This window comes from Brachycentrus maculatus, unplaced genomic scaffold (genome assembly GCF_059751285.1).
Source record: "Brachycentrus maculatus isolate JH-2025_06_01 unplaced genomic scaffold, ASM5975128v1 h1tg000183l, whole genome shotgun sequence".
Lineage (NCBI taxonomy): Eukaryota > Metazoa > Arthropoda > Insecta > Trichoptera > Brachycentridae > Brachycentrus > Brachycentrus maculatus.
Genome location: NW_028280934.1, coordinates 448,924 through 593,102, shown reverse-complemented (window position 1 = coordinate 593,102; position 144,179 = coordinate 448,924). Strand labels below are relative to the sequence as shown.

The 144,179-nt window shown below is 29.4% G+C and overlaps 1 protein-coding gene across 1 annotated transcript; it reads right to left on the bottom strand.

The window, feature by feature from the left end:
• Positions 1-41,897: 41,897 nt before the first annotated feature.
• Positions 41,898-139,810, bottom strand: Ace (Acetylcholine esterase). Its single transcript, XM_088262558.1, has 7 exons — positions 139,504-139,810; positions 103,046-104,599; positions 85,948-86,090; positions 82,834-82,986; positions 56,315-56,478; positions 52,821-52,978; positions 41,898-49,081 (listed from the first exon to the last, which is right to left on the bottom strand). Exons 2-7 carry the CDS (start codon positions 104,235-104,237, stop codon positions 48,948-48,950), a joined length of 1,944 nt encoding a protein of 647 aa, XP_088118684.1. The 5' UTR covers positions 104,238-104,599; positions 139,504-139,810; the 3' UTR covers positions 41,898-48,947.
• Positions 139,811-144,179: the final 4,369 nt, after the last annotated feature.

Below are 144,179 nucleotides of genomic sequence, written 5' to 3'. Positions count from 1 at the left end.
AATGAATTATATAATTTTCCAATGCTTGTGACGCAATGAAAGTCATAAAATCTAAGGTAGATATATAATCTAAAACATTGGAAATTTTAATTAACAGTAGCTGTCAAGAAGTACGCTGATCGCTATGAGCATGGAGTGTGTTGCTGTTACTTTTAACAGACGGCGCTGCCATTGAGTTATAAAGCTGTTTCGAAATTTGCATTTTTTACCATTCATCAGTTACATTTTAATATTATATATTGAGTAAGAAAATACGCACGTATTTAAATGCAACGTTATTTCCAAATTTCGAAGCAATCGGTGTATTACTTTAGGAAAATTAAGATTTTCAACAAACATTCATGTACCTACATATCAGTGGCGTGCCTAGGGTTTACCAGTAAGGCAAGCCCATTATTTTTCACATTCGTGAATACATGATGTACCTATAATTTCTTCACCTCATATCATTCCCAGTATAGTAAGCACTCAGAAAGTATTATAAATATAAACAATGTATTGTAATCATTGTAAAAATATGCTAACATGTAACTTTTGTAAGGTATAGCCATCACCTTGAAAAAAAGGAAATGTTCACTATAATAGAATATCTTCCTCAGATATTAGCCAAAACCAATAAGTACCATCACCATATAATGGCATGCATAGTGTTAAATAATCATGCAAGCGCGCGATAATTTTAAAATAGTCATACATTAATTTTGTATTTTTAATCATTTGGTCTAGATTTAGTCATTTTTATTTGGAGTTGTTAGGTAAGCCGGGCTTTTGGGCTTCTAGGGAAGTACCGCCACTGCTACGTATACAATATATAAGTATTGAGATATCGTCTCGTCCCATTATGGTTTAAAAATGCTTTGAAAGATGTGAATTTATAAAACAAAAAGGGGCCTACACATTGATATTGTACTAAGCAGAAGAATCAAACATATCATTTGATCGACCAACATTTTAATTATGATAAAGCGATAAATAAGAGGGCGAATTTGAATAAAATAAATCTATGTAAGACAAAAAAAAATAACGTGTTTATCTCAACACAAAAAAGTTGGTACATTGTTATCCTCAACCGTCGTTGTTTGTTAATTATATGGTTGAATTTAAGTCCAATAATTTGTATGTGGATACACATAATTTAAATTAATGTATTTGAAAAAAAAAACATTAATTAGGTATCTTCATATAGAGTTGTTAGTCTAAGTGCCAAGGATGACCCCTCGGGCCGTTTCACTAAAATTGATATCGACGAACAAGTGTTTAGGCACTAGCAAGATGATAAATCAAAAACCAATTTGACGTCGAAATTATGTATGTTTATGTTTAGCTCGAGGCTTGCATGTAAATTTCACATGTTAGGTAACTGACCCTAACACCGAGTCATTTCATTGTCATAAAAAAAAGTTGCTGGCTAAACAAACTTAGTGTAAAATGAAAACAGTTGCTACTATATATATATTTTTGTTTCGTCCAGAAATATCAGGAAAAAGTTTTCTCGCTGTTTTTTTTAAGGACCATCCTCTGCGATCAGTAGTTAGCCATCCTCAATGACGAGAAGCTCAACAAGCTGCTCTTCGATCCGAGCATCGCTCAGGTAATCGTTCTGCCCAGCATCTAAGCCGAGCTTTTGCCCTAAAATATTAAGAAGAAGGCATACTAATGCTTTTCTCTCCCCCCTCAGACTCCGCCTACTAAACGCCCTGAGACCAATTGACAAAGCTTAAGTATTTATCGATTACTATCAGCATGCGTCTAAATAACGTCTAAAAATCGTTGAATTTTATAAATCCATGGGTTTAACGGGATATCGATAATTTTTTGCTTAGAATTTTTCGCATAAGAATTAATATAATGAGTTAACCCACTCACAAGTAGGAATAAAGCTTTAAAAATTATAAAGTTGGAGCCAAAGCAGTAATAAGATAAGAGATGTTGTATAAGGCGTATATAATCGTTAATTACAGAGCCACTCGGACGATAGGTAATTATTCCAAATAATTTTTAAATCATCATTTTTATCATAGAAAGCTCCCTCAAAGTAGCATTTAATGGAAATGACGCTTTATGAATTATATATTTTTTTTTCTTTATTTAAAATTCTTTTGCATTACATAAATTCAAAAACAAAAAATATTTATAAAAAAATAAAAATAAATACAAAAAAAGATCCCACAAAGGCATGGCCTGTGTGTGGGTATACAAAATAAATAGTCATAGTACAGGGTATAAGGGTATAGGTTTCTAAGTATAATTAGTTAATACAAAATACAAAAAACTTAAATTAAATACAAAAAAAAATAAAAATAAAAATGCAGAATAATGGTCAAAATATTGAAATATTATTATCTTTATACAACGACAGATATATTTTTTTGAAAAAAAAACAGTTTTTGAACGCATTTAATATTTTAAATTTGGGCTGTTATCACATGACAAGTACTTAGAAAATACTTGCCATGGGTCGATAATGGGTCCCAGTGTCTTATAGATGAACAATTTTATTTTCATAATGAATCGATTATCCTCACTTGTGAACAGGGTGTGTAATTTAATATTTCACCAAATTTAGATTTATAGAAGTCTTGCTTAACACAACGATGCCAAGGATTCAAATTTCCGCTTATTTGTCTTTTAGGCTGTCCAGATTTATGCATTGGTTTTCAAACGAAGGTAGGTACTAGTGGTCAATGGTAAGCGAATAGGTCATCGCTTGCCAGAGGACTAGCGTATGTTAGAATTCTTACTTTTCACAGCTGAGCCTTGTCCGGCTTATCTTAAGATGCATCGTCCTTACAAATGACAAGTAACCGAGGTTATAATAAAACAAAAATTCAATACAAATGTCTGTTAAGAGGGCAGGCATCTATATATAACGACTGTTTTTAACCATATACATTTTTCAATAATTTTATTTCATAAATTACATTGTTTAAGTGGGTATGTATTAAGTGCATGAATAACACAGTATAAGAGTTTAATATAAGAGTTTCTGCTTAGTAAAAAGCTTCTTTACATCTCACCAATAGATGTTTCTAGTGAAGTTATAGTGATTCAAGAACAAGGTTTCTAAATTGGTTCATATATATATATAGAACTTCCAAGAATTTGAGTGATGTGGTTGTCAATAATGGGTAGAATTGGTGAATGTTACACGTATGTAAAGTGATCACTTAAACCAGCCTATGACGGTCGTCAGCCCCGTAAATGCCCAGACTTCCATATTCTTCTTCATCTTTGATGAGATGTCAAAAATAATAACACAGTACATGAGAGAGAAGAATGTTTGCAAAGACGGAGAGAAGCAAAGTTATGGTTAGCATAGTTAGTCAAATGACTTTTTGTTTCCGAAAACAATTTTAAATACATTTCCTAGTTAAATATAAGACCATGTTTAAACCTAGCGTCTTCTACAAATCTTCCGAGTTTATTATAGGTTACACAACTTTGTACAAGTAAGGCCATGGAACTCCGAGTACTCAATAGAAGTCCTGTACACATTTTTATACAAGTTTCTCCTCAATCGCCAAAAAAGACACTTAGAAAAGTTAACAAAAAAGTAGATAATAAAGCAAAAATTAAATCCAAAATAATACTTTTTTAACATGACAAAAGATTTTTGCCTACAATGTCCATACACACTTATTTAAACTTATTTCAGTTTATTGCAATATTTTTTTCTTCTTAAATATAAAATAATCAATAAATTCACAACACTTTGAGTGTATCCAAATATTTGTTCGCAAATCTAGGTTTCATCCACTAAGGTCATAAGCCATGTAAATACCCAGACTTCTTTCTTCTTCACCTAAGTTAAGATGTCAAAAAAACATACGAGTATATTTGAATAGAAGCATTTATATATTTTTTTAATTTAGTTAAATTTTAAATAAGTTTAAACTTTAATGTGTAGCAAACCATTCAAAAAATTTCACTGATATAAATTATCCTTGTTTTTAGACTATATTTCAGGTTCTACTGTCTATTCAAAGCTAAAAAAAAATACGATTTTTTTAAAGTTAATTTTTCAAACAATGAATTTAAGACGTGCCCATTAATAACAGCCAAAGAGACTTGTACTTGGATATTTGATACCAAACAAGATTGATGGATCTACAATAATTTCGCAATTTCATTCAATTAGTATTACCTAATATCTTCATATCCTAAAAAATAATGTATTGGTTTTTTTGTATACATGAAATTCACAAGTAAAAAGTTAATAGAGATGTTAAGATAGCTTTTTTGACCCCAAAGGAGGTTATATCTCAAAACAAAAAGAGAAGGGGTCCAAACGCTTTTGCTAGATTCAAATAAAGGTCGGTTAGTGAGAATGTACACTTAATTAAAAAACAGTACTTATAAAAAACATTTATAAGTAGATAACAGTTAATAGGTTGCTATTAAAAATGTTATTACGAGTTATTTTCATATTATTCTTTGACATCTCATCAAAGACGAAGAAGAATATGGAAGTCTGGGCATTTACGGGGCTGACGACCGTCATCGGCTGGTTTAAGTGATCACTTTACACACGTGTAACATTCACCAATTCTACCCATTATTGACAACCACACTTCTCAAATTGTTGGAAGTTCTTTATATATGAACCAATTTAGAAACCTTGTTCTTGAATCACTAGAACTTCACTAGAGACATCTATTGGTGAGATGTAAAGAAGCTTTTTATTAAGCAGAAACTCTTATATGATTCAAGAACAAGGTTTCTAAATTGGTTCATATATAAAGAACTTCCAAGAATTTGAGTAGTGTGGTTGTCAATAATGGGTAGAATTGGTGAATGTTACACGTGTGTAAAGTGATCACTTAAACCAGCCGATGACGGTCGTCAGCCCCGTAAACGCCCAGACTTCCATATTCTTCTTCATCTTTGATGAGATGTCAAAGAATAATATGAAAATAACTCCTGTAGTTGGAGATAATCCAGATTTTGTGAACAAGTATTTGGACACACTCAAAATGTTGTTATTACGAGTGTTTCATATTTCATTGATGATTTTAACACACTTAGATTTTTTGTATACTTGAGTTTTATATAGTGGTGTTTTATATTTCCGTATTTATGTTTTATAAATGAACAATACATAAATTTCTAATGGTTTTGATATTTTCAATGATTTTAAAATATTTTTTACAAACCAGCATATAAAGATATTTTATACACGTACGCCAATGCATTATTTATCAAAAACAAAATGCTGTTTTTATTATAACGAAATAATATACCTTACGTCACGTATATTTTATGGTATTTTACAACATTGCTTTTTAGTTACACTAATATTAGACTCTTATTATTATCGTTTTTTCTGATAAAAAGTTTAAACCCTTTAAATAACAGATAACGTGTTATTATTTTTTTATGTCCTTTTCATCAAAGATGCCGCATTTTTTTTTAAATATCATGATGCACTTTTAATGACCGAAACCAGCTTAAACAAGTTCTTAAGTACTTGTTTTTGTCCTTTTTACAGTGTTTGGTAGGTATATCATGCAATTATCAAGCAAGAATTCATAAAATAAAAAATAAAACATTTATAACAATTGCCACCAGCAGGGTAGCAGAATATCCAATATGCCAGGTAAGTGCCGTGACGTAGTTGGGTAGACGCTCGACTGCGAAACTGGCGTCGCGGGTTCGATTCGTGCCGATAGCAAAATAAAATGAAGAAGGATTTGTTCTCAAACGGTCTAGGTATTTGTAACGAATTTCTCACATTTGCCTCCCCTATCCTTGCTATCCTACAGCAGGACAGCCTTTAAAAATAGAAGCTTTTCAGGTTATTTCCTTTAAAAATATGAAAATCTAAAATAACTCTATATTTGAAAAAGATCATTCGAAATTAAAATGAAAAATATTTTGTAAACAAAAATAAATATACTCGTTTATCAACCCTAGTTCATAAAAAAATTACTTCTTTTTAAGTACTTATTTACGTGATATACCATTGGTACCTACATTTTGTAAAATTTTTATACATAAGCAAATTTCTGACAGAATATTTTTTTTAAATATGTTAGTATCTATTACAAAATTAAAATCAACGTTATTCTTAAAGAAAATGCCTCAATTTTTACATTTTATTCACATATATCAAAGGCCTAAAAGACTCCACTCTGCATTTAAGTTAATTAATAACACGTCAGTAATTAAAGGTTAAAAAATATATTTCAGGGAAAACTTTGATGTACGATTGAAAAAATAGTTTTATAAATTAAGATCAAAGGCGGTCTTCCACTTAATGAGTAGAATAAACCAATATGTATACTAAGATGACTGATTTCGTAAAGATAAATTAACCAAATGAAGATTTATTTCAGTTTACCAGATTTCTCTAACCGGTCAACATTTTAAAATTAGAAGAAATTTTGGTCCATCGACCTTTTCATGGGTAATAAATTACCAGTGACCACTTTAGAATTTGATATCACTTTTTCTTCCTTAAAGCAATAAAGATTTCAAAAAAGATACTTGGAGATTTATAACAGTCCGATTGAAATCAAGATATTTTAAAATGAAGAATCTTATTTATCACACATTTAGCACAGTATAAAGAACAAATTTTCAGAGTAAAGAAATTTTACTCATCCCTATTGTCAATGACATCAACATTTTTTAAACTGTTCCAGAATCGCACCCTTAAGAAGGAAAAAACTATGTTAGGTAATGCGAGATTTGTAATATTACAAGATATTTATATTATCCACTGACACTTCGTGATGGAATTGCATTTTTAATATATTATTAGATTGAAACCAATATTTTTACCTTTTCCACTTTATTTTTATTTGACGAAACCCGGTCGCTGGTCAAATAAAAATAAAGTGGAAAAGCTAAAAATATTGGTTTTTATCTAATAATATATTACAAGATATTTAATATTTTTTCCCCTTGAAAATTAAAAATAAGTAGAAGTACAAAAAAAATATTTTAATGTCATTCAACAAAATAATATAAGATAATATTTTTAATTTACTAACGGGTACAAATATTTCATGCCCATACATAAGTATTAATAATATTTTAATATACCCTAATTTCATCAATTTGCATAATATACAATATAATACTAAATGTTCTCCATCAAACATTAGCTTTACGTTACATCTCAATATAGATGACAAAAATATAGTTTAAGTTTTGGTATTAAGTGATCACATTATATACGTGTTCACCAATCTACCCGTAATTGGCAATCACACTTCTCTAATTTTAGAAGTTGTATTTAACCTTCAATTGACAACTTTATTCACATGCTATTTCTCGGCACCATCGATGGTTGAATTGAGTACGTTTTTTTTTAACAGAATCCTTGATGAAATTTCTATAAGTTTCTTCCCGAATTATTTTTAATAGAAGGAGACGTCTTCAAAGTACAATTTGAAATTTTAATTAAACTTATATTTTGACGGGTAATTTTGGGTGTGTTAAAATCTTTCCTCACAAATCTTGGTTTTGTCCACTAATTATTGAATATTCATATCAAAACATATAAATACCTCCTGAGCCTTGTAAACACCCAGATTTTCGTATTTTTCTTCAGCAATGCCGAGATATCAATATTAAACTTATTTTTCTATCAACATACATATTTTTTCAAAAATTATTAATTTACTAATAAAATCCTGTCATATTTTCGAATTCCACGAAAATGTGAATTTAATTGCATATGCGGTCAAATTTTGAACTACATTATGGAGGAGGAATTTCCTCCAAGCACCCTCATTTATTGCGAATTTTTATTTTTATGAGGATAAAACCTTACAGTAAGATATTATGTAAATTCATATCTTGGGGCATTTCTGAAAATCTCGTTGCATTATTCATGTAACTGCAATGTGCAACAACGAGACGGTGCATAATGATCAGTGTGAAAATATTTCCTCATATAAAATATCACAAATAATCACATGTTAACATAAAATTTTTATTTATCAATTTATTTTTATTTTTTATTTATTTGGGTTAACAACAGCAACACATATAGAACAAAACATCAAAATACTCGAAGTATTCATCTTCTTCTCCGTCTTATTCCTCATTGCTGAGGGTTGTGACCCCTGCAGAAGCAATGACTCTTCTCCAGTTATCCTTGCTGTGCTGCACGTAGCGCTGCAACCACTGAGGTGACTACTGCTGCCTTAATTTGATCGGTCCACTGTGTGGGGGATCTTCCTCTCCCTCTCTTTCCCTCCAGGCTACCGATCACAACTAGTCATTCCAGGCAATCCTCGTTGCCACGCGCAACGTGTCCAAAGAACTGGAGAATCCGTCGGGTACAGATATTGGCCAGAGTCAAGCCATCCAAGCGTAGTTCCTGGCGAATGGACTCATTGGTGCGTCTAGCTGTCGTAGTATTCATAAAATAAGCTAAATATTATTGTTAACCACATAAACACAAAAATATTAGTATAAAATATCTAGTGTGGATTTAGCTAATGAATGCGTATCTATGAGAGGCCGAATGTGCATGTGGGAAGTGTGTAAGAAGATGTGTGTGTGAGAGAGATGTTGATTCTAGTGAAGACATACAAACAAAGCAGAGAAAGAAAGTTTAGAGATCCTCAGAGGGCAATATGCTCACCATTCGACTTTTCAACAAAATATTCAAAAATTGAAAATGTCAACTTTGTTAAAACATGAGTTATACTCATTAGTCATTCAAATCATAGGTGAACTTCGTGCATAGTTTGTTCTAAGCATAAATACTCGGAATAAAGAATGAGACGTGTAACGGGTACGGTAGCCAGGTACATTATAAATTAGGAAATTGAACATTTATTATGAAAATTTTATTATAAAAGAATTATGTATTTTTTTTATGAACTGATCAAAATGATAACTTACTAACTAATTAACATCACACCGCTTGCCGCAGATTCTTTACCCCTTCTAAATTCATGCATTTCCTCATATATACTAACCCGCCGATTATTCCAACTCCTGATCAGATAACTTCATCGAGTATTTGACAAACTTGATGAAGTCAAGTTTTCCTCGGCCTTGATCTGCTTCTATTTTTAAATGCATTCACCTTGTAAATTTGATTTGCTGTTCTTTCTTCACTCATTCGTTCCACATGTCCAAACTATGTGATGGGTATTTGTTATATATTTTTCACATTAACCTTCCCTATTTTCCAACCTACACATTACTTTCCTAACTTAAGAAAAACCTCTGAAAAAAGAGGCTTTGCAGGTCATTCCTGAAAAACAAATCTCAGCACACATTCCTAAATTTTACCGATAAAGCTCATATCAGCCTTGCAAAAAAGAAAAAAATAGTGAGATCAATTCGGATATCTATCATATAACGCTTTGCCGCACAATCGTCTGAGAGATGGCATTGCGAATGCATTTAATCTACTTTAATCCTTCTTATGTTAACTTCATGCTTCAGTTTAATACATTAGGTCTAGTACCAGTTCCGTGCTGAAATAGAACCTACTGTTGATTAATATGATATGCTGATTTACTGTCAAGAAAAATTAAAGTCAACGGCTTTTCAAATTAACTTATTTTAAATTTTTCTTAATTGATGCCCGTAACAACAATTTATATTATTAAATTAATCTTAACACCTGTGGTTAATATTAATTAAATTAGTAAAACAAGATAATATTTTAAATATTTTAATTTCAATTTTGACATTCGGAATTTTTCTGCGGGCAGTTATAAATTATGATTATCAATTTATCACGATTTCGCAATAAAAATTACACGGAAACATATTTTTATATGTTTTCATGAATAATAATTCTTGAATAAGATCTCATGTGCATGTAATATACTAAAATGATTAGTCTCTTTGCATTTATTAAAAGTATAATTTTTAAGGAATTACTATTCTTATGTCAAGTATGGGCGACATGGGATTTTAAGCTGTATAAAAGAATTTAAAGTACTGTAATGGTTAGCATGCTTGACAACCGGGCTGGAGGTCCCGGCTTCCATTTCCAGAGGGGGGGGGGGTTGAAAATAAATATTAGCTATTTTAGTCTCTCTAAAATTTATTTCATATTACCCTGGACTGGTCCATCACCTTGCTTTCATGTAAGTATAGATCAAGATAACACTGCATCTAAACGATGCAGTGCTCTCTGCACTATTGGGTGCAGATAAAGGTTAGAAGAAGAAAAAATGGTTTACCTTACGTGTACCTCTAGAGGTCTAGAATACTGTGATAAAATTTTGTCCAAACCACATAAGAAAAGCAAACAATATATTCACGTTTTTCTCTACCGACATAGGTTTTTGGAAATCGTTGCCTGATTTTATAACTTCGTGTGATTGGCATATATTTGATATTAAATAAATCATATTTAAACACTTATTTGTTATTTGAAAACACATAAATATAATATATATAGGATAAATCGCCACAGACGTCATAAATAAAATAAAATAACCCATGTGGGATAGTACCTACTTGTTTGTTTTAGAAGAATGCCTTGTATGTAAATAAACCAAAAAATTGTTTATTATTTATGATTTATAAAATTATTTTTTTATTTTTATATTTATTTTGTAAAACATGAAGATTCACGAATAAAACTGAAACACTTGTAAAATACCACTTTTGAGTTTATTAATATTAACACGACTTGTTTCGACAACATTGCAGACGATCTCATTAAGGTAAAAATTAAAACTAGTCGTCTTTACATTAATAAGCTTAAAAGTGTTTTTGTACAAGAGTTTTATTTTTTGTTTAGATCTCTCTGTCTACTCCTACGGGGAAGCAACATGATTTACGTTGTTTCTACATTTGTTTTTAAATAAATTTCCATGTAAAATTGAATTCATATAAAATTTACAGAAACATTAATGACAAAAAGCCCTCAAAATAAATTGTTATTCAAAAAATTATGATTGATTTTATTTTAATTTTAGAAGTGTTAGTTTCTAGCGTACGTCGACTTCTGTCCACACTATTTGAAATCATATTACATACATGACATTTCAAACAACATATTTTTTAGACTATTTACATTGTACGCGTATAAATCTTCCTTTTAAAATAGCAGGCTTTTAGTTCGATATTAATGTGTTCCTGACAGATGTTAGCCATTAGCAGATATATGGGAAAATAATTCGATCAATGCTGAAGGATAAATTGCGAATTTTTATTTTCTGATATTGGGTGGTCCTTCCTACACGGATTTTAATTTATGGGATTACATGGACCGCTCAGATGTGTATACATAAATAGCAGGATACTTGTCATGGTAATTTGGTTCGCTTTCCATTTACTTGCCTGCTTTGAATCAATGGACAAACCTTTTAAAATAACAAAGCCAATAATTTCAAGGTTAAAATATTTGCTATGATTCTCATCTTGTTTGATATTCGGACTTTAAAATATACATATGTAGTTATACAAGGTCGTCGAAAATAATGCCATAATTTAAAATAAGTGTTATGAAAAAAACCTCTAAAGAGAATTCAATGGTTTTAATTCTTAAAAATGATTTTTTTTCATGTGTTGATTATTCGTCGCCTTGTAGATATCGCTCACTCCTTTCAACGTTATATATCAAAAAACTTGATTTCTCAGGAGACCGTTTTTAAAGTATAAAAATATAATAAAATGCATTAAAAATAAATATCAAGACACTTTTTGAACTTTTTACTGTGCAACAGATCTTTTTAGGTAAAACCTGGATGTTTTTTTCCATTTGAAAGATATTTAGTATATTTAAAAAAATAATTAAACAATACCCTTTCTTCAAAATGCAAAAACAACACTTTCTGTCCTGTAGTGGGTAAATGTTAAGTTAAAAATATGCCGCTTTTGCAGGGATAAAGTACGTTTTCTGGGCATTCCGAAAGCATGCACAACTGAAAATTTACGATTTTTGATATATGACGTTGTTGAAAGGAGTGAGCGATATGCAGTCTGTGGTCGATTTCAAGATTGCAGCAGAAATTTGCTTCGCAGGTGATTTTTTCTGGGTACACAATTCTTTTAGTGTGCATCGGAAAAAAATCCTAGGGGGTAAGGCCAGGACTCATTGGAGGCCAGGCAATGGAGGCTCCTCTACCAATCCAGACGTCAGAAAAAAAATGCATTCAATGCACCGCGTACTTCGTGTGCGCAAATCAAGGTTACGGTATCTTCAAAACAAACGTTTACCAGCTAGCCTTATGTGATAGTATTACATATGTATCATAAAGGGTTTCGATGGTATAATTTTTTTCAATCTTGGTATAATTTTTCAATGACCCTGTATGTAGGGCATTCAAAATAAACACCGAATAACCGGTACTTAACCTTTTATTCTAAGGGTGTAAAAAAAAGAAATATTATCATCTTATTGTAAAGATTAAAGTAAAGATTAACTCTTATCCACACTCAGAGGTGCATAGGGCACTGCATCGTGTATAAATAGTGTTATCTTCATTGCTAAGGGGGGATTCAAATTTAGAATGCGGATATAAATTTTAAAACATAGCATTCTTAGTATTAATTAACGATTTGATTAACGAAAGAGAATTTTTCAAAATAATTTTCTGACATGTTAGTTTTCTTTTTTCATATTAACGTCATCAATGTATACCACCCGGTATGTTGTAGATACAATGTATGCTAAAATTAACACGCGTTATAATTTGATGACGTATATTTTCACTAAATTGACACTTACCTAATTCACCGATTCACACACCCATGATAAAAGTTAGTTGCATACATTTTATATTGAAAATTAAATATTTTCTTATGCAATCAATCAGATACCTACGTCATTACCTATATTCTTAATCAAATAAATAAAACGCCATTTTTCTGTGTCGCAATGACGCATTAAATTTTATTTTGATTTAATCAGAATTCTTATATTAAACAAAAACTTTTTTTTAAATTTTATATTTTATTTGAAATATTAACAGCTATATAGTTATGACAAAAATACATTGCTCTTAACAACATTTTGGGTGTTTTCTGTCATAGGTTGGTTAAGTGATCATTTTACACACGTGTAACATTCACCATTCTACTCATGATTGACAACCACACTCCTCAAATTTATGGAACCTTCAAATATATCATACATTTCATGACGCTTTTATGTTCGAGTTCACTGAAACCATCTATGGTTGGTTGAATATTTTTTTCATGATATTTTTATTTAAAAGTATGCAAGATTCTAACAGGATAATATCACATACTGGGAGACACATGAAAATATGATTTTAATTTTTTTATGCAGCTTATGGTTTGACCAGATTTTATTTTAGTAACTACATTTTGTGAGTGAATAGTTAAAAAATTTCAATATCCTTAAAATTCAAATAGTCCTTTGTAAATTAGACAATTTTGGGAAAATGTTTTTTGTACAACATATTAATTTTTCTTTTGTTGGGAATTTCACGGGATTTGAGGTTTAAAACCCGTAATCGTTCAAGCTTGTTTTAAGGCTTTAGCTCGCTTTACTTTACAATTATTTGTTTTAGTCGAATAGCAGCACTTGTTCGTTCTAAATGAAAATAAGTTTAGGAACAAAATTATGAAATTCCATTTCAAATTTCAATTTTACTTGGTAAATACCACTTTTTCTTAAATATTTATTTCGGTTCTTACCAAGTGAATTTTTAAATAAAAATGATAAATTTTACCATCAAATGACTGCTGAACCATCGTGAAATAATTAATTTCTTACAAATCCGTTTAATTGAAAATAAAATTTATCTTTTTATCTGTGGTATCTGCATCTCGAATTTTATGGTGTTAAATCAATGATAATCCTGAAATATTACTTTTTTGTCAAAAACAAATATTCCTTAAATAAACAAAAACTATTTATTTGGTAAGTTTTTTTAGTTGCTCATGTTTATTAATTAACTGACCTTTACTCCGTAAAATTATAAATCAAATAATTAATTTCATAAAAAAAAACCTAATTTAATCAAGCTCCTACAAACGAGATTTTGAAAATATAAAATATTAAACTCAATCAACTATGAGTCGTCTTTTTTCAAATAATAATAGGCGCTTTATTTTTTCCTCAATATCATTTAGCATTATGAAAGACTGATAAATAAATGATGAAATTAACTTTGCACCAATTTGATGCAGTGCCCTATACACCATTCTAGTAGTAATACCAGTAACGGTATGTTTTGATTAATTTGTAAATTATAACACAGTTTATACAAGAACGGGTATGCAACGTTGATAACCGTAGCTACTATTTTTAAATTTCTCTTCTCTTTATTAACACTATTAACTTCCTTACTTTTAATTTCCTCCTCCATTATCTATTCTTTATAGCTGTATTTGATAATTCATATACAATACATGTGATGGACCGATTGCCACATATGGAATAGAGATCAGAGCAGGCGCAGCGAGAATCATATATCTTCTTAGGACTTCAAAAATGAGGATATTGTGGTGTATTTATTACCGGAAATACGTTAAAAGATCGAATAAGGAACAAGAAAATTCGAAAAATGTGAAGTACGGAAAATATAGTCAGTTGGAGAAGACAGCGAATACGATTCTGGGATACTCATGTAAATAGAATGCAAGAAAATAGACTGGTCCAAATTGCTCTTCAAGAGAATCCAGACTAAAGAATACCACCTGAAAGATCTCCAAAGCGATGGAATGACAGCTGGCAGTCAACATTACAAGAGACGGATAACGCATAGACATATACAAGGATTTATATGGAAGGATAATGCCCTAACAAGGCGAAACAATTGTCACAATATAATTTTTAATAAAATACAACTTAGTAGACTCAAAAAATCTGTGTTTGGTTTAAAATTAATACATAAATTAAAATGGAGTTCTACAAATTAAACGCCAAATCAATAAATAGCATTTTATTCTCTCGGCCTACCCCTGCTGGGATGTAGCGTAATGGTTACTAAATCAATTTTAAACAAATAAAATGACTCAAGGTACCATTTTTCATTACATACTTGAAGCTTTGCTTATTTATAATGACGTGCAGCTATGCTTTTGTTGTATTTTTTTATAAGTAATGTGTACGTATCTATTTGTTCCTTCCCATAAATTATTTGAAGAAAAAAACAAACATTTATGGATTGTGATGCAAATTTCGTTAATTGTTCTGACAAGTAAAGCATGAATTCGGGTTATTTATATTCCAAAATCTCATGAATCAAAATACTTTCATATTATCGTTTGTACTACAGTGCGAGGATATCTTGTCTAACTGGGGTAACTTCAGAAATAACAAAACAAACTTATGTTTTTATACATTTTTGCAGCCACTGGACAAAGCCATGGATTTTTAAGTTGATAGGTGTCCTGGACTCATTTTATATAGTAGAAAATACAAAACACACACAAACAGATAAGCAAAAAATGAACATAAGCAGCTACACTACACAGACTACAGTATTTTGTTCGATTAAAATGCTCTCACACCTTTAACGACATAACGAGTGTTTTGACCTAGAATTTTTCATTCAAGAATTACACTAAATTATAGCAACTTTCAAAATATGTTAAAATGAATTTTTAATTTATGTTTTGCCGAGTAAATACAACTTTTAAGACCAAATTAAAAGTTGTGTGTTTGAATATTTACTAAAATCAATTACGTTTAACTTTAATAAAAAATGTATAGATTTTACCACAAAGCGACTGCCAAAGCAATCCATGAAATTTTTGAAGACAATACGGTTGAAAAAAGCAAAATGTGTATGAAGTTAGATAATGACCAAATATAGAGCTGTGTGTTTAAATATTTACTTTAATCAATCGTGTTCAGAAAAAAGTGGTTTTACTAAGTAAAACTTAAATTTGAAATTAGTAGATTTTACCACAAAGTGACAAATCAATAAATGAAGTTGTTAAATGTATGTTTTGTACTGACATATCTTGGTGGTTTTATAGAATAAAATAACAACTATGTAATTTTTTTCACGTGAATTTTATTTGACCAGTTACCGGATTTTATCGTAACCGACATTTTTTATTTATTTTAAATTCTCTTGCATTACATGACATAAATTCAAATACAAAAAATATTAATAAAATATCAATATAAATACAAAAAAGATCCCACAATGGCATGGCCTGTGTGTGGGTATACAATATAAATTAGGTCATAGTAAAGGGTATAAAGGTATAGGTATTATAAGTGGAACAAGAATAATAGTGTTAATATAAAATACAAAAAATACTTGACTATCAGAAAACAAAAATTATATTAATATATATTTTTTTAAATTAAATTAAAAACTTAAAAACTTAAAAAGATGAAAAAGTAAAAATTTGCAAGCATGTACTACAAGAAAAAGGAGCTTAAATCAGTCTCTTCAATAAACAATCTAAGCAAAATTTTAAATCTACACAAACTTAGGGAATTAACATCTAACAAATAGTCTTTGTGGAATAAGTTGTGGAACAGTTTTGGAGCTATGAAAAATGAGTGTCTTTGCGCAAGTCTAGATTTACAAACATCATCCAGATGATTGGAAAAAATTACACAGTTATTATTTTATTCCAGCAATTGTTAAAATTAAATCAAAGTAGCCCCGTTTAACAGTTGCTCGGCTCAATACTGGTTTGCTGAACCCTCTTGGCATGGTGACCAATGACCACATTCGCACCTGTTGCTCGGCTCGCATATTCTCCAAATGAAATAAGACGATAATTTACGTCGGAGGATGAACCTTGGGGGACCTGAGCGGCGTCTCGGTGTCTCAACTCGGCGGTGGGTAGCGAGTGTCGCGTCGGGCTACATGCCTTGTGTATGGCACATATACATAACGTAACAAGAACAAAACCGCCAAATGCCAAGTCGGAGATAAACCTCTTTCCTGTTGCTGGCTTTGGAATTATTTATATCGGTCATTATAAGCCCGGTTATATTTTCTTATTCAAATATATCATAGGGTTTTAATCAAAGTTTTGGAAATGTCCACCTCCGTGGTGCAATGTTTAGTGTGTTTAGCTACCGTACTGGAGGTCCCGGGTTCAATTCCCAGGGGGGATTGAAAATAACTATTAGTTATTTTACTCTCTAATTTTTTTTAAATATTATATTACTCTGGACTGGTCTCTGAGCGCAGGAGTGATCACCTTGCCATCATGGGAGTTACGATCAAAATAACACTGCGTTAATACGATGCAGTGCCCTATGCAGCATGGGTGTGGATAAAGATTAGAATAATTTAAGTTTTAATTAGTAAATACCATTATTTCTTTTCATCATATTTCAAAGCATTCCGCATCATTTTCTAGCACTGTGAAATGATGCAAAAAGCATTCATACACGTGTCACATTAGATTTGAGAAAATGTGGTATTTACTTAGTTAACCTTAAATTAAAAATGGATATATTTTACTATAAAGTGACTACTTAATCGATTGATGAAAATATTATAGGTATCTCAATGTAACGTTTATCTTTTTGAAATGTGTCTGAACTTGATAGGAAACATGTGTGATTCTTCCCTTTTTTATGAAAAATGTATTTTTTATGTAATTTTTTATGTAACGTTTATCATTCTGCCCATTATTGAACATTCATATTGGTAATTATTTGAACCTCTATTAATGCAATGGTATTAAATCCTTGGGCATAGGCGGTAAGGTTTTCAATACATTTGATAAATATAACTGATTGTTGCGCCATCGTTTGAGATATTGGTGTTGTATTTAATAAGCATATTCTTTTTGTGTATAAAGTGATCGATTCGAATCTTATTTTTCATTAAAAAGCGAAAAACGATACATGTTTTATATTACGTTGAGATACGTTTAAAATTGACATCTCATCCGAACGGTAAATAATCCAGAGTTCGATATTATTAATAATATAATGATTTTCCCCCTTTTCTTCCCTCCCGTCCCTCTTCCAGGGATTTATATTAAATTAAAAATGGGAAATTTTGTAGCTGGAATAGTAAAAAGACCTGTTTTGTGTTACTCGTTAAAGTAAATGTATTTATGTAACTGTTATGCAAAAATTTCAAATAAAAATATATATTTTCAAAAGAAATATTTACTCTACAAATGCTGGAAAAAATTAAGTTTTTTTTCAATGAAAAAAATTAATATTCAACATAATATAACTCCATTTTATTAAGACATTTCACAGGAAATATTATGTTTATCTTAAATAAAATAGCTAGTTTATTTATAAAATTTGTTTTTATCTCGACAATGTCTAATTTTCCATACAAATATTGAGGAAAAAGCAATTACAATATAAAAGGATATATCATAATAATTAAGATAAAAGATTTTTGTACATTTTATGGATTAAATTCTTTAAAAATAATTCACATGTTTATCCGAACAGTAATTTATGCGAAGCGGAGAAAACCAATTACATTTCCTTCGAATAATTAATGACCAAATTAATTCAGCTACATTGAAGTTCGGTATTTACCGTTGAATATAATTCGAGTTGCTTTTTGCACTCGGTCTTATGGACACAATTCTATGATTAAATTGTCACACATTTTTAACACCAAGTTAAATAAATGTATTTCCAACATTTTGAGTGTATCCAAATACTTATTCACAAATATGGATTATCTCCAATTAGAAGCTATTTTTTAAATTATTTTTTGACATCTCAACAAGTCTCAATATTCTTCTTCATCTATGTCGAGATGTCAAACAATAATATAAAAATAAATAACAGTGAGTTTTATGATCCATTCAAAATGTTGTAAATAAATTAACTGGTCAAATTACAAGGAAAACAAAAGTTTAAAGGATATTTTCTTTCGTTTCTCATGTATATGAATAGAATCCAGGATTCAGACCTCACATGCAAAATAAAGAGTTTCTTCTCAATAAAAATTTTATTTCATCTCACGATAGATCTGTTTATGTGAATTTACGTGTCTATGTGAATTTCTAATATTATGTATTATATATACATATTGTCCAAATTCAAGCAATATGTTTCGAATTTGGACAATGTATATAAAATTTCCAAGAATTTAAATAGTGTGGTTGTCAATAATGGGTACAATTGGTGAATGTTACACTTGTGTAATATGATCCCCTTAAACCAGCCTATGACGGTCGTAAGCTCCGTAAATGTCCAGACTTCCATATTCTTCTTCATAATGAGATGTCAAAAAATAATAACATTTCATTGTGGTAATTCATAATTGAGAATTTTATTTGAGAACAAATATTATTTTATTTGAGAGCTTTCTAATAGCGATAAATTTTCTGAATAAACTTGATACGCGCGTCATTCAACAACAATTACGTCACCACTCCTGCTATTTCTACATAAATAAACGCTAAATTTATTAAGTAATGTGAAAATTATTGACTTTGAAAAAACGCGGATTTTTACGATATTTCGCGAATCTTATGTAAATATATTTAAAGATTGATATTGATTGCGATTGAAACATGAGATAAATTTTAATTTCTACATCCAGCGATTTATTACCGATTTAATCGAAAAAGAAGATTTCCATACAAAATTCGTCCAATCACTTTTAATCTCTCATCAGTGGCATCTTATACTGAAACGCCATTAAAATACCAAAATTCACTACCAAATTCGTACCAAAATGAAATTTTTAATCGAGCCTGCGATATATACAATGTAATACTTTACGAAATTTAATCAATAATGTTTCTTTTAAAACTTTTAAGAGAAACATTGTTGATGACTATTGGACTACTTGATTATTTGATAAAGAAATTTTCTATTATTTGGTAGAAATATTTAATGTAAGTTGTAATATTATATGGTTGTACTTATATACATGACAGTTGACTTTTAAATTAAGATTACTTTTAAGTGAAAACCTGTAAAATAAAAAAAATATTTTATTATATTTTGTTATTTTTTGTAAAGATTCTGTTGGTTTTCCAATAAATAATAAAATATATAAAAAAATTTCGACATTTAATTTATTTATGTAAAAGCATAGTTATGTTCAAATAGTGAAATAAGGAAAGGATCCAAGGTTGGGATGAGAAGTCGTGTTATCGATAAAATTAAGAAAATTAGTGTTGAGATTGTTTGGACGTGTAGAATGAAGGAGTTAGGAAAAAACTTTAAAAATATGTGAGACGAATGTTTTAGAAATAAAAAAAAAGGTAAAAGAAGGCCAAGGAAAACTAGGCGTGAACAAGTATATCAGATACTTGAAAACAGTCAGGCTAGGAGTCAAAATAATCGCCGGGATTGTAAAAAAAATCAGTTTTTTAAAAACTTTTTCCAGAAAAAAACAAGTTGTACAATAACGTACTAAATTTGAAATATACAAGCATGATTTTTTTTTCTGTTTTGTACTAACATTTATCGATGGAACTACATTTTGTAAAGTAAGACGGCAAAAAAATATGGCTTCTAAGCCATGGATTTGTTTGATGATACCGGTAATAACAAAACATTGTCACTGGTCAAATAAAAATTTTTTTTATTGGATAAAATTAGTAATGTGGTCTATACTCGCTTGAAAAATTTCTCAAAAATAAATGCTCTGCAAACCAAAGTTACTCTAATATTTTTAAACATAAGTGTATATTGGAATGTGATTGAAGTTTAAGGTCATTTACTGCACTTTCAAAAATACAATAAACCCGATTTCGACAATGCTTTGAGCAAAATGCTAATAGCGACAGTAACACTGCGTTGACAGAATAGCTAGGCCAAATTCAATTCATTCTTCGGCATTTTGTGTCCGATTACAAATACAAGAGAATCAAAAAGTTATCAAAAATTTCGTTCACCAATACAAGAGAATAATGATTATCATACCTGTAAGTAGCTTGCACACTGGTCTGGTAAATATTTAAATTATTCAATCGCCTTTAGTTTGACATTGCCGAACAGGAAATTGAAATTTTTGCTTCGACATGCGACATCCCCACTTGAATAACCAAGTGACCCTCTTATTTTGCCTCTTAATAAATTTTATACTTAATAAGATGGAAATATATTAAGTACAATGACAAAATAATTCATTATATTTCTTAAGGTATTCGATAAGTCGCAACTTAATTTTCTCTAAATCTAGGTAACATTTTACGTACGAATATATATATATATATATATATATATATATATATATATATATATATATATATATATATATATATGTATATATATATATATATATATATATATATATATGTATATATTTATATATATATATATATATATATATATATATATATATATATATATATATATATATATATATATATATATATATATATATATATTTATATATTTATATATATATATATATATATATATATATATATATATATATATATATATATATATATATATATATATATATATATATATATATATATATATATATATATATATATATATATATATGTATATATATATATATATATGTATATATATATATATATATATATATATATATATATATATATATTTATATATATATATATATATATATATATATATATATATATATATATATATATATATATATATATATATATATATATATATATATATATATATATATATATATATATATATATATATATATTGAATGTGTGTTCACCACTTACAATGGATCATAACCCCATGCTGATCAACAGAAGGTCAGTGTCTTTCCTCCTTCCAAACGTTTTCATTTTAATTAAATAATAACAAAATTAGAATAAAACTCATGCTTTAACTCATTCGTTTGTCCGATATTCGTCATTTTCACAGTCTTAAACTGTTAAGGACTTATAGTAATTTTTATCTCATTTATATATCAGAATTCATAGGCATGAAAATCAAATAAAAGTTGAATGGTCACCTAATTATTTTATATTTTACTTTCTCCTTTATATTACTGTAGCACGACTGAATCATTTTTAAAAATCGTTCCCTCACATAATTGCATTCAGGTCGACTGCAAATAAAGCGCACATCGCGCCCCGGTGATCGTATCTGCAGACACCTTGCACGGAATACTGATACTAAATACTTATTGATATCGGATGGTCTGCTACAGTGGCGAGCGGGGATTTCTCAAAAGTTTTTACTATCCTTATATCCAAATTAGAAATATATATGGCTAACATATTTTTTAATTTGAGTTTTACTTGGTAAATACCACTTTTTCTTAAAATTTAATGTAACACGTGTTTTAATTAATTTCGCTTAATTTGAAACACATATATGGTTTTCTTAAATGATGCGGAATGCATGGAAATACGTGTCACACGAATCAGAAATATTGTCGGTAACGACGAAACCCGGTCACCGGTCAAAAAAACGGTAAAAGCTTTACAGTTGTGTTATTATTGTATATTTTCCATCTCTACTATGTTGGCTACCATGTCAGAGGTCCTTCGTTTGATTCCTAAGAGGGTCAGTGATTTTTCTGTTTAATATTTATTTAATATGACTCTGGACTGTTACCTGAAGCGGAAGGCTGATCACCTTTCCTTCGTGTATTTAACGATAAAGATAACACTGTTTATATACTATAAAATGCCCTATACACCATTGGGTATGGATAACGGTTAGAAGATATTATTGTACTAGTATAATCCCAAAAAAATGCCTTTTTTAAAAACAATCAGTTATTTTTGTAGAAATAGCATAATAATTGTTTGAATAGTAAATCCCGCCCCTGGTGTTATATGATCTGCCGTTGGGGCATGCGATATTGAAATGTACGCCTCTGGACGTGCGTGGAGTACGTAATGCTCGAGGATCGAAGGTCATGAAACAGGTTCCTCATCTGGCCACGGTTTCCCATTCGATGCCAACTAGTCTGGTTAGGCTCGCAAAGAACTATACACCAGAAGCAAATTAATTACCAAAGCGGCATCCACTTTGTACTCTTGTAATCATTAACAAAAGACCACAAAATTTACCACCTCACGTTTTTGAAGACGTTAATAAATATTGTATCTATATTTGGAGTAGAAACGGGTTTTTAATTATGTTTGTCTGCAACGTTACCTATTTTACATAATTATGAGAAAACCCTGCTGCCATTTAAACTTTGTTTCCATATTAAGTTTTCATTGAACCCACAAAAATTATAGAACATTACAAGTATTAAGCATACTGTTGGTTCTTTTAAAATAATATTTATTCCATATTATTTTTTGACATCTCATCAAAGACGAAGAAGAATATGGAAGTCTAAGCTAGGACTGACGACCGTCATAGACGTCAGACTTTTATATTCTTCTTCATCTTTAATGAGATGTCAACAAATAATATGAAAATAACTCCTGTAATTGGAGATAATCCAGATTGTGTGAACAAGTATTTGGATAGACTCAAAATGTTTTAAATATTCATCCCCACCAGTTATAGGCAGTGTACAGAGAATTAATTAGAGTAGGCAGTAGAGGTAGGTAGTAAGGTAAGCTGATACTGCTACCTACGTAGTAAGGTAAGCTAGGTACTAAGGTTGTGTAGGTACTGGTTGCGTTTTTGTATATCACGCTACTGGTTTGAAAGGCACTGATATTCTGCCTATACGGAATGCACGCCCCTGGTTGTAGTATACATGCCCCAATTAGATTTAGAGAGAATACCTAATTCACTTGCTTGTATATGGATTGTTAAAACTTACTAGTTCAGGTTTTGCCGCCTTTAGACTTATACGGATATATATACACACAAACGTATGTGTATATTATTTCTTCCTCTGTTATTAGTTTCACTATTAGTACTCGCATAAGATATGTTTTCAATTTTTATACCAGTCCTACGATTATTCACTCTGCAGATTATATCTCAATAAAAATATATAATATTTATACATTTATCTTCTTTCTGGTTCCATCTCGTAGACTGTTGGGATAAGGTCTCTTCGTCTTCAGGTTGTAGGTCCTCCTATCATGGACAACGTCACCTACGCCATGCCTATTAATCATGTTATCTTTCTGTAGCATCCATTAAATTTTTGGTCTTCCTCTAGATGTATTTCGAGGAAGAACCATGACGATTGCCTGGTTCACAATATGATAAATTTTTCTGCGTCCCATGTGCCCATTTTATCTGTAAAAAATACCCTAAATTGTAAAACGCCTTAGAAGCGATTTCTTGCAAAAACGGCGATCTGTAAATTGACCAATAAATATATTTTTTTAAAAAGATGATTTAAAGGTAAACACCATATTCTTTTAAAAACTGTCCTCATATCAAGACTATCTATAATAAACGTTCTCAAAACTTTCAAATAATATATGCAAATATGAAATATTTTTTGACTCGTCGCGACGTTTTTTTGACACTAAGTGAAGACTACATGTATTTATTTTTATGTGGAAGAATACCCAATTGAGCATTTTAAAAATGAAATGATTAAGCATATTTCTGGAGCAGTATTCAAATCTGTTATGCGTAATAGCCGCCACAAATGTTGAAAAGACAATTTTGAAATTCAAATTTAACCGGTTTTGCTCAGAAACGATATGGCAAAATCGTTAAATGTGTACTTATGAATGAATCAAGCCAATTCATACATCTCGACAAAAATGTCGTTGCCTACGTTTTATATTAAAATAAAATACAAATTACTTACTTAAAGGATCCGTAGACACCCTGCCTTGTATCAAGTCCGTAACATGTAAAAAGTGGACTTGACAGATACGTTTGGGTTAATTTCATGATGGCGGAAAATTTCTTGAAAAAAAGAAAGGTATTCATATGATAATTTGGCGTTTGGAATCTGTCTAATAAAAACTCTGTGCACACCCTTGCTGTGGTGGCTGTTAACCCATTCTGTTGAAACCGAATGTTTTTCAACCCCATCCCTTCTAATTCAGGCAACATAAAAATCTGAATCATGGTTAGGTAACGTACAAAAGTGACTGCAATCTCTCTATCATACTGTAATCCTGTCGGAATGCAGGGGCCTCTGGAAAGGTGTTTGGGATTTTTATTACTTTAATAGCTCATCTTTAGCTTAACACATCCACTGAGTAGACTATAGAGCAGGCGTTCAAAAATAGGTCTGCAAACAAAAAAACGCTGTTCAAAAGACCACACCATTATAAAGACTGAAATCACTTAAAAAATAAATTATCCGTCTTCTTTCTTTGCATCAAACTAGTTTTAACCAATGAGTCCATTCGCCAGGAACTACACTTGGATGGCTTGACTCTGGCCAATATCTGTATCCGACAGATTCTCCAGTTCTTTGGACACGTTGTGCGTGGCAACGAGGATAGCCTGGAACGACTAGTTGTGATCGGTAGCCTGGAGGAAAAGAGAGGGAGAGGAAGATTCCCCACACGATGGACCGATCAAATTAAGGTAGCAGCAGGCACCTCAGTAGTTGGAGCGCTACATGTAGCGCAGTCAAGGGATAACTGGAGAAGAGTCATTGCTTCTGCAAGAGTCACAACCCTCAGCAATGAGGAATAAGACGGAGAAGAAGTTTTAACCTGCTTCGACTATTATAAATAAATCAATGGCGTATTTAAATCCATCACGCACTCGTTTTATAATAAAGTTATAAATCTGAAAAGTAAAATAATGAGGAGAGACATTTTTTTATTTAAATTCTCTGTCATTTTATTTACTTATTTCATATTTGCAAAATTAGTTTAAGACTCCTTAAAAACTGGAAATGATATTTTTTAAATACATCTCTTGAATATTTGATGTTTACGTCGCTCTACAGATATAAAAAAACGCAAAAAATGCTGGTCATATTTTTGAAACACAAAAATTTAATAATTGTAATAACAGAGCAAGTCCACTGGACGTATGTTTCGGAATATATTAGAGAAAAAAAACATAAATGAATAAATTCACAATATTGATGTGAAATAATAGAAATCATCGTGTGGATGCAACTTTATATTCAAAATGCTAATATTGTATCCGAAAATAAAACTCAAATTGAAAGTAGAGATCGAATATTTGACCTCTAATTTAAATTAAGCTTTCAAGGTGCCCATTAAATTAATAATGTGTCAAATTAAGTCCTTACGTTGAAAAAGTGTTCATTTAAATATGAATATACGGCATGTATGATAGATGTTTAAATGGTGATATAAGGAAAAATAATAATTTTACAACATCTTGAGTGTGTCCAAATACTCGTTCACAAATCTGGATTATCTCAAAATGTTGTAAATTAATTAACTGGTCAAATTATAAGCTAAAATAAATAACATGGAAATGATATTTTCTGGCGTTTCTCATGGGTGTGATTAAAATCCAGGATTTGGACCTCACAAACGAATACATATAAGAGTTTCTGCTCAATAAAAAGCTTATTTTCATCTCACCAATAGATATCTCTAGTGAAGTTCTAGTGATTCAAGAACAATGTTTCTAAATCATTTCATATATATAGAATTTCCAGAATTTGAGAAGTGTGGTTGTCAAAAATGGGTAGAATTGATGAATGTTACACGTGTGTAAAGTTATCACTTAAACCAGCCTATGACGGTCGTCAGCCCCGTAAATGCCCAGACTTCCATATTCTTTTTCATCTTTGATGAGTCAAAAAATAATATGAAAAAAATAATGACAGATGAGTATTATCTTTAAAATTAAGAAAAGTGTTTTGAGATGGTTTGAGCATTTGAATTGAATGAGTGAGGAAAAAAAAGTAAATCATATTTGTGGAGTGAATATTGTTTAAAATATAACCAAACAAAGACCCAGGGAAACTTGGTATAATCAAGTTTTTCAAATATTTTACAGTCTTTGAATCTTTGTTGGATTAGTTTTATTAATGCATTTCACATGTTATTTATTTTGAAACATATTTACAATATTGCGAATATTGGTTCTTTTTACCAACCGGTTTCGATAAACAATTTGTCATCTTCAGGGATGGATATGTACTTATATTAGTATGTCAAAACATAAACTTATATCCCACCCTGATGATGACAAGGTGTTTATCGAAACTGGTTAGAAAAAAAGTACCAGAAATATGTGATTAAAGCAAAGTATGAGTTTGATTTTAATTAATATTAAGAAGAATATTTTATCTCCAGGAAATTTATATACCATCCGTCCAATATACATACCTTCAAAAATATCAAATTACATATTTAAACATGAAGTATAAAATCGGGGTCAAATATATATTTTTTAAAAATAATAATACAATTTTGGTCCATAAAGAATAAATATAAATCGCTACATGAAACATAAAATTTCGTGATTTACCTCTTCATAATTTTATTTGACCAACATTTTTTTATTCGCATTGAAAACGATAAGTCCCACGTGCAAAATATTCTACATAATTCAAGTTTTAGAAAATTACAACTTCCATACATATAAATATAATAAATTCTAACGGTGGCTATAACTAGCGAAAATACAATAAATAATGTTTTGCTATTGACAAGTTTTACGGTAAACGTCTACCAGTTTCTCTTTATAACATTTTACAAGTCAATTTACCAAATTTAAGGTAGGCGCTTAATAACTTCTTATCCTGGCGAATGACTCACTTGAATTACGATAAAATGATGATAATTTGTCTTAAATCGTAAAGCAGATATGTAAAATAATATTGCATCATCTTGGTTGTCAAACATTCATTGTGATTTGGAAGAGATTAACCCTCAATGAGCCGAACGAAAAATAACCAACTAACCAATACCCTAAAAACACTAACCTCCAAGCACATGAGCTAAGAAAATCTCTTTTTTGGAGAGGCACAGCGTATTTAAAATAAGTATACAAATAATATCTTGTTACTTAGTAAGAGTTTAATACATTTTAATATCAACTGATAGGTCGTAAGACCTGTATTATTAAAAGAAAATATATAATCTCCATGCATTTTATTTTATTTTTTAAATGCAGAGACCCATCAAGTCACCTCGTGTGTCTTGTCATTGGATTTCATTACATACGGTTTTTTATTGTTTTTTTTATCTTTTTTATTTAAATACACACAATGAAAAACGATGATTTTACAATTTTCATAGAATTAACTCTTGATCATTTACCCATTCCTTTATTGTGCCTAGGTTCCATATTTTTTTCTGACGTCTTACCTCCGTCGGCAAATTATATAACCATATTCTTCTTCTACGTTGAGATGTCAAAATATTTTTTTTTTAAATACTCCTCAGTGGAGGAACCCAGATTTTTTATCAAGGATTTGGACACATCCAAAATATTGTAAAAATGGATAGAGTTCCAAAAATTTGTGATTTGTGTTGTTGTCAATCATGAGTAGAATCGTTAATGTTAAAGTTAAAGATCAAAAGTGTAATGTAATATTTTTAAGCTTAATCGTAAGTTTTCTCAATCCAACACACACGGCTTTTGTGAAGTCATTTGAGTCATGAGATTGATTATATATCTGAGACTTCCAAAATTTTTTGTAGTGTGGTTGTCAATCATGAGTAGAATGGTGAATGTTGCACGTGTGAAATGTGATTACTTAACAAGCCTATGACAGATCAAAAACCCTGTAAATACCCATAATTCCATGTTCATCTTCATGTATGTTAAGATATAAAAAAAATGTCCATTAAGTCACTCAATTAAGTCAAAGGGGTTATCTATACCCGAGACGTCTTATTCTGGTTATGTTGACGTACCCATAAAATTAAGGCTCTCCATACATCGGCTGACCTTTACAGTGTGTATTCTGTCACGCTTGACGCCGTGTCAAATTGTTAAGGTGTGTTTATACCCGAATCGCGTACCCATCACTTGGATGAATCACAGCATTTTTTGAATTCATTAACTTGATTTGTATGTAAACAGTGGCGTCCCTCAGGGACAACGTACAAGACTCGTGTATGAATGAAGACGGACACATTGACAAAATCAAATTCTTTGGAAGGCATGATATAATTTTTAATTGCCCTAATGAAATACTTGAATAAAATGGAAAATCATTATTTCAATAGTTGACTAGATTTCAAAAACGATAATTTATTACTAGTATAATTATATCTCAATGTATATTTATTTATACAATTAAATAAAGGAATTTTTTTGTAAAAAATGTGTTGGGTTGTGGTCCCGTGGTTAGTGTCCCGGACTCTTGAGTCTCTCGAGTTTCTGGGTTCGAACCCACTCTACCACAATTACTACCTATTTCTAATAATAATCCGCTTAGGATCACAGAAATAGTTAGAAATTGAAATATTTGTGTAAAAAATAACAATAAAACTAATATTTCCCTTTTTTAACAAAAAAAGACACACTATCCATTGTAGTACGGAGGCGGACTTGAACTTATCCAATTATATTTTTAATTAATGTATTACTTAGTAAATACCACTTTTTCTTGAAATCTATTGTGACATGTGTTTCGATGCATTCCGCATCATTTTCAAACACCGTCATGCGAAATGCATCGAAACACGTGTCACAGTAGATTTTAAGAAAAAGTCGTATTTACCAAGTAATACATTCATTAAAAATGGATAGATTTTACCACAAAGTAACATCCGAATCAATTAATGAAATTATCGAATTGTATTTTATCTTTGAGGTATACTTTTTGTTTCTTTGTTATGATCTCTGTTTACGAACTCAAATGATCTTTTTTTCTAGCAATGATTATTCGTGTCTTTGGAATTTTGCTTAGGAGGTAGTCTTAGAAGTTATTATTTTAATTGATGTTCATATTAACCTTGATAATATTCTTCGTGAGAATTTTTTATTTTGTTATTGTTATGCTTTCATTGTACTTAATTGTATGTAAATATTTTAATGAAAGAAAAAAGAAACAAGTGTATTCGTTAGCTTTGTTTAATGATGCCAACTTGCAAGAACCAGTCTTTAAATAAAACCATCGTTTTGTCAAAAAATTCGACATTAACAACATTTTGAGTCATTTTTATCAAAGTCTTTGTTCACAAATTCTGGGTATTTTAGACTTATTTATATTGTAATTTATATGACATTTGTATTAATATCTCAAAATATATGAAATATGTATGTTGAGATGTAAATAATGTAAAAAATAACTCCAGATTTGTGTAAAAGTATTTGAACAACTCTCAAAATGTTATAAAGATATGGAAATTTCCGTATTAACATTGGCTGGTTTGAGTTTTAACTACTATTTATTTTCTTTCTTTACCGTGTAACTAGACGGAGGCGCAGAAATACGTAGCTGGGAAAGCTAGAAATTATATTTAGTAAAAAAAAAACGTAGCATTGTTTCCATGATAGAGCCTACTGTTAAATATGTGCATACATAATATCATATCATCCATAGCGTATATGTGTGGCCTAATTTCAAAATCCGTCAGAACCATGTAAGTCGATTTCACAAAAATGCAAAATTCTCCGGGTAACATTTATGTTTCAAAGATTTGTCTATCTTTAGATAAAATATTATGAAACAGAGAATATTATCTTTTTTCCAATTTGAAAAACAACGCTGTTTTTAAGTATTTGTTAGCAGGGGTTTCAAGAATATAAATATTTTAAACAATAAAACCTACAATTGGTATTCCCATGGAGTATTTATTTTAAAATCTTATAAAATTGGATCTGGCGGATTTTGAAAGTAGGCGACACATATATCAGGTATATCACAACATGTCTAAGTTATTTCTTATCTGTCTTGTGTCCAAGAGATGTCAAAACATCAGTTTGATTTACGTTTAGAGGTGGCGTTTAAAACGCCATTCTGTCAATATTAAAATTAGTCAAATTAATATTCTTGTACTGATAACTCCGACGCGTCGTTTATACAAATGATGTAGGTACCATTGTCTGAGTTTGTCCGTGACCTATATATATATCTACCTATATATATATCTCATAAAAAGCTTTGTTTTTATTACGTTTTTCAAACGTACAAATTGTTTTCCCATAACAATAATGTAATTCTATTTTGATTTAGAGCTTCCTTGATATTTATAAAGCTTAATTTAAAAAATAGCTGTAATAGAAAATAGCGTGTACCATTCACTGGTGATTTTTTAAAAAAAAATTATAATGAATAAAATCTCATTATTATTTTTATCATGTATATGTATTTTCAAAATAAGTATTTAAAAGTTTATTTTTACAATATTATTGACAAATACTTGTATTCAATATTATAATACACTAATTAATTCACTCAATGAAAGTTAATTTTTTGAGAAAAATTATATAATACCTTGGAAAAATTATATTAGCCCCTGCTTTATTATGAATATAACATTTTTAAATTAATTTTTAAATCGAACACAGATTTTTTGAGCCTAGTAAGTTTTATTTTATTATAAAACACATAAAAATTAATATTGTGGCAATTGTTTCGCCTAGTTATGCCATTTTCAAACGAATGTGAAGATTAAATGGACTGACGGTCCTTTTGTACCTATACAATTCTACAATGAGGATTATTTTAGCACAAGAATCAAAATTGTTTTAAAAAAATTCTTTCTATTTATTTTTTGCAGTTTATTTTTTGTTTTGTTAAAATCGCAATATAGCGTCGTTTGGATTTAAGGCCCACATTTTTTAAGCGTCTTCGACTTCATAATAAGATGGCGTCGCACGAATTTTAAGAAAAAACTAAACACGTACATAGTATTCATTTCATCAATTTTGCTATCAAGATTATTATAAAATTTTATTATGGCTCTTCATAATATATTATTATTAATGATATTCTGTGGGTGATTGACATTAAAAACAAACGTACTCAAGTCGATATGGTTTCCTTCTAGTTAGGCTGCATGAGTGAATGGTGCACTAAAATCAGTTTTAGCAAATAAAAATCTATCAGCGGAAGCTAAACTGGCAGTACACAATGGAGTTTTGGTTCCAACCCTTATGTATGGAAGCGAAGCATGGAGTTGGCAAAAGAAGGATGAAAGCAGACTGAATGCAGTCGAAATGCGATCCCTCAGACGAATGTGTGGCAAAACGATGTTTGATAGATGTTCGAATGATGAAATAAGGAAAGAATGTAAGGCTGAGATAAGCATTATCGATAAAATTAAGAAAGGTGTGTTGAGATGGTTTGGACATGTGGAGCGTATGAGTGAAGAAAGAACGGTTAAACAAATTTATGAGGCGAATGTAGTTGGAAAAAGAAGCAGAGAACGACCGAGGAAAACTTGGCACAATCAGGTATGTCAAATACTTGAAAGCGGCCGGGTCAGGAGTCGTAATAATCGTCGGGTATGTATGAGGAGATGTATGAATGTAGAAGAGACAAAGAATGTTTGCAAGGACAGAGTGGTGTGGCGTTCGATTCTCTCTGCCTACCCCTGCGGGGAAGCGGCGTGATGGTTAGTTAGTTTTTTTTAGTTTTAGGCTGCATGTATATATTAAAACGTTGTCGGCGGGACACGGCATTTGCTGTTTTTCGCGGACTGACGGTCAGCTGCGGGACACGGCAAATGCCGTTTTTGTCGACTGTCGGTTATTGGCGGGAAACGGCAATATACGGGTTTGTTATCAGCATGAAATAAAAAGCGTTTAAGGGTAATCTGCTACCTGGATGCTAGGCGACAGTCTGTTGACGTTATTTGAGATGCCTTGTCCGGATTGGCTAGTGTGTCGCTTGTAAAGGCATCGCCAGAAATCTAGAGTTTTTATCTCAATCTCCAGTTTAGTTTGAGTCATTTCACGTATTGGACTATTTTTCATACCGCTCACACTGTTTTGTTTACTGTTTGGTATTTTATTATTTGAATATATTAGCATTGTATAGGGAATGATACCTCGGAGGGGAAGACTATTTTTTAGAGTTTACAATGCTTCTAAAATTGTGAAATACGGAATACTTAATTAAAAATTATGATTATAATTTATTTTTGATGATCAAATGTCAAATATGATTTCTTTGAAAATTTCAATCGAAAATATTATTTGGTTTAGAAATTGTGTCAATTTTAAGAAAGCGATATATTTTTGCGCTAATCGCGAAAAACGTCCACTATAGGCTAGAGTCTATTGTTCGAAGCGCCCGACTACAATGTGTTAACAGCGTACAACGCGCATGAGCTGGTACAAGTCAGGGTATGCAACTTTGAGTGCCTCAGGCATTGTGGCGATTCTTACTTTTCTCTTCCATGGTGCCCAATATTTCTCCTCGATTTCCTTTCTAGGTATTACGTCTTTAATCCGAGATCCTTCTAAATTTATTCCAAACGTTTTTATTTACGAATTTTATAAAAGGTGTCTCATCTGAAAATAAGCATATGTCGTTTAAACTGCATTAAAAAAAAACAAAATTTTAAGAAAGTACAGGGTGGCACAAAATGAATCACCATTAAACCCTATAAGAAGATGTTATAATTTTTGGAAATGGAGTCGTACGTCAATCAAATTTGACATTCGAACTAGACAGCTGCAGCATACAAACAAATGGATAAAACGGGCACAAATATTTATCAACACTGGCGGCAGCCACTTGACTGATGTCATCTTTTCCACTTAATAAAAATAATAAGATCTAAAAGAAGACATCCATCTATTTTTAAAATTTATTTAGTAAAAAAGTTATCCTAAAACCAAATAGGAAAATTAATTTTGTACCACTCTGAATTTGTCTGTATACTGCAGCTGTCTAGTTTACAAATATCAAATATGATTGACGTACAACGCCATTTAGAAAAATGAAAACATCTTCCGATAGGGTGACTAATTTTGAGCCATCCTGTATTTCTATACATACTTGATACAAACAATTAAATTAAATAAATACACTCAAATAAATGATTCAACAAAAAAAGATTTGCATGGCTTACATATATATATATATATATATATATATATATATATATATATATATATATATATATATATATATATATATATATATATATATATATATATATATATATATATATATATATATATATATATATATATATATATATATATATATATATATATATATATATATATATATATATATATATATATATATATATATATATATATATATATATATATATATATATATATATATATATATATATATATATATATATATATATATATATATATATGTATATATATTTATGTACATTTAAAATCTTGGTTTTAAATGAAATCAACACCTTTCGCATTTAACAATTCAAACAATGGAAAAAATATACATAATTGATTGACTGCTGTGAAAAATATTGAATAAAAGTACGAAAAAAACATCATGCACGATTCAACGATTAAAATTCCTCAAGTAACTCCATACATTTCCGTATTCGATGTTTACAATTGTAGGAAGAAAAAAGTTATTTTAGTTTTTTTTAGTCTTATACTTATTTAGAGATTTGTTTGGCGCGGTTAGACTCTTCAATTTTCCCACATTTGTTTATTTAAATAACAAACGGGAAGTGTTTAATGATTTTGATTATCTTTTTTCATCATTAATTAGCAAGCATTCTCAAAAGAACATGGCCAATAAAGAGGTTACTCTACAAAAATCTCGTATGAAGGAAAATATTTTATAATTTATATTTGAAGCACTAACTTTGTGATTTTCCATTTTATAATCCAAATGTAACTTTGTTTTAAAATCACAATAAAAGTGAAATTTATAGTGATTTTAAAACAAAGTAACATTTTAATTAGAAAATATTTGCAACATTTTGAGTGTGTCCAAATACTTGTTCACAAAATCTGGATTATCTCCAATTACAGGAGTTATTTTCATATTAAATAACTTATAATATATATTAAATTTTCATATTAATATAAAAATAACTCCTGTAATTGGAGATAATCCAGATTTTGTGAACAAGTATTTGGACACACTCAAAATGTTGTAAATAAATTATCTGGTCAAATTATAAGCTTAATAATAAAAATGAAAATGGTATTTTCTGGCGTTTCTCATGTGTGTGAATATCATCCAGGATTCGGATCTCACATACTAATATAAGAGTTTCTGCTCAATAAAAAAGCTTCTTTACATCTCACCAATAGATGTCTCTAGTGAAGTTCTAGTGATTCAAGAACAAGGTTTCTAAATTGGTTCATATATATAGAACTTCCAAGAATTTGAGTAGTGTGGTTGTCAATAATGGGTAGAATTGGTGAATGTTACACGTGTGTAAAGTGATCACTTAAACCAGCCTATGATGGTTGTCAGCCCCGTAAATGCCCAGACTTCCATATTCTTCTTCATCTTTGATGAGATGTCAAAAAATAATAAGAAAATATTTGAATTAAAAGTAGACTTACTCGTACTTACTAAATATATACTAGCTTTCTATGAAGCACACGGATTCCACTAATATCATCTTTAAAAATATCTTCTTTTTAAGTCTGTCAATTCCATGTTCATCGTAGTTATGTCCAAACTCCGCAGTACAGACGAGTACTGTCGTAGCATAAAAAATTGTTTTGGAATCATTTTCAAGGATTACCAAGTCAAATTCATTTTTTTTCATTTTGAGTATGTTATTTGTTTATTCATCTTATTCCAAACCTTGAAGTGAAGTGTGCAGGCCTATTAAATTGATAAAGCATATACATCACTAAATCAAAAAATTATTTAAAAATCACAGTTTTTTACTGACATTTCTTGGTGGAACCGCAGTATATAGAACAAAATATCAACTATGTAGTTTTTTCCAAATGAATTTTATTTGAACAGCAACCGGGTTTCATTGTAACTGACATCATCAGACTGGTCCAGTTTGACCAGTCTGGTAACGTCGGTTACGACGAAACCCGGTTGCTAGTCAAATAAAATTCATGTGGAAATAACTACACAGTTGTTATTTAATTCTATAATATTTTAACACATAAAAATACAAGAGTAGAAGACAACAAGTCAAAGGGATCTTCTCGATCCTACTCATCTATTTAATATTGGGGACAGTATCCATCGTGCTGTGTTACAACGTTAAATAATGTTTGTTTTAAAAAAACAACTTTGTTTTTAACACTTTAAAAAATAAATTAATAAATTAATAAATTAAAAAAAATGTGTTTAAAACAACGTTGTTTTATATTAAAAAGTTTATAAAATGTGCCACAAAGTATTTTCGGTCTATATTTCAGTCGACATACAAACAAAAATTGCTGAAAACACATTTATTAACTGTATTGTTTTTTAATCCAGTTTGTTGGAACTACAACCCTGTTATTGTATATTAGCCACCATAATGAATATTTAAATTTTTCAAATAAAGGGTGGAAATGAATAACAAACTTACAGAATTTTTTTTTCAGTGGATCCTTAGTTTTAACATATTTTTAAATCACAATTTGATATTTATCGACTTACCAGATCGTAATTTGACTCATCGTGGTTATAAAGTAGCAAATTAATGTATTTTACAATTGACTGACAATTTTGAATAAACTTTTTTTATTCAATTAAATAAATAATTTATCTCGACTACCTCTTAATTTTAATATTTAATGGTATTCTAATTGATAGATCAAGTTACCGGAATGACGGATTAATTAAAAATATAAATATTTTTAAACAAATGGTTGTTAGCATAAATATACAAATTAATTGAAAGTAATTTATGATTATTTCTTAAATCCGAAAAATGTTGTTTTTTATTTCTAATTTCATTCATTAGAAATCGTTTTGTGAAATTTTACTACGCACTAATTAAATTAGTTTGAAATATTTTTAATAAATTAAATAAAACGTTTATTTTCAGAAGAATGCTATTAATTAAACTCGTTTAAATAATTTAGTAAAAATGATTTTTTTCAATAAAATTTTTAATCAATGCGCATAGGAAAATTGCGAATGGTAAAAATCGTCACGTAAATATACTGAAGAACCTTCCTTGTGAAAAAAGTACAACTAAAGCATGTTGTATGTTGCATGTGGCATGTTGCGCCATCTTGTTCAAGCTACGGGTCTAGCACATCAACGCTATTCAACTAAGTTACGAAGAAATTAGTAATCATGGTTCTGTAGCGCTCTCTCTTGACCGTTACATTCTGTAGCATCTTCTTTACTATTGTAAATATGGGCCAATTATTCCACGTGCCTCTAATAGTGACTTTAAATGGATATAAGGACGTCTCGACAAAGGTTTTTCGGTCTTCTAGGTTTTCTCCACTCCAAATTCAACAATTCAGCTTATTGACATAACCATTTAACCAGAAGCCTTATCGGTGGACAAAATTTTGCGTTGAAAACGAGGATCAAGCTGAATATTGTTTTTGACCTATTAACGAACCTACGACGTGCATAATGGTCATTCAGTCTATTTGTGGTGAAATGGCAAAACGTGCTGACTAAAAATCAACCGTCAACTGTCAAATTGATATTCTGTAGAAACAATGCTGCCAGTTTAAAACCCAAACCTCTAAAAAAACACCCTATTAATGAGAAAAAATAATTGGTTGGAGAAGGTCAAAAATTATATTACAAATACCGACGAATGCGTCATTCGGTAATTGCGCACAACTACAATATGCGCATTAAACCCTTAACATTTGCCCAAACAGATATTTGGCAAAGATGTTTTTTTTTGTATATAAATAATGTTTTATTGAGATACTTTGTTTATATCATTATACCTTCAAAATGAGTCAGTTTCAATCACCTTGCCTTCACTATACACTATACAACATGCGCAAGAAAATATTGTTTTTTGTCATGTATCGAAACGAATGAAAAACCTTTTAAATACAAATGCAACCTTGTTTAATTGATTGTTAGTATTTTTTATGATTTTCATCGTAATTCAGGGTGGGCTTGCTAAAAATAAAATTGAATTTATTTCCATTATCAATTTAATTACAAAATTATAATACATATTAATTAAACCTTTATTATAATTTTCACCGCTTTATTGGTTAATAATTAAATGACAAGTTTAATGAAATAAACATATTATTTGAGATAACCACATATTTTTTGTATTTTGTGAAAATATGTTATTTTTGCATAGAGTACGACTGAATTTTTGAGACGTATTTTATACAATGTGTATTGATAAGGAAAATAACCTGGTTTTATATGGAACTATTATTTTTTTACAGGAAATAAATAATTTCATAATTCTATTCATAACCCTTTGTCCGAATTGCCTGTACTACATACGGGTAAAAAAATGGGTCTTTGCTGATTTGCCAATACCTGGTATGGGGACCCTGGCAAAGAAATATCTCTAATTGATTTAACTGTAGTTACTGAGATAGTAGAAGATTATAATGGAATTATAGGCTAGAAATACTAGATGGCAACCTTTGTGGATCTTAAATCAGTTTAAAAATAAGTTAATAATTCTCTTTGTTGAAACTCATTAAAAAATCAGAAAAAATCATGAATCAGAGATAGTCGTAGATTATAATGGAATTATAGGCTAGAAATACTAGATGGCAACCTTTGTGGATCTAAAATCAGTTTAAAAATAAGTTAATAATTCTCTGTGTTGAAACTCATTAAAAAATCATAAAAAAATCATGAATCAGAGAAAGTAGTAGATTATAATGGAATTTTATGCCAGAAATACTAGATGGCAACCTTTGTGGATCTAAAATCAGTTTAAAAATAAGTGAATAATTCTTTTAGTTGAAATTCAGTAAAAAATCATGCAATCTGCAAAATTTTATTTTAATGGCTTGCAATAATGTATTATTTCATTATCAACCATACACTTAAAAACTTTCCCGATTCCGATTCCGAATAAAATCTTCATTTAAACTCATCAGTCAAAAATATAAGGTGATAATCGGCCTATTACAGGTCATAAACCCTTTGAATACCAGACCATATTCTTTTTCATCTATATTGAGATGTCAAAAATGTAAATATCTAATGTTCTATATCAGAAAAAAATAACTATCCTCTTTCCAAATAAAATCCTTATTAAAAATCATCAGTCAACGGGTTGGTCGATTAAATAATCATTCTTACTCCTTTTTTTTAAACAATCACCTAAATAGCGCTTAATTTATGTTAAGATAATCATTACGCACAATAATTGTTGGCGGTTAAGTGCAATTGGAAATAAAAAATTATTCTATTTACTTTGGATTAGAAATCCGAAAAAAGTGGTGGGATTTAAAATCGAAATTCGGGTAAATTCTGGATAGATCATAGATTTGGGGGTAAGTTGTTCCCTATCACCGGAATTTGTATTGGGGCAGGTTTAGGCTACGACAGGATAACAGAGATAAAAAATATTAATTATGTATGCTCATAAAAATATTCCAATTTTTTACGGACCATAAAAAAATATTTATGTAGACCTCAGCAAAGATATTAATTTTAAAATATCGTGTACGCGGTCTGACACTAAGTATATAAAATAAATTTGTCTTATCTTGACAGATTAAATGACATTAATTCAAGAATAGAAATACAGCTTGATATTTATTTTTATAAATGTGGCATTAACATATTCTTAGAAAAAAATTGAAAGATAAAAATACTGTTTGTATTGACAATCTTAAATTTTCTTCTAATATAACTAATTGTTATCCGTCGATTATAATAAATAAATATAAATACGAGGTAGACATTAAAAAATGTAATACGTCAAATTTTGCAAAACAATGACTCATTTTTAAATGATATTTTCTTTAAAATTTAAGCAAAAAAAAAAATAAAAATATATATATACATATATTACTAATGATACGTTTACTTCCTAAAGGCTGAGAGCTATAAATTCTGAAAATCGTAAATTATTTCCTATGAAGTTTAAAAATTTAGAAATCACGTTTTTTCCTCCTATTTACAGATATTGTATAAAGTGTATATTTATTGAATATGATGAAGATACTTATTATGGGTCTTATCGATTTTATTTTACGTATGACATAGTGTACAAACTTTTTGATTCAAAATTATTCGCAAGACATATGCTCTGGGAATCTCAGATTTCCGTTATCTTTTACAAAAAAAAACATGTTTCATATCAAGTTGAAATATAATATTGACATTAAATCCATAGGGTAAATGATCGTGTGTCGGATAGAATAAATAATAACCTATTGAATTCGCTGGAGCGTATAATAATTATGTCGCCTTCGGGCAGTGTGTCTAAATATTTATTCAAAAATGCCATATTTGTTCTACAACATTTTTACAGCTCGATGACGGAAAACGCTCGATGATTCACGGAAGTTAAAAAAATCGCCATCGTAACGCTTATATAGCGCCGTATGTTTAAAACCGTGTAGATCATTTAAAATTATCTTAAAATTAAAACATCCGTATTTTAACAAAATTGAAAGAAATTTAAAGAAGTCAGCTTAATTCTATGATAAAAAAAAATTAAATCGAAAAATCAATACTAAAAACTTTTTTATACATATTTTTTTTAATTAAAATAGTAAGTGCACTAAAGTATTAACTTCTTTTGATCTTTAAATGACCTACCCACTCGTATGTCGTGTGTACTCAGTCTATTAAGGTGTAAAATTTCAAACGTGACCCGTCAAAGATTATTTCAATTAGTATGTATGTATTATTCCCAATATTACGTTGTCAGCAATAGGTATGTTATAAGAGGAGAGTTTAAGCATGATAAAGATTATGAAATTATTGAGCATTATTTTATTCAATTAATAGCAATTTTTACATATTTTAAAAATAAAATTAGAGTCCGCCTTCGTAGTGTAGTGATTGCTTATTTTCCCTTGCAAATTATGTACAAGGGTCGTAAGCTGTTAATTATGCAATAAAAATACAAAAAAGGTGGTTTCATTAAATTGTGCAAGTTAAATACTACACAATTTAATGAAACTGCAAAGATATAAACTGATAAAACTGATCCGACGAAGCTGTAGAATTGCAGACACAGGACAGCATCCGTTGTCTCCACCTAGATCCTGTAATTCTGACCACAACACAATTAAATGGATCTTCTAAAAAAACCGTTTTCCTTTTTTGATATAAAATTTCTCAAAATAAATTCACACAATTATGATTTTTCCTTGAACTGTTGGAAATTACCAGAGAAAATATTAAAATAAAATAATCGTTTTCACGCTCCTTCCTTTAGCATCTATTTGTTGGCGAGACTACAGTTTGCATTCCGTTTATTCTTTTTTTTATTTACTTAGCCCGTACAAATATTGAAGAAGAATCAAGAGTATTTGCAATGTTTGGGTCAAGTCCTTTAACGTGGGACGAAGCGCGATTTTTATTATATAAATATTTGCACAGTTCTAACACTAACTCGTAAATAATCAATTGTTAAACTGATCAACAGTCTTTTTTTGTACTTACACGAGTCTGGACACTGCCTTTATAGGTGCGGTGATGATTGCGTAACGTTTGTGTTCTTACATTATGTAATATAAACATATATATACATAAATATATATATATATATATATATATATATATATATATATATATATATATATATATATATATATATATATATATATATATATATATATATATATATATATATATATATATATATATATACATATATACATATTTAAATATACTTATATATCATTTTGACGTTTCTGGGAATTGAACTTAGGACCTCCAACACGGTAGCGAAACGAGTTGACTACTACACTCTCCAAGAGAACACCAAGAAGTTTTTTTTTAAATATTGACTTCTCAACATAAATGTCAAAGTAAAGTCTTGGTATTTACAGGGCAAACGACCTATCGTAGGCTGGTTTCAGTAATCACTTACAGGTGTGACATTCACTATTCTACTAATGTTTGACAACCACACTATTTGAAACTTGTTTTGTATTATCCTATAGTTGACATGTTTTTTTCTTCATATATGAGTTTCGGCAGCAAATATGGTGAAATTGAGTAAGCTTTTTTATTCAACAAACCCTTAAGAAATGTTTGTAAGATTCTTCTCAAATAATTTAACGTTCCTTCTTCATCTGTGTTGAGATGTCAATATAAATAACTCCTAAGTTGAGAAACCTTTTTTTTGTGAACTTTGAACGCTTTGGACAGATTCAAAATGTGAAATACGAGTATTTTTCATTTCTTAAGATTTTGTATATACATATATATTAAATATAACTAAAGGGTTTTTTATAGGGAACTAAGTAAAGATATAATTATTAAAACAGCAGTAAGTCAACGTTAAAATATATTTTATTTCCATAGTTATACAAGGTTTTGTATATTCTAATGCTACCATATTATGTTTGTTTGAACAGTAAGGTGAATTTTATATTTAAATATTGATATGTTTCATTTCATAAGAAGTGTTATCATTATAGGAATACTACAAGTAGTCATTTAATATTAGATTTTGCATAAGAAACTGAGAACATGTATGTTTTATGGATATGTAAGTATAATTTTCACAGTATTTTTTCCGGATGGCATTTATAACCATACATTATTTTGTATATATTTGTGTTAGAGAAAATTATTGGATATTTCAAAACATATGTACGTGTATTATTTTTAGTGCCTTTGTGAATTGTTATATTTTTTAAATATATTTTAATTAGTATTATCTATTGGGTGTTTTCAGACAATAGTGAAGTGTGGTTTATATATTTTGTATAACTAATCAATTAACACATACATTTTTTTAATACATCTAATAGATAAGACTAGTTGGCCGGTGTTATTTTAACTACTTATTTTCCACATTATATATATATATATATATTTGATGCCATTACAAGCTTCAAAATTGTGAATTATGAGTTTGGTTTTTGGATAGCTAAAATAGCAATGTTTATGTGGTCACGACCAACCTATTTTGGCACTATCTTTTAATATTGAAATGTGAACTTAGAAAGTGTGTTGCAATCAACTACTGACATGTATTTTTATTGCAAATTTTGCAAATACAATATGTTTTACTTCAAGATTAATTATTATTTGAAAAGTGATTCCTCCATTGATGTACTTGCGAACATGCATTTGGTGCCTTTTTAAGTGAACATGTACTTTCATTTACGAAAACAATGTGCCTTTTTTATTAATCAAGTACGTTTTTGTTATTGTTGTTCAAAATCTCTAAGTAGGTACTTTCGTTTACATTTTAAAATAAATTGTGTTCATTTTATGAAAATCACAAGTATGTTTACTTTTTTACTCGAAATCTTTACAAAGTTCTCTATTTTCGAAAAATAAAAAAGGTAGGTAAGATAGGTACCTTTAGTTTTTAATCATTTTTTTTAAATTACCTAACGTCCAAGTGACTCTGAAATCTAGCTACGGCTTATGCAACATCGCTTATCATAACCCTACTCAGGCTTCAATTTTTTATGTTTCATAGCCTATGCCTACTCGTGAGTGGATTTACTCTTTATGTTTAAAGTTACTATAATTTCATGTAACTCATGAGTGAAAATTCTAGGCAAAAACACTCGCAAGTTTTTAATCAAAACCTTCAAGTGCCTTTTTACATTTATTTTCGAAAACGAGGCGCGTTTGTTTGGGAAATTCCGACTATGCAAATTTTAAAAGCACACATAGTATGTTGGCAAGTACCTCTAACGAAGATTCACAAGAACGCTCCTTCAACAAACAATTTCTACATGTGTGTTCCTCGGCACCTACGAGTGCAAGTACATAAGTTTACACATAACATTTGTAGGTATATTCGTTTTACAGAAACAACAATGTACCATATTCAACTTACAATGCAGAAACAACAGACTTGTTACAAGTTTTCATCCATGTTTTATACTCCAAAATGCACTTTAAATACGATTAAAATGTTGCAACTAAATGAGTACATATACAGTGGAACCTCTCATAACGATCATAATTAGTTTCAGAATCTTACTCGTTAAGCGAAACACTCGTTTAACGAAACATTTTCCTTTTTGACTGGCGCGGAAGTCCCGGCTCATAAGTGAATGTCGTAAAAAAGGGACTTGCCCTTTCTCTGTTACTCGTAATGCGAAAGGTGGCACGCTAAGAGAGCAAGTTTTGTATATATTTTTGCTCGTGATGTCAATTACTCGTTATGAGAGGTGCTCGTTATGAGAGGTTCCACTGTATACTACATAGATTGCAATTAAGGTGAGCACATTTTTGGGCATTTTTTTGTATTTTATTTTTTCTTATACATTGTTTAGCAGTGGATTATATTTTTATAGTGCGTCTTATTATGAAAGCGATATAGAACGTCCATTATATGCAAGCTTGAGCTTTATCCTAACCACAAGCTTTTAGAAGATAAACACAGTCTAGGCCAGGCCTAATCACATTTAAGGATATCTAATTTATTAATAATTTATCAAAATTCCTATATTATTTGCACGACACCTAAAATTTTGAGTATTTTTTACGTAAAATATCCACATCAAAAAATAAAACGTTATTTTAAAACATCAAAAAAAGCTTGTTATTAGATCACGTGCTTCGTGCGTCAAAGTATTTTAATATACAGTATCTACGACTTTTTGCTAAAAAATAAGCTTTTCAGTTGTAACGAAACCATAAAAGTTTTTATTCTATGATAAAAAAAATATGTGGCACAGTCATTTATTGAATACTTATTTCAATGCAAATGCAATGAATTGTAAAACATGTTTTGAATCTGAGAATAATTTATAAAATTTTCAAAGTAAATAATGAAATTCCCGTTTGAATTCCCGTAACGAACGATTTTTCTTGATTATTTCACAAGCTACGTTTTAAGGATTTTACGAAGGCTTTAGGCATAATCAAATATCTTCTGTATTTATAAAATAATAAATTCATTACTTTTTTTTCAATAAAAAACGTACACAGACACAACACCAATACAATAGTTCACTAACTGGTGGTATTTTTCACAATTTTTTTTTTATATGAGTACCAATTAATCTTTACTTTTATATTCGTAGTACTAAAAAAATCCAGATTTCACAACGAAAACTAGACATTGTTTCAATCCAATTCTGAAGTATATTTTTTTGTATGTAATCACAATAATTACAACTGTACGTATTTGTAGAATAGTTGAAAACTTTTTTGTAAAAAATAATAATACTCAAAATTAATTCTATTTGGACTATGTAGTGGTAAAAAAACAAATAATATATATAATCTTGTACCATAAAAAAATAGATTTTCCAGAAATAGATAGTAAATAAGAATTTGTTACCAAAAACTGAAATTTACACCAAGCAATGAAGTGTGAAACTTTCACGAGACATGTCAATGACGCACATAATTGTAACTCGATGTGCGACTAGCATAGGGTTAACTAATGTATTTGATTCCATATCCAATATAATGTTAAAAAAAAATTATGTTTTGAAATATTACTATTGCATTTACTGATAAAAATATTTTTTACTCTATGCTAATGCCATCTATTGACATGTTCTTAAAGTAAAAATAACACGCTCAAATTCAGTAGTTTATGAGTTAAAATCATAGATGTCTCTATCACTCCATTTGTAAATAAATTTTATTAGTTCGCGGTACAATAATAATTTACTATCTACCAATTACAACAAAAAAGCAAAACGATTATTTTCTTCGAAAATCTTCTTAAATTTAATTTACATGACCACCTAACCTTAGTTTCTAGTTATAGAAAAATCCTAAAAAAGTAAAAAAAAAATCAAGGCTGTTTGTTCTATATAAATTTGATGAAATAACAATAAGTAATATTAAATTGTAACTATAGTTATTTTATTTGTTACTTTTTTTGGTGCGTATAAAAGCTCTAGTATCTAATACAAATCCTAATTATTATTCTATACTCCATACAGTGCGCGGATGTATTTAATATATTTCTAGATATTTTAATAAATTATTTGTATTATGCAAAAATCAAGCAAAAAATTATCCAAGACGATTGTATTAAAAATGATCAGGGCCGTCGCTAGACAAACTTCGGACTGGGCAAGAACTTTAGTGGGGCCAACAAATAATTGGACGAAAATACCATTGTAAATATCTCGTTTGTAATGTCACTATCGGAACATTTCCTTTTTGACAGATAACAATCCCAGCTTTTAGTGCGAAGCCCCAGAGCGCAAGGCTCTGAAAGGTATATAAAAAATTTGTCCTCTCTAAAGTGGTAATACATATGTCAATTTTTATAACCCCTACCCGGACTTCAATGGTGCATAGGGCACTGCATCATATAAATGCGGTGTTATCTTGATCGTTAACACATGAAGGAAAGGTGGTCAGTCCTCCACTTCAGGTACCAGTTCAGGGTAATATTTAATAAATATTTGAGTGAAAAATCACCTACATTTATTTTATCCCCCACTGGGAATCGAACCTGGGACCTCCAGAACGGTAGCCGAGCGTGCTGACCATTTCACTACGGAGGCGGACAGTAAAGTAACACGTCAATAAAATACGGCATCAAAATATATAAGACATATATAACTGTTCGGGGTTTATATAAAAAGTCTTTATTTGAAAATGAAATGTTGGTAATTCATGTGACTTAAAAAATATTATGAAAACGGTCTATGTAAAATATCTAACGACCAAAAAAATATATTAAATACAAAAATGTGTATTTCCACATTTGCAAAATAAATTTATTTAAAATAAAATGAATGTCAAGATAACGGTTTCATTTTACAATAAAAATGCTAAAAGTTTTGATTCGTCGACTTTGTGAAGAACAATGTACTCGTATATGTACATATATAAGAACAATATATAAATTCTGTCGAACTCAAAATTAAAAAATGAAAGCGCTTTAATAAGCAAAAGCCAAAATAAATTTATTTAATTTCATAAAGCTGACACCATTTTGCTTTTAATCTATGTTTAATATGTATCCATCTCTTAATTAATTATAACCTCTTCACAATTCTTACTTTTCCGAATAATTTTATTCACTAATTTTCTTTTTCGAATTTTACCATTTTTTTACCACAGTTATTTTGTCTTATCGAATCCGTTTTTCAAATGATCTTAATGTAATACTAGTAAGACTATGCTTGTACGACTTATTTTCCGAAGAAATGACGTTTTTTAGAAGAATTAACTAATTTTGATAAGCATTAAATTTACACTAGTGTAGTATTGTCTACATTCATAGCATCTCAGAAAAAAGTTTAAAGTTTACAAAAGAATATTTATAATTAATTAAATTTATTGAAATTATAAATAAGGATATTAATTTTACGGAAGAAATCGTGTTATGTTTAATTTTAGATTAATATGAAAACATAATGAGAATTTAAAAAAATCGTTCAACAAATTAAATAGCATGTAGTAATTGGTTGTTCACGTTAAATTTCAAAGAAGACATTGTATATATATATAATAAGTTGATAAAAAATATTTGTATTTTTCCAAGACGATAAAGCAATTTAGACCTAAGCTCGAAGTAATTTACTGGCTAAGATAATTTATTTAAAGATTTTCCAAAGACTTGACATTTTCTTTACACCAGTGGACCAGCCACGTAAATGTTCGAAGTACACAAACATTGTATAAGCAAAACCAAACGCATGAATACATTTAGTTAATTGTACACAAAAAGTGTTAATATTAAATTTATTAATAAGTGTCGTCATAAGATAGGTTTCAATTAACTAAGTTATTAAATATTCCTAGTATATAATTTGCTTAAATTTTAAGACAACATGTAAATGTGTGTTAATATTAATACAAAATATTTGTGTAAAAGCGATAGTAGGTATTTCTACAATTTTTGTAAGAGTTTGAATTGTACGAATACCCGAAGCATTCACCTTACGTTTTATTGATATGTATTGATATGTATCATATGTATTTATTGATATGTATTATTAAAAAAATGTATATTATGAATGTTAAAATTAAGCCGTCAAATAGGCAAATCATAAGGAATCTATGGTTAAAGATTCATCGTTACATCACGTATAAAATACACATGAGGAATTTTTATCTGGGCTGGATTTACAATTAACCTGCGCAATCTAGAAAACTCTTACTTTTATTTCTAACAAATCTGTTATTTTTAAACTGATTTTAGTATTGTCAGAAAGCTTATATCAATATTTCCATCGAATAGAAATAAAGTTAGTGTTTTCTGAACTGTGAGGTTGAAATGTCCACATTCGTATGGCATCAGAGTCCTAGTATCGTGTGGCTAGTCCCATTTCATCGTCTTGGACATTGGTTAAGGATTCTTATTATGATTTTTTCCCCGAATATAAAATCCTTTACCTTTTGCAGTAGAGTGTTAATATAAAGCATATGAGCCCAAATAAAACTCGACGTTTTACTTTTATTTTGAGTTATAACGTGATGTTCTAAAAAAACGTGGGAATACATCAATTTAAAACTTGCGATGTTTCAAACTTTTCGGAATATACTCATAATGTGTATTTAAGTTTCAGTCATATACGAGTATGCCCATTTATTTTCAACATTTGATCATCTCGTATTGATCGAAGTATTTTACCTCTCTAGCAGTCGATATACATTTTCATTGTACATTCTCCGGAAATAAATTATACCAACGTAGTTTGTGTGATTAACAAATTATAAATTCACGAACAGAGTACGCGATTAATACACTATTTAAAGTTTACATTAATTACATATATGACCCTCACACTACCGGGTAGTTGGATTATCTAATCACAAGTATTAAAACTAGCAAAGATCACAATGATTGACAAATTGATGCACACGAATGCACACAAAGCGACACTTAACACCTTCATAATATCCAATAAAAGTTACATTCATTTATTATATATTTATACCTAGTTTACAACATTTAAACATCGAAATTGAAACCTGATTATTCAAAGATTACAAATTTTGTGTTCTATTGAAAATTAACCCGATGAATTTCCAACGAAAAAAAAACTATAAAGAATATAATTAAATTTTTGTACGTTAAAACGTATAAGCACATTTAAATCTACTGCGTTTAAAAAAAGTAATAGTCATATATTTGAATTAACGAGGTGCGGTAATATGTAAATAATACACGTGTATAATTATTTATTTGAATATCTACGACTTATTTACTAAAACGCCACTTACTTACGCCAATTCGCTATAGTGCTGTGCATATCGTATCCTCTACAATGTGAGAAACATTGCGAAATTCGTATCTACTATACCTTCGAGAAACAACTTTTAGGCCTGCATTCTACTCCTATTAGGTGTGTGTTTTCTGTCTGCCTATAGCGTGTTTCTACTACGTTTTCCTAAAATCACGTTTGATCCAATGGGTCTGATATGTATGACTTATAGCGCGCACAGAGCGGCGGATAGAATCAACAGCAGGGTGGCCGCTGTGACAGTGTGCAACAGGGCGACCGGCGCTGAGGAACTGCTCAGGGGGTGGGTGACTGCACCCTCACACGGCTGGGCGGGTGTGTCTGAAACATTGTTTTCAAAACAATTATCTATTTAAAGTTGTCTACTGAAAACTCAAACAAATCGCCGGTTTAAAGATAAAACTCAGTTTATTTTCATGTATGTTATAGTTAGTGTACTGATGCAAACGAGATATTGTTACTGACAAACATACGAACATTTGTAGTAATTTTATGATGTAAAATTTTACAATATACTACAGTATTATTTGTTTTTTAAATTGTAAAACAATTTTATTAAAAAAACGGAAAAATCATGGAAACAAATTATTGAGTTTTACGTCTAAGCCTACGATGTTTTAAACAGATATGCCCCCTATCAAAGGAGGCGATATAATTTAATTTTTCATCATTATTGTTATACTAAAATACTATATAATCAAATTTCACAAAGTGAAGTGTATTTTTTTATCATTCGCAGTACACTTTGTATAATACCATTTAAAACCTAACATTCATAACTCCTTGTTCCAGAATAAACATTTCATCAAAATGCAGTTTACAGTTGACCTGATGATGAAATGATTATTTTGAAACCGGTTTTCTTGAAGTAGTGTTTTTAGTGGTATTATACAATGTGAGAGATGAATGATAAGGAGTGCGTAATATTACCATACTACATACAAACATAACAATGCTTGGAATGTACAAAAAATAAAGTGTATTGTTTATTATTTATTTTTTTGTAAAAATACATACATATTTAGAGTTGGAGTAATATTTCCCAAATTGAATTAATCTAATAACATTATTCTAAATATTATTAATATTAAAAATATTTACTTTGCGGTTAGTCATTTTTACATATATTTTTTTACAAAAATGTTAATAATATTAGTATATCGCTCACTCCTTTCAAGAACGTCATAAATAAAAAATTGTCAATTTTCAGTTGTGCATGTTTTCGGAATGCCCAGAAAATGTACTATATCCCAGCAAAAGAGGCATATTTTTATCTTTATAATTACCCGTACAGGGCAAAAAAATTTGTTTTTGCATTTTGAAGAAAAGGTATTGTTTAATTATTATTTGAAATATACTAAATATTTTTCAAATGGAGAAAAAACCTTCAGGTTTTACCTAAATAGATCTGTTGTACAGTAAAAAGCTCAATAAGTGGATTGATATTTATTTTTAGTACATTGTGTTTTATTTTTTAACTTTAAAAACCTTCTCTTGAAAAATCAAGTTTTTTGATTTATGACGTTCTTGAAAGGAGTGAGCGATATAACCACTCATCGATGAATAATTGTATACTAATATTATTAACATTTTGGTAAAAAAAAAATTCTAATAACATTATTTATATTAAATTTTAATTTGACTCTGTTGATACCACTTTTTCTCAAAATGGAATGAAACGTTTTTTGTTAAAAACTGAAAGGACTAAACAATAATTTAAGCGTGAATCATATATGCTGATCATCTTACAAATTTAACTGTGTCGCAATCTAACAAACAGCTCTGACTCAAAGTTTGACCGTTTAAGTTTCCCAACAAACCCTTACCTATAATTGATGGCCTAAGGCGAAGTATACATAAGTCCACAAAGTGCAGCTTAACTATGTATTACACTTGAGAATGTTTAGGGTGGAAGCATGTACGGCACTTAAGCCGCACCTCCAAGGACAATTCATCCTGCCACTTTAAAATTGCTTATTTCTTAGCTAAGTGCCAGAGAAATTTATCATAATGACAAATATTGCAATGAAACACAGAAAATACAAAGATAAAAAATAAAAAAAAACAACAAAAAAACAAATCAATGCAGTTAAATAGAGATCAAGAGAGGTTTATATTCATTCAATATTTATTAAACAAATCACACAAAGTGTAGGTTTTAAAACAACTATGAAATATTAACGTTTGCAGCATATTATAGTAAATAATAGCATGTTATAATTTCTGTCTCCTTTGACAATATTTTACTTGAATACGTCCGTTTTTTCGACACCTTTGAAAGGATACTCTCACAAGGCAAAAAAGCTGTTAAAAAGCAAATATTTTCATTAGTCAGTGTATTGATTATAATAAGTAATATTACTTTTGTTACTTAAAGTATGTATAGCAATTTTCTTTTGCTTGTATAATTTAAAAAAAATCTTAACTGTTAATTTTTATTGATGAACACTTTGAATATCAGTTGAATAGTTCAACTAATTGCAACAATTAGTTGCAAAGGAATAAGTATATATATTTTTAACATATATTTACTTGGCTGTTATAAATTAGCTTTCTTTAAAATGGAACTCTAAATGGCATCAATATGAGAACATTAAACAAATAAATGAGTTCCGCGTACGCAGTGATGACATTTAGACGTAACATGAAATTAATGTCTCCATCTAACAGGATAATAAAAAAAACACATCGTTTTGGCGATGAAATGTATGATATATGTTTAGTAAAGCCTTGTTAAAAATGCGGAGAAATTCATATTCGTTATGAACCCTCAGAACATGTGGCATATTTATGTCCTTTGTATTACAAGGTTCAACCTCTTTGAACTTTGAAATTCTGACGTACTCGTACATTTAAATGTCCAAAACTGAAACGATAACGTAAAAGTATTATGTCTCGGGTATACTTTTCAGTACAATTCCCTAAAGCAGTTAACCAACTCGGAAACAGCGCGTCCACTACCAACTTGCCAACTTTGTAGCAATTTCAAAGACAATTTGTGTCACACAAATTAACCCTGAGAACTGTCTCAACTGTCCAATAAACTAAACACACAATCAAAGTCACTTTTCAACTCATATTGTGGGTGATAACATCTGTGTTACTTTTTCTCTAAATAAACTTTAGTCCTTACATAAAATAAAATGATTTAGAGATCCGATTGCTTCTTAAATTCTATCTCTTTAAGCTAAGACAGTGTAGCCATGTTTGTAAAACAATATACGACCACATCCCTGAACCACGGTACAGCGAAGGTACTGTTAAGCTAAAAAAAGTCGTAAATTTAGTTTTTCGTGGAATTACTAATAGACGATTAAAAAAATCAATTTTCAATTGATAATCCGTAATTTCATAGATTATTATTATAAATTACTTAGGTACTTGCATGAAGAATTGAAATATTTGTCTGTTTTAGTTGCTCAGACAATAAATATATTTCCATTGTATATTTTTTCTTTTTATATTTTTACAAAATTATTAACTGTTACTCAATTTAAATTATTCAAATTATCAATTACAACTCACTAATGATTCCACTCACTTTTATACAGCACACTACTAATGTGTGTATATATATATATATATATATATATATATATATATATATATATATATATATATATATATATATATATATATATATATATATATATATATATATATATATATATATATATATATATATATATATATAACAAGAATCATATTGTAATTTTTTGCATATTTTTATACATAAACTACTATTTAATGTTTTTGCAGTTTGATTTTTGAAAGAAAAAACTCATTGTTTGTTGAAAACTTATTTTTAGGTTTTGACAGCTTTATTTTGAATACTTGAATGAGATTATAATTAAGAGTTTCCATGTTTTCATCTCATATTTCTACACAAAATCAGTATCTTACCAAAATTTTAAAATAAAACTATAAATAATTTGTTAAAATAAGGTTTTTGGGTTAGTTTTTTTATTTGATTAATAAATAATCAATATATGTTAGTTTAATGGGGTGAGAAAATAAAGAAGAAAAATATATGTATTCCAGGGATGTTTTTTATTGTTACCTGGATTATTATGGAGTCTCGGTAAAAACTGATTCCAGAACGCGCAAGTTTGTGCCCTCGGTCCTTTTCCGATCCCTGACCCGTCAGCATTGAATATGTAGTAATTAGGCTTCTCCTTGCTGTAGAGGGGCCAATTTTCTTCTTCAGGAACTGGGCGTCTAAAAAAATTACAATAATTGACTCAATTAAAACTGTAACTGGTAAAGTATAATTATAAAAATAAAATATTGCTACTAGAATACTTTTGAGTAGGTATATTAATGTAAACACGAGTAGTTTTGAGAATATCTGTATACTCGAAACTAGTCGTGTTTACATAAAGGGCTTTTAGGCAAGTATTTTATTTTTATATGTAAATCAGCATGTTATCCCACAAAGTTCATGCAAAATCTGGTATCTGAAATTTTTATTTATTATGTCTCCATTTTTTTCATTAAAACCATATTTTATATTTACGGCTAATTATTGTTTCCAAAGGAAACAAATAAGTAAAAATATAATTTAAAAAAAGAAATATAGTACTTTAACAACACATGCTACTCCATCTGTTTATGTATAGCGACTGAACTGTACATTTACAAAGTGGGCACTATAATATTCTATCGTTTTAAATCGTTGTGTAAACATCGCTCTCTTTTTCCTCTTCTCTATACGTTACATCTTTCTTTTTCTCATGTAATGAAATGTGTCTATTAAACGTTACGCATCCATGAAATTTGACTTTTAATTCTCATCCAATTATCGAATATTGAAACGCCGTTAAGAAGTTTCACGTCAATAAAATTAATGGAAAAATAATTAATAGTCGTAAATATATAAAAACTTGTTAAAGTTAGACTAGCCACCCTAACGTGTATGTACGAGTTCTTTGAGGAAATAGTTGTAAGTAATAATTTGATAAAAAAAAAATAATGAAAAAAATCATGCGATTCTGCCCCCTTAATTTAACTGTGTATTAATATGTTTTGTTACATGAGAAATGAGCCAATCTTCTAAAATACATTAATCCACAAGCAAATCTTACAAAATTCAAGGCTTACCTTTTCCTAATCTCACGCAATATTTAATTGCGAGGTAAGCGAGCGAATTCCGTACGTAAAAGTTTGAATTAGAGCACAATGGTCGTCATACTTTATAACGGTATCCAATAGCATGTTACAAGGGTTGTTTAATGGTTTGAATAATGATTAAACGGAGCAGTTAATATTATTTTTAAATGCTCGCGATAAGCGGGGTGAAATTAACGAGGACGCGTCAAGGTTGATCATAATTACAATTAAGGAAATGAGCTTTATGAAGTTACTGGGGTGTTAAAAATGATTAAAATTGGACACAGTAAAATAAAAATTAAAGTATTCAAGAATTTTTAAATTTTTACTTGGTAACTATAATATTTCGTATATTTGGGAAGTATATTTTCTAGGAATGGAAAGATTAATAATGATAAAGACAGGAGAGTGAATTCTGGGAATAGAGTGAGTGGTGTACTGAATTTAGTAATAGAAATAAACCATATCATCGAAAGCTAAATTGGCAGTATACAATGGAGACCTGGTTTCAATTCTAATGTATGGAAGGAAGCATGGAGTTGGTAAAAGAAGGAAGATGGTAGACTGCATCATCTCATGTATCTTCTCATCATACACCAGATTATTCCATCTCTTGAGTTGACCTCTTTCAATATTTGAAATATTTGATCATGCTTAATTTTTCTCGCCGTTTTTCTGATTTTATTTTCAAATACTCTTAACTATCTCAACATACTTTTCTTGATTTTATCGATAATGCATATTTCAGCCTTGCATTATTTCCTTATTTCACCATCCAAATATCTATCTTACATCGTTTAGCCTCATATTTGTCTGAGAAATTGCATTTTGACTGCATTCAATGGAAATGCATGTATTTTATTTACTAACTGAGCATAGTATACTACTGCCAATAATGATCATTACTCTAGTATGGACTCAGAACAATGAAAACCTAATTTGTAACTGCTTTTTTGACTTGCATTCAAAATAAAGTCAATGTACATTTCAGTTTTCTGTAAAAAATAAGATATGAGTCATTCCTGATGAATACGACCGCCACTGCTTTTACTACGATGTGTTCGCACCTGACTTACTTTAAAAGCAACCAATTAACAATATAAACAAAAGCAATTCAGTTTGCCTTGAATTGCGAAAGCTCTTCTGTCAAGAAACCGAATACTTATTCTTTTTTTTATTGAAGAAGTTAAGTCAATAAATTGAGGTGGATCTTGCAAAATTCGTAATATTATCCCAGCTATTCTTCATCTGACGAAACCCCATTAACTAATTATTTTAAAAACTTTCCAGCTGAGAACGAAGTTTTCTTTGTTTTGTGATATGATAAATTGGAAAATCAGACCCTGGATTATGAATATACATAAATACGGCTGCCATGGGACTGTCTGTTTAAGGAGTAAAGTCCACTTTTTTATTATGTAAGTAGAGTGAAAGACATATTTTTTTTACAGAATTTAAACTCTTAGTGAAGAAATATCATCCAGGGATCACAATTTGTTTATACTGTTCTATCTTCAATCATTCGTTCCACATGACCAAACCATTTCAACACAAATTTCTTAATTTAAACGATAATGCTGTTATAATAATTTGTCTTAAATAACGAGATTCCCTCCTCTATCACTTTCATAAATTTTCAAATTCAATATATACCTACTTGTGTAGCTGAGTGGAAAAAGCACCTGTCTAGGTATTATAGCATCAGGGTTCAAATACTGGTTGTGTAATTTACTCATATTTTTATAATAATTGTTCTTTACCTTCTTTGTTATTTTTTGTTCAATTAAGAGATATCTTACTTCGATTTGTTTTATTTAAGATATGATTTCGATATAAGTTTTTATTTTTAATTTTTATAATAGAGTGATTTACCATTCTTAGGATTTCTAAGTAAAGATGATAAATAAAGAAGATACATATAAAATATACACTCAAATATTTTTTTAATATAACTCTGGATTGGTCTCTGAAGCCCAGGAGTGATCACATTGCCTTCATGTAAGTGACGATCATGATAACACTACGTCAAAAAGATGCAGTACCCTATGCACCATTGGGTGTGGATTAGGGTTAGAAAGAAAACAAGAAGTTTAAGATACAACAAATCAACAATTATTTAATTTTTTCAAAAATCAGCCATTGCCAAAAAGAAAACATTTTAAATAAACCATTTTTGAGAATTCCACAAGCCTAATTAAATTTCCTTGCCAAATTTTACAGGAAATTTTTAGACCTTATTATTTTGTTTTTCATATTTCTTAATTTAAAGAATTAATTAAATAATTAACGTTATCAAATTAATTATCCCGAGAAATTTTCGGGATATTAGGATGAAATAAAAGAGAAAATCTTTTCTGTATGTCTTAAAATTCTGAGAAATTTGTTTTGATTTAGGGGTTCATAGTAAAAATGTTATGTAATGTAAAATATGTAATGTTTCGTTACCCAGTGAGTGCGAATCGGGAGAAGGCTTGCATTATCTTGGTGCTGAGGTCTCTCTCTTTGGCGTTGTATTGAAGAGACATGTTCAAGGGATGGCCAAACACGTACTCCATTTCATCCCCGTGCATGACTCCCATCCACTCCCCCCATAGAGACGTGCTGGTACGCTGAAATATTACGTTATTATTGGTTAAAATCCACAATATTATATAATACTTTTCCCGTAATTTTCAGTCGTCGTAGACCAGCTTCAAAACATGCCATTACTGAAAAAGAGTTACATATTAGACATTTTTATATCATAACATGAGCTGTACCTGATCACGCGCTGGATTAAATGGAATAAAAACACATTTCTTACTTGTATGACGCGAAGCATTGAAAACGTAAAAAAACCCATAAAACAGTTAAATTGAAAACATTTAAAATACTAAATGACAGCAGTTGTCAAGAAATACGCTGTCCACCATGAGCAAAATTTGATATTACGTGTGTTCCTGTTGTCCTTTAAAAAGGGCGTATAGGCTGGTTCAAGTGATCACTTAACCCACGTGTACCATTCCACCAATTTTACCCATTATTGACAACTATAACAACACTACTGAAATTCTTGGAAGTTCTATATATGTGATAAAAATAATATGATAATTAACTCCGATACTTGGAGATAATCCAGATTTGTGAACAAGCATTTGGACATAGTCAAAATGTTGTAAATAAATTAACTGGTCAAATTATAAGCTAAAATAATAATGAAAATGATGTTTTCTGGCCTTTCTCTGCGATGTCTCTAGTGATTCAAAAACAACGTTTCAAAATTGGTTCATATATAGAGATGTCACAAAAAAATATGAAAAATAACTCCTTTAATTGGAGATAATCCAGATTTATGAACAAATATTTAGACACACTCAAAATGTTGAAAATTAACATTTTTGTTTATATGGATGCTTTGGTTTGAGATTGATTTGGCAAGTGCTTTGTGGAATGTAATTTAAGATTGAGATTTTAAACAAACTAAATTTAACATTATTATATTTAGATGTTTTTTTAATATTTTTTCAACAAAGAAAAATATAACAATTATTTTATTGATTGATTTGGCATGTGCTTTGTGGAATGTAATTTGTAAATTGTATTTTTACCTTTTGATGAGAACATTCGTAGTTCTCAAGTTAATTCAAACAAGTGTGCACTATTACAGTTCCAGTTTATAATTCTCATAATAAAAATGGTGTTTCCTACAAAAAAAATTAAAAAGCGAAAAGTTCAATCGAGTAAGTGATATTTCGAGTCTCATAAATCGACCAATAAGAAAGGAGTAGGGTGATTTGAGATATATCTCCGATCTGTGATTGGTTGACCGTTGGTTCGTTAAGCTTATTGTGCTGCAATAAACCGTTAACTTCCGTTTCCTTATCATAGTACATAATATATTACGAACGTTCATACGAGCACTACATACGTATATGGTATGGTGGCTGGAATGTAAAGGAGTACTTGTTTTATAACATATAATACAGGATATGTATGAACTGATAGAGAGAGAAAAAAAAATTACATCTTAACATAGATCAATAAAAATACTAAGTATTTTCAGGGCTTACGACCTGTCATAGGCTGGTTTAAGAATGGCGACGTATTAACTATATTAAATAAACATTTATTTTAATAATAGTAACAATAAAACCCTTATCCGCACTCCAATGGTGCATAGGGCACTGTGTCATATAAACGCAGTGTTATCTTGATCGTTTACACATGAAGTAAAGGTGATCATCCTTCCGCTTCAGGTACCAGTCCATGGTAATATTAAATAAATATTACAGTGAAAAAATCACTTATATTTATTTTACCCCCCTTGGGAATCGAACCCGGGACCTCCAGAACGGTAGCCGAGCGTGCTGACCATTACGCTACGGAGGCGGACTTGTAAATATAACACGCGTATAATGTTGTTGTTATTAAGTGTATAATCACTTAAACCAGCCTATGACAGAACGTTGGCACCGTAACCACCCAGACAATATTCCAATATCCTTCTTTATCCATGTTGATATATCAAAATGGAAATATAGCTCCCAAGACGTCAAACTCAGAATTGTGAACAAGGATTTGGACACACCCATAATGTTGTGGAATCCTGTTTTCCATTATATACGAAAAAATATTTGTATGTTTACTTCAAAGTATTTTGTAATCGTACACTTGTATTCAAATCTCAACTTTAATATGATATATAAACATCTTTTTGATTTACATACATATATATATATATATATATATATATATATATATATATATATATATATATATATATATATATATATATATATATATATATATATATATATATATATATATATATATATATATATATATATATATATATATATATATATATATATATATATATATATATATATATATATATATATATATATATATATATATATATATATATATATATATATATATATATATATATATATATATATATATATATATATATATATATATACATACATATATATATTTATATATATATATGTATATATATATATATATATATATATATATATATATATATATATATATATATATATATATATATATATATATATATATATATATATATAAGTATATATATATATATATATATATATATATATATATATATATATATACATATTTATATATATATTATATATATATATATATATATATATATATATATATATATATATATATATATATATATATATATATATATATATATATATATAAACAAATATATATATACATTATATGACTAAATTATGGAGAATTTGTAAAATTTTGACGTAGCTGCTCGCCGTATTATTGATATTTGAAAATATAATACGTAAACAAATAAAAAGATACACGTAAAAATATGTTTTTTGAAAAAATAACTTTGTGGCTGACAAAAAGTTTTGATAAATGCGAAAAAATATTAAACGTTGATCATAAAATGATGTAAACGTCGGAATATATTTACGTTAATTAGTGTCAAATTTCTTACAAATCGATGACCTTAAAAAAAGCTTTGAAAGCTTTGCGTTGGCACTCAAGAGTTTCAATTTTCTTTCTTCAAACGACTTTTTTCAATATAGCGTTATGTGCGTCACAAATTCTTTGTCGTGTCAAAATGGGCAAAACCAATATTTCATAGTGTGTAAATTTTCTTTGATGTCCTTTTTTCAATAAACCACTTAAAATTTGATTTCAAACAAACCTGTTTCATTATTATTTTCAATTTGGAATGTGTCAATCAAAGCTATTGAAAATTTGGAAAAGAAAACATATTTGATTTTATTTGAATGAACATAATTTTACTATCGATGAAATTAGATGCCTTTGCGGTAGCTTGTCTTATACAAATTTATACAATTTCGGGTATTATTGGTGATCACATTTCCTTCTTGCAATAAGTGATCAATATAAAACGGTGTACATACGATGCAGTTTTCTGTTAGTTCAGGTAATATTAGGTAGAAACTTCAGAAGTAGAAAAAATGTTTTTAAAAATGCGCATTCAGCAGCATACTCATGATAGAAGTGTAACTTCTTAAAAAAATAAAGAAGGAACAAAAGAAATTTAGAAAGGCTGATAGAAAGGCTGATAAACATTTCAAAAGAAAGACTAAAATTAACTAACCATCACGCCTTTTCCATGGGGTACAGAACGACACGCCAATCTGTCTTTGCAAACAATATTCACCCCTCTTCAACATTTATTCATCTCCTCATTCATACACGCCCTTTATTTCGACTGACCTGACCACTTTCAAGCATTTAAATAATAGATTTTGTAAAGTTTTTGTCTAAGTGGTATTTTTTTATTTCCTCAGTCTTCTTTTACTTCTGTTTTCAACTACATTCACATAATAAATTTAACAAAGTAATAATTCGTTGGTAATAACTAAAATATGAGATGTACATACATATGTCTGTGAATAAACGTCATTGATGATACAATTTAGAAGTTTAAATATACTTACAAAATAACTCTTAACGGATATAATGAAACAATCACAGGACACAAACGTAAAAGACACAAATACCCCAACTGTTTATATATAGCGTCTGACATGTAAATCTACAACATACGCATGCGATACGCTATCTTATTCTATCGCGTTGTATTCGTATAGTATTGATACTCGTAAATGAAATTTTACTCTCAATTCTCGTACGATTATTGATTATCGAATCACAACCTAAGAAGTTTCATTTAAAAAATAAGTACGAAATTTCTGCTTCAGTCTTTCAATTACTGATGAATTGGCTTTATTTTAGCTTTATGAGAGGTAAGTGATTACACGAACGCAGCGTGATTAACTTTGCGTTAGACTTCGATCCAGATTTTTACGTTCAAATGAAAAATACCGATTTTACGTGGACGTCTCTGAAAGTTATTCCTGGGTGTCACGCATACCAGAACTACGCGCTGGCCACTTCATTTAGTGTAAAAACCATTCGAGATTACGTATCTGCTAAATCAAAGCCAAATAAAGAATTTTGTGGGTAATCTGACACGATTTATAATCGAAAAACTAAACTCAAGTAATTTTTGTGTAATTTTTCTATCGTTTTTAATTTTTATTTTACTTGGTCAATGTCTTCTCTTTCTTAAAATCTATTCTGACACCTTTTTTGAAGCAAATCGCACCATCATCAATCACCTTATCTAATGACGCGGAATCCATCGAATCACGTGTCACATTAGATTTTATGAAACAGTGGTAAAAAAATAAATTGAAAATGCATAAATATTCGCACAAACTGACTATCAAATCGTTTTATGCCACAAAAAATGTTTATTTCTACATTTGAAAAAAAATATTTAAAAAAATCTTCTCGATTATGCTTGATTTTAATTTGATCAAATCTTTGTACTAACCTTATGGAAATAAAGAATTAAGTTGGCAAAAAAAGGATAAAATAAGACTGAATATATTTGAAAAGCAATCACTAAGATGAATGTGCCTCAATCGATGTACATACGTATGTTCAATGTGCGAATGGTCAGATAAGAAAAACATGCAAGACAGATAATATTTTTCGATAAAACTGTAAAAGATAAGTTGAGATGATTTTGGCAAATGGAACAAATGAGCGAGTAAAAAACAGTAAAATACCCATACGTATGTACTAGTATTTATGTATAAGGCGAATAAAGATGGAAGAAAGAGCAAAGAAAGACAGACTTAAACTAGGCATAATCTACTACTTCTTCGAGTACTGATTGAATGTGATTAAGATATCGTAGTTGTACAGGAGAAAGTGACCAACTAACAAAAAGCAAAATGTTCAGGAAGGGCCATTCAAGTCACTTTTGTTTGGCAAGAAAATAAACATCAATGCAGTTAGTCATTTTTAACAAGTCAATATATTATACTTCTAAGTTTAAAATCCTTTGGGATGTTTTTCAGGGCAATATTAAGCTAGTAAGATATCAAATAGTCAATGATCACATTTTTGTAAAAAATGCACTTGGTAACTTTCTCCTGTATGACTACGATATGTGGGTATGTGTGGGAAGATGCATGAGTGTAGAAGAGGAATGTTCACAAAGTCAGTGATTTTTCATTCTATCTTCTCTGCCTATCCCTGCAAGGCAGTGATGTAATGGTTACTTAGTAAGTTACATGTAAATATCAAACATTTAAAAAAAACATACCTCAAGTAAAATATTTCTATTTTTTTAAACGTAAAATACATTTTCAGCTTAATTCGTATCGTCGAGTAATCATTTAGCATTAGAACCAAACTGAGAGCTTTTCACCCTAGCGAACAGATCGTAATAGAAAAAAGTCCAGATGGACAACACTGATAGTGTGTGACCTTATTCGTACAATTCGTGGACGCGTTGGGGCCGGGGGTAAGAAATACGCCCAAGCCCTTCGGACAGATGCCGTGGAACATTATTTCTCACGCATCCGACAGGGAGATTCCACCCCATAACAAATTGTCTGTTGCGGCGCAGAGATTACATATACCAACCCGAATTTAAAGCCCGAGCCCACGGCGGTGTCGGCGTCGCTACGTTAGATAACTTGCGTTATAAATTATTCAACTATATAATTTGCTTCGCCTGAACATAGTCAACAAATGTTTACGCATTACGCATTACGCATTTGAAAACATCGTTTATTCCTAATGACATCTCATCAGAGACAAGGATGTTATAAAATACAGAACTTACTTACTTACTTATCTCTATCTAAAATTTTCTGGTTTAATTGATGACTTGATTATTTCATTTTTATTTTTATTTTACTTTATTTTATTTTATTTGGGATTTTTACAGCCAAAACAATATATTATACAACATTAATTAACCAAACTATGGCCAATTAAAAAACTCCTCCGATAATGCTATTCTTATGTTGGTTGGGGTGAGTGTGTGTGTGTGTGTGTGTGTGTGTTGTGTGTGTGTGTGTGTGTGTGTGTGTGTGTGTGTGTGTGTGTGTAGTACCTATTTAAACAGTTGGCTTGTTGAACAAACGGCAACGATCAATCATTCACCTAATTTCCTGCTTATGTCATTTTTTATGTAATTAACATTTTTATTTAAGTCTTATTCCATCACACATGACTAGTTTCGAATGCCACAGATATTTTCATATACAGGTGAAAAGTAAAACTGTAGTGTGTAACGAAATAAAACTCATGAAGTGTATGTATAATACACACAAGTGTTTAATTTTTATTATAAAATAGTCAACATGTCATTTCACAAAGTTAATGCCGAATCAATAAAAAATATAATTGATCACTTCATTAAATGTGTAAAACTCATCATTCGCCTATGATCAACAAGCACATCACTGAAATTTAGTTTTTTGACTTACTTGTCACTACCTGGTTTAATTGATTACTTTACTTCATGCATAAAATTCACCATTATAAATGCATTCATTTAATTACTGTATAACTCAAATTTACAGACCATAATCATTGGCTGTTTGACTGAGCACATTTATAATATTTAAAATTCAACATACTACCCGTTCTTAAAACCATGTTACCTAAATCGACAGATTTTATTTTCTGTTTTTTTGATAATTTGATTGAGCATTTTAAGAATATGTAAAATTAACCATACTGCCTGTTTTAACAATCACATGTTTAAAATTTACAGATTTGATTTCCTGTCATTCGCTGGTTTAATTGATTTTTTTATTTATTATTCATTCATTTCACCATACTCCCATTTCGACAATCATATTTTTTACTCAAATTCGCAAATCTTTTTTCCTGTCATAATCCGGTTCAATTTATCACTTTGTTCAATGCATAAAATTCAACAACCAAATTAAAATTTTAAACGTTTCTTATTTTCAAATTTCGATGTTGAAATCTATGTATCGAAAATTCAAGTAATGCTAGTTTGCTAAGACCTTTAATCGCATCTGAAGTGAGCAAATAACCATTTAAATCAGGCTCATTATAAAAATGTTAACACCATCTCACCCCAATTTTGGTTTAAAACCTACAATTTGAAATACTTTTTTACTCATTAGGGAGGCTTAACGATGGTTTAATATTATCCCGGCCACCTTCAAAGCGTGTTAACCTTGAGAAAATTTGCGTGCGAACAATTTGAAGGATTTTTTCTCGGTAACTTATTCACTTGGCACTTGGCAGCTCATTAAGCTTTCCGAACCTTAATAAAAATATTTACTTTAACGTAACTTTACTTTACATCGTTTAAAATGATGTGACATTGCATAAAAAGTTGAAGTTAGATCGCATTAAGAAAGTTTTTTAGGGAATAACCCCCAAAGCTTCTATTTAAGAGGCTTATCTGCAGGTCGGATAGTTAGAAAAGGGAAATTATATGTGAAAAATACATTACCAATACCAGAGACCAATTGAAAATTGGTATTTCTTTACAAATTTTTGAGTGTGCCCAAATACTGGATTATCTCCAATTACATGAGTAATTTTCATAATATTTTTCGACACGTGTTACACGTGTGTAAAGTGGTCACTTAAACCAGCCTATGACGGTCGTCAGCCCCGTAAATGCCCAGACTTACATATTTATTTTCATCTTTGATGAGATGTCAAAAAAACAATATTAATATTTCTCTTCATAGTTTTCAGCTTCACAAGCGTTGTAAAATTATGTACATTAAAAGAAATGCATTATATTTTCTTTCTTTTCTATTTGACCAGACACAGCCACTGTAACGTGAGACTGGATTCAGCATTTACACAAGTATTACATTTAGTACTAAGACAATTATAATTTTTATGTGTGTAAAGATTTTTTTTAAGAAATTTAAAAAGTAATTTGAAATATGAAGCTGAAACACGGATTATTAACAAATCAAACTTGATAAGATGAATTGACAAACCCAACATAATAAAATACGAATGTATAAAAATTTTGATAAATGTCTTAATAACATTCAAATTTAATGCCTAAAAGTTTAAGCGGTTCATCCGTAAAATTGACAAACACATCGCTCACTCCTTTCAATAACGTCATATTTCAAAAAACTTGATTTTTCAGATCATTTTTAAAGTTTAAAAATTTTGTTATAAAATGTAATTTAAAATTAATATCAAGCCGCTTATTGAACGTTTTACCATGCAATAGATCTTTTTAGGTAAAACTTGAAGGTTTTTTCTCCGTTTGAAAAATATTCAGGATATTAAAAAAAACCTTTTCTTCAAAATGCAAAAACAACCCTTTCTGGCCTGTAGCGGGTAAATATTAAGTTTAAAATGTGCTGCGTTTGCTGGGATGTAGTACATTTTCTGGACATTCCGAAAACATGCACAACTGAAAATTGACGATTTTTGATATATGACGTTGTTGATAGGAGTGAGCGACATATTCGAGAATATTATTTTTCTCTCCGTATTATATTTCGTAGTGAACTCAAGTTGCGATTTCAACCGTATTAAAGTCATTTGAACCAGACTGGAAAATAAACGCAGACGAAATTTCATTAAAATAAACGAAATAATGTTGAAGAGTTTCATTTTAAGAGTGTTACGTTGGACCGCAAAATGAAATTTTAAATTTTAAACTATGGTGCGTTTTTGTCACTTAGTTTGTTAAAATTAATTTTAGGGTTGAAAAAAATTTAATCAAACATTACATTTTGTTAATGCCTAATAACGGGTTTTCAATAACTTGAAAGTGGTCAGGTCAATTCAGAATTGGAATAATCGGCGGATGAATACCAAAGACAATCAAAGACAAATTGGTGTGGCGATCTATTCTCTCTGCCTAGTTGTCTATACTCCTGCAGGGAAGCCGTTAGTAGGTTAAATATAAGTGATTTTAACACTCTAATATTTATATAATATAACCCTAATTGTCCGTGAAGCGCAAGAATGATCATCTTGCCTTTATGTAAGTAATGATCAAGACAAAACTGCGTCAATATGATGCAGTGCCCTATGAACCATTGAGTGCGGATAGATAAAGGTATATTTAAATATATTTTTATAAAAATGTATACATATTTTTAAAGTTATTTTTTATGTCGCGAAGAGATTTTTGGAAAAATGTGAGTTTTGTGTTTAAAAAATAAAATAATTATAAGAAAATAAATAATTCTGACTTAGAAGTCAGGTTTCACCTAATACAGGATGCAAACAAGATATTTTACTACACGGTGCTGAATCTCCTGAAATTCACCGTATAATGTTCACGTTAACGTTTGTCTGTAGGTTTTCAGCACTGAATTAACGCTTTGCCAAATATATGAATCCAACTAATCCCCGTAATTGCGAACATTTCTGAAATATTTCATACCGACGCAGACACTAACTGTGACTATTTTACCAGATTATGTAGGCTTGAGAAATAAGGTATTATCTGTTTTGCAATGCTATTTAATTAATTGAAGTCATTTTAAAGGGGTTCACCGAAACTTTTAATTATTTATTTATTTATTTAGGCACTATACAACTTGACATTTTAAAAAAAGTGTATGATAAAAAAATAGTTAATATTAATAAAATTAAAACCAATACACAATTCCACATTTATGTTATAATAACGATAAAAAATTCAAGAGATAAAAAATATAAAAAAAAGAGTGGGAGTGTGTGTGTGTGTGTGTGTGTGTGTGTGTGTGTGTGTGTGTGTGTGTGTGTGTGTGTGTGTGTGAGGAAGGGAGTAAAAGGGAGTAAAAGGGTAAGGGATTTTGCAGGAAGAAGAAGGAAAGGAGAGGAATTAATGAGAGTGGTTAAAGGATCTCGACACAAAGTTAAGAATACGCGCATGTTTTTTTAAACATATCGATCGTATCAATGGTGTATTATTAAAAAGGTCAATTTTCCTTTATTCGAATAATATGTAAATTGGTAAAAAAAAATGTATTTTTTTATTGTTGAAAAAAAGTGTTTAAGCTTTTTTTTACCGCGATGGCAGTGTCATCTGTTGATATTTATAGCAGCACAAGCGTTGCTAAAAATGTCGGTAATCATAAAACTCGGTCACTGGTCAAATGAAATAAAAGTGGAAAAAACTATTTTGATGTTGTTTGATTGTATAATATATTATATACCATAAGCAATACATTTTTTTAAAATTTTATTTATGTTTTACTTGGCAAATACCTCTATATCTTCAAATCCATGAAAATGATGCATTTCGCATCATTTTCAAATACACAGTGTTTGATAATGATACGGAATTAATCGAAACATGTGTCACAATAGATTATAAGAAATTTGGGTATTTACCAAGTAAAATATTATTTAAAATGAATAGATATATAACCACACAGTGACTTATCAATTGATGAAAATATTTTTATAAGTTTGGAAGACGATTTGAACGTATATTTAATGTGGTTTGGGAACGATTTTAATCGGTAATCGATTCGCGTTTATACCACTTAACCTCACATTTGACAATAACCCAATTTATCACAAAACCTGTCACGGTAATTGCTTTTCTTTCCACGATGTGGGAACCAAAAAGAGGGTGTATTTTTTTTACAATATCCATTTTCTAAACGACCTACGGTAATGTGTATCACGTGGCAGGGTTTGTTACTATCGACTTATGAAATTTTACGCGACGGTGTGGGTGACCTTGGTTCTGACAGTAAACTTGAGCTTTATGAGCTGGAATCAAGTTACCATTTCCGTTAAATCGTCCGTTCTTCAAATATTTTTCAAGTTTCAGCTTTCGTTTCGGACATATGAAATTGAGAGAAAGGTTTTTATCATCAAAACTCTTCGTATAACACATTTAAAATTTATAAGATTCACGACGTGCTTTAGTTTTATTTTATTGTATATTTTTTTAAATCATCATGTGTCATTTATTAAAAAAAATAAAAAAGACAAAGAAACCTTTAAAACTTTACGAACACGGGTTCGTTTAAGGAGTCAATTTTCATTCATTAATTCAATTGATTACGATTCTTACAAAACATAAATAAGTATCTTTATGTATACTTTTCAAGGGAGTCCTGATTCCAACCCTAGTGTTTGAAAGTAAAGGCTAGAGTTGGCAAAAGAAGGATGAAAATGACTTAGTGCAGTTGAAATGCGATCTCTCAGACGATGAGACGATGTGAGAAGGGATGTACCTAAGGTTGATAAGCATTTTCTAAGAAATTAAGAAAGGTGTATTTAGATGGTTTAAACATGTGAATCAAATGAGTGAAAAAGAACAGTATAACAAATTTATGAAGCAAATGTATGGTAGTTGGAAATGGTAGTAGAGGGAAACCGAGAAAAACTTGGCATGATCAAGAATTTCAAATTCTTGAAAGTGTTAAGGTCAGGAGTTGGAATAATCGGTGTGTTTATATGTTATGAGGAGATGCTTGAATGTTAAAGAGGCGAATATTGTTTGCAAAGACAGATTGGTGTGGCGCTTTAGTCCAAGGTGATGGAATAAACATTTGATTGAAAAATAAGCTATTACCTATTGATACCTATGGGAATCAGGCCCGAAACCTTTAAAATGATTAAAAAAAATATTAACAAATACGTGATGAGGGTGATTAAGATAAATATTCACGGCGATTTGTGAAAATAATTTTTAAAAAAAATACAAAATAATTAATCTCGGTAGAGTTGGTAAATCTATTTTCATGATTATCGAGATTTGAATATTTTCAAAATACTTGGATTTTTATAACACAAAAAAACCGACATGAATCCTTATCTTCATTCAACGCGACACAACGCTCAACTGTGTTAAACTTTGCCTGGAATATTTTTATGGACACGGGAGCCGTGTTCGAAGAAATTAACGTTTATACAAGTATGATTGTGCGCATTTTATACAGTACACATTTACACTGGCACATATCCACACCCTAGTTTGAATTTAATGATTCGCTCGGCCTCGATGAAAGTTCAATGGAGTACTGGTTAATGTCAGTTAATACCTATTTTCTGGTAAATAAACGAATTTGAATGATAACGAATCATGATATACCTATGCGAATAGATCAGATTGGAAACGAAATGCGATCAATACCCCTTTCAAATATAAAAATTACCCTTATAAATCTTTTTTACGACAGCATTACGTGACATTGTGACTTTTTTAGATAACAAACTGAATTATTATGATGGGGCTGTTTGATTAAAGATTCAACTGTGTTTGCCACAAATCAAACATTTAAAGAAAAACTTTATTACTGTACAAATTTCAGGATAAAAAATTATATAATATATTGAAATTTCAATAAAGATAAAAAGAATATGGAAGTTATGAGTATTTATAAAGGTAACGACCTGGTAAGCTGGTTTAAGAGATCACATTATACACGTGTGAAATTCATCGATTTACCCATGTTTGAAAACCACAATACTCAAATTCTTAAAACTTTTACATAACAATAATAGTAATAAAACCCTTAACCGCACCCCAATGGTGCATAGGGCACTGCTTCATATAAACGCAGTGTTATCTTCATCGTTTACATATGAAGGAAAGGTGATCAGCCCTCCGCTTCAGGTACCAGTCCAGGGTAATATTGAATAAATATTACATTTATTGACCCCCCCCTGGAAATCAAACTCGGGACCTCCATAACGGTAGCCGAGCGTGCTGACCATTACACTACGGAGGCGGACTAAACTTTAACTCAACTTTTTTTTTTACATATATTGATCAAATTTTGATCAAACTCTTTCCATTGACCAAATTTGATATTTGATATCAATCATTCTTAAATTTTCGTAAACTGAACATTTATCCGAATAAACACTTTACTTTACATGTGAGTTCTTGACGTTATCTATGGTTGAGATGAGTTAGCTTATTTTTACTCAGCACAAACCCTTATGAAAAAACTAATACAAATAACTCCTAAGCGGAGAAATCCAGAATTGTGAACAAGGATTTAAACACACTCAAAATGTGTGCATACGTAAAGTATTTCTTTATATATGTATTTATTGCATATCATTATAGAGTTGTAAAATTAGTGATTTTATCTCCGTTTAGAGAAAAGAGACTTTATGAAATTAAAGATGCTTTGAAATTAATCCATTATTGCAAATTTTATCAGAAATTTAAATTTAATCACCAGAATTTTTATAATTTATATATTTTTTTTATTTCGATAGAAATATACAATTTTTTCTAGGCAATTTCAACGCTAGTACAATATTTCTTTATAGTCTTGAAATGTAATTTTTAGGTATAATTTTTTCAAGGATGACACCATCTTCTGCTATCAAATCGAAGAGGTGTGGAAAATGTCTGGTGATTACAAACGTAAAACGACCTTTTCCTGTCCTCTTTATCAAATTCCACCATTTGTCAAATTTATGAATCGATTAAGTTCTTTTTATAGGGCTATTATACGAGAAAGTTAATTTTAGTACCTATGTTACTATGAATAAGTATGTAGTTACTAAAGGTTATCAGTTTTCACGGGTAACTGCGTTAATTGAATTCGAATAGAATAATCACCTTTTTTCAAAGTGATTACTCTAAAGTCGTCACTTGATTCGGTTTGTTGATTCGATTATTTAAAGGTAATTTATTTAATTTACTTATTTCGTTGCGTATTGTTTTTTGTCACTCCTAATATATTTGAAAATGTGATATCAAAAACTTTATTTAGATGCAAAGAAATATAAATTCTGATAAAGTAACGAATTCCATCGAAATTGGGTAACCCAAGAAAGTAAAAATTATTTAATATTCCAAATTTTCTCTACTAAGTATTATGAATTTGAGAGAATTTGGAATCTGTATGCATTTATTTTTCTTCATACTAAAAATTCTCAAAATTATTTTCAGGTAATAGTTTTATTTGAAAAATATATCTTAAAAAAATAAAAACAGCAAAGGTTAAACATTTTGTAAAACTGCTGCTAAAATTGCTGAAAATGGATTTTAATGATTTGAAATAAATAGATTTAAAAAAACATGTATTCCAATAATACAAGTTGAAGTTTTCTGCCTGATAGTAAAGCATCTATTTTATAAAGTTTGGTAAATAATACTTTTCTCATTTTTTTTACTTATCCAACTTAACCTTACATAACCTAATCTTACCTTTATTTTACACAAAGTTTTCCTGTTTATATGTTTGTATTTCTTTTTAACTTATAAAGTCTGATTCTTTTGGTAAATAAAATCTGCTCAAAAAACAAACACTTCAAGACAATTTAAAACTTCGGAAGAAATGCAGATTATATAAAATTATTATTTAGTAAATAATAAGTGAATGTAAAATTTTGTGTCGGGTTGCGGTCTGTGTCACGGACTCTTAAGTCAGAGTTTCTAGATTCGAACCCACTCTACCACAATTTGATACCTATTTCTAATAATGGCTCAGAGAAATAGTATGAAATTGAAATATTTGTGTACAAAATAAAAACACAAATATTAATCTTTAAAAAAATAGTAAGAAAATAAAAATATTTATTAAATGTTCACAGAAAAATACTATAAATTGTGTATCTCTCAAGCTTATAATAAATTTACCTTAGTAATGCTATTCATGAAATAAAAATAAAAATACGGTTAAAGCTTTTATCGTAAATGGTTTTGCTCGATTCGTTAAATAAAAAGAATAAATTTGACGTAAAACTTACGACCATGCGTGCATTTCAGATATCATTCACTCCCCTTCCCGTTAATTTTTACCAATTATTCAACGACACAGCAGCTATTATTATTAGAACCATAAACACATTGTTTATAACGCGAATAACAATAAACAAGGTCATAAAAGACATTTATCGTTTTTATTTTACATATTTATTACTTTACTTTAATAAAACGTAGAAGAAAATTATTACAATGTTATCTATAATATAAGTACATACGTTAACACAATTTTAGGTTTCTAAATCCTTGTTCTAATACGATACACCTGATATGGTCGCAGTGACATAAGGGATGCAAGATCCCTTGACGTCACAAAAAATCCTTGTTCATAAATCTGAGTTTTTCCCCTTGAAATTCTTATTATATTTCGGACATCTCAACAGAAAATAAGAAGAATATGTATATATTTTTGTTATAGGATAAATATAGGTTATTATCCTAAAACAATATAAAAACAAACCTATAATATAGGTTTTATTATAGGTTTGTTTTTATTTTTAAAATACTTTTAAAATTTTGTTGAGTTACATTTTATTTATTTATTTATTTATCAAACAGAATTATTATCTAAATTAGATTTTTTTATTTTATTTATTTGGCACAAAAAAAATGCATCAAGTTAATTAAAAAAACTGAATATTGAACCAGGTCAGCATGTAGTAAAAAAAAAATGAACATTAAGTTACACCATATAAAATGACATGTTTTTTGTGTTGATGTGAGTTCAGAATATAAAAAAAAATCCGAACAAGAAAATTAAAAGAACATTAATTTTATATGGTTGAATATTATGTCTGCATAACCTACCGTAACGTGACCTGACCTTATAACCCAAAGGTGCGTGAATTATATAGCCTTTGGCAAAGTTTCTCTTTTTCAGCTAAAGCTTGTCAGAAAATCACTTTAGTATGACTTACAATTACTACTTTATTTATTACTTTGCGAAAAAAAACCTTCTTTTACTAAATTTGTAACTATATATATATATATATATATATATATATATATATATATATATATATATATATATATATAAACATGATATTAACAATTTTAATATTATTTGGATATTCTCATCTTTTTTAATGGATTATTCACCCTACGGATTGATTTATCTAAGACCATCACATTTACACAGCTTTCAAGAAATAATGCGAAATGGATGTTCATTAATGGACAAAATGCTGAACGTTACACGGGCATAAAGTATTAAGTATAAAGTGATCGATTAAGCCAGCCAGGTTGTAACCCTTGAATGCTCAAACTTCTATCTTGTTTCATAAAAAGGAAATAATTATACATGTTTCATATAAATTTGAGACACTTTTACTTTATGCATTATAATTTATACATAAGACACTGAATTATTGACCCTTGTCAATACATATTATTGGTATTAAATACCCTTTACCTTGACATATCATCCGTAGGGTGAATAATTTAGTGTCTGATTGAATAAATATTAATAAATGGTCAATAATCAACATGTCAATTAGAATTAGTATTTTTTTTAAGTATATACCCTATCCACACGTGAAAGGGATCCAAATCAATACATGTATGCAAATTATTTTATAATATCTTTTTTTTGTAACCACTTAATGAGTTTAATTCATTATTTATTAAATGTTTATCATTATCAACATGCCATTCCTCAAAGTTAATGTCGAATCAATAAAAAATACATATATGCAAGTTACAAAATAATGCATTAGGGATGTTCAATAGTGGGCAGGAATGCAATACGTTACACAAGTGCATAAAGTGATTACTTAACCCTCTCTTCCCAGTTTTATGTACCTAGTACACATTGCTCCTAATAATCATCAATATGTTTTTAAATATAATAAATACAAGGCTAAGATTTAAGGTATTCCTTCATAACATATTTACGTATTTATGTAAAAAATAATATAAATAATAATCTGAATTTATCGGGTACATCGGAGGTATTATGTGAATATCAGAAACAAATTCGCGTATAAAAAGCGCGTGAAGAGTGTGCGGGAAGCGTGACACTAATTTCTCATCTCACTTTTGCATACTTGTACTATGCAGGTGCGAAGAGCTCAAAGCTCAATGCTCTCAGTCTTCCTGCGGCTAGCGCCGCTAGCGGCACTCGGCAGTGGCTCTTGAGGTTCCAACAAGAGTGGACCTATGTTTATTCCGTGAGCGTTGCCAGATGGTTTTTTTAATGTTTTCAGCAAATAAATCGAAATTATTATATTTTTTCTTTCATTTGTAATTTATCAAGGGGATTAGCTATGAATGTTTGTATTTTCCGATTTAAAATCGCAATTTTTTTATTGTGTATTGACTACCCAACACCGGGACGAGCGTTTTTATTTTAGCATCAGAAGGGGAAGGTTAAGCAAGCCAAATGTCAGGTTGTAAGCCTTTGGATGATCAAACATTCACCTATTTTTCATATAAAAAACGAAAGATATTTCATATAAAACTGAGATATCTGTAATATCGAAACATATCTAGTAGAAAATATGATACTCGTATTTATTTATTTATTGAAAAAGAGGTAATCTTTATCTGGTTTATCCCTTTTTATTACCATTACTTACGACCAATATTACATTAAGATAATATTTGGTATAAAATTCTCCTTTTTGAACATTTTCTCAGATATGGGTAAAGAATTGAAAGAAATATCTATTAAATTTAGTTTGGAAAGGAAAAACATATTTCGAGATCGGAGAAGGAGGTAAAGAAATAATTTTACTATTGTGTGTAATATAATTCATAAGAAAATAGTTGGCGAATATGAAGAAGAATTAAGAAGTATGAGTTACAAGGCTTAAACCCTGTCAAAGGCTGGTTCCAAAAATCCTACACGTGTAACATTCACCATACTACCCGTGATTGGCAACGTCACTACCATTAAATTTTTCACACACTTACAACTTCACAAAATATTATTAAAGCAAATTTCGACACCGCCCACTCCTTTCAGCCGACATAATCCTGACCTATTTTGAAAAACATCCTTAGGGCACGTTAGAACTCGGGCTTTAGTGCATGTTGTTCTGCAATCCTCAGAGCTTGTTTTTTTAAGGGTTAACCCGCAAAGAGTCTGTTTTAGATGCTTGTCTGCAGGTAGGGTGGTAAAAATAGGGAAGGTAAATATGAAAAATACACCATAAGCACCCAGACCAATTAAAAATAAATCTTTCTTGAATTCATTTTACAATTGGCGGGAATTGAACCCACGACGCCAGTTTTGCAGTCGAACATTTACCCAACTACGCCACGGCGCCTGCCGGTCCTCAGATCTACTAAAAACGCATCTGATTAATACCATAGCAGTCCATAACAGTCGTGAAAAAATCACGCTCGCGTGAAATTGATATAAGAAATTATTGTTTTGTATAAAAGTATTTTATGGTATTCTCAGATGGCAGAATAGCGTGTGAGTATTACAAGCAAAACAGACCTTTGAAAAAAAATAAACAAGTACAAATCCCCATGACCTTCGTTTAAGGGCCAATGTTTGCTTACTTCCAGTTCGCGTGCTCAAAGAATTTAAATAATATACCCACAATTTACTCTCCAGAAAAAAGTGTAAATCACTTATCCCATATTCATTTTATCATTTTTGTACCTGTATATTCATTTATTTTTCAACAAACTAATAAAAACTAATTATAATTTTAAATAACAGGCCTTCAATGGGTTTCCCGTGTCAAAGGGACATTTTTTATTACTTGTTAATAAAATTATATGAAATGTAAATTGTTAATGACGTACTATTAAATAAAGTATGGCCAAATGATGAATTTTTTTATTTAACGCTTGTTTAATTTCAATTTTGACAGTTTGATTCCATTACACACTAGTTTCGAAAACTATAGTTTTTTTTCCAAACTATTCGTGAGTAGTGAAATAAAACTCAATAAGTGGTAGTTTAAATGTGTTTAGTAAAAAAAATAACATTTCGTTCCATGATATCAAAGCCCTATCAATGAATAATACAAATTGTTTTTATATCTACCCACCTCCATTAACCATTTCTAAATATATAACCTTTGTTTATGGATAATAGAATCAGATTGTACAACTTTATTGAATAATAATCTCAAAGTTTGTTTAACTAAGTTTGTGTTTATTGTTAAAAACTGTTCAATAGGATAATATCCCCTTGTACTTAAGTAGATTTATTGCTATGCAAAAATATCTTCCAACTTAAACTAACCTTATACAAGTAAGAAAGTAGTGCTTGAAATATAAAATATGAATTACAATAGCGTACTTTGATGATGAAAGAAAAGCATTGAGAGTGGGATCAGGTAAAGAGTTAGAAAAGATGGAAATCTTTCAAAAAAAGTGATATGATGGACAGAGAAGGCTCTGAGGATTGAAAATATTTTCATAAATTTCTTGAAGGTTATCAGAAAAGGTATGTTTTTTACATGAAGTGGGTTTGTTACCCACATATTCAAAATGAACTTATCTACAATATTTAAGTATAGTAAAAAAAAATTATCTCGAGATATACATATTCGTCTCTTTTTGCACGCAATAGTGTATAGGACACTGAATAACATTGAAGCAGTGTTATGTTGATTGTTAAAAAATATTTAGGCAAGGTAGAAGTTCTGCGCTTATGTTAATATGTCAGCCCAGGATGTTAATCAATAAATATGAGGGCAAAAAAATGATAAATATTTGTTTTCACCCCCTCTGGGAATCCGACCAGGGACCACCAGGATAAACGCACTAACAGTAGCTAAATACACCAAATATTTAATAAGAGCCTTAATATTTATTTCATGATATGCAAACATTTTACAAGACAAAAATAAAACATGGTAAAATATTTAAAAAATTATAATATTTTTAGTATAAATTTGATCTCTATTTTTATCAACTACATACATTATTGGAATTTCCAAAAAAAAACGAAATTTTCTAAGTAAATAAAGCAAATTTTTTTTTCACTTCAACTCATTTATTTAAAACAAAAATAAAACTCCTAAAAGATGTCCTGAAACGATGTGTTTTCATCTGTTAAAGTCAGAGGTTCTTTTTATAAGCCTCCATCCTAAATAACCCCCATTGCTGTGAATAACAAACAAGGACGAACGTATTGTATATTAAATTCGTATCACGCAGAGTTCGGAAAGACAAATGCAGCAAGCTCGACCACAATGGAGCTTTTATCTCGTTTGAATCACAAGAATAGAGCTAAAAGCTTTTCTCTGTAGTATACAATATTAAAGCACGGTTCATCAAGCATAGTATTTTCACTTCAGCTCTGTAAAGCAAGAAACCTTAAATTTTAAGTAAGTATTAAATCTTCAAAGCTCGTTATTTTGTCATGAATTTTTTAAAACTACTCCCATTATTAATCAGCAACTGAGTTTTTCTAGGTGATAGAAATGACTGAGAAATAATATGAAAAAAAATATATACTGTTTCAACATACGTCACCATTATTATCAATGTTTCCTTTTACAAAAAATATTGTTCCTTAACCCCCCTCCCTATATTTATTAACCTATATATATACCTAAATATATTTTTGTTCGTTAGTTTTAATTTGTACCAGAAGAGGAAAACATCTGTCGTTTTCGAAACTAGTCGTAAATATAAATAAAACTCATTAAAGTGGTATAGTCAAGTGTTTAATTTTAATTGAATAATCATGTCATTCCACAAAGTCAATGCCGAATCAATAAATAATAAAAATGAGCATTTTGACACTTGAAACAATTTTTCATTATATATATATTTATATATATATATATATATATATATATATATATATATATATATATATATATATATATATATATATATATATATATATATATATATATATATATATATATATATATATATATATATATATATATATATATATATATATATATATATATATATATATATATATATATATATATATATATATATATATATATATATATATATATATATATATATATATATATATATATATATATATATATATATATATATATATTTATATATATATATAAATATATATATATATATATATATATATATATATATATATATATATATATATATATATATATATTTATATATATATATAAATATATATATATATATATATATATATATATATATATATATATATATATATATATATATATATATATATTTATAAATATATATATATTTATATATATATATATATATATATATATATATATATATATATATATATATATATATATATATAAACATCTGTCGTTTTCGAAACTAGTCGTAAATATAAATAAAACTCATTAAAGTGGTATAGTCAAGTGTTTAATTTTAATTGAATAATCATGTCATTCCACAAAGTCAATGCCGAATCAATAAATAATAAAAATGAGCATTTTGACATTTGAAACAATTTTTCATTATATATATATTTATATATATATATATATATATATATATATATATATATATATATATATATATATATATATATATATATATATATATATATATATATATATATATATATATTTATATATATAAATATATATATATATATATATATATATATATATATATATATATTTATATATATATATATATATATATATATATATATATATATATATATATATATATATATATTTATAAATATATATATATTTATATATATATATATATATATATATATATATATATATATATATATATATATATATATATATATATATATATATATATATATATATATATATATATATATATATATATATATATATATATATATATATATATATATATATATATATATATATATATATATATCGGTTAAGGTAAAAAATATTTCAAAAAAACATTTTTTACCTTAACCGAATAAGAGTTATATCGTTCAATTTATTGCACTCATTTTCTGTTATTTATTACTTTATAGTATTTATGGTGTTTACTTATTTTAAATTGAAATATTACTTGAAATCGATAGGCATTCACCAAGTATAGTTTATATTTAAAATGAGGTATAGTTAATTACAATTTCTATTTGACCTCTAATTTGAGGTAAAAGTCTGTAAAGAACTTCATTTGTATAAAAAAGAAAACAATTTATTTATTTCAAAGTGTAAGCATATGAATATACTTATTTTTTACTATAACGAAAATAATAAAAAGGGTTATTTGATAAATTGTTCACTGAAAATAAATCAAATCAATATACAATAAATGTATTCCTTGAGTGTCGATATTTTAATAATAGAAACAATAAGAATTTCGGATGGTTGCTAAAGAAAACAAGAAAACAATAAAACAACAACAACAAACAAAACAAAGCATTTACCTACATAGTACGGTGAAATCTGAATTAAGATACAGAGGTGTGTGTCCTAATTAGTTTAAATTATTTATTTATTTGATTCGGCTGTTACTCTGTGGTTATTAATACCTACCCATTCTAATTTTCATTACACTTGATATATACCACTTTTTCTTAAAAACACGTCTTTCATTAAAATCCAAATCATTTTCAAACACTGATACTGTGTTTGAACCTGATGCGGAATGCATCGAAAAACGTGCAATAAGAATTAGGGATATTTAAGAGTTTTGATTACTCAAATACATTTTTTTATTGCTTAAATACTTAAATCACAAAAAGGGATTTTAAGCGGAGTGATTCATTGAAATATCTAATGGTTTTTAAAATAATAAAAAGGGACACGTGATTTTAATAATGAAATACGAATCTGATTTTCTTTCAATTGACTTATCTGTGTTTCTCCTTTGAGAAGATTGTAGCATTTTCTTTGTAAATATCGTTATTATTCTTTGACTTCTTAAAGTCATAGCTTCCAATTCAAAACACAATTAGGAAGGTGCTTCAGCAAACAATATACGTTAGAAAGCTTATTAAAGTTGATCTTATTAATATAAACATTTTATATTGAAAAAAGGAAATTTTAGAAACAACCTTAAAAAATCTCTCTCCCTCTCTTTATTGCTTTGATAATACCGTTTAGTGTGAACCCGATATTGACTATATAAAAAAGATAAGAAAAAATATTTGATTAAATGGAATGAGTTGTTTTTATTTAATTAACAATGTGAAAAGGAATATAACTCGAAGGAATTAAATATTAAATTTATACTCAAATCATTTTGATTAGGACATCTCAATATAGATAAGCAAGAATATGGATGTCTGGGTATTTAAGGGCTTACGATCCGTGATAGGCTGGTTAAGTGATCACTATGTGTAGCATTTACCATTCTACCTATTATTGACAACAACAGTTTTCATTTTTTTGTTATTTATTTCACATGCGAGGAAATGACTGAAAACAAATTTTTTACCAATCTTTTGATTTTATCTGATATTTTATTCACAAAAAGGTATAATGTCAACATAAAAACATTCACCAAATGGAAAAGCCATATTTGTGAACCAGGATTCCAATTTCATCCTAATTCTGTGAGCCTAAGCGGCTCATTATTAAAAATATCAAAGTATCAAAATGTGGTAGAGTGAGTTCGAACCCAGAAACTCATAAGTCCGCAAAACTAACAACAGGACCATAACCACAACTTTGGCTTTATACATATCTCAAACGCATAACTGCTTAAAGGCCGAATGTGTGAGATGATGTCGCAAAAGGATAAATTTATTTGGATTTATACCAATTCGTAAAAAAACACGTTTTTGCATGCACTTTGCTAAGGTACAAGATATAGGAAGTTGAAGTTCATACTTTTTTTAAATCGGCACAGGATATCCCAGTGAAGAATACATTAAAAATCCAATCGTATATACTCCTTCCAGAAATAGTTGAAAAAACTCAGTATCTACCAAGGAATCGGATGTACGATGTAATTTGAATATATATGTCCGGGAAAATTGTTTAAAATACATTATTCATAAAGAAAGAGCATTCAGAAGCGTGGTATCTGTGACTAGAGAATATTTGAGCTCAGCACATGCTGTCGAGGGAACATAAATAATTTCTCTAATGTGAATATACAGCTTCCTCGTGATGAAACGTTAGCCCGCAAGTCTCAAAGGGTAGGCCAGATCAGATCTGGAGGAATTTACCATATCTCCACTCTTATCTTGTAATATACTACACCATCCTTGGTGATATCTCAGCTCCAGAATCCCTAAGTGGCATCCAGTTTAGGGGACAACGTTACACGTACGCACCGAGACGCTATAAACTTCTGGTTTTTATTTATTCACCCGAAATATGTCACGTTTACGACTTTGGACGTATATTATTAATAATCGCCAAAGTAGGCTTGTAATTTATTTGACCCAAAAGCCTAGTAAATAGTACGAACTTAAATGTTTGAACAACTTTTGTTTGAAGTATAAATCTATTATATATATATATATATATATATATATATATATATATATATATATATATATATATATATATATATATATATATATATATATATATATATATATATATATATATATATATATATATATATATATATATATATATATATATATATATGTATATATATATAAATATATATATATATATATATATATATATATATATATATATATATATATATATATATATATATATATATATATATATATATATAGTAAAATAAGCAGACTATTGAGACCACCATATTTATGGTTCTGATTGATCTTCATGCCAAGTCTTTTTCCCGATCACATTTGCCAAATATATTTTCTTAGTCATTCTCTCATTATCCATTAGCTCCACATGTCCACGTCACCTAAAATATATCATATAATCATTCAAGGCTTGCACACTTCACCTCAGGGGTTAGAATAAAGATATATAATAAAAATAAAATAAATAATTAATCCTAGTTTAAAATGTAACCAAATTCATAAATTATAATACTTTTACCAAGATATTTCAATAATAAGAATTCAGTACAACACTTTATAATCAAAATGACGAATTGATTTTATATTACGTCATTATTTAACTTTATTCACTAAACTTAATATTTCGTGTTTATGAAAATCAAGAAGCGATCGATTAATTCAAGAAAGCTTGAAATAAAACCGTGAGGCAAATCTATTTTTAGAGAAAGATTAAGTTTCCTGGGTGTCTTTTGTCTGAAAACATATTTATTTTCTCGCAGTCCTATCTTGAGAGTTTAATGTCAATGTACGATCTGAAGGCAAACTTCTAAGGGTGTTATTTCATTATTCACTGTCAATAAATGTTGCCAAACGAATTGAGCGACAATTGGGAGGAAATTATACCTTTTGTTCGACTTTTACAACTAAGACACAAAAATAAGCAAAAAACAGTCCATCTCGGGTTAGGAACAAACTGCAAAATTTATTTGTGGATCGTTTAAATTGCTTAAAATAATAAAAAAAATGCGTCGGAAGACCTCAAAAGATATAGTTCGAGGATTAAGCTTCTGTGGGGGGTTAAAACTGACTGCGAGCAGGAACAGACTGTTAAAAAATGGATGATTACAGAAGAGGCCTACATATATTTAAGACACGGCTAAAGAAGAATATATTGAAAATATTTTTAACTGAGTGAAAAATTGTAAGAAAAACATGTTTACGTAGATATTTCATGTATTAAATAAATATATATAATGTGTGAAGATTCTACAAAAAAAAATATTTTGTGTAAATATGTACATACAGTTGTCCCAAAATTCATGAAAAATACTCTATTTGCTGGACTCATATTAGTCAAAGACTTGAAATAATTAAAATATTTTAATAAATATTTCATTATGAATTATATCCATTCTCACTTAATAAAGACGTGTTTGAGTCATAAGAATAAAGTGCTATCAAAATTGTTTAAGAATGTTCATATTTAACAAAAAATATTTTCGGTTATTTGTATAGCGCCATTTTCGTGAAATACTACTGCAAGGTGCTTCGCCATGATATTATATGATACATAGTTTTTTTTTTAATTAGAAAATTGATTAATAAAATTCAAGGCAAAAGATAATTTTTATTTAAGTGCAACTTCAGTTTTCCTAGTCGAATTTGTCGCATTTGACACATTTTGATTTGGTCCCTAATGTTTGCATAGTCGTAGAAGGCACTTTTAAAACATTTAAAAAACAGTAATTTAAGAAGTTGATACTTTAAGGAATTCCTTGAAAACGCAGGATTTTAATAACAAAACTAAATTATTTTTCACTTAAAATGTAGCTCTAAAACTGTTACGAAAAATATTTTTTTAAAACAAAATTTATAGCAACCGAAATATGTATTTACGAGAACTTGTAAAAATATAATCGCATTTGAACAGTGTCAGTCACTTTATACATTTTACATATACCTATGAATGATTGTTCTTGAATAAAACCCTAAATTCAAAATATTACTAAAGTTGGTCAATATTATATACAAGAACAGAAATGAATCAAACATTTTAATAAATCCATTTACAATGTTATTTTTTTTTTTTTTACTTACGTGGGTGAAGAAGTAGTAGTACACCCTTAATCCAGCCTTGGACATGACTTCTGCAAAGTGGTTTGTTGGGCAGATGAAAAAGTAGTCTCCCACAACGTCAGCAATCATCTTCTGGTTAAGGTAACCATCGGATATCTCCTCCCAGTCTGTATACTGAAACAATTTTCAAGCAAATAATTGAAAAAAAGTGTCAAAAATACTTTGAGGTTGTTCGAATCATTGCTTTCTTTTTTTAATTCTTTTGCATTATGCAACATCACATAAATACAAATACAATTTTTTTTTATAAAATATACATATAAACAAAAAATATCCCACAAAGGTATGGCCTGTGTGTGGGTATACAATATAATTCAAGTCATAGTAAAAGGCACTGGCAAGACTACATAAGATATTATAAGAAGTTGAACTAGAATAAAAGTTAATATAAAATACAAAAAATACAAAATACTAACATAAAACAAAAAATAAATAAAAACAAAAGTATAGAATTTAACTTGTCACTTAAAATATACATTTGTATGGATGTTCGGAAGGTTTAAAAAGTAAAATAAAAAATTAAAAGTAAAATAATCTTTTCGTCCACCTCCATAATTTAGTGATCAGTGTGTTAAGCTAACGTGCTGGATAACGGGTTCGATTCTCAGAGTGTAAAAAAACACGGTTTTTTACTCTGGCGTTATTTTTAGATGTAACCCTTGTCTGATACCTGAAGCGCAAGGCTGATCACCGTTCATTGATGTATTAAACGATTAAAATAACGCTGCTTATTTACGAGTTAATGGCCTATGCATCGTTGGGTGTGGATGATAGTAAGAAGAAGAAAATAATAAAGATCCATTATCATAATTTCGAATGTAGCTTTAAAATGAAATAGATGATTTCAATAAGTAATATACTACAAGTATTAAAATGTTTTTTTCTGTCAATATTTTGAAGATACCAATATATTTCATAAACTAGTATTTGACATAAGAAGGCACTCACTGGAAGAATTACTTTGAGAGCCACTGGTTTTAACGGTAGATACTATTATCACACTAGATTTTCATAGTATCATCCTTCCGATATATTTTTTTTCACAAGGTACGTATTCCGCATGATCTCTCTAATATTTTGTACATATAACTTTTTTTAATCAGATGATTTAAAACTTTTGATGTTTTTTTTTTTATAAAATGTTTTTTTAATTTTACTCGTGCGAATCCGAACAAACGGTTTTTTTTACTAAACATCTGAATGTTCACTGAGATATTATAATTGTATTCTTATTTTTCAATGAGCCTCGAAAGTACTTTTTCATAAAGAAAAATATATATACTCAAATTCAATATAAAGTTAAAAGTTCTTTGACATAGTTTTTCTTTGAATTCGAGATTGCTTATTAGATACAATGGAAAATCCAATTATTGAAAATGACGAAATAACATGTAACGAAATAATCTTTTGGCAAATTTTTAATACAACAAAGGTTTTTAAATTTAAGATTGGTATATTCCACATTATAAAGATCTGTTATAAAGTAAGTCAAGGCAGAATAATCGAAAAACTTGTAAAAGGACATTTGGGTATTAACAATCTGACCTTTATAACTCAAAGCACTCACTCCTTTCAAGAATGTTATAAATCAAAAAACTTGATTTTTCAGGAGAACGTTTTTAAAGTTTAAAAATATAATACAAAAAATTAAAAATAAATGTCAAGCCTTTTATTGAACTTTTTACTTTACAGCACATCTTTTTAGGTAAAACCTGGAGGTTTTTTTTCCATTTGTAAAATATTTAGTATATTTAAAAAAATTATTAAACAAAACCTTTTTTTCGAAATGCAAAAACAACAATTTCTGCCCTGTAGCGGGTAAATATTGAGTTAAAAACATGCCTTTTTTGCTGGGATATAGTACATTTTCTGGGCATTCCGAAAACATACAAAACTGAAAATTGACGATTTTGGATTTATGACGTTCTTGAAAGGAGTGAGCGTTATAGCAGACACTGAAAATAAACTTAATGAAGGGTTAAGTAGGTTTATTGACAACAAAATGACAATAATCAAAGAAAAAATTAAGTATATGGCCGTAAGAAGAGAGAAATTAAGGATAAACATCGTTTCTTATTTCAATTTTTACAAAAGTGTTCGTAATATTAGTATATAACTATATAAAATATAAAACCCTTATCCGCACACCAATGGTGCATAGGGCTCTGCGTAATATAATCGCAGAGTTATCTTGATCGTTTACACATGAAGGAAAGGTGATCAGCCCTCCGCTTCAGGTACCAGTCCAGGGTAATATTGAGTAAATATTACAGTGAAAAAATCACTTATATTTATTTGACCCCCCCTGGGAATCGAACCCGGGACCTCCAGAACGGTAGCCGAGCGTGCTGACCATTACACTACGGATGCGGACTCTATATAACTACTCTATAACGACTCTATATAACTACTCTATATAACTACTCACCTTAAAATATGAATAATATTGAGAAAAATATAAACATTGCACTAGATGACTAGATAGTAAAAATATCAAACTAGTAAAATAATTTGTTTCTTTCTGCAACAAAATTACTCAGGACGTTCGACCAAAATTACAAATAGTTAGTCGGATTAAACAAGAAAGCATAACATACAATAAGAAATCTATTTTTTGAAATCAAAATATTAAATTATGGAAATTTTAAAAACTTTAATGAAATCTCTAATAATGATAAAAACATAATCAGATATACATATATTTAGTACTCATAGTAATCTATCTCGCACTGAAATAAGATCTCAAAAAATACTTATTCTTTTTAAAAAATTATAAATGATTTTACCATGAAATATCATTTTGTACAACTAAATTAATTATAAAAATAATGAAATTTCATATATCATTATGACTTCCATACTAATAGTTGATCTATGCTGACGAACACTCTAGGTTCAACTCCATTTCTATGCTTCATATATATAATATGCTTTGATATTGTGCAATAAGTTTTTTTTATCTCCTTTACCTAGAATACTTATAACGTAGTATTTTTTTTGTGAATAATTTTAAATAATTATATTGAATTTAGGATTTAAATGATTTATAAAAATATATTTAAATAGAAAATATACCTGGAAAACTATAGCATCCCTCCTTAGCCTCGACATGTTTTTGAAAATTGTGTCAACAATATCCAAAAATTTATCCCTCTGCAGAAAGCTTGGTCCATCTTTTTCAAAGTAGTCGATGAAATCGTACAAGATGAAGTATGTACCTGGAAGAAAAAATATATTGCTATAATTACTATATTTTTTATCGAGAGTAAATTTCCATATAAAAATGTTTTATATGATGATTTTTAGAACCACCGTATCATTCTAAATGATAATTAATCAGATCGTACATTAGATACGGAATAACTGATAAGAGTATAAATTAAAATAATTTTGTAGATTGCCCAGACCTTTTATCACTTTTCAATTTTAGAGTCCCGGGAGCACAGACTAGAAACAAAACTTTATTTAAAATCCCTGAAATGTACACCGAGTTCTACCAAAATTTATTTTTAAATCGAGCCTGCGATATGTACAATGTAATACTTAGTGAAATAGACATCAATAATGTTTTTTTTTATACGTTTAAGAGAAAGATTGTTAATGTCTAATTGAGTAATAAAGAAATTTTCTATTATTTGATAAAAACTTTTCATGAAAGTTTATTATATAGTTATACTTTAATGTACATGACTGTTTTTTTTCATTTTTAGATTAATTAAGTGTTAACCTTTCGTTGGAATTTTCTCTTTTTAAATTTTATGAAGTTTTGTTATTTTTGTGAATATTCAGTTGGTTTTCCAATAAATAAATAAAAATAAAAAATAAAAAATAAATCTGTGTAAAAGGTTCATATGGTATAAACAATACATTATCAACAACAAAAAAACATTTTCAATTTAAAAAATAACAACTTTATTTTTTTTCTGCATTTATTTGATTTGATCAGTGACCGAGTTTCAATTGACTTTATTTGTAATTTATATACGAAAATCCATTTCTAGAATAAAATCATACTTTAAACCCTTACCACAACTTAAATGTAATTATTTTTAAATTAAACCACTTAAATTAACTAAATTAAGTTTGATTTTCTTAAAATAATGTGTAAAATCAATCAGTTTTTAACCCCTACCTTGTATACATAATAGAGAATGTTATCTAACCTCCCAGTCTGACAATGTTGACAACGATAAAATCCGATGACAGATCAAATAAAATAAAACTATTTTATTGTTTTATTATATAAAATGCAGTTTCACCAAGAAATGTTAGTACACAACTTAAATGTGATGAAATTTCATTAAATTTTTAATTCAAAATTTATTGAATGCTTGGTTCTGAGATATTTCGTGATAGAAGAATAAATAACTTTTGCATTATTGTCATTTTGCTTAAAAGAATCATGTCTTTTATAATATAATTTGAGCGTGACTAACGTCTCCTTCGTTTTCTCCAACCATCATTATTAAATTATCAATATTGGTATATTAATGTCGTTGTAATATTTAAATACAATCCCTATCATGAAATATGTTTATATTTTTGAAAACGAAAAAAATGTTTACAGCATTGAATTTTTATTTATTTATTTAACTCCATACTACATATGTTCGATTGATAAGGTTGTTAAAAACTGTATCATTTAATGAAATCACAGTTGTTCAGTGTTCTACTTTACATTTTTGACTTTTCATCATCTTTTGAAGTCTGGGCATTAAGGGCTTACGTACCTTAAGTGATCACATAACCAGGCTATGACAGGTCATAAGTCCTATTAATACCCAGATTTTTTATTTGACATTATATATGTACTTTTTGTCATCTACGTTGAGATGGCAGTACGCGAGTCCTGGTTCCAACTCTTTTGTATGAAAATGAAGCATGGAGTTGGCAAAAGAAGGATGAAATTAGACTGAATGCAGTCAAAATGCATTTGGAAAATGAATTTGGAAAAGGAGCTGAGGATGACCGAGTAAAACTTGGCATAATCAGGTATGTCAAAAACGTTAGGTTGAAATGTATGGATGAGGAGAAGCATGAATGTGAAAGAGGTGAAGAAATTTTGCAAAGACAGAGTGATGGTTATTTTTTTTATCTACGTTTAGTTTTTGTCCGCCTCCGTAGTGTAATGGTCAGCACGCTCGGCTACCGTTCTGAAGGTCCCGGGTTCGATTCCCAAGGGGAGTAAAATAAATATTAGTGATTTTTTCACTGTAATATTTATTCAATATTATTACCCTGGACTGGTACCTGAAGCGGAGGGCTGATCACCTTTCCTTAATGTGTAAACGATCAAGATAACACTGCGTTTATATGACGCAGTGCCCTTTGCATCATTGGAGTGCGGATTGGGGTTTATTTTAATTTTAAAAACGTTTAGTTACCAAAATGTATAAATATTTTATAATTTAAATGTAACTTTGTTTCAAAATCAATACACTTAAAGTGATTTTAAAACATTGTTGCATTTTAATTATAAAATGTAAAATCACAAAGTTAGTGTCTCAAATATAAATTAAATACTAATATTTTCTTTCCATTTTTTAATATCAGTGGATATTGAATATCGATGTACGTAGTATTGTTTTCGAATTCACGTGGAGTACGAGAACTGTAAAAAATAAAGGGGCAATATAATATTATGTGGCTATCCCCGTAGTATCGCGTATCTACGTGACCGCAGATGTTCCGAGGCAACTTCGGCCTACTTCGGTAAAGTTCGGTCACGAGCGAGTAGCGAAGCCTCAAGGCGTATTCGTACGGTGAAATGTCTAGTACATCGCACCGTGAAATGTTTATGTATCGAATTTACTGATCCACGTTTGCTTTATTGAAAAGCGTCTACACATGATGTGAACTAAAGCCGAGTTGATGTATTCCAACAAGGGAAATCGGGAAGAAAAGTTAGCTCAGAGTGAAATTTGGCACTCTTATGCCGCTGGAGAAATGTCAAATATGATTTATGTATCGGATTTGATGACAAATAAATATTGATCAAAGAAATTGGATAGTACGTTATGTATTATTCGTCCTGTTTGTTCTCACTCTTTCATCTTCTTCCTTTTGCAACTTTTTTAAATTTGAAACTACTTTTCTACAGTTGTGGCGATTTTTTCCATTAATTACCTTTCTCAAATTTATATTTTGCTGAAAACCGATAGGATTATTAAAGAATTGAAGTACGATTTCAAAATTAAAAATTTCCGATAACATATATATCTAAAAATAAAATAAAATACGTAACACACGAAAACAAAATTTATTTCTTGAATGTTTTTCGCAGATACTTCGTGGCACATTTTGAAAAATTTATAAAATAAAACAACTTTGTTTTAACCACTTTTTTATTAGTACACTTTATCCAACCGGTTTCGACAAGAACCTTGTCATCATCGGGGTTAATATACTAAATTCTAAAACATTGAAATACTCATAATTAATTACCCTTCTGTAGATATATACAAAAAAAGTATCATCGATCTACATGCATAAAAATCAGTATGAATCAAAATATAAGTTTGATCGATAAAAACAAAAGCGATTAAAATCGAAATGTAATATTTCATTTGGCTGTAGGAAATTCTCATTTTGCTGTCTCGCTTTTCGCGAAACACAATAAAAATTATCGCTTTACTAAGAAAACACATTTTGTTAAAACTCTTAATCTTTTCTGAAGCCGAGTTAGAGTTGAACAGTACCATTCCGTGGAATTGTGGAAACTCGTGGAACGATCTTCAGAAAGCAATTTCCCTTAATTCAGTTTTCAATTTTTCTCTTCGCTTATAATTGATAAAGTTCTAATAGGCACTATTGTTGCATTCTCGCGGATATTCGAGAGAACTTCTGCGATTACGGTACATATTCATGACTACGTTTGGTTCATTTGCTTGCAAATGACTTCTTTAATTGACTATTGTAACTGTTTATCTAATAACCTTTTATGGGAGATAAATACGTATTCACCGCGTAATTGTATTGACACAATTTACACGCAACGAAGGTTTGAGCGTCCCAAGAATTAACAATAAATATGGGAGTCGATCACTGCAATAATTCGTTCCGAATATTTTTAATTTGTTGCCGACGGATGTGAGTGGTCAAAATAAAATATGGAACAAAGGCAAAATAAAGGAATGGGTAAGTGATCAAAAGTTTATTTTATGAAAATTGTAAAATAGTTTATATTCATAATTTTTCTCTCTTTTTTGTGTGTATATTAGGTTAAAATGGTTTAAAACAATAAAAAATGTATGCAAAAAGAACTCTACTGACTAGACACATATAGTAGCTTGGTGGGTCTCTGCTTTTTTTTTAAATATGTATGTTTAAATTTTTTTTAAGTGTATACAATTTATGTTAGTAAAAAAGTGTATTGATTTTGCATTTTATGGAATATCATGGTGCAAAAATAAAACACAAGTATAAGACCATTTTTTGATTCACAACATTTTGAGTGCGTCCAAATACTTGTCCACAAACCTAGGATTTCTGCACTTAAGAGTTATATTTACATTTCGAAATCTCAACAAAGATTAAGAAAAATATGGAATGCTGGGTATTCACAGGCGTTATGACCTGTCAAAGACTGGTTTAGTGATCACTTTATACAACTTAAACATTCACCAATTACCCATGATTGACAACCACACTTCAAATTTAATCAAATTTATTGAGTTCATCATGTGAATATGTAAAAATATCTAGAATTCCATATTATTCTCTACTAATGTTGAGACATCATGGAAAAAAATTCCTTAAAACAAGTAACTTCGTTCTTGCTAACTCAATTCTAGTAAAATCCAGAATTTGTGATAAAAAACTTGGACACACTTAAAAACGTACCTTATCATCACGTTTACATTAGATATGTTGCGCTTCTTTACCTTACCAAACCTTATATGGTATAATCTAACCTTACCTAAAGACATACACGCGAACGTACTATATTCTCATATTCAAATGTTCGCGTACCTATTCATTAGAAATGGTGCACTACCTAACCTAACCAAACCTTATGTATTATAACCTAACTCAACCTTAACCAAACAAATACGCAAGTTTATTCTCATATTCAAATGTTTATTCAATACGTATAAACATACATATACTAGTACCTGTAAATTTGTCCATACGTATACATTAGATATAGTGCAGTACCTAACCTAACTAAACCTAACCCAACCGTTTGTAATATAACCTAACTCAACCATACCACACAGTTATCAATGCTTTTAATATATAAAATATATTTCAACCTTACCCAAACAAATACACACAAACGTAGTATATTCACATATTCAAATGTTCGCACAATATCTACAAACATACCTGTATTACTAGGTATAAAGTTTATGTTACGTAGACATTAGATACGGTGCGCTATATAGGGTGTACTACGGCGTACTATGTTTCCACCTACGCGATCACAACTTCGTATAAACGAGGTTAAACGAATTACTGTGTTACTAGGCGGCGTTTTGCCGCCGGCGTCGCGTACAATATTTACAAATCTGTACACACACTTTAAAGCGTATTTGTGTAACTTTATACAGTTTGGCATTTCAATAGATTGTAATTATTTCCACGGTACATTTAAGGCAACAACATCAATAGTCAAATGTAAATTAATTTGTCGTTTTTGCGAATCGATATTAGGGTTTTTTTTCAACGCATCGTTCTGATACTTAATATATCTGTTACCTTAATTAAGTAGAGCGATAAAACGCGACTCACAAATTGTAATTTCTAAAATCAGTTACTGGCTATGCTTTCCAGAAAGGGTTGAGTATAAACTCTGTCTTCTTCTTCATCGCCATACTCTTCATTGCTGAGGGTCGTGACCCTTGTCGTAACAACAATTGTTCTCGAGTTATCCCTTGACCGCGCTGCACGTAGCGCTCCAACCTACGAGGTTTCTGCTGCTGTCTTTACTCGATCGGTCCATCGTGTGTGGGGATCTTCATCTCTCTCTCTCCCTCCAGGCTACCAATGACAACCAGTCGTTTCAGGCTATCCTTATTGTAAAGAGAAAGTGTTCAAAGAGCTGAAGAAACCGTCATTGACCAGAGTCAAGCCATCCAAGTGTAACTTCTGACAAATGCACTTGTTGGTGCGTCTAGTAATTCTATCTTATTTTAACTAACTTACTAACTTACCATCACGCCGCTTCCCCGCAGGGGTAGGCAGAGTGAATAGAACGCCACATCTCTCTGTCTTTGCACCTCTTCCACGTTCATGCATCTCCTCATATATACCCGCCGATTGTTTCGACTCTTGACTGACCGCTTTCAAGTATTTGGCATACCTGATTGTGCCAAGTTTTTCTTGGTCTTCCTCTGCTCCTTTTTCCAATTGCATTTGCCTCATAATTAACACCGTATGAAAATGATGCAGAATGCATCGAAACACGTGTCACAGTAGATTATAAGAAATATTGGTATTTACTAAGTAAAACATTAATTAAAAATGGATAGATTTTACCACAAAGTGACTGCCGAATCAATTAATGAAAATAATTTGGAAGTCTGGGAATTAACAGAGTGGACAACTTTTCATTATCTGGTTTAAATGATCACTTTTTCCACATGAAATTTTCACCATTCTACTCATGATTGACAACTACACTACTGAATTTTTTGGAACTCATGCATATTATATAATTCACACTTTGCTTCATGGGTGAGTTTGATATGAGTTCCAAAAAAATGTGTGTTGTGAATGCTAATCATAGGCAGAATGGTGAATATTACTTGTGTTTAAAGTGATCATCTAAACCAGCCCATGACAGGTCGTTAGGCATGTAAATACCCAGACTTCCATATTCTTCTTTATCGATGTTGAGATGTCAAAATATAAGAGTAACTCCTAAGTGGAGAAACCTATGTTAACCAAGTTAAAGTCTGAGTGTTTTACAAGGCTGAAGACTTGTCATTGGTTTGCTTGATTGATCACGTTATAGACGTGTTACATTTATAATATATTATTAGATTAAAACCAATATTTTTAGCTTTACCACTTAATTTTTATTTGACCAGCGACCGAGTTTCGTCGTTACCGACATCATCAGACTGGTGGGAGGCTATACAAATTGTTATGTTGTATATAAAACAAGACAGGAGTTGATAACCATGATTTGATATAATTTTATTGAGAAATCAATTTAATTTGAGTGAATTTAAGTATCAAATTAATTTAATTTCTTTTAGTAAATCAATTAATTATTAACATAATTAAGTAAATCAAATTAAATTAATTTCTCAATAAAATTATATCAAATCATGGTTATCAACTCCTGCCTTGTTTTATATATAACATAACAATATGTATAGCCTCCCACCAGTCTGATGATGTCGGTAACGACGAAACCCGGTCGCTGGTCAAATAAAAATAAAGTGGAAAAGCTAATAATATTGGTTTTAATCTAATAATATACTAAAAATGCAATTCCATCACGAAGTGTCAGTGGATAATATAAATCTATTAAAAAGAGTTGCATTTCCCATAATTGACAACCACCCTTACCTATATAATATTGATGCTTGAATTGAAAATAGTCATCCGCATACTATTTCTTTATAGATTCTTTTTAATACGACTTGCAAGGCACGTGCAAAATGAATTCAAGAAAGATTTATTTTCAAATGGTCTGGGTGTTAGTGATGTTTTTCACATTTACCTTCCCTATCCTTACTATCTTACCTATCCTATAAGCATCTAAAATAGACGGTTTGTGGTTTATTCCTTTAAAAATACAATTATTTTAAAAAAATTACAATTAATTATATTAAAGATCGTTTTGTGGATTATTGTGTCTTCTAGTTAACTAACTAACTAACTACACATCACGCCGCTTCTCCGCATGGGTAGGCAGAGAGAATAGGGCGCCACACCACTCTGTCCTTGCAAACATTCTTAGCCTCTTCCACGTTCATGCATCTCCTCATACATACCCGCCGATTGTTACGACTCCTAACCTGACCATTTTCAAGTATTTGGCATACCTGATCGTGCCATGTTTTTCTCGGTCTTCCTCTGCTTCTTTTCCCAATAAAATTCGCCTCATAATTTTTTTTCACCGTTCTTTCCTCACTCATTCATTCTACATGACCAAAGCATCTCAACACACCTTTCTTAATTTTATCGATAATGCTTATCTCAGCTTTGCATTTCTTCCTTATTTCACTATTCGCACATCTATTATTCGTGTCTTCTAGTTGAATAATATATTTTATTTCAATCTGTGTTGGGAAAAAAGGAATCAACTAGTGTGATCCAATCAGGAACTTCTCGGTATTTTCTCACTGCTGGGAAAAAACACGTCTAGAGACATCTTTACTAAGTGCAGAAAGTATTTAAATATTTAGACACACTCAAATTGTTGTGAATAGATTTAATTAACTCATACCAAGCAGGTAAAATCATTTTCAAATTTTGATTAATCACATTCTAAGAAAACTTCTGCACAAAGGTTTCTTTGATGTATTATATAAAACATAATAGAAAGCTTCATCATTTCTTGGTATAGAAGAACGGACTACCTACCTAGGGCAATGAATTGCTAAAACGAGATTAATCTTGTCTTCGAATGTAAAGTACAAAGATTTTAAAATAATACTAGCTGTATCCGGCCACGCGTTTATGTGGATCAGTCTGGTTAAATGAATATGAAGGGAAATAAAAATAAAAACTCATATTTCTTATAAATTTAATTTCATGCTTATATTATCTATGAAAATGAAGATAATAAATCTATGAAAATATTTTAAATTTTTCAAACAAAAATGCATTGAAATAATTGATAACACAAAATTTTGAAAAAAATAACAATTTTCCGAAGTACTCTTTCCACTGTGATCAATGTTTATTATCACATGTGTAGCTGTTACTATCAACAGATGGCGCTGCCATTGCGGTAAAAAAAGGTTGTCTAAAATAAAACCATGCCTGTTGCAGGTAAAACGTATCTTATCACTCTTGTTCTAAGAAAAATACAAGTGTATTTGACGCAATTTTTTGTTAAAATTTAAAAAAAAAATGTCAATAACTTAAGGAGAATCACGATTATGAACAAATTAGCGTTTTTATTTATATTACGTAAAAATATTCTTCTTCTTAATTAAATTCTGTTCCTACTCCTCATTTAAGTGGTATTCTACGAAGTAAACGATGAATGATAAGGAGAGTGTTACATATATTACCATACCACAAAGTTAACAAAGCTAATTAACATATACAGTTAATGTTTTATTTTGTTGTTGTTGATATTTTATCTGCCTCTGTGGCGCAATAGTTAGCATGTTTAGCTACCGTGCTGGATATCTCGGATTCGATTCCAGGGGGGATAAAAATAAATATATTAGTGATTTTACACTCTAACATTTATTTAATATTATCCTGGACTGGTTCCTGAAGCGCAGGAGTGATCACATTCGCTTCGCTTCACTAGAGACTGGTGAGAGATTGGTGAGAGATTTATTGATCCAAATATGTGTATAAGTATATGGACACTCAAAATGTTGTATTCACATTATGCGTAGAATGCATAATCCAATGTCTAATAGAATGAACAAAAATATAATTAATCCTTTTTTTTACAAAACTTCCTTTAAATTTCATTTCGTAAAACTGCTTCCTCTGAAATGCTGCACTTGAAGAGAATTCACTGAGTTTGTCGTATATATTCTACCGTAAACGTTTTCAGCAAACGTTCTTGACAAAGCCTGCGGCGAAGCGTATCCTGAAAACCTGAAACAAAACTACCTCGCGTGGCAATAGAATAATAAACCGTAAGGCGGGTTCTCTGTACAATTCCTCTCCCTTAAATGTAATCTACGTAATTCCAGCTCTTACCACCTTGTAGAGAAAACAAACTAACAGTACCACGCCGTTAACTAAGACTAAGTATAAAAGGTGTCTTTTTTATCCGTTGAACATAATCCTAGCACCTTTTCTGGTGTATATTATAGTATATTCTTCATATTTCCCGGGCTTTAGATTAACCTCGGGTGATAAATTTTCTTTTTGAAAAAGCTCTTTGAAACTATGGGTGGATTTCTAGAGAAACGAAAATTGATTAAATTATACTGAAGATAAAAACGATTTAAGTGAAACCACGAGAAAAGTTTTTTTTTTGTGTAAAGAGAAAAATAACTAGCTTAAGTTCATCAAATAATTTCACTTCTTTTAAACGTATCAATTTCAATCAAATTAACGTAAAAATATTACCATTTAAATTAATTTTCAATTCTCATGATAAATTTATTGATTCGGCAGTCACTATGTGGTTTACATCTATCCATTTTCAATTTAAATTTTACCATTTAAACACTATATTTTATTTAAATCTGTTGTGACACGTGTTTTGATGCATTCCGCTTTATTATCAGACATTGTATGTGATGCTAAGTCTAAATTTTTGAGTTGTAGTATTGGGACATTGGAAGTGGGAAAGAAGCTGTTTCTAATTTTGTATTAGATGGAACATGGACGATAGAGGTTGGCTAAAGTCATCACTATATTATTAATTTTGGGTTTATTATTATTTACAATTATTATGAATTTTCAGAGTTTCAAAATGTTGAGGTGTATGAATTTTCGTGTTATTGTTTTTTGGAATATCTTCGTAAGTATATGAGATATTTTTGTCTATTTAATGACTAGCAAACTCTAAAAAAAATCAATTACCCTGATAAAAGTCTTGCCAATGCAAAAATACCATAGATGCAGTGTTATTACTCTCTCTCTCGTTGCTCGCTGATAGTGTGTGCCGGAGACGTGTATTTACCAGTGTTTACTATTTGTTACTTTATTGTGACTTTATGTTGAAGACTTTTTGTTTCTCTATTAGTGTATTCATAGGTGTATTTTTATATTTAATTTTGTATATATGCATTATGTTAAAGGCTTAAGCCGTTCAATAAATAAGTAATATGAAAATAAAATAAAATAATTTGCATAAACGACTACTATTTATTTATTATAAGTATTTCTTCATTATTACGACAATTTTATGTTTTATTTTTATTTTATTTTTATTGTTATTTAAGGCTTATATTATATAAACAGGCACCTAGGTGGTTGGAGCTCTACGTGCAGCACAGTCAAGGGATAACTGGAGAACAATCATTGCTACGACAAGGGTCACAACCCTCAGAAATGAGGAGTAAGAGGAAGAAGAAATATTTAATAAAGGTAATGTTGTTTTGTCTATTTTTTCACAGTTAAAACAAAGAAACAGCTTGTTCCCCACTTTTTTATCTTTTAACCTTCTTAGGGTACGGCTTTAAAATTTAGACTTAGCATCATATACAATGTTTGATAATGATACGGGATTATCTAGATACACTAAAAAATGACTTAGAGACTTTTGTTTTAAAAGAATAGTACTAGAAGCAGAACATAATCCCCGCCAACTTTAGAATTAGTAAAGCTCGGTACTACAACCTTCAAGTTTCCATACAACCTTGAGCTGCTACTATACTGTATTGATTTCCGAATATGTACTAAACCATTAGGCGTACTGAGTACACCCAATCCATAAGGCAATCGTATGTATAAACGTACATACTATTAAAACAATTGTCATTTAAGTAATCTACGTTCAGGTAATTCCCACGTGTAAACCTTTGACTTTGTAAAAAATAAACCGCCGTAAAAAGAACACGGATTTTCTTTCTCTGAAATTCCTAACAAATAAAAACACGCTTTTTCCTTCATTTGTAAAATAAATATTTTTTACGAAAGATTGCTGTTGTGAACTCAATGATGAAGCGTCATGAGATTGATGACACATGTATGAGTTCCAAAAATTTTTGTAGTGTGGTTGTAAAAATTTGAGTAGTGTGGTTACACGAGTTTAAAGTGATCATTCAACCAGCTTTTGACAGGTCATAAGCCCTGTAAATATCCAGACCTCCATATTCTTCTTTATCAATATTGAGTGGGTAAATGTAAAAATAACTCCTAAGTGGAGATTTCTGAAAAATAATTTGAACACACTCAAAATGCAAGTAAGAATAGGCTGAAACTTATTATGTTTAAGCCTAAGTAAATCAAGTGTTGCATAAGCCGTAGCCGGATTTCAGAGTCACTTGGAAAGGACAATTGATTATAATAGGCATTATAAAGCAGGATTCGGTCTTCACTGATTACAATTCTCAAAAATTAAGAACAAATATGTATATAAATACTACGCCTACAAGTGCTAAACACATTCCAGTTTTTTGAGACTGCCTTATTCGTGTTCATACATATTCAGACCAAGAATTATAAAATTGCATTATGATCAAAAGCTTTGTTTACTAAATATAATAAAATTGACTGATCGGAGAAAACTATTTGATCTGATTAATTTATACAAAATTTCAAATAATATTTAAGACTGTTCCTTGTTATTGCAAATGATAAATATTTATATTATTTTTTATATCTCATCAAAGATGAAGAAGAATATGGAAGTCTGGGCATTTACGGGGCTTACGACCGTCATAGGCTGGTTTGAGTGATCACTTTACACACGTGTAACATTCACCAATTCTACCCATTATGGACAACCACACTACTCAAATTCTTGGAAGTTCTATATATATGAACCAATTTAGAAACCTTGTTCATGAATCACTAGAACTTCACTAGAGACATCTATTGGTGAGATGTAAAGAAGCTTTTTACTAAGCAGAAACTCTTATATTAGTATGTGAGATCCGAATCCTGGATTATAATCACACACATGAGAAACGCCAGAAAATACCATTTTCATTTTTATTATTAAGCTTATAATTTGACCAGATAATTTATTTACAACATTTTGAGTGTGTCCAAATACTTGTTCACAAAATCTGGATTATCTCCAATTACAGGAGTTATCTTCATATTATTTTTTGATATCTCATCAAAGATGAAGAAGAATAGAACTTCCAAGAATTTGAGTAGTGTGGTTGTCCATAATGGGTAGAATTGGTGAATGTTACACGTGTGTAAAGTGATCACTCAAACCAGCCTATGACGGTCGTAAGCCCCGTAAATGCCCAGACTTCCATATTCTTCTTCATCTTTGATGAGATATCAAAAAATAATATGAAGATAACTCCTGTAATTGGAGATAATCCAGATTTTGTGAACAAGTATTTGGACACACTCAAAATGTTGTAGATAAATATTTACATCCCAACCAGAAACACGAAAAACATATTTTATCGTAATAACAGCCGGACATAATCTGAATTCAACAGTCCCATACGCCGAATACAGAAACCTAGACAATGAATTCGCGGACCATATCGATATCTGGCATATCGCTCACTCCTTTCAAGAACGTCACAAATCAAAATACTTGATTTTTCAGGAGAACGTTTTTAAAATTTAAAAATATAATACAATGTATTAAAAATAAATATCAAGCCACTTATTGAACTTTTTACTGTGCAACATTTATTTTTAGGTAAAACCTGAAGGTTTTTTTTCCCTTTTAAAAATATTAAGTATATTTAAAAAAAATAATTAAACAATATCTTTTCTTCAAAATACAAAAATAACACTTTCTGCCCTGTAGCGGGTAAATATTAAGTTTTAAACGTGCCTCTTTTTCTGGGAGATACACAACTGAAAATTGACGATTTTTTGTTTATGACGTTCTTGAAAGGAGTGAGCGATATGTCACTTCCTACCTATAAAGCAATAATAATAGCATGCTTCAGTCTAATGCATAATTTCTTGTTCTTAATATGCTCATCCTTGTTTAGATAAGTACTTTTTGAACCAATAATACACTTCAAAAGAGAAAACAAATTATTCTTTCATATTATTTTATCATAAAGTACACAACTTCTTCTTTCTTCTCCGTCTTAATCCTCATTGCTGAGGGCTGTGACCCTTGCAGAAGCAATGACTCTTCTCCAGTTATCCCTTGACTGCGCTGCACGTAGCGCTCCAACCACTGAGGTGCCTGCTGCTGCCTTAATTTGATCATCGTGTGGGAGATCTTCCTCTCCCTCTCTTTCCCTCCAGGCTACCGATCACAACTAGTCGTTCCAGGCTATCCTCGTTGCCACGCGCAACGTGTCCAAAGAACTGGAGAATCCGTCGGGTACAGATATTGGCCAGAGTCAAGCCATCCAGGCGTAGTTCCTGGCGAATGGACTCATTGGTGCGTCTAGCTGTCCATGGAATTCGGAGCATGCGCCTCCAACACCACATTTCGAAGGCATCAATTTTTCTCCTTTCTGCTGCTTTTATAGTCCATGTTTCAGCAGCATAGAGAAAAATGGAGTGGACCAAGCTCCTGACAAGTTTCGTCTTGGTGTTGTTACTCACACCCCGGTCTTTCCAGATTTTGTCTAGCTTAGACATGGCACTTTTGGCGATGGCGATACGACGTCTAATCTCTCCTTCACAAGTTCCTTCATTGCTGATTTGAGATCCGAGGAACTGGAACTCGTTTATTATCTCTAAACCTTCGAGTGAGTTCCCGAGATCACCAAACTTCTTAGATCGATCTATGATCATGATCTTGGTCTTGCTTTGGTTAATCTCTAGTCCCAGTGCCTTGCTCTCAATCTCTACTCGTTTAAGGAGATCTACCATCTCTTTTGGGTCTTTGGCCAAAAGTGTTGTATCGTCCGCATATCGTATATTGGACAGCTTTACGCCACCAATGGACACTCCTCCATTCCATTCGTAGAGAGCCCTGCGCATGATGTATTCCCCATAGATGTTAAACAGGTCAGGGGAGAGTATGCATCCCTGTCTTACACCTTTCTCAGTGGGGAAGCTTGCAGTGTTTATGCCATTGATTCTTACGATTGCCTTACTTTGGGCATAAAGTCCACAACATGTAATACATTATGCATAAATTGGCTACGGTCTTTAATAAAGGAAAAAAATATATACTCGTATTTACATATATTTTGAACTCTAGGTCTTCCACAAACGGATTTATTCATCGACCAGGAAGTCTTCATTAAAATTTCAAACGTCAATAGTCGGGAAAAAATACCGATCAGCATAATATTCACTTTCATTCCTAAAATAAATTGCCCCACTACTGATATTTCCAAATTACCAATTGACCTCGTTGCGAAAAACTGAAATTGTGATTTTCCGTCTATTTTGCATTTTCCGAATATTTTCATCCACATTTTCACCAAATGCTAAAGTACCTGAAATTTAAAATTGAATATGGTTCATTTCCGAGAAAACATATTCTGAATACAAATCTTAGTGAATGATGCAAAGTGCATTGTGTTAGATAGATATGTTGTTTACTTATTATTTTTTGACATCTCATCAAAGATGAAGAAGAATATGGAAGTCTCAACATTTACGGGGCTGACGACCATCTCACCAATAGGTGTCTCTATTGAAGTTCTAGTGATTCAAGAACAATGTTTCAAAATTGGTTCATGTACATAGAACTTCCAAGAATTTGAGTAGTGTGGTTGTCAATAATGGGTAGAATTGGTGAATATTTCATGTGTGTAAAGTGATCGCTTAAACCAGCCTATGACGGTCATCAGCCCCATAATTGCCCAGACTACCATATTCTTCTTAATCTTGATGAGATGTCAAAAAATAATATGAAAATAACTCCTGTAATTGGAGATAATCCAGATTTTGTGAACAAGTATTTGGACACACCCAAAATGTTGTTGTTTACTTGATCAAATGAAAGCAAAGTGATCAGTCCAGCGTTGCAGATTCTTGAATGTATTAACTAACTATAACTTCCAACTATCACGCCGCTTCCCATAGGGGTAGGCAGAATGAATATCATCCCAATCTGTCATCGCGAACATATTCGGTTCTTCCACATTCATGCATCCCCTTACACATACCCACCGATTATTCCGACTCCTAACCACACCACTTTCAAATATTGGAAACACTTGACCATGCCAAGTTTTCCACGGTTTACCTCTGCTTCTATTACCAAACATATTATAATTATAATTAATTTTATAATTTTTTTGACCGTTCTTTCTTCACTCATTCGAATCAAATCCCCATACTATTTAAAGACACCTTACTTAATTTTATCGATAATGTTTATCTCATCCTTACATTCTTTCTTTATATCACCATTTGAACATTTATCTTAGAGATCACATTTTGAACGTATTCAATCTGCTTTCAACTTTTTTTGATAACTCTATACTTTACTCTCATACATTGGGGTTGGAATCAGGACTCCATTGAGCAAATATAATATTCAATAAAAAAATTAACTACTTCAAAAAACGTGAAATTTTCTAATACAAAGTAATTCATTTGTTTCGCATTTGCCTTCTTATCGATCTCACAAAAAAAACTTGATAATTTAATGTATATGATGTTCTTCGTTATAATTCTTCTTTTGATAACCTTATAAATAGTGTGTCCCATTTGTGTATCCCTATGAAGAACGTTTATTTATTAAATATTACGTACCTTTTTGTAAATATTTATATTACTTACGTTTCCTTCGTATAACGTTTCTTTTTTTATATTATTTTTCTCGTAGAGAAATAATAGAAGAGAAAATAATAATCAAAATGTTAGAAAAATAAGTATGATAGATTCAAACAAGAAATGAAAATGCCAAAAAATCTCAAAAGAAAAAATATTTTTTGTATATTAAAGCATTGTTAACTTTGTGGTATGGCAATATAACTCTCTCCTTATCATTCATCATTCTTATAATAAATAAACAACTAAATTTAACTTCCATTTAAATTCCATTTTGATTTTCTTTCTCTTTCAAAGTTTTATTTTTGTACAAATGTCAGACCGTAAAAAAAAAAAATTAATGACCTTATGATGGAATGATTGTTTCGAAACCGTTAGTCATGAATTAGTGTTTATTAAATTGGTATTACACAAAGTGAACGATGAATGACAAGGAGAATGTCAGAAATAATATTGACTTAATAAATAAATAATTAAATAGCACGAAGAAGTCTTGCAGAGTAAACATATTATAAGAAATAAGGGTATTGAAAAATTTACATCTTTCGCTTGAAAAAACAAAACCCAGTTTTATCTTCCCCTTACACATCAAATGAATTATATCAATTTAACTTTATCTCGTACTTCAATAAGATTTGGTACTCCATTACTTTCGAGATCAAACAAATGATTATAGATACTTTCTTATTTAAATATCAATATATTTAAATTAAAGTGAAAGAAAATTGCTCACCCTCGTCTTGGTTGCTGCCAATCAGTATCTCAGTATCTTGGAAGTCTCCTTCCTTCAGCAGCTCGTCAGGATGTTTTGGGAAGAACACTCCATCTACGGTCGGCGCAGAAGGAAATCCGAGAATACCAGTGTAGGAGTTCCACTGCTGGACCGAGATAGTCTTGGCATCCACACCCCTCATGCAGTCCATCACGGCGCTCGGGTTCTCTTCTAGAAGAGTGCTGTTACACCCGCAGTCATCAACTAAAGTTCCCCCTACTTCTTGGGCCTTCTCTCCAGTCATGAAACTCCACGGAGCATTAATAGTTCCCGATTGCAATATGCCCCTTCTTACCAATCCTCTGGTAACAGGAGAAATCAAATGCAAGCTCACGCTGCCTCCTCCAGCCGACTCTCCGAACAGAGTAATCAAATCGGGATCTCCGCCGAAGACAGCGGCATTTTTCTTTATCCACTCGATTGCCAGCGCCTGATCCCAGAGCCCCATGTTTCCGGGTGCTTCCTCGCTATTTTCCGAGAAATATTTATTCAAATATAAAAAGCCGAATGATCCCACCCTGTATTGCATCGATGCGACTATGACGTCACTGGTGGCGGCCATTATGTCCGCGTCGTATATATCGAGCGTGGCCGTACCGCTCATATACCCGCCACCGTAGATCCAAACTAGGACGGGAACTTTGGGCCAATCGGCCAGGGGTTTGTCTTGATGGTGTCGGATCCTGAGGCGTTGAGGAACCCATATGTTCAGGTACAGGCAATCCTCGGATATATTAGTGTTGGGATTCCACATTTCTTCTCCTTCGAACCCTGGAAAGTATTCGTAACGTTCTTGGAAACACGTGTTAGGTAGATTAGTAGCGTCCAGAACGCCGTGCCACGGGTCTACGGGAACGGGCTTCCGGAATCTCAGAGGGCCCAATGGCGGCTTGGCGAACGGAATACCGGTGAATACGTGGACTTCTCGTCCGAGAACTGTCTTGGCGTGGCCCCTCACGAGACCCGAGCTAGTCTCCACTACGAGGGGATCATTATGAAAGTCCTTGGGGCTCACTGTAGTAGTGGTATGTATGAGCGGAGTAGTAGTGGTATCTTGGTGATTGGCCCAAGACCGACAGGACACATGTCCGATCGCGACGGATAAAATTACTAATACCACGATTTGCTTGCAATGCGTTGAAAACGACATCATGATTTTTATATTTGATGAATATTTGATAATAACGATTAATTTATATTCATAAATTTCCTAGGTATTATGAACGATCTCGAATTAAACCCTCAACCGGATGGGAGAGTGGTTTTTTCGGGTTGAGTATTTTTGACCTTTCATTTCGCTCTCACTGGATCATGAATAACACTATACGAGTACAGTTCGTACCACTACATAAAAAATTCAATGTTCCCCTCTCGGATGGTCCAACTTTCATAGAATGTTCCCAATTTAGGTTTCACTTTATATTCTCGAAGATTTGAACTCACATTTTTCTAAGTGCTTCGTTTCTCTTCTTCTTTTCCAAATTAGGCAAGAGTCACACTCGATCCGTTTGAAACCTGTAAAGATAACAGAATATAGGAATTAATCAAGCTTTCATGGAATTGTTATGAGTAATTCTATTGGTGTACCTAGTGAATTAGTATTGCCATGTTCAATACTTGAATACTGATGAAATATTGAAATAGAGTACAAAAGGTCAGATGAAATAATGAATGCTTTGTTGGACCGCTAGACCAGAAACGAAGATAGATGGTTTGAATATTCTAGTGAGTTGTTTGTCACTGTTACTGGCCTGTAACGTAGAATACAAATTATGCACTCTAACCCACGAACTAAGATTTCGTAGCCAATAATTCAGCCCCAATATTTTTATTGAGTTTCAATCTTTAGTGATTATTTTAAAAATTAAACTTATGTATAATAAAGACTTATTGATTTTAATTTCATTTCAGACTTTTAGTTTTGAAAACAAGAGTTGTTTTCATCGAAAGGTGATTTAAGAATAAACTTTTTAAATTTTTAATCAGTGTTGAATAACCTGTTCTCGAAACTAGTAGTGCCTCATGAAATAAATCTCAGTATGTGGTATTTTACAAGCATTTGATTTTTTTTTAATAATCAATATGTCATTCCACAAATAAACACTTGAATATACCACTTGATAAGTTTTATTTATATATATACGACTATTTTCGAAAACTCACAGATATTTTCTTCTTCTGGTAAAAATAAATGTTTTAATTTGTACCAGAAGATGAAAACATCTATAGATTTTCGAAAATGGTCGTTTATATAATAAAAATCATCAAGTGGTATATTCACGTGTTTAATTGTTAATAAAAAATCAACATGTCATTCTACAAAGTTAATGCCGAATCAATAAATACTATAAATTTTTATTCACAAATTCTGTGTTTGACTCCACATAAAAGTTTTTATATCTAGATTTTTATTTATATCTCAACATAAATAATGAAGGATATGAAAGTCTGGGTATTAACAGGGCTTACGACCCTTCATAGGCTGATTTAAGTGATCTTTTTATACACTTGTAACATTTACCATTCTACCCATGATTGACAACAAAACTTCTCAAAATTATTAAATAACTATAAGAAAAATAAAAGCTCTAATGGATTGCTACACTTTCTTTTCGGAATAGGTTAATTAAATAATTTATCAATATTTTAACCAAGAAAACTTTATCAATGAAAAACCGTATTGTTTTTAATATCTCGTTCTTTCCAGGACCTTCTCTTATATTCTATTAAACCCACTAACGCCCTTTGAACTTTCTTTTTGGTGGGTAACGGAAGTGATTGTTAAATTTTTAACTTGGATATACGAGGGTCGAGGCATGTACATATCTATATAAATAAAATGTTAATATTTGTTTGTTAAAAATCTTTTATCTGATAAACTTATCAAATGTTAGAAATTTTTTAGCAACGTTGCATTCAAAAACTAATATATACATACATATATATATATATATATGTATATATATATATATATATATATATATATATATATATATATATATATATATATATATATATATATATATATATATATATATATATATATATATATATATATATATATATATATATATATAAATATATATATATATATATATATATATATATATATATATATATATATAATATATATATATATATATATATATATATATATATATATATGTATATATATATATATATATATATATATATATATATATATATATATATATATATATATATATATATATATATATATATATATATATATATATATATATATATATATATATATATATATATAATATGTATGTATATAAATATTTATATAAATATGTATGTATATAAACAATATTTTTCTGCATGTATATATGTGCATGATTAAGCCAATCCAGAACTGGTAGAAAATATAATATAATATACAAAAAACGTTCCACTTTACATTTAACCATTCTTGAAGATTTTTTTTCAGAAATCGAATCAACGAATATTACGTAGAAACCGTAACACATTTACAGCTTCATCTCAATCGTCTTCTGAAGAGAACAATTAGGGGAGTATTTACAATAAATATGTAAATAAGGTATAAGTATTCTAACATGAGAAGAAAATATTTACGTTCAAATAATTTTCTTTCCGGGTACACGTTTTGGAAATGTTTTTCTTATTTAATCCCGCGATAAAAAATATTCATTTTCCTTACATTAATTCCACCACCAAAACATTTTTCTCAATTATTAACAACGATCAATTTTTCCTCACAAAAATGATAATGTTTTTTTTTATTTTAACCAGTAAATAAAGGAGTGTAGACAAATTTGGAATACCACAAATTCACTCTGAATTTTCAAAATTTCATAATTATTACATATAATTATAAATAACTTAATTTTATCGATAATACTTATCTCAACATTGCATTCTTTCCTTGTATCATTCGAACATCTATCATACAACGTTTTCCGCACATTTGTCTGAGAGAACGCATTTCGTCTGCTTTAATATACTTTCATCCTTCATTTGCCAACTCCACACTTAACTTCGATACTGGGTTATATACATTCCATGGGTTGGAACCAGAACTAGAACTGAATTGTGTAATGCCTGTTATAACTAAATTCAATGCACCATTTTTTGTTCCCAGCATTCTCTCTCCTTTCTATATCATTATCAATTTTTCCATCACTAGGAAACATACTTCCCAAATATACGAAATCTTCTACCTGTTCTAAAATTATTAAGTGTCCATTATTTGATTTGATCGTTAGACCAGACTAAGTTAATTTTTTTTTACAAAAAGGAACAAAATTCTAAGTATGCTTTACCATGCGATCAATGTGATGGAACAACGAACCATTGAATTTCTCGACAAAGTCGAGTACCAAATCTAGATAAAACCTTATATATTTTTCCCTGCTTTTTTCTGTTTTCGTTACTACGAGTACTGTGGAAGTCGATTAGATATTCCATTTTCGAGATTTGAATACAGTTTGTATTACAATTCCAATATATGTTTTATCATTCCTTTGAACTTTAACAAGAGAGAATATAAGAAATAAACGTCTTATCACTGATTATTCCTTAGTTTCTTTACAGTTATACAATGGAAAAATAATCAAAAAAATGTTCAAAAAAATGTATCAAAGGTATTCAAAGTTTACTCGGTAAAAATAATAACGATTCAAAACTACTGAATACAGAAATTAGTGTTATTTTTTGCCTCAAGTATATTGAATTCCTTCAAAGAATAAGTATGTAATGCAAAATGAATGATCAAGAAACATCATTATGTATGTTAATTACATAAGAGAAAAGAAATATTTTAATATTTATATAAAGTGACTTAATTAAATTATTTTAACTTAATTTTTTTTCATTCATTTTCACAGTCGAGTTGTGGTCCAGTGGTAAGTATCTCAAAATTGGAGTCAGAGTTTCAATTGAGGTCACTGATGCCCCCCATGGCGCTGCAGTCATACACAAGCGAGGTCACCGGATCCCCCCATGGCGTTTTACGTGTTAAAAATACCGAGTTGTAAAATAGGGAAATGTTGGGTTTGTGATACGTTTCAGAGCCTTTTGTCGCCTGACATGAAATAAACTCAGCCCATGTGAGGTGTTACGACAGACGATGTGGCGTTCCATCCTCTCTTCTTGAACGGCTAATATATAGAACTGCTTAATGGTAGTACTAGTAGATGTGCTTTTAATTCCTGAAAATACTGGGTTGTAATCTAGGGGGAATGTTGGGTTTGTGATACACTTTAGCGCCTTTTGTCGCCTAACATAAAATTAACTCAGTCTGAGTAAGGTGTTACGACATACATACATATAAGTCATTCCATCCTTTTTTCCTACCCTTACAGGAAAATTTTATTTTTTTTAATTACCTAACGTCCAAGTGACTCTGTAATCTAGCTACGGCTTATGCAACACCGTTTATCATGTCCCTACTCAGGCTTCAACTTTATAAGTTTCAAAGCCTTTGCCTACTCGTGAGTGGATTTACTCTTTATGTTTAAAGTTACCATATAATATTATGTAATTCATGAGTAAAAAATCTAGGCAAAAACACTCGCTAACAGGAAGGTTTGATGGCAGTGCCAGTAAATGTGCTTTACATTCCTAAAAATACCGGGTTTTAAACCAGGGGAATGTTGGGTTTGTGATACACTTTAGTGCCTTTTGTCGCCTGACATGTAATAAACTCAGCCCGTGTGAGGTGTAACGCGCCACATCACTGCGTATGAATGTCCGTATTAATATTTATGCTCATACGGCACTTATCGCTATGGCAAGCACGGTGAGCGCTAGCAACGCTAGTTGCTAGGGCCTTGATTAAATATAACTGGTCGTCTCATCTCGCCTTGAACGTACATGTCTAATAATAATGTGTAACGTACCTACGTGCGAGTATGTGCCATCAATCCAATAACTATTCATGAAACTCGGTACAGGAAATAAATCTCCAGCAAATATGTATACGGGTGCAACTCCTTACATTTAAATGTACCTACTTTTATTATTATGATTGATTCTTACCGTAATATAATCAACGATCGAGTCAACACTGCGTTGATCAGATGAAGTGACCTATGTAACACTATATTCTAGTTTTTAATAGTATAAACTTAGGTCAAGTTAACACTGCGTTAACTTAAGTTAATACTATTAAAAGTTTATACTATTAAAAACTTTTATCATACTATTAAAAACTTGATCTGATTTAGTAATCTTTGCAACACTTAATTGTACTTTGAATTTTAGTGTACACTTCGATCGAGCAGAGGAAGACCGAGAAAAACTTGGCACGATCAGGTTCGCCAAATACTTGAAAGCGGTTGGGTTAGGAGTCGTAATAATCGCCGGGTTTGTATGAGGCGATGCATGAACGTGGAAGAGGCGAAGAATTTTTGCAAAGACAGAGTGGTGTGGCGTTCTATTCTCTCTGCCTACCCCTGCGGAGAAGCGGCGTGATGTTTTTTTTTTAGTTAGATAGAGTTAATACTGCATTGATCTGATGTAGTGACCTATGCATCACCATATTATAGTTTACAAAAGTTTTAATTACGATCTACCTAACACAGGGAATATGTACAAAAAATTAAAAATTATTAATAAATATTTTAATATTATTTTAAATCTGGTATGGATATTTTTTTAAGTTAACAAAAAACAACAGGAGGAATCGTAATTATAAATGAAATGTATAAAATTAGACGTCATAGAAAAGAGTCAATGATATATCGTTAATTTTATTTTCTCCATTATTGACTCCATTTTAATTTATGTATTAATTTTTAAATCAAACACATTATGTATTAATTTTTTTTTATTCTACTAAGTTGTATTTTTTTAACAAAAAGACATAAAAAATTAATATTGTGACAATTGTTTCGCCTAATTATGGCATTATCAAACGAATGTAAAGATCAAATGGACTGACGGTCCTTATGTAGCTATACAATTCTAAGTGACAGTTTTAACTTGTGCAGCAATAATTTATGGGAGGCAACAGTAGCTAATGGGGGATGTAACTTAGTAGACTCAAAAAAATTGTGTTTGATTTAAAAATTAATACTTAAATATATCGTTCAACCTATACATAATCTAAATTCCATATTAGTGTCATATTATAATACTTGATCTATGCAAGGATATCCATAATAGTTTGTAATATGTAAATAACTATGTGACGGTTAGCCAAAAATTTTAGACAAAGGTTTAAAAAAAAAATATGTTGAAAAAAATTCATAATTATTAATTACTTGAAATTTTTCCCCTAAACCAAAATCAATATAATCTTTTTGGTGAGTCTGAATATTCATATTAACATTGTTAAAAATATATCGGAAAAATCATGAATGACTTATCAGTCAATTAAGCTAGTCAAATAATTTTTACCATAATATGTAAATCCGTTTACAAAAAAAAAAAAAAACAAATAGACAGTTTTTGTAATATCGCGTCTGTCTTTTTATTACGCCGTTTTGACAGTTATTGTATGATTCCCTGGGTGCTGATATTGTGAAAAATAAAAAGCTGTTCCGTCATTTTATGGTCTACAAAAAAGAGAAAAAAAAAACAAAATATGATTTTTGTTATTATTTTGCTTGTTTCATTATCTCGTCTGCGGTATATACATATTTATATTAATATTTATACCTTTAACATTCATTTCAGTCAATATATAATAATATGTGTCCGCCTCCGTAGTGTAATGGTCAGCATGCTCGCCTACCGTTCTGGAGGTCCCGGGTTCGATTCCCAGGGGGGTTTAATAAATATAAGTGATTTTTTCACTCTAATATTTATTCAATACTACACTGGACTGGTACCTGAAGTGGAGGGCTGATCACCTTTCCTTCATGTGTAATCGATCGAGATAACACTGCGTTTATATGAAGCAGTGCCCTATGCACCATTGGGTGCGGTAAGGGATTTATTATTATTATAATAATATTAATTTATCTTTATGCATTATTTTTTTTATATTAAGTGCTATTTTATTATTATTATTTGTTTGTTTATACGCATAAGGGTCTATTCATGAAACTGTGTCATTCTTTTCATTAAATTGTTATCAAATTCTTTTGAATCATTTAAGGTTTGTGATTACAATAACCAAAAGTGTTTTTTTTTCAAACATGTATCGATATTTTTATTTAAAACCAAGAATATTTTTCGAATTTGCAATACATACATATATGCGTCTTTTTATGGGCCCTTAGGGTCGTATTTTACAAAATTGGCACAACATGAAGAATAGAAAATTGTTATAATTATTTTCAGACATGTTGTAAATGAGAACACTTGATTTTCACCACTTAAGTTATATTTGTATTTAACAACGACTAGTTTCGGAAGCTACAGGTTCGAATATAATGTAATTGTACAAGTGATTAAAATTTCGTGTTCGCATTGACAATATAATAATGTCTTACCACAAAGTTAATACTGAAACAATAAATAAATTAATTAACATGTTTTTAACACTTAATCTCGGGTATTTCATACGATTTTTTCAAATTTACTTCCAAAAATATTTTAATTCTTTCATAATGTACATAATTTTCCGTATTTGTCGGATATAAGAATTTTAAAATAAGTTAAAAAAAGAATTCTGAGGGAAACTTTGTTGGTTTTCTATATGGAGAGTACTTCAATGATCATAAAAGATACTAAAAAAGGTTAGAAGTGGGAGCAAAATAGACTGAAAGAAGAGTTTAGGCCACAAAGGAAAGATAAAGGTCATATCATCATGTGAAACACTGACTGGAGTGTTTTAAATTGAATATTTAATACCTCCATCTTGGTTTTAAAAATACGATCTGTTAAAAAAGAAAAAAAATCATGTACGAAAAAAACATTTATATGGAATATTGAGTGTGTCCAAATTTGGGTTCATTAAGATGAAAAGTATAACACATATCGGAGTATAAATACTTGAAAGTATTTAAACTCAGACATGTGTTACAAATAAACAAATAACTTCTTAGTGTAGGTAAATGTGTTATTACTCATATTTTAATGACTCCCTGGAAATCGAAACTAAGACCTCCTGCACCGTAAATAAACGCCCCAACCATTTTAATTTGGAGGGGTACAAATGTATATCTTATCTATTTTTTGTATTACCAGCGTCCGATTTTAAATTTATTTTGATAAATTAAATTTTGACATTATTTTTAAACGTCGTTATTTGTGTAATTTTTGTGTTAATTTTTATTTTAAGAGACTTGAATAAATAAATCTATAAATTAATACGTTTGATTACCTGAATCCAAAATACGTTCGCCAGTATTAAAATTTTTATGGCGTTCTTTTGAATAGTCCTCAATTACCTCGAAAGAAATTTATTAAATACCATTCAGATTATAACGATTTTAAGCTGCCTATTACAAAATGTGTATTCATACCATACAAATATATGAACAATATTTCAATATTCTATGCAAGTATTTCGCTAGAAAAAATTATAAGTTATCGTGTTAAAATGTTGGTGTGACTCAACACACAATATACATATTTTGCCTAATTATAGCGGAAACTTTTCTACTTTCAGTTTTGGTCGTGAAACTTAATACTAAATAAGAACGATTGAGTTGAAAGCGTGATAGGAATCAGTAAAAAATCAACTGAAATAAGCTTAACGAGCTCAGGTAATCGATTACCGCTAAGGACGTAGGCACATAAACTTGCGGCTGAAAAATGGCTTCAGGCTGAAAACTTCTCTGAAATGTTGGCCAACACAGCGAAAGAACAATATTCCATTGATAGATTTATATTATCCACTGACACTTCGTGATGGAATTGCATTTTTAATTTATTATTAGATTAAAACCAATATTTTTAGCTTTTCCACTTTTTTATTTGACCAGCGACCGGGTTTCGTCGTTACCGACATCATCAGACCAGTCTGATGATGTCGGTAACGACGAAACCCGGTCGCTGGTCAAATAAAAAAGTGGAAAAGCTAAAAATATTGGTTTTAATCTAATAATAAATTAATATTCCATTGAACTTATTATGGTAGGTATCGTATGTTTTCTAAATATAAGCAATCAACTACTACATAACTTTTTGACTAAAAATATTCGTTACATAAAATACCTAACTAGACCATGTTGTGCAGAAACCATCCAACACACAAATTGGCAAGCTGAGATAATTCATTTGAATGTTTTCATAAAGAAAATAAAAATATATAAAACATCAACATGTTAAATGATAGAAGTTAGGTTTGTCTTTATAACCATAAAAAAGCATTGTTTACTGTGTGTCATATTAAATAAATATTACTTTTTCAATAAGGTCGCATTTCCGTATTTCATTGGTTGAATGGTTTTAGCAAAATTAAAAAAATGATAGAATGGGTTCAATGATTCACATCCCACCATATTAGATGGTTTCAGCGCATATCGCTCACTCCTTTCAAGAACGTCATAAATCAAAAATCGTCAATTTTCAGTTGTGCGTGTTTTCGGAATGCCCAGAAAATGTACTATATCCCAGTAAAAAAGGCATATTTTCAACTTAATATTTACCCGCTACAGGGCAGAAAGTGTTATTTTTGCATTTTGAAGAAAAGGTATTGTTTAATTATTTTTTTAAATACATTAAATATTTTTCAAATGGAGAAAAAATTCTTCAGGTTTTACCGAAAAAGATCTGTTGCACAGTAAAAAGTTGAATAAGTGGCTTGATATTCATTTTTAATACATTGCATTATATTTTTAAACATTATAAACGTTCTCCTGAAAAATCAAGTTTTTTAATTTACGACGTTCTTGAAAGGAGTGAACGATATGTTTACTTTTTGCTTCCAGTTCATAGTAGACCACATCCAAATGATGTAGAATTTTTCTGAAATATTTTCATAAACCTATGTTAATATGGTAATGTGGAAAATGCTGGATACATGGATGTTTCTTACTTTTTTCATAGATTTATTGGTTTTGAATTGTCCCAAAAATGTTGGGTTGATCTTTTGGATTGGGTGTTTCAACAAATTTAAAATTTAATTATGTTGAAGCATTCATAAAAAGGCAAATTGTAGGAGAGACGGTTTCTGCATAGCAGCGTCCAAGTATTTTAAGCATATTATGTTTTTATTATTAACCGCAAAAGTTGCGTATTGTACGTAATTTTCATTGTATTCTTTTGCTATTTTAGCGTACCAAATGTTCCACTTTTAGGTAAGGTCATTGGTTAGATGTAATGAGAAATAGTGCTGTGACAGTGAGTAATCAATCCCGAGACCTCAAGGCTTCCAATTAATCTCTTATTTTTATAGTTCAACCAGATTTAATCTGACCTACTAAGGAAGAAAACGATTAAAACGTACCTGTGATAAAAAAGGTAATTTTTTGTGTTACATGAGTCGTTTAATTTTTGATGAAATTTATCACGTCCTTTTATTGTTTTTTAATTGATTGAATGATAACATAAATTAAAAATCAGATACGGATAATTTATTTCGAATCCCACATTTACAATTTTTTATTAAAGAAAAATGTTGAAGGTGATGACTCAAAAAATTTAAGTATACAAAAAATATTATATGGTAATTATTTCCCGTAGTGTATGAAATGCTTATAATTTCCTGGTTCTGACCTTCATGTATGAAAACGAAGAATTAAGTTAGCTAGAAAGGATGAAAGTTTACTTAATGCAGCCGAAATGCGATCCCTCAGACGAATGAGCGGCAAAACGATGTATGTCGAATGGTGAAACAAGGAAATAAGGCATGCCTGACATAAGCATTATCGATAATATTGAGAAAGGTGTGTTGAGAAGATTCGGACATGTGATGTGAATAAGTGAGAAAAGGACGGTTAAAATAATATATAGGGCAAATATTGTTGGAAAAAGAAACAGAGCAAGACCGTAAAATAACTTGGCATGTTCAGATATGTAAAAAACTCGAAAGCGGCCGGGTCAGGAGTCGAATTAATCTGCAAATATGTATAAAGAGATGCATACACATTTAAGAAGCGAAGAATGTTCTGCAATGACAGAGTAGTATGGCGTTCTATTCTCTTTGTCTACCCTTGTGGAAAAGTGGCCAGATGGTTTGTTAGCTATTCAGTTAAAAAAGATTAATAACATATTTTCAATTGATACATATTTTCTCAAGTAGTCGACATATTACTTGACATTTTACATTACACATTATCTTGTAATAGACAGTATCAGTTTTAAGCAAAATGTGGATTCGGAAATACGTAAATGAACATTTGAACGAAATTATAAAGGACGAAAGATGTGTGCGTGGTATCCCTAAATGTTATGTGGGCTATGTGTGGGAGTACAAATATGCGGTAAATAATATCGTGACTTGCTCGGAGACAGTTAAACCACAAACGGAAAATGCAAACTTATCATACGAAAGATTTTGGAATTGCTTGATTGTGATTAACTTTGATGTCTTCTTGATTGCTCTTTGTCACGCAAAATTTAATTAAGGCTATAAGGGCAACCTTCCGATTCTATCTTTATCTAAAATTCCTCTTTGATAACAAAGACAAAACCATAAAAATGTCATGTTATAAAATGTTAAAATTTCAATAATTTATTTGGCAGTCACTTTGTGGTTTCATTGAAGTTTTTTTTCTTGGTAAATAACACTTTTTCTTAAAATCCACTGTGACATGTCGCTCACTCCTTTCAACAACGTCGTATTTCAAAAAACTTGATTTTTCAGGAGATCGTTTAAGAATATAATGAAATGTATTAAAAATAAATATCAAGCCACTTATTGAAGTTTTTACTGTGCAACAGATCTTTTTAGGTAAAACCTGAATGTTTTTTCTTCGTTTGAAAATTATTTAGCATATTTAAAAAATAATTGAACAATACATTTTCTTCAACAAGCAAAAGCAACACTTTCTGCCCTGTAGCGGGTAAATATTAAGTTAAAAATAGGTGGCTCATGCTGGGTTATAGTACATTTTCTGAGCATTCCGAAAACACGCACAACTGAAATTTGACGATTTTTGATAGACTTATGACGTTGTTGAAAGGAGTGAGCGATGTGTTATGATGCATTCCGCATCATTTAAAAACACTGTTTAGACAATAGATTTTTTATTTTATTTTTTAATTGCAAATATTTTTTTTAATGTTTTTGTTTTGTCTATCAGTGCCATAAAAAATCCTTACTAGAGGAAGAAAAAAAACTGTTTTTTTTGTATCATACATTTATGTTAATATAGAATTTACATATGTAGGTACATTGGCGTTCGTATTACAGAGATGCAATATTCCAATAACTAAGTACCTCACTAACCATCACGCCACATCACCGCGAGGGTAGGCAGAGAGAATAGAAAGCCACACCGATCTGTCATTGAAAACAATCTTCTCCACTTCCACATTCATGCATCTCCTCATGCATACCTGGTGATTATTCCGAGTCCTGACCTGACCACGTAAGTTATTGAAATACTTGATTGCGCCAAGTTTTCACCATTCGAATATCTATCATACAACGTTTTGCCACAACTTTGTCATTTTATTTTTATAATTCACATTATCTTCTTACAATATTTGCATTAGTTCTATATTCGCTATATCTATTATAACATACTATACAAAATAAAAATAAAAATATCTTTATATTTTTTCACATATATTTTATTTGGGTTTCATCGTTTCTGATATCATCAGACTAGTGGCAGGCTAGACAATTTTTTTTGTTGTATACAAGACAGGGGTTGAAAATCATGATTTTAATTTTTTTCTGACAAATTGAATTAAAACTTAATGAATTTAAGTTGTGTATTATAATAATAATTATATTTAAGTTGTGGTAAAGGTTTTAAGTATGATTTTATATAATTTTATTATGGAAATATAATTTCTATGTACATTGAAATTATAATGTAATCTCTTTTCATGTCTCATCATATATGTAAATTCTAAAAATGATTATACCAAACTTAGATCAAAAGCAATTATTATTTCAGTGAAACATAAATTCCATGAATAATTAATAGGTCGGCCTTTCTTATTAATATTTGTTATAACTTCGGTGTTGTTGATAATATTTGTATTTGAAATTCTCTCTTGCTCAAAGTAAATAGAATAAGAATTTCCCAAGCAATACCAGAAAATTTCCGAACGATTTGAATGTATTATTCATGTAAACGGAACGAAGCGGCCGTAATTCATTCGCCGGAATAACAAACGGTGCGTATCCTTTACTGCCATACTTCTACTATATCTACTGTAAAATAAGTCCTTAGTTTCAACCCAGAGCACTTATTGTATAATGATATTACAAGGAAATAATCATTTTTCACTTTAAAACACAAATGGTTACCGTCTTTTGAGTCAATTTAAAACTTTCCTTGAATGTTTTTCGCATTTAGTAAAAACATTCAAGAAAAAAAGTTATCATTCGGAGTTGACGTTTTCGCTACGCAATGCACATTAAAAACAACATTTAGGAGTTTTTTAAATCATATTTTTTAGATCATATTTTCATATGGTGTACGGAGTGCGTGGAATTTTTTGGTAAGGAAAGGGTAATTAAATATGAGTATTTCAATGCTTAAGAATTAAGTACATAAACCCTGATGCTGACAAGGTCCTTGTCGAAACCGGTTGGATAAAGTGTACCAATAAAAAGTGGTTAAAACAATGTTGTTTTACTTTATAAAATTTAAAACAACTTATTGAGTATTAATTTTTAAATTAACGCTCTTAAATAGAAAAGATTTTTTTTTATCTTTAAGTATATTTAGGAGCCCAATCAAACAATTACTTTTACTTGCCAATGATAAAACTTAAGCCCGTAAATGCCCTATCTTTCATATTTCCATTTCATTTACGTCTTCCATATGTGCGATTTTAAATAAATATGACAGTAAAATCACTTCTATTTATTTCATATTCAGGCGTCTAATATACAATCTCTTTTGCCAGTCAATGACAGTGTATGTGTTGATGTGTACAAAGATTTGAAAAATCTCAAAATATCGTTTGCGGAAACATGATAATTTTATGTGATATTTGTTATATTTGACCAACTTTACTAAATTCAACGTAAATTATTGACTCTTGTCGATAATTTTGAAAGAAAAATATTATGTTCATCTTTATCGACGTCATCATCTTCGTCATCGTCCATATGATCAATGATCAATTGGAATGGATAGATATTACATTACTTATGTCGAGAAGATAATTTTAATTAACATTCAACATAAGTTTACTTATTACGAATTTTGTCAATTTGAAACTATTTTTCAATCTGTATTTTCAAAAAAGACGAAAAAACAAAAAACAAATATTTTTTGACGAATATGATTTAAGATTAAGATATGTGATTCATGTGTTAATTTAAGCAAAATTTTAAAAAATCTTAATTTACGGTATATTTTCTACTAATTCTACAAACAGTAAAATATGTTTATTTGTTGTCATGTTATTGTAATTTTGGCAAGAAATATTGTTAAAACATATCAATAAATATTTGCGATTAAATTAAATCATTTTAATTCAACATTTGTGATAAAAATATTAAACATTAAATAAATTAAACATTTAAAAAATATATTTGACGACCTCTGGATTTGGAATTTCAGAACTACTAAAGCAGTCATATAATGGAAGCTTGTGAGTAAATTTAGAATATCTATATCAGGTGATAAATCGATATTTCAAGCTTAAAATAATTACATTGACCTTAATACAAAAAGAGATAATACATCAATTGTGTAGAAAAATAAACTTTGGACGAGTGTTTAAATTAGTGTCAAATCGTAGCAGCGTAGGGATTGAAATTCGCACCTCAGTTTTAGTCCCAGGTTCTTTTATGGATAGTAAAAAAGGAAATATTGTAAATATAATTATAAATTCTTACTACTAAAAGATGTATTTTTATCATTCAAAAACTTTCACCGAATCACAAGAAAATGGAATTCACAAGACGTCTGGGTTCCTTGCATTAACACAAAACAACTCGAATGGCTGTGATTAAAATAGCTGGCCAACTTATCGTTGATATTTGCATTTATTACTTGTAAAATCAGCTTAACCATTCTACTTGTATTTTGTAGGAATGAAAAATAAATACAAATACTTCATTTATATAGCCTCATGTTTAAAATTCACCGAATAACTAGGATTCACGATGAAATATTTTATGTAAATAATTCTTATTAAATTCTAAAATATGTATATTTTTCTTGAAGGCTAAATTATGTAGAAAAATTTAACATTACGGTCGAGCATTAAAAGTCATATATATTGATATATCAACAAAGATGAAGAAGAATATAAAAATCTGGGAATTTACAGATCGGACGTCCTGTCATAGGCTGGTTGAATAGATTATTTTAAACAGTGAAATATTCACCATTCTATCCATGATTGAAAACCACACACTTCAACATCTTGAAACTTTATTTATATCATATTTGAGTTCGAGTGATGAAATGCCCTATGCACTACTGGATGCGGATAAATGTCAGAAAAATTCCTGGCAAAATGGGTAGTAATCGATAACATTTCCAAGATCCTTGCTCTTCTTTCAATTTTTCCTGTACACAAGGCTTTAAAAGCAGAGAGATCTTGAAGGTTATTCCTTTCAAAAATATATAGAAAATCCAGGAAATAACAATGCAATCTTTATCTTGAGAATTCAATGTGATTGCATCTGTCAAGAAACACGCTGTCTGCTATGAGCAATGTTTAGTATTGTGTGTGATTCTTTTATGTTTAACAGATGACGCTGCCATTTCTTTAAAAACACTGCCAAAAACATTTTTTTAATTATCACAGGACACATGAAAATACGCGAGTGTTCTATTATTAATTCAACGTTATTTAAAAATTTCGAAGCAATCAGTGAATAATTTTACATTCAAGATTTTGAGCAAATGAACTCTTGCGATTTTGTTGACATTGATATCCAAACATATTGAAAAAGTGGTCTCAAATTGGTGAATATTTTTTTAATCATAAAAAAATACTTCTAATGGAGTTAAAATTATGAATTGTAATTAAAACTGTATCATGTACTAGATGTCTCTAAAACTACACGACAGTATTAATGTGTAATTATCTAAACATCGAAGATTGTGTTCGACTTTGTACCATTGCATTGATATTCAAACAGTGTTCATAAATAATAAGAAACTTTTACAATAAAAGCCGAATTTCATTTATCTGGCGTAAGAAAACATTTCCACCCTAAATAATAATCAACGTAACCAAGCCACGCTTCACCTTCGCAAAGAAATAACTCCTCGCTAAATCAATAATGCTGGTTGATAATTGAAATATATTATCAAGCTTTTACGCGGCTTTCCTACCCTTATATAATTACTGATAATAGTAAAAAAAAATCCGTCTTATTACGAATAAAAATAATTTTAAAAAAAATATTTCTTTATTTTATATTTTCCTTAATTTCGGTAAATTTTTAATATGATTTGTTTTTCCTCTTATATATTTTTTTGTTATAACAATGTGTTTTTATAGCTTCATCATATATCGTAGTATTACAGGAGAAAGTGGCCGAGTGCATTTATTACAAAAACATGATCATTGACTATTTGATGTTACTAGCTAAATATTGCCCTGAAAAAATCCCAAACAAATTTACACTTGGATGTATAAAATACTGGCTTATTAAAAATGACTAACTGCATTGATGTTTTTTTTCTTGCCAAGCAAAAGTGATTTAAATGGCCATCCTGAACATTTTACGTTTTGTAGTTGGTCATTTTCTCCTGTACGACTGCGATATGTTTATAGGTTTCTAGAATTAATGTCATATGGATGTTCGATAATGGGCAGAATGGTGAGCGTAACACAATTATATACAGTGATCACTTGAGTAAGCCAAATGCCATGTCATACGCCCTGGGATTCTAAGACTTCCATCTTCTTTCATTTAAAGAGAAATCATAGATATTTGTTTCATTTCAAGTTAAGACACCTTTAAATTGACATACCATTCGAAGGGTGAATAATCCAGTATCTGATATAATAAATAACAAATAATTTTAATATTGTTAATGACTTAATAATAAAAAGAGCAATATTTTTAATTTTTCAATTATTTAATTCAAATTGTTTTTCTCTATGATTTGTAAAACAATTTGGAAAAAAAAATTCTATAGACGTACTTAAAAATTAAAATTGTAAATGAAAACATTTGTTTTTTACTGCATGAGTAATTTATTTATTTTTAGCAATTACTTAAATTAATTAACAATTTAATCATGTCTTACCACAACATGAATGCCGAAATAATAAAAATCTAATGTTTTAATTGAGGTTAGTATAAGCTTCAATTTTAAAAAAATATTTCCTTGTTCTTCTTCATCTATGTTGAGATACCAAAATATAAAAATAACTCTTAAGTGGAGAAAACCTAGGTTGGTGAAGTATTTTGACATACTCAAAATATTTTAAATCAATAAAAAAAAATTTTGGGAAAAGTGTACAAATAAAAAGAGGTTAAAACCAAGTTGTTTTATTTTATAAAATTTATAAAATGTGCCAGAAAAGTTTCTGCAAAAAACATTCAAGAAATTTAAATTATGAATTACCGTCATATAGCAGTATATTATTTTAACATATACAATAAAATCAATATACTTTCTTCATTTTATCATTTATGTTCCGATTCACGAGTAGATTTTGCCTACGAGAATTCCTTAAGGGTTACTAGACCAATAAAAGGTTACTGCAAAGGGTAAACACATGGCCGGTTCAAAACGTAAAAAAAGCTGTGTAAAATTTAAAATACGAGCTTTTTTCACGATGAAACTTTACCTGAAACAAAAGCCTAGCTTTGAATATCATTTAATTATTTAAATGAAGATAATTCTTCTAATTACGATTTATATCGAAAAATATATTACGCTGTTTCTGTAAAATTCTGAAGTAAAGGTGTTTTTCTTGGGTAAACCAATTTTCAACAATTCAATTTTTATTTTTACCCACAATTTCAAAAGGTTGCCAACCACTGATTGGTTACTTAAGGGTTAGATCAATAAACACTCAAATTACAAATGCGAAAACAATTAAACTTTAATTCGGCTTTACAAAGTGTACATTTATATTCAGTAATTTAAATTTAACGATTTCTGTCCGGCGGCGTTTTACAACAAAATTCTACACAATTATAATATTGGTTTTTGAAAAATACATATTTTACTTTACGACGGCATATCATGCCAAATTGCGATTAAAGGCACATGACATGTTGTTAATTGATAATACGTAGTCGTTTTTACGCGTATGTGAAACAAGTCTGGGAAAACCATTATTAAAAAGTTGTTTTTACTTTGTTTGACCGAAATAACATGTCATGACGTAAACATTTTTTAATGTTTAAAATTTTGAATTTTAGTTTTACTTGGTTAATACCACTATTTCTTCAAATCTATTGTGACAAATGTTTCGATGCGTGCCGCATCATTTTCAAATACCGTATTAAAATACTATTTCGGTGTTTGAAAAATGATGCGGAATGCATCGAAACACGTGTTACAAAAGATTTTTAGAAATAGTGGTATTTACAATGTTTAGCTTTAATTAAAAATAGATAAATTGTAAATACTTAGCTTTGTAGCTTAATTTAGATATGGATAAATCTTATTTGTTTTTTTTTTGTATTTTGAATGCATTTTAAACATTAGTTTGCTACAGCTTTTTAAAATCGTTAGTCATTAAATAAAGCAGAATATAAGTGATATAAAATAAGAGGTTGTGCACAAAATGAACAATGAATTACAAGGATAGTATCTTAAAACATTGATTTGGCATTTATTTTGTGAATTAACACGATGATTAAAGTATAAAAATAAAATTTCATTAATTGATTCGGTAGTCACTTTGTGGTAAATTCTATCCATTTTGAATTAATGTTTTACTTAGTAAATACCACTATTTCTTAAAATCTACTGTGACACGTGTTTCGATGCATTCCGCCTCATTTTCAAACACCGTATGTGACGCTAATTCTAAATTTTAGAGTTGGGTACCTTGGGACGTTGAAGGTTGAAGAGGGGGTAGTAGCTCTTACTTTTATTTATTAATTTTTTTATTATTTTTTATTTTTATTTCTTATCAAAGGGAACATAGAAAAAGGGGGGAGGCTTTAGTCATTGTCTATGTTTCCTCTGATAAGAAATAGACATAAAAAATAAACCCATAATTTACAATATGTGTTGAAAAGTCGAATGGTGAGCATATTGTCCTCTCAGGATCTTTAAAAATATGATTCTCTGCATTGTATGTATGTTCCTACTGGAATCAACATCATACACACAATCACACACTCTCTTACACACATATTTTCTAATAAATACGTGTTCATTTGCTAGATCTATACAAAATATTTTGTACTAATTTTTATGTTTCTGTGGTCCTTAAGTCACATTTTGAATAAATAAAATATCAATAATATAATTAGGAAAAAAATTGTTTTATACATTCAGGATTTGTGCTATATAATTAGTTTCTTATGAAAAACACAACATTTTCACATATTACCAGTCCATACACAACAATGTACATTACTAGTATGCCCTAGACATCGATATTGGTTATCTAAACTCAATTTCTTGCAGCACACCAATCCTGTTTTTTTCCATTTCCCATTAAGTATTTATGATCTTCACCCCGAGCATTTTGTATTAAGGGATGTAGCAAAAGGTGTTAAAAAAGCTCTAAAAAAGGTGAATCAAAATAGGATACAAAGTGCAAAACTTCGCAAGTAGAATAGAAGGTTTGGCATTAAATTGCAAAACAAGTGACAATCCATCTTCTCTTGTCGAGTTCTCTGTTGTTTTTTCGTCACAAGGGCATAAACGGCGAAGTTTCCATAACTAGATCACAGGCGATCATTCTCCTCGATCTTTATACAAAAGTTATAATAGTTGAACATTATATTTTAGATGAATCCAAAAATTTGTTCGCAAATGCTGAGTTTATCCCATTTTATCATCATTTATTGCATTTACGGGGCTGACGACCGTCATAGGTTGGTTGAAGTGATCACTTTACATACGTGTAATATTTACCAATTCTACCCATTATCGACAACTACACAACCCAAATTCTTGGAAGTTCTATATTTATGAACCAATTTTGAAACATTATTCTTGAATCACTAGAAATTCACTAGAGACATCTGTTGGTGAGATGAAATCCACAATTGGAGATAATCCAGATTTTGAACAAGTATTTAGACACACTCTAAATGTTGTAAATAAACAAGTACTTATTGCCACAAATTAACTATGAAATTGTACTGATTTAAGTCCCGGTTTCTATTCTCGGTTAAAACCTGTATATTAAGCTCTCAATGAGTCCGTCATATTCCAACAAAAGTAATATTTTGTAAAAAAGACTGATCACGAATTTGTGATTTATACTTTGCTCACACGATGAAACGTCTCATTACTTATTGATAGTATCTACACTTACGTATTTAAGTACTCCCTTAACGCGTTGAGTCATGTATTCCTCATTCCTTCAGAATCTTCAAGTTGTGACAAAGGGACTTCTCTTACAGGTACAAATGATACACAACCCTTTTAGTATTATAAAATGATATATTATTCATAGGACATACTTTTCCGCCCATTTTATTGCTACGCGTATCGTGGAATTGCTATATTAATTTTTTTTTTAAATCTTACTCTTCTTGTACTAAAATATTTTTTTAATATGCTTTTCGCGATATTGAGCTTTAATAGATTTTAATCATGATATTTTATTTTATTTATTTAAAATTTATGTACAGAAAAGAAATGTAGCTTATTTCGAAAAAGCAGTATGTCTAAATCAATCCAAAATTTAATTTATTCTTATTTTTATTGACATCTCAACAAAGATGAAGAAGAATATTAAAATCTAGAGATTCACGGGGCTCGCGACTATTATAGGCTGGTTCAGTTAATACACATGCGTAACATTCACCAATGCTACACATGATTGACAACCACACTTCTCACATTATTAGAATTTCTATATGTACCTATATATTGATCAAATTCGAAACATTGTGTTTGAATTCACTAGAATTTCGCTAGAGATATCTATGGTGATATGAGAGAAGTTTTTAACAAATCACAAACTCTTTCCTTAGTTTCTGCTTAGTAAAATAACTTTTAAAAAAAAGTTTTACTTAGTAAATGGGTACCACTATTAAGTAAAACTTTAATTAAAAATGTATAGATTTTACCACAAAGTGCCTGCCGAATCGATTAATGAAATAAATTAATTTTAATACTCCCTGATGAAAATAAAACATTTCTTTGGTCACACATCCTAATGTTCATTCTTTATATGCGTGTTATATTTTTTATAACATATTTAATTTCAACTCTGGCCAAATACATATGTAGCAAATAATTCAAAATTGCTTTTCCCCCTGACTTTATTGAACTAACTTAAACAAAACTTTATAAAACATTGCTTAAAGTAAAAAGTAAAAAGGAAACACAAGATTTACTAGTCCTGCAAAGGTCGCCTTGATGTTAAATGTCGGTATACCCGAGAATAATCTCGGTGTACATTTCCAAAAAGGTAGGGAAAAGTAATTTAGTTCTTACCTTGGGATTTTTTTGTAGCAAAACAGAAGATTGAAAGGGTTTTTTCTCAACCTCTGATTCGTTGAAGCGTTTTACGATTATTTTTTTTAAATAAAAGCTGTAATTATACCAAAGTAATCTTTAAGAAGAACTATTATTTACAATATTTTGAATGTGTTTAAATCTTTGCTCATTAATCTGGGTTTTGACTACTTACGAGTTATATGTTTTGTATCAAACAAAGATTAATAAGAACAGTCTGGATGTTCACACACCTAACGATCGATTGATTTAAGTGATCACTTTACTCACGTAAAACATTTTCCATTCTACTTATGATTGACAACCACAAAATGTTTATATATTTTTCAACTAACTCCTTTTCTCATATACGAGATCTCGACAGCACCATAGGGTTGAGTTGAGTATGTTTTTTAATTAGTGGAGACATCTGTTAGAGAGAATCCTGGCAACTCCACGTTTCATTTATATGTATTAAAGTTGTTACCAGCATTCCATTGTGCATTGCTAGTTAAAAGTTTCGATATACTTTTTGCATGAAAATTTTTGTATGTCAACCTCCGTAGTGTAATGGTCAGCACGCTTGGCTACCCTGCTGGAAGCTCCGTTTTCGCTTTCCAGAGGGGGGGTCAAATAAATATAAGTGATTTTTCACTTTAATATTCATTTAATATTTCTCTGGACTGGCGCCTGAAGCGGAGGGCTGATCACCTTTCTTCCATGTGTTAACAATCAAGATAACACTGCGTTTATATATGCAGTGTCTTTTCCATCATCGGGTGCGGATAGGGGTTTGAATAAGAAGAATGTTTTGTTTGAATTTAATTTAATATCGTTTAATATTAATTTGAAAATTGTAATTCATATTATACTAATACTATGACTGAATAACTGAATCCACTGCTTAGTCGCACCAGAATATATAATTATTATTTGGAATATGATTGTTGCTAAAATATGATTAAAAAAGTAATACAAACTTTAATTATTACGTTTGAGAATGCCTTCAAATCCTTGGATAAAAGTTTTCAAATTTGTTTGCGAAAGTTAGACATACCCGTAAGTCAACATTTTCGCCCAAATAAATCGAGGAAATGAAAGTTTGAGTGTTAATATATCAAAATGTCAGAGATTAGCGAAAACTTGAAGATTTCTTCTGATAATTTCCTCGGCTCATTGCTCGGGGAAAATTTGGATACCTAATAAGTGATAAAAAGTCAAACTTATTCGACCTTTAAGAGATAAAGTCTAGGAAATTTTTCAGGTATTTAATACCTAAGTAAGTGGAAAAACGTTTTAAAATTATTGATACCTGTATACCCATAATATTTGTGATATTTATTATTTAGGCATCCACATTGTTGTATGATATGATTTAATTGAATATGAAACTCTTGTTTTATAACGCTTGAGTTTAGTATTTTATTACTTATAGTTTTAGAAGCTACAGATGCTTCCATCCACAGGTAGAGACACAAAATTTATTTTAAAATGTATGCCTGTAGATGGAAGTATCTGTAAATATAAAACTCAAGTGGTATAAAACGAGAGCTTTTATTTGGATTAAATTAGTCTATTAAGTAGTGTTTTTTTAACTGAAAACTAAAAACTTTTGTTTCTTGAATATTTTCCGCATATAAAAGTTTAAAAACTTTTGGCTATTGTACAATATTCCGCATCAGGTTTTATCCCCATACAAGTATGGAAACTGATTCAATTTTGTGCAATGATCAAATAATATAATTCTTTAATTGATATCTCAACAAAGACAAAAAATTATATTGTTAATAAATAATTTTTATAAAGTTATAAACTTTTGGCTAGTGTACAATATTATGCATCAGGTTTTATCTCCATACACGTATGGAAACTGATTTAATTTTGTGCAATGATCAAACAATCTAATTATTTTATTGATACCTTAACAAAGATGAAAAATTATATGTATATCTCGATATTTACAGGGCTAATGATCCACCATAGGCTGGTTCAGTGATCACTTTATACACGTGTTACATTCACCATTCTACCCACGATAACCACAATCACACTTGTCTAATTTTGGAAGTTGGAAGGTTGAGTTAAGCTGTTTTTTTTTATTGGGAAGAAAATTTCATAGAAATGTATTCTTCCAGAATTATTTTTTATACTAAAAGACTTAAAATATAATTTTTTTTTTATTAAATTCATACTTTATTAAAATGTTCTTTATAATCCAATAACTTATAATTTATTCATTATATTTTAAGTATATATATATATATATATATATATATATATATATATATATATATATATATATATATATATATATATATATATATATATATATATATATATATATATATATATATATAACACAAATTTGTTACAGACGAAATATTGGACATATCCAAAGTAATATAAATCTAACTCTTTATTAAACTCATATGGTCAAACAAAGTTGTTTTATTTTATAATGTTTGTAAAATTATCTCCACAAAGTATCTCCGGAAAACATTCAAGAAATCATATGAACCATTTGTTCGTGATGGGAGATATTACATAGATATATACATATGTATGTATATATATTTATATATATATATATATATATATATATATATATATATATATATATATATATATATATATATATATATATATATATATATAATATATATATATATATATATATATATATATATATATATATATATATATACATATATATATATATATATATATATATATATATATATATATATATATATATATATATATATATATATATATATATATATATATATATATATATATATATATATATATATATATATATATATATATATATATATATATATATATATATATATATATATATATATATATATATATATATATATATATATATATATATATATATATATATATATATATATATATAAATATATATATATATATATATATTTTATTTATTGTTTCGGCATTAACTTTGTGGTAAGACATGTTACAATAATTAAAGAAAACACTTCGTTTTTTACCACTTGAGTTTAATTATAGACTACATGTTTCAGAAGCTAAACTTCCATCATTCAGGTCTGTATAATAACTAAAATATAAAATATATATTTATATTTTATATTTTAGTTATTATACAGACCTGAATGATGGAAGTTTAGCTTCTGAAACATGTAGTCTATAATTAAACTCAAGTGGTAAAAAACGAAGTGTTTTCTTTAATTATTATATATATATATATATATATATATATATATATATATATATATATATATATATATATATATATATATATATATATATATATATATATATATATATGTATATATATATATATATATATATATATATATATATATATATATATATATATATATATATATATATATATATATATATATATATATGTATATATATATGTGTGTATATATATATTTATATGGTTAAATAAAAAAAAATAGAATATATTCTGATATCGGTTTAGAAGCTTTCTCTTCAACGACCCTATTTATCAAACAATACGACTTTCCGCCTTTCCTAAATTAATTCCCAAGAAACCTGTTAACGTGAAAATAACGAAATATTACAAATTCGAGAAAATCATTTTTATGAGAGTTGATTCAAAGAAAAAGATTTTCAGAGAAAAGTAATCAGAGAAATAAGGCGAAATATTTGTGATTTTATTACGTAAATGAAACAATTTAATTTCTTTTGAAAAGGTAACTCTTGTATAATCTCGATATGCCTGCCATTTTTATACACAAAGTAGTTTTATATTATAGTTTTACTACAGGAAAATCCCAAAGTTAGTGCTTCAAATATAAATTATAGTTTATATTATTTGTTGTTTCGGTTTTACACATACAAAGTTTATTTTAAAATGTATGCCTGTAGATGGAATTTATATTAATTTATATTATTTGTTGTTTCGGTATCCTTATTTGTTGTTTAATTTTGTAATAGGACGTTATTAAATTTTATAATTTTATTCATATAAAACACGTGTTTTTTTTACCACTTATTATGTTGTAATGACTGGTTCCGGAAGCTACAGATGCTTCCGTCTACGGGTTTGAAAACAAACCCGAGTCTATCCATCTGTAGCTTCCGAACTATATACAATACAATATAATACTCAAGTGGTAAAAAACAAAAGTTTTATTTACAATTTAGCAATTGTATCAATTTATAAAAAATGCAGCTCGATAGTTAGTTATATTAAAAACAAGAGATTGCACTAAAAGAAACACTATTAAATCGCAAGAAAAAATGTTAAGACTCGCAAAATACTTTCTAAAAAAATACAAGTTGTTTTGGAACGCTATGTGGTATTCATATGCAAAATACATATTTTTTAAATTTGTATTTTGCCAACGTTAAACTGCTGAACAGAGGACACGTGTGTAAATAATAAGGTATTTTATAAACCAGTGGTTCAACCCTTTTATGGCCGAAACGTTTTTCTAGATATCACTATGGAAACGGTGAGTTTACATATGTAAATACGCAAAAATAAATAAAACTGAAAAATGTATTCGTCATACAAATACAATGTGTTTTCTCTTCAATATTTTTTTGTTTTGTTTTGAATATTTACCGAGAGTCCATTTATGAAAAAACCTTTTACGTTTTAATATTTTATATGAGGTGTCTCAACTTGAAATGGAATATCTATCGATTTTTAAGAAAGAATATGGAAGTGATCATCCTAGGGCTTACGACCCAGCATTTTGGCTTACATTAGTGATTACTTTATACACGTTCATTATTTTATCCATTATTTAACACCCACATTACATTCATTTTTGGAAGTTGGATTTATGCAATGCTCTTGGATTTCTCTCACATATTCCATTCGATAAATAGTTGAAATGGAGTTAGCTCCAGAAGGTTCGAGATGGATCGAAGATTTTACTAGTATATTGTCTATATTTCTTAATTTTTTGTGTGTATATTATGTTGAAAATGATAATTAAATTAAAAAAAAAAAAAACAATTTAAATAACTCCGCTGACAAGACACACTAAGTGGCTTGATAAGTCTCTGCAAAAAGCTAAATTATGTTGATAAAAAATATTAATGAATGTATATATGTATTTGTATATATGTATAATACAAACATATATGTTAAAAAAAAATACAGTCCTTGCTACTAGTACATCCTAGATACTCCTTTCGTTTCCATATCTGACATATCAAATACTCAACAAATTAAACATATTTTAAACTTTTTTTCTGATTGCCTTTGCCATATTTATAGATCTTTACATATTTATCTCCAAAACACGCATTTCAATTCCATATCGCAATTTTGTACAAACGTTTAAATATCTTGTTTAGTTTATCGAGAAAATAAGGATAAAAATGTCTTAAGTGACGTTTTCAATGTAGAATACATCAAATTGAAATCAATTGACCCAGCAGAAACTTTTAAATAATATCAAAACCTCCATCAAACTTATCCTTCAAGTCACCACAAATTAATTTAAATTTAAATCCTCATTTCGAGTCATTCAAATCGTTTAACAACCAAATTAACTATTGATATTATTTTTTGACATCTCATCAAAGCTATAGAAGAATATGGAAGTCTGGGCATTTACTGGGCTGACGACCGTCATAGGCTGGTTTAAGTGATCACTTGACACACGTGTAATATTCACCAATTCTACTCATTATTGACAACCACACTACTCAAATTCTTGGAAGTTCTATATATATATATGAACCAATTTTGAAACATTGTTTTTAAATCACAAGAACTTCACTAGAGACATCTATTGGTGAGATGAAAAGAAGCTTTCTTATAAGTATGTGAGGTCCGAATCCTAGATTATAACCACACACATGAGAAACGCCAGAAAATATCATTTTCATTTTTATTATTTAAGCTTACAATTTGACCACATAATTTATTTACAACATTTGAACAAGTATTTGAACACACTCAAAATTTTGTACCTATTGATGTTTCAAAACGCTCATTTAAATAATAATGAATTATTTAACAACACATGTTTATACTAAATCAAGTCAACCATATTGTGATTCGTCCATCCCGTTACCAAGGTCTTTGAGGATTACTTGATATGAGAAGGGTAGACATCAAGTCCTGGATTTTATCCTACTTGAAGAAATTCATGGTTTATTCAAGAAGCAACACATTAAACTTGGATTTTCTGGACGAAACCTATTATTTTGCTTTGATATGGAATTGTTTTCTCTTAAACGAATTTGTTACGGATTCCGGTATACATTTTCAGACTTTTCTCGAAAAAAATAATTGTACATATGAAGAATCCACTAATTATGATAAATTATAATCAATCCTTTTGACATCACCACAAAGATGAAAAAAAAAATGGTTATCTGGGTATTTACAGGGCTTATGACCTGTCACTGGCTGGTTAATTGATCACTTTACATAGGTATATTTACCATTCTACCAATGGTTGACCACTACACTACTCTCTTATATATATCGTTAATCTCATATAAACAAGTGAGTTCACTAGAGGACTTTTATTTAGCAGAGACTCTTTATTTGGATGCTTGCTAGATTTGAATCTCGGTTTCTTTTTACATACCAGGAAACGCCTGAAAACATGATTTCGATTTATTTTTTGTAGCTTATAATTTGACCAGTTATTTTTAATTATAAAATTTTGAGTGTTTCCAAATACTTGTTTTTAATCAAGGTTATCTCCAATTAGGAGTTATTCTTAAATCTTAAACATTCATTATTTTATGTTAAGTGATCACTTATTCAGGCTTTGATAAATCATAAGCCCTGTAAATACTCAAACTTCTATTTTATTTGTCATCAATGTTGAGATGTCGAAATGTAAACCTTTCTATCATAAATATGTGTAAGATTCTTTTTCGTAATTTTTTCACATACTATAAAAACATTATTCTAACTTTTCTAATGGTTAACGAAGAAAAAAACATTGATGTTAGTAGTTTCTCCAAAAAAACATTGGTTTTGGGGTTCAGAATTAAATAAATTACCTAAGGGCGGTAACGTCTCATGAACTTAGTTTTACCGGTCGACAACCAATTTAATGAATGTGCGGCAACTAAGGGTTAAAGCAGTGATTGTGAGAGTTTAATACGTATTTACAAACACGGTGGCTGAAAACTTTTCTAATGAGTTTATTAATTATTAAAATCATTGTACATAATTTACTTACATTTACAGGCGTATTAAAATATGTCTTTTTTTTAATCATATAATTTAATACTTTATATAAAATATACATTTAAATTATGAAACTCATACTTTTTCCGTAAGTACACAGAAAGTTATGTTTTTTATTATAACTACAGACAGTAATAATTAGTAGAATTAAATATTGAATTGTTGGGTAGTATATCCGAAATTCAATTCGGTTATTTAATTGAATTCTGCTTTTATTTACTAAATTATATATGACGCTTTCCGTCTTATTAAGACATTATTAAATACTGTTTCACACACTGTGTATAAAACACTGTGGAGTGTTTGATAATGTCCTAATAAAACGAAACGCGTCACATATGATCATGTATATGTAAATAAAAGTAGAATTTAATCCAATACTTGTGTTTAATTTAGGATAGATTCTAAGATGAAATAATATTTACCACATTTTTAGTGTGTCCAAATACTTGTTCACAAAATCTAGATTACCTCCGATTAGAGGAGTTATTTTCATATTATTTTTTATCATCTCATCAAAGATGAAGAAGAATATGGAAGTCTGGGCATTGAAGTCTAAGAATTTGAGTAGTGTGGTTGTCAATAATGGGTAGAATTGATGAATGTTACACGTGTGTAAAGTGATCACTTAAACCAGCCTATGGCGGTCGTCAGCCCCGTAAATGCCCAGAATTCCGTATTCTTCTTCATCTTTCATGATATGTTAAAAAATAATAATATTTACCACGCAAATTTTTAATTGAAAATTGATGTAATGTGTAAAGGCAACTAGCCGTACCTGGAGTTGCGGCTGTTTGATGTAACACGGCTCAAAGCATTCCTGTAATTGGCTTCTATCTTATACAATCACAGATTTTGCTCTTTCCTTTACCGAGATATTCATTATCCAAATAGCCGTATTTTTTAAAAAAAATTGATACATGTTTTGGCAAAAAACATAATTTTAAATTAATTTTAAGTCATTTCAACTATAAACTACTGTATCCAACTTGCGGCTATTTACCTTTGCACATTAGTGATAGATATTACCACGAAGTGACTGCCGCATCAATTAAGAAAATGGATAAGTTTGAAATATATTTTTTTAATATTTAATTCAGCAAGTTTGATATTTTAAGACACCGTGTACTTTATCTATGTTACGTTTATCTCTACCTGTACGCCTAACGTCCTCGATACCCGATATTCTGTCACCAGTGTCAACCATCCAGATGGAATCGACAAGTGATTTGTAACGATACTCCTAAGGGTTCACGTACAATGTAAACACACATAGGTATACAGGCTTAATATGTAACATTTAGATGTCCAATACGTGTCTTTTGAAGGCAGTGATAGCACTCGTAAAAGGCATCGAGATAACAAAATCGAAGGATTTTCGAAAATTTTTGTTCTTGTTAGTTTTTGGAAAGATAATGAAATATGTAATATTCTCTTTTTTTATATTATTCTTAAGTTTTAATTTAATTTAATTTAAGGAACCGTTTATTTCAACAATATATATGGACTCCTTCTTAACAAAATACGATTGTGCCAATTTGACGGGACTTGTTTTGAAATGTTGCTAGTAAAATATTTGTCACAAGTAAGTACTTATTTTATCCGTCTCCGCATTTAATTGTTTGGCATGTTGCTATCATGGTGAAGGTCTTGGACTCGATTCCCGACGGGATCAAAATAAATATGTAATTATTTTTTAAAACTCTTTCTTATGTTTATTTAAAAATACCACAAAGCGCTGGACTCATCTTGCCCTTATGAGTTGGATGCTTTATTCAGCGTTACATCGATTCGATACGGTGCCCTATGCACCATTAGGTGTAAATAAGGTTCAGAAGAGAAATAATGTACACATATAAATTGTTGTATATGTGTGTGTGTTTGTGTGTGTGTGTGTGTGTGTATGAAGTGTGAAGTTTGATTACAGTTATTGAGATTATTTTGTACAAATAATCATCCTCACACATTTTACATAATTTAAAAGGATTCCCATATTATTGCTTATGCTGTTCTTACTTTGCATAAAATGGAATGTTAAAATTTACAACAAAATCGAAAAATTTAAACGTCAACAAGCACGTTGCCTAAGAAGAATACTCGTCTTCATATATCTAATCCATACCTTCAAAACATTTAGTATTACATACATAACTTTTAGCGGCCACGTTTAGACTGTCACAGCGGTAAGGAAAATTGGCAGTTTAAGATCAAACGTCGATCACGTGATCATAATGGTACCATCTCTAAACATGCATGTGTAAAAATAACAACAAACTCAAGATGTAGGGGCGAATGTCGATTCACCCTTGGAATTGGAAACCGAGAAGGTTGCTAAAATATAAACAAATAATAAATCAGCCGTTCATGATATAATATTATATACCAGACCATTTTAACACGCAATAATTTAACAGCAATTAAATTAAACGCTTAAGGAACAGGACTTCAATTAATATCAAATTAATTTAATTCAATAATAATTCAAATTGAGAGGTAAATATACGACCATTATAATCCATTTAATTATATCTTAACAAAGTAGAAATTTGTAGTAAGTTTATCAAATTAAATCCTTTCAAAACCAATTAAGTTGATTGACTTTTGGAAATTAAATGCTTGTTGTGTATATATATATATATATATATATATATATATATATATATATATATATATATATATATATATATATATATATATATATATATATATATATATATATATATATATATATATATATATATATATATATATATATATATATATATATATATATATATATATATATATATATATATATATATATATATATATATATATATATATATATATATATATATATATATATATATATATATATATTATATATATATATATATATATATATATATATATATATATATATATATATATATATATATATATATATATATATATATATATATATATATATATATATATATATATATATATATATATATATATATATATATATATATATATATATATATATATATATATATATATATATATATATATATATATATATATATATATATATATATATATATATATATATATATATATATATATATATATATATATATATATATATATATATATATATATATATATATATATATATATATATATATATATATATATATATATATATATATATATATATATATATATATATATATATATATATATATATATATATATATATATATATATATATATATATATATATATATATATATATATATATATATATATATATATATATATATATATATATATATATATATATATATATATATATATATATATATATATATATATATATATATATATATATATATATATATATATATATATATATATATATATATATATAAAAATATAAATATATATTTCTTCAAGAATTTAAACTTTAAATTCGAAAAAAATATATCGTTAATTTTTTAAAGGTAAAAATTACTTTTTTCATTAATGGATTCGGCAGTCACTTTGTGGTAAAATCTATCCATTTTAAAATTAATTTTCTACTTAGTAAATACCACTTTTTCTTAAAGTGTAATAAAATCTCAATAAAAAAGATTCTTAATCTTACCAATAGATGTCTCTAGGAAAAATTCTTGTGATTCATGTACAATGTGTATATAGAACTATAAAGACCTTCCAATAATTTGAGTAGTGTGATGTCCATTATGGGTGGAATTGGTGAATGTTACCCCCGTATGTAATGTAAGCCCCGTAAATACCCAGACATCCATACTCTTCTTCATCTATGTTGAGATGTCAAAAAAACTTTATCAAAATGAAATAACGCATTTTTTTTGTTGCATTCATTGTGTAGAGCTTGGTTTCTTAAACTTAAATCTCAGTGAAGCCACTGATTCGATATTAGACCTTGACGCCAATAATTTAAGTCACAGATTCTATTTTAGACATTGTCGCCAATAATCTTACTCACACACGCGATTTTAGAACTTCTGGCTGATAATCTGAGTCAGAGATTAAATTTTAGACCTAGTCGAAAAACAATCTGAATTCATTTTCATTATTGTTTGAGATATAAATAAAAAAAATATTTGATTAAGGACTCAATTCATATACTATTCGTAACCGTGACATTTTATCTTTTTGTATTTATTTATTCATATATTATTATCTGTGGTCTATAAGTGGTAAAATTATTTGGAATAACATGAAAAAAATTATCATAATTGAAGAAGGATGAAGGTAGGCTGAATTGAGTTAAAATGCGATTTCTCAGACAATTGTGCAGCAGAACGATTGATGGTCGAATGTTGATATAAGCAAAAAGAAGCAAGGCTGAGATAAGCATTATCGATAAAATCAAGAAAGGCGCGTTGAGATGGTATGGGCATGTGAATTGAATGAGTAAAGAAAGAATAGCGAAACAAATTATTGAGGTAAATGTGGTCTGTAATATAAGCAAAGTAAGACCGAGGAAAATATGGTATTATCAATTTAGTCAAAAACTTGAAAGCGGTTTTCGATGTTGAAATTGCTGTGACGAAAATAAGGAGTTGTTGAATTGAAATAATTTTCAGAAATTCAAAAAAAAATGGCAAATTTAGTTGGGAGTAGGAGCAGAGGAAGACCGAAAAAACTTGTCATGATCATGTATTTCAAATACTTAGTGGAGAAAGTAGACAGACAGGTCGGGGAGTCGGAATAATCGGCAGCTATATACATATATAAAGAGATGGATGAATGTATAAGAGGCGAAGAATGTGTGCAAAGACAGAGTGATGTACAGCTCTATTCTCTTTGCCTACCCCTGCGAGGAACTGGTGATATGGTTAATTAGTTTTTCAATTGTTTACTAAAATTTTGGGTATCAACGTCGTAGTAATTTTCCTATATTTGATACATGTACTTGATTGAGGTACATATCGGTCACTCATTTCAACAAAGTCAAATATCAAAAATCGACAATTTTCAGTTGTGCATGTTTTCAGAATGCCCAGAAAATGTACTATATCCCAGCAAAAGCAGGATATTTTTAACTTAATATTTACCCGCTACAGGGCAGAAAGTGTTGTTTTTGGATTTAGAATAAAAGGTATTGTATAATTTTATTTTTTTAAATATACTAAATATGTTTCAAATGGAGAAAAAACATTCAGGTTTTACCTAAAAAGATCTGTTGCACACTAAAAAGTTCAATAAGCGGCTTGAGATTTATTTTTAATACATTTTATTCTATTTTTTAACTTTTAAAATGATCTCCTGAAAAATCAAGTTTTTTGATATTTGACGTTGTTGAAAGGAGTGAGCAAAATGTACATATTGTACTATAGTTCACATGTTTGGCGCTACAATATCGTTGCTCTCATAACAGAACGCATTACGTTCGTAGATTATGTTCTCCGGGTACGTCATTATTTAAATTGCTTAACATCCTCCCAAAGTTACTTAGCTTAGTTCAATGACTCGATTCAAAATTGATTAACTTACAAAACTATACATATCGCTCACTCCTTTCAAGAACGTCATTAATCAAAAATCGTCAATTTTCAGTTGTGTACGTTTTCGGAATGCCCAGAAAATGTATTATATCCCAGCAAAAAAGGCATATTTTAACTCAATTTTTACACGCTACAGGGCAGAAAGTGTTGTTTTTGCCTTTTGAAGTAAAGGAATTGTTTTATTATTTTTTTTAAATATACTATATTTTTCAAATGGAGAAAAAACCGTCAGGTTTTACCTAAAAAGATCTGTGCACAATAAAAAGTTCAATAAGTGGCTTGATATTTATTTTTAATACATTGTATTATATTTTTAAACTTTAAAAACGTTCTCCTGAAAAATAAAGTTTTTATTTATTTATGACGTTCTTGAAAGGAGTGAGCGATATGTCAAACAGGAAATGAATATCATAAGAGAAATACGACGAAAAGTTATAAGACGAAAAGTTATAAGAAAAAAGTTATAAATTTCTTCTGACTTACCATTGACTGAACAAGACATCTGGTAAAATGACTATTCTAATGCGTTAACATTTTTTAAAAATAAAAATTTGTTTACAACAGTATAAAAGTATGTTCGCGTCCGTCAGTAGCGGTAATGACATTTGGTTACTGCGCTGGATGCCCCGGGTTCAATTCCCAAGGAGGTGAAAATAAATCTTAATGAGTTTTCACTCAAATATATAGTTCATATTACCACGGACTGTTGCCTGAGGCGCAGAGCTAATCACCTATACAATATGAATTTAACGATTATGATAACACAGCTTCTTAACGACAAAGTGCTCTATGCACCATTGGGTACAAAAACAGATAATGAATTTCATATCACAACTTCCATTTGGGGTCATCTCCTTCTTCTCCAGCAACTCCTTACCTGATCCTACTCGCAATGAATCGTCCTTCTCGTTTCTGCTGCATTTCCTTATACGTCATATTTTATTTCCTCTTTATCAACAAATTACACTTATATGTACATGCAGTGTTCGCCCAGTAATTTAGACATATAAATTAATTTTTAAAAAAATAATTAGGCACGGAAAATAATAAATTAGGTTTTAAAACTTTTTTTAAAAATTTGTTTTTTTTACAGAACATAAAAATAAAGCAATTACATTAAAATTTAAAATACTTTTAATATTAACATACCTTTCTTTCCAACACCAGATCAAAAAAATGTAGACCGGCTGTCAAAAGTCCTTACACAAACAATTAAACATTAATTTATCTAAACAAACGACAACAGGTGTTTTCTTTTTCCATACAAATGTTCACACACCACAAAAATTACATTAAAACACACCGTATACAAATCCCGCAATTTTCGCAAACGCAGTACGACTTCGAAAGTAAATAAAAGTTTGTGTATATAAATTTACGCTAGAGGCATGTATATGATATGTTCGGAGTAAAAGCGGGAACGTCAAACGCACCTGGCGGAAGATGCGAGCGAACTGAGAGCTCCATGGGTCAGTCGAGGCAGGGGGTGGCAGGGTGTCTGGAGGGGGGGATGAGAAGTGGAGTGGGGGGTCGCCAGGGGGAGGTCGGAGTACGAACTGGCGGTCGATAGTAGGGCTTTGTAAGAATCCTTTTCACAACTCTTGAACTGGACCATTTAACAAATTAAGTCGATTTCTGACACTGCCGAAATTTGGTTGAGGTCATGGTCAATGTCAAGTGACGCAGCGGCTCGAAGGACCAAAAGTTTAAATATAAATTTTATATTAGTTTTTGACATCTCATCAAAGATGAAGAGGAATACGGAAGTCTGGGCGTTTACGGGGCTGACGACCGTCATAGGCTGGTTTAAGTGATCACTTTACACACGTGTAACATTTACTGATTCTGCTCATTATTGATAACCACACTACTCAAATTCTTGGAAGTTTTATATGTATGAACCAATTTAAAAACCTTGTTCTTGAATCACTAGAACTTCACTAGAGACATCTATTGGTGAGATGTAAAGAAGCTTTTTATTCAGCAGAAACTCTTATATTATTATATTCTCCTTCATCTTTGATGAGATGTCAAAAAATAATATGAAAAATAACTCTTATAATTGGAGATAATCAAGATTTGTGAACAAGTATTTGGACACACTCAAAATGTTGAATTGTATCCCTTAAAGAATAAACTAAATGAAATTTTCTTTTTAAATTAATTTTTATAACATTTTTAAGAAAAGTCTTTTGTGTAATATTTTTTAAGGATTTTTCGACAACAACTATCACTCATTATTAAATCAAATTAATTAACAAAAAAATACCATGATACAGAAATTTTGTCAAAATTAAAGCAGAAAAGTTTCGGGGATCAATTATTTAAATTTAAGTTTTGCTTGTTAAAAACCACATTTAAAAAAATCTTTGTTTGGATTATTAAAATATTTTAACAAATAAAAGTAGTGATAATCAAGTAAAATAAATTATAAATCATAAATTTATACTTAAATGGATTCATATTACCAAAAAGTTACTCTCAAATCAATTAATAAATTGGTCAAAAATCATTTTAAATTTCAAGGTCATGAATTAAAATAACTTACCTGTAAAAATAAAATCTTTGTAATATCTCCCTTAATCAGAAATTATTTAAGTGGATATATAATAAAAATTTGTTGAAGATGACATATCGATTCGGGGATTATTTATCATTTTGAGAACATTGAAATATTTTTTTTTTGAATTACCTAACGTCCAAGTGACTCTGAAATCTAGCTACGGCTTATGCAACACCGTTTATCATGTCCCTACTCAGGCTTCAACTTTATAAGTTTCATAGCCTATGCCTACTTGTGAGTGGATTTACTCTTTATGTTTAAAGTTACTATAATTTCATGTAATTCACGAGTGAAAATTCTAGGCAAAAACACTCGCAAGAAAAGATGAATTGAAATATGAATTCATTACTTTTCATAGTTTTGTGAGTCTCAACAAAAAATATATACAATTCAACACTATCCTTATCATTCAACCTTCACTTTGTTTTTTAATATAAAAAATATAAACAATACATACCAAGATTTTTAATTATATATCAACATAGATGGCTAAAATATGGAAGACCGGGCATTTACAGGGATTACGAACTGTTATAGGATGGTTTAAGTGTACACTACTTAAGCTAGCCTTTGACAGTTCATAAGGCCTGTAATTTCGCAGTCTTACATATTCTTCTTTATCTATATTGAGATATCAATAAAAAAATATGATCTAAGATTTGGAAAAATATTGAGTACAACACCAGAAAACGAATTTGTTTTATTCACATTTAACTTAATATTTCATATAAAAATATATGTTTAAATAAATATTTAAATAAGCAGTTAACAAACAGTTCCCGAGCTTTCATCGATACATTAATTTACAATAATACTGAATCTTGTGATCATTTTCTCTTAATAATTTATTTGAAAGAATAAGGGTTGAGAAATTATGAAAAAAGCTGTAAAAATCTATAATGTTAATGTAAAAAAAGGTTTTCAAAACTGTAAAAACAAAAAAAAAGTATTCACATAATTTTATTATACAAGAAGTAATAATTATTTTGCTTTATAAAAAAACATGGATTCATTTGGAAATTTAATGAAATTTACTAATCGTGAACATACATAATATAAATATTTCAATTAACAAAACCGTAAATTAAAACAATACCATGTAATTGATCATACAACATTGAAATGCTTTAATAAATTAAGGCTGCTATAACATCAACGGAATCATACACATCATCTGAAATACGCTTCTACGGGTACGAATATGTAAATCCTAGTGCCCGAGTAAGATGATGTTTTTTTTAAACTTGTGTTTCCTACTTTATTACACAATTCAAACCATATGAATCCAAATTCGAATAAGTGCATTAAATATGTATTTTCTTAAAAAATATTTCAAGATTTTTGAAATATAATATTTTCTTTGTTTATATAAAATATTCAAATAAGCTTTTGTACTAAGCTATATCTACTGAGTTGAATTGTGAAATCGCGTTTCTCTATTAAAATTATCAATGTGTCTGCATTCAAGACTTTGGTATAAAAACTATGTATATCATAAAAACCCAATTTTTACAAGACGTCGTAACAACTACATATATTTTATAGCATTGTAGGCATTTGAGAGGTATTTTCTAATAATTCAATATGTTATTTCCAGACAAGAATCAAGAAGTGAAATTTTTGAGAAAAGGTTTTGTATGTTTTTTGACCCAAGGATTTTGAATAAATATGGACCTCTATGAATCTGTATTTCTACAATCACTTAGGATCCTTAATTTTGTTACAAGAAGTAATAATAAGGCATAATAATAAAGGAAAAAATTAAGAAAGCTAGTTCTTTTAAACATTATTTTACTATGATATATTTTTTTTTTCAAAAAATGATAATATAATATCAACATAATCGGTTTGATTAAGTTGATATAAAGTTACACTTCGGCCAACGAATCTGTATATTTTAATTGCGTTACACATTAAAAAAAATGAATAAAATTTCATTTTCAAAATGTAGTACTTCAATATGAAAATGTCATTAAAGCCTTTTTTGAATTTTCTAATAAAACGTGATTTTAAACCGTTCTTATTTCTTCATTCGTAATATTATATGAAAACCTTTCACTGTCTGACATAAAAACCAAAAATATTAGTATAAATAGTTGAACTATAACATTTTTACGTATAATTGACATATAAAGATTGTTTATTTTATATTCATTCCCTTCGTGCAGTCGATTTGGATATTATTATCAAAATTTATCACTTTTCTATTTCTATCTTTTTTACAGAAAATACCAGTAAAAGTCGACTTTGACTAAGCCGTATTAACTCTTCCCGAAAAATTCACTTTTCCTTTAAAACAAATACAATTAAAAAAAATTTTTAAAATGTAATTATAGGTTTCTAATTATTTTAGATATTTTTTCTCATATTATCGTATTATATCACACTATAGTAGCATAGAAAATATTAAGTCCAGTGATGACATATAAGAGTATGTTACAGCTCTTATGTTACAGCAAATGCAGAATTTGAATGTAGGTAATAATTTGACATCTCAATAAAGACGGTGAAGAATATGGAAGTCTCGGTATTTACAGAACTTATAACCTGTTTAAGTACACTTTATGCAAGTGAAACATTTTGTACGTAATTATTAAAAATTTATTCCTGTGGTTTATTTTTTTTTTGTAAAACGGCTGATATTTTTTTAAAAAGGAATAACCACTCATTTTTAACAAACTAACCATCAGGTTGTTTCCCGCAGAGGTAAGCGGATAGAATGTTATGAAAAACCAATCTGTGAAAACATCCATATTCCTCTTCATCTATGATGAGATTATTATTCATTTATTTATTTATGATCCGTAAATAATGTAAAACATGTGACAAGAAATGAAATACAGTGCAATATAAATCGTTTCGATGTTTTTCATTAATAAGTTGAAATCATAAAAAAAAACTTACAGTAACAAGTAAAAGCACAGGTGAAATACACAGGTAAAAAAATAAAAATTATGAAAATTGATGAAATAAAAGTCGGGTTGTGGACCCGTAGTTAGTGTCGCGGACTCTTAAGTCAGATTATTTTTTGACATCTCATCATAGATGAAGAAGAATATGGAAGTCTGGGCATTTACGGGGCTTACGACCGTCAAAGGCTGGTTTAAGTGATCACTTTACACACGTGTAACATTCACCAATTCTACCCATTATTGACAACCACACTACTCAAATTCTTGGAAGTTCTATATATATGAACCAATTTAGAAACCTTGTTCATGAATCACTAGAACTTCACTAGAGACATCTATTGGTGAGATGT

Excerpts from the sequence above, each read along its gene's own strand:
- Ace (XM_088262558.1), bottom strand. The coding sequence starts at position 104,237 with ATGATGTCGTTTTCAACGCATTGCAAGCAAATCGTGGTATTAGTAATT. Across the intron at positions 86,091-103,045 it reads TGGCAGCAACCAAGACGAGG|GTACATACTTCATCTTGTAC; the intron begins GTGAGCAATTTT and ends TTTTTCTTCCAG. Across the intron at positions 49,082-52,820 it reads GAGACTCCATAATAATCCAG|ACACACCCGCCCAGCCGTGT; the intron begins GTAACAATAAAA and ends ACAATGTTTCAG.